The 144,179-nt window shown below is 46.5% G+C and overlaps 3 pseudogenes; 1 reads left to right on the top strand and 2 right to left on the bottom strand.

The window, feature by feature from the left end:
* Positions 1–75,426: 75,426 nt before the first annotated feature.
* Positions 75,427–75,978, bottom strand: LOC119251233 (cofilin-1-like; annotated as a pseudogene).
* Positions 75,979–77,092: 1,114 nt separating this feature from the next.
* Positions 77,093–98,385, bottom strand: LOC119252061 (patr class I histocompatibility antigen, A-2 alpha chain-like; annotated as a pseudogene).
* A 5,996-nt stretch (positions 98,386–104,381) lies between these two features.
* LOC119252062 (class I histocompatibility antigen, Gogo-OKO alpha chain-like) lies at positions 104,382–112,379 on the top strand (annotated as a pseudogene).
* Positions 112,380–144,179: the final 31,800 nt, after the last annotated feature.

The following is a 144,179-nucleotide window of genomic DNA, read 5'->3' as shown; positions in this document are numbered from 1 at the left end:
ACTCACAGAATTAGCTAGAAGAAAGATAATACCAGGGAGAGTAAATGGTTTGTCCACAGATCCAAAACTATAGCCTAACTTGAAAATAAAACAAAAATCTCTTACTTAGAGAGACCAATTTTCCATCAACTACTTAAAAATTTATGGGCACAGAATGACCCATAAATGACGGATCTATTTCAAATGACCCATCTATTTCAAACATAGTGTTTTTCATTAGACTGTTATTTCATTGCAATCTGGTTCAGTATGCAAACTTGTAAGATAAAAAGGTAATGAGGGACTATTTATTAAAAGAGACGGATAGGGGCCTCCCCGGTGGCGCAGCGGTTGAGCGCTGGGTTGCGAAGCTGCCCGCGGCCTCTGCGGCGCCGGTTCGATCCCCGGCTGCTCCCCGGCCACCGGAGCAGGATCCCACATGGTGCGCAGACCTCTCCTGCCACCCGCTGCTCCCCTCAGCAGTGTACTTCAGCCCTTCTGCCTGCTCTGCTCCCCGCTCTGGCTCTGGTGAATTCTCTCACCCTCCCGCGCTTCTGACTGTACCCAGTGCATGTATAAACAAAACAAACAAATATAATAAATAAATAAATAAAAACATGCCTCTATAAAAAAAAAAAAAAAAAAAAAAAGAGACGGATAGAAGGGATCTGAAAAGCATTATCCTTCAGGGCTACCATGTGAAACCCTGCCATTTGTTATTTTCCATTTTGTTATAATAAGAACGAAAGGTTAAATATTTTCATATTAGTTTTTACTTTGACATTTACCAAAAAGACTCTTTTCAATTTCAGAAAAACTGTTCGTATTAACCATGTAGTATCTAGTCCTTACACATGCATACCAATTAATTTAAATCTAAAACTTGCCTGTGACATGATTCATTGATCAGTAAAGACACATTCATTTTATAGTAAATTCTATATGGCCAATACTGCAGTGAGGAATTATTGGGAAAGGGGCCTCGCTGGTGGCTTAGGGAGTAAGTCTCAGCTCTATCACTGCTGTGGCCTGAGTTCAATTCCCCACAAGGGAGCTAAGCCACATAGGGTGCAGCAGCCTTCTCCTGTCATGCCTGCTGCTCCCTTGAGCAGTGTATTTCAGTACATCTGCCTGTTCTGCTCCCCACTCTCTCTGGTGAATCCTTTCAACCACTGCACCTCTGGTCTACACCCCAGTTCTTCTATGCTTAAAAAAAATACATTGGGAAAAGGTGACAGTCTTTGTTTGGAAAGTCTGCAAAGCAGATCAAGGAGAAAAGACTTTAATGAGAAACTATTTGAGAATAGTACAGAGCAATATGATGAAGGGATTAACATGGTAATTCAAACTAAAACATAAACTAACTGAAGTATAAACATTTTGAGAATAAAGCAGTCAGCTAATTCTGTTACATTACATTCATTTATCCACTCTTAATCAACTTGCTTCAGTGTACTTCTGCTACATTGTCTGTTCCACAAATCACTATACAACAGAATACAGCTTAAATATATGAAGGGAAACTCCATTATGGAAGTTTGTAGATGGCTCACAGCTATTCCATGCAAACACAGTTTGGGGAACCTCCCCTCAGGAAACCACAGGAAACAGGTCTTGGGCCCAAAGTCTCTACAAGGGTGTTGCCACTATATGCCCCCCTTGGGGCAGAGGAGTGTGCACGCATGAGCCACAAATCCATGGTCCTCCTTGGAACCCGGGTCCAGGTTAGTTATTCAGGCTTATGAAACAGGACTTGGGCCCTATTCCAAAATGTGCTATGGATCAAACCATGGCAATACAACCCTGCATTTCCATTACATTGTGAGTTCTCCTGCATCAGGAAATAATCTCCTCTTTTCACCACCATAGAGAACACTTGATTTTCCTAGGGCTACAAGAATTAAGGAGTGATGTATTACTATCTCATCTATTTCTTTCTCTACCACTGTTCCCTATTGGAATGGCATTAAAATTAGCCAAATCAGACTGGAAAGGAAAGGAAAACAATGAAATAACTGCAGGGGACATAATTTGAGGAACATTTTCCAGGACATAATTTGAGGAAATTCAAGGATTTTCTATATTATTGATGCAGATGTTGGCTACATAGATCAACTGAGGAGCAAACATTTTCTTACCCATGACCTAGATGTGGTATAAATGGAATTAGAAATTGATTTTCTATATTATTGATGCAGATGTTGGCTACATAGATCAACTGAGGTGCAAACATTTTCTTACCCATGACCTAGATGTGGTATAAATGGAATTAGAAATTTCCTCCATATCTGAGGATTGGAAAGCTGATAGTATACCAAAGACTATGATTCAACTAAGAGGCCCACATAGTAAGACCTCAGTAATGAATCATGGCTTTTAGCAGTTATGTAAGCAAAATACCCAAAAGCAATAATTAATATATATATATATATATATATATATATATGCCTGTGTTACACTAGTTTATAGCACTGTATAAATTTTTGGAGTACAGCTTCACACCTATTAAAATGTGTAATTCCACACCACACACACCAACAGAGTTCTAATGAGCCTCCACTAACAGGCTTCCCCTAACACACCCCCCTCTCCAGGATCATGTCCTCCTGCCAATTTGTGTCTGTGCAAGCATCGACTTCTTTCCTTTCGTTTGTGTGTGTGTGTGTGTGTGTGTGTGTGTGTGTGTGCCCTCACCCCACTGATAGGAGGACTCTGGTGAAGTTTTTCTTAGCGGTGACCCAAGAACCCCCATCTGTGACCCCAACACCACTCCCAAGGAAACAAGGAAAGTCTGAGAAACTGTCATCCAGGCAAACTGGATGGGATTATTGGGCATAAAATGGACATTAGCAAAAACGAATTAAAGTATGGCGTTTAGTTATTATGTCAACATTGCTGCATTAGTGGTAAAAAAAAAAAATCTGTAATCATGTAGGATGTTAACAAAATGGAAATGGTGTGGGATAAACAAGACCTGTACTGCCTTTGCAACTTTTCTCTAAATCGAACAGTATTCTTTAAAAGTTATTTTTTAAAATACTCTCAATATTTAATAGGTTATATAAAGAAAAATTTTTTTTCTTTTCCAGTTTTCCCAGGTATCACCGTCCAGGGAGTGGAGAGAGGGGTTCTGGGAGAAAAGCTGGAAACCTCACACACAGGGCAGGCTCCGGAGTCTCCTCTCCTCTGATCCCTGCTGCTCAGACTCCTCACAGAGCATCTCACCCCCAGGACGCCGCCCTCCAGGACCCCCAACTCTGCCCACCTCAGCCCCCGCCCCATCCTGGCGGCTCCACCAGAATCCGGAGCAGCGCGGCAGCGCCCCCGTGTGGCCACAGGGCTGAGCACAGGAGCCCAGAGCCGCCCTTTCTCCTGCTCAGCCAGGCCCTCCCCAGGCTCCCTGGGCCCCCAGAGGCAGGACAGGGATCTGCACACAAGGGGGCGCCCAAGTCCAGTGTCAGGTCAGAAGTCCTCCAATTTTCTTAGTCCTGTGGACAAAGGACAAAAGCAGGTTTCCAGGTCATAATATCTGATTCCCAGATTATGGGCTGATCCCCAAATATAGAGGTTCCTTCAGTCTCGGATGGATCCTTGGACTCCAGAGTCTCTGTACTTTGTTTCTGCTTCTGCTTCCAGGGAATTAACATTCAATTCTACCCAGGAGCCCAGGTCCTCGCCCAGGAAAAGGACAAGGTTCCAGGATAACGCCAAGACCCGGGGCCAACCACCCATCCACGTCTTACAGTAGGGGGGAGCAGGAGTGATCAGAGCCGGGGAGAGACCCGGGGAGCTGGTGGTGGTGTGTGGTGGATCATTGGTGGAAGGGCCGCACCTAAGAGGAACAATAACTATAGAAAGATGACCCACGCTGTAAGGAAATAAATAAATAAATATACATCTTTTAAAAATTCTCCATCCGTGAATGAGGGGAGGTTGAGGAGAGCCCCCAGGGCATCACTAGGAAGCCGGGGAGGCTCCTGGTAATGGAGCAGAGGATGAAAATGGGGACTAGGGGATGGGGTCCAAAAGGAGTGGTGGGGGCACCAGGAAGGGTGGGGCCAGATAGGGGCAGCATCGGGGACACTGTGAGGGGAAGGTCTGTGTGGGAGACGCGGCTCTGGCTGGGGCTGGGAGAGTCTCTGTCTCCCCTGGTGGGACTGCAGAGGGGCTGGAGCTGTAACTGACCAGGGAATCACTTAAGTTCTGGGCCTTTCCTGTCCGTGCAGGGCTGGTGTGACTCAAACACGCACACTCAGGCTGATGAAGGAGAGAGAGGAGGAGAGGACAGATGGTTAGGAGGACGCCCCCGTTTCCTGAGCCACAACATCCTCCCCAACTCCCCAATGCTGGGGTGGCAGGGAGATTCCTGGAATCAAGAGGAGGTGATTCAGGGAATCAAGAGGAGAAAGGCCTGTGCTGCTCTGGAGGGCCAGCCCAGGGGGCTGATTCTGGGGCTCCAGGGCCCCACTCCCTGCAGGCAGGTCAGAGTCAGCCCTGCTCACAGCTCCAGGCTGCTGACAGCCCCTCTGTGCTGTGACCCTGCAGACACCGCTCTAGGGATAGTATAAAGAAAACAAAACAGCAAAATTAAATGGGAATCTAAAAACGGTAGAACTGATTTTTTAAAATCACATATTTTGAAGGACACTTCAGGGGATGTGGATTCCTTGTCTGACAGCTCATTGCAATCAGGACCTTGACCGTCACGTGAGCTACTCTGGCCTCCACTGTTTCTTGTGAGAAAACAGCCACTGATCACTTTATCGCCTGAATATTTTACTGGTTTGTACCAAATCACTTCCTCCTTTGCACCTAAAACAAAGATCTGGCGTCTCCACAGTCTCTGAGGGGGAGGCGGCAGGAGGGGCCTCACTCAGAGGCTCCAGCTCTGGGTCCCATGAGGCTGCGATGTGGACGAGATGTTGGCGGATCTGAACGGCCGTGATCAGCGTGGAAGGACCTGCCTCAGAGCTCCTGCATGTGGCTCCTGGAGAAAACCCTCAGGTCCTTGTCCTGTGGGCGTCCCCTTAGCTAAGGGTCCACCGTGTGCAGGGAGTCACCCCAGAGAGGGACCAGGAGGGGAGCCCGGGCGGGAAGTCTCAGCCCCTGTGAGCCTGACTCTGTGACGTGGCGCGTCCCTTCTGCTTCATTTTCCTCACGAGGAAAATGTCTCCCCTCCTGTGTATCCCAGAACTGGTGGAAAATTGAAAACCAACACAGTAGACCTTCTGGACACTCATTATTTCCATTCTGTCCACATAAAAAATAAGCTGCCTCCCACCCAAGGCCCCTAAAGTCTCTCCCATCACAGAAGCAGCGTGACGTCAGCATCTCATTGCAGGACCCAGGACCACGCAGAGGATGCGCCTTGAGAGCATCTGTGCAGTGAAGCCGTCTGTGCTCAGCAACTCATGGGCTGAGACAGTTTCCTGCCCCACAAGCCCTCGATGAGGATACTGTGGAGGACAGACACAGGGCAACTTGTAGACCCATTTTTTAATGTTTTAAAAGCAAATTTATTGAGATATAACTTTTGGCCACTGAGTCATTTGTTGAAGGCTCAACTGTCAATTCCTTTTGGTAAGTGCAGAGCAGAGCAATCATCCCATAATCTGCCCAGGCCCCTCAGTCCCTGATTCCCTCACATGCCTGTTGCCTCTATTCTGAATTCTACCTGGGCATTTTGCAGAGAAGGAACCAAATAAGTGGTGACCTGGGATCTTCCCAAGTACACAATAGAGGTAGTACACATGGTAGGTGTAATGCAAATTTGGTTTGTTGGGCCTCCCTGGTGTCCCAGGGATGAAGTCTCAGCGCTGTTACCACCGAGGCCTGAGTCTAGCCCAGGCCAGGGAGCTGACCCTGCTAGGGCTCAGCAGACTTCTCCTATCTCACCAGATGCTCCCCTTAGCAGTGTCTTTCAGTAAATCTACCTGTTCTGCTTCCCACTCTGTCTCTGGTGAATCCTCTTATTCCCATGCTTCAAGCCTACACTCTAGTTCTTCTCTGCAGAAAGAAAAAAAAAATGGGGATGCTCAATTTAAGTTAATCGGTAGGGTTTTGCAAATGAGCAATATCTATCAAATCAGCCATAGGTCATTACATAAGTATAATCAAGAAATCATTATTAATGTCTATATCAGTCCACGTTAGGACATCCATTTATAAGAACATATGTTTTAGGAGGAAGATATTAAGATGAGAGATGTAATGGGATATCCAGGGCTACAATTTCATTAAATAGCCTCACCCAGGATCACCCAATGAGGCAGCGAGGAGGGGCAAGAGTTGCAGGCAGTGCCCTGATAACAATTTGAATGGTGGCAATGTTGACCTCCCTCCGTTACGGCTATAAAATAGACTCCTGGCAGTGGTTTGTGACTTTCTGAATGATTCAGTGCTGAGAAGGAGCAAGATGAGAAGATGAACGTCAAAGGAAGTTAGGAAATGTGGCGTTTTTGTCCATGGGAGTGGACACAGGGTGTAAGACCTTTGTGTCTCATCTTAATTCTCACCTCAGAGAGCATCTACCACAGATAATGTCCCCTTTGTGTGGATAACACTCAGCTTATCTCGTTGGTCACCCCAGGGCTGATTCAACAGTCCCTGAAAGTCATAAAAATTGAGATCAAGAGTGATTTGATCATACCTGAGTCCAGTAGCATGAGTTTCTTCTCATCATGGGTGATTCATCAGTCACTGTCACTCATGAATGCCCAGATTTCCAGTCAAAGAAATCACAGCCAAGCTCTTGCTGTGATAACATCACTTAGTAGACCAGACAGCTACATGGTAACAGGTGCATTTCTTCACCCAGTTTACCCTGTTATGGAGAGTGATTTGTTCTCAAGAATTGACATCCATTCTGGATGTAAGATTCCCTTCCCTGACTGCCAGCATCTCCATTCGAGAGCCAACAGATTGCCTAATTTACCAGCATAGAACCTATATAACATTGCCTCTGATATATAACATGTGCCTCTGGGCACATTTTATGGTGCAATAAGTATGACATTAGCAGCATGTCTGCAGGAATCACTGATTCTACCATACAGCATGTCACCTGGAAGTTGACAGCGTAATTGAAGGATGAGAGACATTAAAACTTTTAACATTTTATCTTGGGCAAAACACTCTGTTATGGTGGAATGCAGATTTCAACATGTGTTATACACATTGAAGTAATGGCCAATATATAATCTGTGTTCCAATATTGAGAAAGCATGGATCCTGGAACTAAGAGGTGAAAGAAGGATCAACCACTCTCACCATTACTCCTAATGATCCACTGGAGGAATTTATACTTCTCACCCCATGCCTTTCACCCTATTAGATTAGAGGCTTCCCAGGGATGTGAGGTGGGAGGTTGGGAGGCATATTTGTACCAGCAAGGTTCTGCTGGATTTGATGTTATATCTACTGCCTAAGCATTTATATTCCTTGATCCAGTGAGCCACAATGAACTCTATTGTGATCGTTTTCAGGATAATTGACCCTGATTCCTATGAGGAGCTAGGGTTGCTGCTGCACAATGGAGTAAGAAAGGAGCACGTGTAGAAACTCTGGAGATCTGGGGCTTCTTGCCAAGTTGAAATACAAGCAGGCCATGCAGAAACCATGTCCTGATGGGGGTGAGGGACTCAGCCTCCAACTCCACAGGGATGAAGAATGTAGGTTTGCTCCAGGGGGAGGGAACTCTGGAATGGTTGTGGGGGAAAGAGACAAAGCACATTGATAATGATGTTGTGACCACATGCATCTGTGGAGGCTTGGCCCATTAACTGAGTCTTTTGTAGAGCTTGTCACTGACCACCACATCAAAGACCCTCTGACTGACTGGGCTCTGCAGAGGGCGTGAGAACATTTGAGTGGTGTAAGGAGTGGACTCTATGGGATATTTCTCAGGCCTCATGTCTTCTATCCCTTCAGTTCACCTTTTTACTGCTATAGTTTATTGTTTCATAGTGAGCAGTTTCATGCAGGTATAACCTTCCACCACCTTAGTCCAGTTGCACCTTATTTGTCACTTTCTGCCTCAGGTCCTTTCTGAAGCCATTCTGTGAGATGACTGCTGAACAGGTCTGGCACCTGCTCACTCATGTACAACCTAGGAGAGGGAATTAATAGCCCCTGTGGCGACCCTCGATCTATGGGAGATAGAAATCAGCGAGTAAATAGGTCCCTCCATCTTTCCTTCCATCGGTGGACAATTCTGAGGTGTATTCCACATCGCTCCTTAGAGGGCCCCAGGGAGATTGAACCCCAGTTGCCCATGGCAGTACCCAGGTCAGTAAAGCACCCAGGTATCAACTTTTCTTCCACTCCCTGCTTTATGTTTCCTGTTCCCAGGGTAATGAACCCAAATAAACTATTTGCATGCAAAACCTCAAGTTTTTTTCTGGCTAAGATACGTGTGTTACTTGGGGAAAATGGAGATGGGGATAAATCTGCTGATATGGGTGTGGAAAGGTATCCCAGGAAAATTATCATTTATGCTAAATGCTGTTTATGTAAAAACACATAGATATGTAAAGAGATGCATGCAAAAATATCACCAAAATATTAATGCTTATTATTATGGTAAGATGACAAGATAATTTTTATTATATTTTTATATTTCAAAAGTTTCATATTTTATAAATGGTTTGAGTTGTTCACAATGAATGTGTGATATTTACATAATATAATTAGAGAACCGCAGTAAAAATGGGAGTACAAATAATGAGACAATAAATAGATCTTTGGGCCAAGGTGGTATTTCTCAGTTTAGACATCTACACATAAAAATCTTTTTTTCCTGAAGCCAGAAAGCAAACCCTTCCCTATAGAAGTAAATAGAAGTTTTACCTTGTCAAAACAAGTGTCAAGGCATGAGCAGAGCCCACTAGTTGCGTAGCAAGGGCTGGACTTCAGTCTGAGCTCCACTGGAACCTCTTGCTATCCTCACACACCATCCTCCAACCTTGCTGAAATCACAGAACTCCAACTCCCACTTGGAGAAAAAGAAAAAAAAAATGTCCTAAACTCTTAGGCATTTGGTATTGCCTCAAAATTCTCACTTATGAGAGATAACAAGAGGAATTAAATTGGCTTATTTGTTCCAAAGGCTGATTTGGGCCCTATGAGGAATGATGCCATCTATTTACAATTCTCTTTCCTCCACTATCCCTCCCTCTGATCCACAGTTTCAAGTCTTTTATTTATAATTGTCCTTAATATAGTTTGGTTCAGTTCCTAACTAGAACGTGCACTGGGAAGGAATTGAGACAGTGTTTTTGAGAGGTGGGGAAAGTATTGAACCCATTTTATGAACTAGGATTTGAATTTTGGAAAATATAGGCAACTTTCTATTTCTTTTTAAAGATTTTTTTATTTATATAAGAACTGGAGTATAGTCAGAGGCTTGGGAGGGTGAAAGAATTCACCAGAGACAGAGCAGGGAGAAGAACAGGCAGACAGACAGAAGACACTGCTGAGGGCAGCAGCGGGAGAGGCAGGAGAGGTCTGCCGTGCCATGTGGGTTTCTCCCTGGGCAGCTGGGAATCAAACCCACACTGCAGAGGCTGCGGACAGCTTCACAGCGCAGTGCTCCACCCACTGCACCACCAGGGAGGCCCGCAACTTTCTATTTCACACCCCTCACAGAGGAAATCTTCAGGGTGAAGATTCTAAGTATGAAGGATTTTGAAATGTGTACTGGAATGAAGAAGGTTGGGGAAATCAGTTCCAAAATCATCAGGTGACAGCAGCTTCAAATATTAGTAAATCCTGACTTGAGAATTGAAGAAAATTTCCCACTGGGAAAAAAAAAAATGGAATGAAAGTTGATACTTGGCACTTGATTCTACAATCCAGAAGAAAGAAAAGGCAAACTTCCTGCAAACATCAGTTTAGAGAATTAAACACACCAGAAGCATCTTTTTTTGAACTTCAAGATGGATGCTTCTACCACCCTGTGGCGATTAAACAAACTTATGAACACTCTTTTAAGTTCAATGTTCTCTATTGAAAACCATAACTTTTTTTTTTTTTAATAGAGGCATGTTTTATTTATTTATTTATTTGTTTGTTTTGTTTATACATGCACTGGGTACAGTCAGAAGCGCGGGAGGGTGAGAGAATTCACCAGAGCCAAAGCGGGGAGCAGAGCAGGCAGAAGGACCGAAGTACACTGCTGAGGGGAGCAGCGGGCGGCAGGAGAGGTCTGCGCGCCTGAAAACCATAACTTATAAGACAAACTATCAGGTCATCCCCAAACACCGGGTTTTCCTTAAACCTCAGGTTCTCACCATCCCCTGCTGCAGGGGCCTTGTTGGCCCAGCCAGATAAGATACTAGCAAGTAGCTAAGAAAAGGCCTCACACCGTGGGGCTGAAGATTTAACATCCCTTTGCTTTTTTGTTCTTGGTCATTAAAAGAGAAAAATTTATCAGAAAGTATATTAGGCAATAAATTACACGTATCAGCATATTGTAAGTGAACAGCATGGAAAATTATCTGTTTAGAAATTAGTTATTAAACAATTTGGCCCACTTGACAATGGGAGACAATTTATTGTACATGCCTGACAAGCAATCCAGCACAACAATTATAGTAGGTCCTTCTTTTGCCTTCTCTTGAAGCTTCTTGGGAAAGTTTTTTAATGAAGCTATTTGAGTTAAGGAGTTTCTAGGTAGAAAAAGTTCTGATAGCTGAGTAGCAGCTGGTCCCCCGCTGAAGGCCATGCGAATAAAAAAAGTCTTTTCTTGCTTAGGCTTTAGCTGATAGGGATGTCCTGGCGGCTATCCACTGTCTTAGGTTATTGTTTAACTGAAGCAATGAGTTTTAGTGTAAGGCTTAGTTTTTTATTAACCTTGAAGGTTGCCTTCTTACTGAGAGCACGTAGTGGCCAAAAGTCTATGGAAAAAAGGATGCACTGATTGTTTCTGCTTTGTTTCTATGCACATGATATTGTCATCTCACGGCTTGCTGAAAAAGTATAAAGAACCTGCTGAGTCTTTTGGCAGAAGATACTTGCACCTCATCCAGTGTCAGTGTCTCCTCACTGCCTCATCCCCTTCCCCTCAGTCCTTTTCGCTGCACCTAGACCGTCTTTTCCTTTCAAGGACTTCAGACCCGACATTTTGCCGAAAGCTGGTCTGCGGCAATCCCCCATTCCACATGGCTCCTTAGAGGGAGCAAAGAACAAAGTTTTGCCTTACCCTAGGCCTTAGCCTTCCTTTACCTTGTCAATAAGATGTTCTCAAGGCATGGTCCTGTTTTGAGAAGGCAGTGGGTGGGGCGTTCTGAGCTCGGGTGCCTGAATGTCTTAGGAGGCCTGTCTTCAGGATAAATCCCAGGTTTGGGATGTGCTAGCCACCCACATCTGTTTCAGCCCGTCCAGAACCAAAAATCAAGCATAGCTTCTTCACATGTCTCTTGCATTAGGTTCCAGGTGCTTTAGGCTAATGCACACACTGTATTTTTGGGAAATTTAATAAGAGCCGGCTGTGTCTCTTGTAATTCGTGTTTCTGTGTCTTACCTCCACATCATGCGTTCATATGGAAATTAATTTAGTGCTCATCATATAGCAGAGTGAATTGTCAAGGTGTGGGTTTCCTTTAAGCATTGTTGAAAGTTCTTCCCCCACCCTCCTGCAGTTGAATACTTAATATTATCCAAACAGGGAGAAACTACCTTGCTGCCAATACACAGAATGATTTTAGAGCTGAAGGTGTAACAAGGCAATCCCCAGGAAAGGGGAGTTTCCAGGTTCCTTTTGCCCCATCATAGAAGTGTGGAGCTGAGCAGGGAATGGGAGCAAGAGAAGGCAGGAGAAGGAAGGAAGGAGATACCAAGACCAGCACCTGGAGGAGACAGTGAGCAGAGAGACATGTGAAGAAGATGTACTTGCTCCTTGGCCTTGGGCTTGTCCCAGAACTTGGAAGACATGGAAGTGTGAGACTTAGCCACTGTTCCTCCATTTTGTGTATAATCACCATTTTAGTATTTCAAGTTTTGCTTACTCAAGACTAAATAGCCTGCATTCCAAAGAAGGTTTCGACCCTCATCCCACACTGGTCTTATCTCGGACGGCCAGCCACAGCGGAGCCAAGCAATTCGGACCACTAATGCGGTCAAACCAGCCATAAAATAGAGCTGCATCTCAGTGTGACCAATCAGCCCAAAAAAAACTGAAACCGTGCACCCACCATTGTTAGGAAATGCACCCGTATAACCAATGAAGGGTTGCCAACATGATTTAATTTTTAAATTTGCTTGTAACTCTATAAAGGATCCCTGTTCCCTTTGTTCAGGGCTCTCGATCTCTGCCGCTGTGTCGGTGTGCGTCGTGAGCCCAGACTCGAGCCTGAAATAAACTCCTCTGTGTTCTTGCATCGGCTGGCTGTGTGTCCTTGGGGGCTGCACTTGTCAACGCTGAGTACAACAGAAGGAGACAATTGAAAGAGACATAGATGTGGGGAAGAGACCTGTGGGGAGTCTGACACTGGCAGCCTTTATATTGATTTGGGTTTTGCTTTTGCTTTTTCTTTTTATTTATTTATTTATTTATATTTTAATTTTTTATTTTATTTTTATGCAAGAACTGGGGTACAGGCCAGGTGTGCAGGAGGGTGAGAGAATTCACCAGAGACAGAGCGGGGAGCAGAACATGCAGACAGACCAAACTTTGCTGAGGGGAGCAGTGGGCAAGGCAAGAGAGGTTTGCTGCACCATGTGGGTATCTCCCTGGCTGGCCGGGAATCAAACCCACACTGCAGAGGCTGCGGACAGCTTCACAGCCCTGCGCTCAGCCCACAGTGCCATGGGAAGGCCCTGATTTTGTTCTTTTCCTTCTAGACTTTCCTGGCCCCTCTTACCCCTATCCTATGGGCCCCCATCAGGAAATGCCTTGGACTCAGGTCCTGTTTTGAGCTAACTCTGTTTGTCTGGGCATTTACCCACAAACGGATGGGTAACTTTCAGTGCTTGATTTGGAAACTGTATTTTTCCTGTTTTTCTTCTCTTTATTGCACACTAATTGTATTAAAGTTGTTTTCCATTGACGCTTTTATGCACTAGAATATGTTTTGTCTTGATGTGATGGGTGGCAGAACCTATTTAGGGCAGACAGGTGTGGGGGTCCTGGGGTACCCCTCATCCTGCCCTGTAACAAAGGGATTTCTTCACTTTTCACATCTGGACCTGACCTGGCCCTCCATGGCAGTGTGTTCCCATCATGCCCTGCTGTGCCCTACCTGGGAACCCTCTAATTTAGCTGACCTCTAGACGCTTCCTAAATGTCATTCTTTTCCAGGCCTTCTCTGTCCCTTAGTATATGTCAGTCCCTTTGCCTGGATCATCTTTTGCTGCCTTCTTCACTAGAGAAACATCTGCTTCACCTTTTAAGGCTCCTAAAATGTCACTCCTCTGAAGGATTGGAGTTGGGATTCCTCAGTAATGAATGTATCATGGGGCTGCTGGTGGGAGACATGCCTGCATGAGGAAACCCCAGGTAGCTGAGAAACTGATTCATTGCTCTCCCTCCCTGGAGAGATTCTTGCAGGGGTCCTGCTCTTGCTTATTCAAGTAGGCCATCTGTGATGACTGCTTTCGCTGTTTTCATTTGGCATTACTGGGCAGATTGTTAATAATTTCTTGTGGGGACCTGCTTTACCTCTCTTGGCTACCACAACTTAGCAGGCCTAGAAAAGCAGTGGGGGTTGGGGGGATGTTGAGAAAGAAAGGGGGGAAGACAGGAGGTGGCTAATGAGTCTTCCTCAGTGAGCACACAGAACAGTGAAGGAATGAAATATAATCAGGAAGTGAATTTGCTTCCAAGGGAAAATTGGTAGAAAAATTATTTTTCCTCTGATTTGGATTTCATTTTTAAATAATGCCTTTCTCTTCAGTGGAGAAAAACAATTTTAAAGTAAAACCACAATGAGATACCACTTCATGCCTATGAGAAAAGCCCACCTTGAAATAAAAAAAGACATCCCCTGCTCATGGATTGGAAGAATTAACATTATTAAAGTGACCATCCTACCAAAAGCAATTTACAGATTCACTGCTATTCCAATAAAAATTTCAATGACATTCTTCAAAGAAATAGAACAATTATTGATGAAAATTCTTATGGAAACACCAAAAACCCAGAATAGCCAAAGCTCTCCTGAAAAAAAAAAAAAAGGGGGGAATGGAGGCATCATACTCTCAGACTTCAAACTATACTACAAAGCCATAATTATCAGAACTGCATGGTATTGGAACGAGAACAGACACACGGACCACTGGAACCAAATAGAAAACCCAGAAATAAACCCACAGATTTATGGTCAACTAATCTTTGACAAAGGAGCAAGGAATATGCACTGGAGCAAAGAAAGTTTGTTCAATAAATGGTGCTGAGAAAACTGGGTCACTATATGCAAAAGAATGAAGCTGACTACTACCTCACACCATGCACAAAAACCTACTCAAAATGGATTAAAGAACTAGACATAAGACCTGAAACCATAAAATACATAGCAGAAAATACAGGCGAAACACTGCATGACATGCACCTCAAAGACATCTTTACGGACACATCACCCAAAGCAGTGATCGTGAAGGCAAGGATAAACAGCTGGGACTACATCAAATTAAAGAGCTTCTGCACAGGAAAAGAGACAATAACAAAAACAAAGAGAAACCCCACTGACTGGGAGAAAAATTTTGCACACAACACTAATGATAAAGGACTGATCACAAAAATCTACAAAGAGCTGATGAGACTCAATAAAAACAAAGAAAATAATCCAGTCAAAAAATGGGCAGAAGAGCTAAAAAGAAACTTCTTCAAAGAGGAAATGCAAATGGCCAACAGGCATATGAAAAAATGTTCAACATCACTTGTAATCAGGGAAATGCAAATCAAAACTACCATGAGATACCACCTTACACCAGTGAGAATGGCACATATGAAAAAAACTAGCAACAACAAATTTTGGCAAGGTTGTGGAGAAAAAGGAACTGTCCTGCATTGCTTGTGGAAGTGCAAACTGGTCCAACCACTATGGAGAGCTGTGTGGAGATTTCTGTACCTACTAAACATAGAGCTTCCATATGATCCAGCAATTCCACTCCTAGGTATTTACCCAAATGAAATAGAAACATTAATTCCAAAGGGAACCTGCATGCCTATGTTTATAGCAGCACTATTTACAGTAGCTAAGCTATGGAAACAATACAAATGCCCAAAAATAAACGACTGGATCAAGAAGATGTGGTACATATACACAATGGAATATTACTCAGCAATCAAAAAAGATAAATACATGCAGTTTGCAGCAATTTGGATGGAGCTAGATGGGATCATGCTTAGTGAAATAAGTCAGAAAGAAAAAGAAAAATACCAAGTGGTCTCACTCATAGCAGGAAGTTAGAAAACCTAAATAAGGGACCAGGAAAAAGACCAATTAATACAAAGTAAAATCAAAATCAACAAGCAACTATAAACCAGAAACACACTGTGGGGGAAGAGGCAGGGAGAGGAAGGACTCGGGTCAAAATAAGGGGGGGGGTGCAATTGCATGGGGAATATAACCAAAATGAAAATCCATACATTGTGCAAAAATGAAAAATGATATAAGAATTATATAAAATAAAATATTAATTAAAAAGAAAAAAAAGATTTTTTTTTTTGGGGTAGCAGGAACATTGCTCTTCAAATAGATTTTACCTGTGGGATGAGGAGATGTTGAGTGTTCTAACCTCAATGTCTCTGACATTTACATCCATGAGCTCCTGCAAAGATTCACTTCTAAGACATAGTGGTTGTTTGAATGATTGTAACCAAAAGGTATTGTGGACCTCAAAAGAAATTTCTAATGGGCTGCAACAATGTTCTATCTGTAACTCTGTACACTTTGTCATTCACTCAGGAAGATGTGAAAGTCAGACTCTGGATAATTAGAATACAAAAGCAATGGATATAGGCTGCAAAGGTGTTCTGAAGTTCAGTTAGTAAAAATGATGTCATAATCACAACAATAGAATAGGACATGTGAGACTAAACTGAGGTTTAAATATAAATGTTAAAGTGGGTTAAACTAAATGCTATTCAAAAAAAAAAATGAAATCTAAAACAATGTGTTCTCTAGTGAACACTGGCAGGGCTGTCCTTCCAGCACATCTTTTCTAGAAATTAACCGTCTACCTAAACCGAATGGTAGCCACATAAGCACTTAACATACAACATGACGTAGGTGATAAGACCAGAAGTGGACACTTGACCCAAGAAAGAGAATCTATTTCTGAGGATTCCAAAATCAGATCTGAGAATGGTAAGACAGTCCCTTTTAGGAAGTCTGGGGTCTAAGAGGTAAAACCTTGGGTTGGCAGGTAGCCATGTCTCCACTATGGGGGCAACACAGGGATCTGATCTGTATAGACAGGAACAGGAGAGGCTTCTTCTAATTTTAATTTCTAATTTTAGTTTTGGGTCAGTTGCTTCTGTGGCTGAGGTGCATCTTTATCTCTTAGTGTCATTCTACTTAGTGTCATTACATTCTGTAATAACCTGACAGAATCTAGTAAATTCCCTTTTAACTGAAGCTAATCAAGTTTCTGTCATTTGCAACACAAAATGTCAGTAATAATATTTAAACTTGAGCTCCAACATAGTGTCTGGAATAAGGGTGAAATAATAATAAAGTATTAAATCTCTAGGTAGTACTAATAAAGTACTAAATCTAAGCTCTGCCTTGATTATACTAGGGTGGACTACAGTGGTCATTTCTAGGTTCAGTTTTCTAAAGATGACCGTCAAGGGGTAGGTCTGAAGGAAGAGGATGTAGCTGTATAGAAATGTATGAAAAGTTGTCATGTGGAAAACAGAGAAGCTGGTCTGTGTTGTCCAATGAACAAAATTGACAGCAAAAGTTGAAGGCTGGAATATAATATACAAGTTCCCTTTCTCAGCATTAGAGTTATCCAACAATGGATGGATTATCTAGTGGAAGATCAAGGCCATCATCAATGGGAAGACTGCATCACAATTTGGATATTTACTTATTTGGTAATTTGAAATAGGTAGCAATTAATAATTAGTTTATAATTTATTGAAAATTTTTGATATGTGAACTGTTGTATTTGACATATGCTTTATATGAATTTACTCATGTAAACTTCATAATGATCATATGAAATAAGGATTGCCATATCCATAAAATTATTTATCAATTATTGTGACAAAGGGTAATATTGTGGCAATTTTTAAAATGCAAAAGATAATTTATGGAATGATGCTACTGTTAGTTTCAATTGTCATAAGTACTTGTAATTTTACCATTACATAGAATATTTTAAGTTAATAGATAGTTCTCAATTTTGACTCCATTCTATAGCAAATTGTAACCTTTCAGATTTTTAATAAGTATAAACTATAGCACTTCCATTTCCATTAAGATTAATTTAGTTTTAATTACTCAATTAACTTCCTGTTGTGCTTTCAGGAAGTGGTGAATAATGTGGTGAATAATGTCCTTTCATTGTTTTACATAGTAGGAAAACTGTCTCTTGTCTTAATATTTCATAGTTGTGTAAATTCAATTATTTCATCTTTCACAGGTAGATAAGACATGGAGTTATACTTATTTACTTTACTATGGATCAACATCCCCAAATCTTTAAATTTATCTGCTCCATAAAGATTCTAAAACAAACTACTAAGTGGTCTGCTTAACATCAGATTGAATGTGGGGGGAACATAACCCAAAGTAGATAACTAGCCCAACTTACCATATTCTTTATAAAATAACAAAATATTATCTATCACACTAAATTCTAACATACATTTTTTAGAGACTACAGAAATAAACCCATACTTATATGGACAATTAATCTATGACAAAGGAGCCAAAAGTATACATTAGAGAAAGGAAACTTTCTTCAACAAATGGTACTAGGAAAACTGGACAGTCATGTGCAGAAAAATGAAACTAGACCACTGTCTCATACCACATACAAAAGTTAACTCAAAATGGAATAGAGATGTGGATGTAAGATCTGAAGCCATAAAAAATACATAGAAGAAAACATAAGCAAAACACTCTACCACATTGACTTCAGGGATGTATTTGGGGAATTGACTCCAACGGCAAGGTAACCAGAAGAAAAATAAACAAATGGGATGACACCCAACTGAAAAGTTTTTGCACAGTGAAATAAACTATCATTAAAACAAAAAGATGCCCCACTGAGTGGAAGAAAATATTTGTATATCATATATCTGACAGGGACTAATATCAAAGATCTACAAAATTCAACAACAAAAATTATCCAATAAAATCAACACTTCTCCAAAGAAAACATATATATGACCAGCAGGAACATGAAAAAATGTTCATCATCACTTTTCATCATATGTAAATCAAAACCACAATGGGTTACCTCCTTACATTGTGAGAACGACCCATATTGATAAGACCAGAACAAGTGTTGGGGAGGATGTTGGTGGGATGCAGACAGGGCTAGCCCTTAGAGAAAACAGTATGGAGTTTGTTGAAAATATTAAAAACAGATCTGATGGTTGATCCAACATTCCTAGGTATCTATCTGAAGTTACTTAGGTATGCACTAGAAGAATTACAAAAAGACTAATTCAAAGGGATATTTGCACTCCTATGTTTGCTACAGCACTATTTGCATTGGTTATAGAAATAACCTCAGTGCCCAAGGATAGATGAGTGGGTAAAGAAGTTGTGGCATATATGTACAGTGAATATTATTCAGTTTAAAAACATGAAAATTTGCCAGAACAACATGCATAGAACTGGAGGGCATTATGCTAAGGAACTAAGAAGAAAGACAAATACTGGATGATTTGATTCATATATGAAATACAGAGAAATAAACAAAAGGAGCAGACAAAACTAATAAAAACAAACTCTAGAAATATGGCTGCAGAATAGAGGCTAGAGAAGGGATGAGAGGGAAGGAGGCTCAGTGGTTTATGGCAGAGGATTCTGGGTATACATTTATGGTAGGCATGGTGTGGAAACATAAAGCTTTTGAGGCATGAACCTATATCCCTAAATTATATACAATGTTGTAAATCAATGTTCCCTCAAAAAGTTATAGAAACATTCAAAATATATTTTAGTTTAGAGAAACTCTGTAATTATCAATTTAATTTGAAACCCTTTTTTTTACCAGACACTATAAAAATTCTGCTACAGTGCAAGATTTTTGCTTAATTTCCCTCATTCTTTTTTCCTAGTTTGTCCTACATTTTTTTTTTCTTTTTAAAATGTCTGCTTAAAAGACTATACATAAATAGACAAAGATCATAGCTAAACCAGATGCAGAGAGACTGACAGTTAATGACAGATGCTGGAGATTCTTTTCAAGTAAAATATTCAGGACCAGGTGGCTGAGTAGGCCTAACAAAAGAACACATGCTTATGAGGGTTACAAAGATGGAGTTAGAAGAACTAGTTCTCATTTGGATAAAATTAAGTCATTTAATGAAAGCATGTAAGAAGGATTTGAAATCAAAGTAACAGTGAAATTAAGTTAAATCATTTATTCACTCCTATACAAAAAGGAAATGTTATTGCAATTTGTAATTTTTTTTTTCAAAATTAATGCTTAGGACAAATGCTAGTATTTATAATATCTGCTAAAGGGAAAAAAATTCCTTAATTATACTTTAGTGTCAGCATAATATTAAATCTATTTCCAACTCCTACAGACTGGTAATAATTAATCAACTTTTCTTCCCATGAGTTAATTAAAGTAGAAATAGAATCTCATAAAATACATCGTACTCCTTGTACTGAAAGATCTCATAGCTGAAATTCAGTTTGGTGCCTTACAGCTGGATGCAGTAAATGAACTGTCCATGTAGTTTGACTTCACCCAGAAGCTAATGACCTCAGAAGCATTTTAAGATGTTTGTGAAACACAAATGAAGTGGGTCATCAGAGATATGCTGCAATATGTGTTTGAGATACATGCTCATACATGTGGATAATATTTGTTCTCAAGCAGATGACTATTGCTGTTGCCAAAGTGGTCGCTATTTAGAAAGTAATCAAATGAAGACAAGATAACTACTTTTGTTAGGCAAGGTAGCACTGTTTTGTCTTAAATTTATTTCATAAAAATTCCTTTTTTTAAGTATACAATAGAAGGTACTGAGAAAATAGTCTCTTAAAAATGTTTTAGAAATATTTATAGACTCAAATTATTTAGACTTGCTCTAGAACTTTGTTAGTGGGTATGGTGAGGCATCTTCATCTCAAGGTGTGGAAAATTGTTCAAAAAATCTAGATGGTATTGTAATCCAATGATAATTCCAAGGATTTTTTACTATAGTTTTGATTTGCATTTTCCAGATGATAAGTGACAATGAATATTCTTTTCCTTTGATATCTTCTTTTGCTATCTCATATTTTTGTATGTTCACTGAATGAGAACAAAAACGAATGTTTTGTTTTCCACTGAGATAACATTGGTTCACAACACTGTATATGATTCAGAGGTATAGGTTTATACCTCTTTAGGTATATTTTACCACACCCACCACTAGGCACCCTCACTCCTCTACATTTTTCCCCTGTGTCTGTTTGCCATCTGTATGTCTTAATTGGAGAAGTGTCTATTTTATTCTCCTGCCCATTTTTTGATTAGGTTATTTGCTTTCTTTTTGCTAAGTTGTATGAGTTCTTTGTAGAGTTTGTGTAGATTTTGGTAATCAATCCTTTGTAGAATGTATGACGTACAAATACTTTCTCCTTCTCAGTAGATATCTTTTATTTTAATGATATTTATTTCATTGTGCAGAAGCTTTTAGTTTGATATAATGCCATTTGTTTATTTTGCTTTTGTTTACCTTGCCTTTTGAGTCAAGTCCCCCAAAACATCCTTGAAGCCAATGTTGTGGAGTGTTTTGTCTATGTTTTTCTTCTATGTACTTTATAACTTAAGGTCTTACATTCATGTCTTTAATAAATTTTGAGTTTATTTTTGTGTATGGTGTGAAACAGTGGTCTAGTTTAATTTCTCTGCATTTGGTTGTCCACTTTTCCCAGTGTCATTTATTGAAGGGACTTTCTTTTTCCCAATGTATAGTGTTGGCTCTTTTGTTGAAGATTACTTGTCTGTATAAGCATGGGTTTATTTCTGGGTATTTAACTGTATTCCAAAGGTCTACTTGCCTGTTTTATTCAGTTACCATACTATTTTTATTACTATACTTTTGTGGTATAGTCTGAAGTCTAGTAGTGTAATTCATCTGTTCTTTTTGGTTTGGATTGCTTTGGCAAGATATCACCCACCTCACACCTGTGAGAATGGCCCATAACAAAAATATCAGAAACAACAATATTGATGAGGAGAGAAAGAAACCCTCAAATACTGTTGGTAGGACTGTACACTGGTTCAGCCTTTATGGAAACAGTATGGAGGTTTCTCAAAAAAGCAAGATATATCTTCCAGATGGTCTGGCAATTCCATTCCTAGGTATCTGTTTCCCAAAATGCAAAAACACTAACTTAAAGAGATAGATGAATTCCTATGCTAATTGTGGCACTGTTTATAATAGCTGAGTTGTGGAAGTAGTCTAAGTTCCCGAGGACTGATGGGTGAATAAAGAATTTATGGTAAATTTACACAATGAAGTACTGTTCACCTACCACTATCCGGAGCGGTCCGGAGCATGCGCCATGTTGTGTATGTGTGGCATGAGTTAAGTTTCGCTTTACCGTTTTGCTTTCGGAGAACCACAGGTTTTTCCTGTAAATCACACGAGACTGGGAGGTATGGGGGGAGGAGCTACGAGGGTATAAGAGGAGAACGCGGGAGAGAGAAGGAGAGAAGAAAAGAGATTTAAGAGAAGAACCACGAGAGAAGAGGCCAGGGAAGTAAGAAAGACAGGGAAAAGAAAGACATGGAAAAGTAAGAGAAGGAAAAGGAAAAATAAAGAAGGATGCGCTAGCGTCAAATTGTCTCAAGCCCCTCATTTCAATCCTCAGCCCTTCTCTTTTCATGCCTAGGAATCCCGCGGGTCGGGACATACCACAAAAAATGCAGTCATGTCATTTGCAACAACATGGAGGGAACTGATGGAACTGGAGGGGATTACACTAAGTGAAGTAAGTTGGAGAAAGACAAACACTGGATGATTATACTCATATACGGAACATCAAAACAAAGGAACAGACACAGTTAAATCAAACCCTAGAAATCCTCCTATAGAATTGAGGTTACCGGAGGGGGTGTTGGGGGAGAAAAAGGGGGGAACTACAATGGACTGGTGGAGGGTTGTGGGTGCTTTGGTGGTTGGTGTGGAATGACAACATGCATCTGAAGGGGTGTGGCGGTAAGTAGGGGGGAAGCTTCAGGCTTTGCCGCCCTCCCACTGCACATGCGCACTCGGCCAAACGGTGTGGCGTGCGTAGCGTGGCGGGCGTGGCATGCACGGCATGCATGGCGTGGCATGCGTGGGATGCGTGGCGGGGCTAGCGTGGCATGTGTGTGGCGTGTGTGGCGTGGCGTGCGTGGCGTGGCGCAGCGCAGCGCAGTGTGGTGCGGTGCCGAGGCCGGAGGAGGGGCTGGAGTGGCCGAGCGGACGGAGCGCGGCGACGACTGAGCGCGGAGAGCGTGACGACACCACCGGGGCTGCTGGAGCCGGTAATGAACCTCCCCGGGGCGGCGGGTTGCCCAGTTCTTGCGTGTGTAAATAAATAAATCTTTAGAAAGAAAACATTTGCCCCAACAGAAGGTGTCCTTGGGGGACATCACACGTTCTCTCAGAGAAAACCCCTGTTCCCGTCTCTGCGTGACGCGCCCGCGCTGGTGCTCGTGACCGTCTTCGCGGTCACCCGGCGGCGGGTCGAGGCTCCTCGTGGTTCTCGCGTCCCCGCCCCGCCCAGCGCGAGTCCCCGGGCCTGGGCCCGAGACAGACGGGGACGCGCGAGGCCGGGACACTCCCCGCGGGGATGCGGGTGACTGGACGGGCGTGTCCACTTCTGGTGCAGAGACTCCCTGGGTCCTGCTCCCTGGTGAGCTTGGCGGGTCCTCGAGGTCACTTTCGAGGGTGAATATGAAGTTAGAGAGAGAGAGAGAGAAGGGGGGGGTAAATTTAAGAACTGCCCCTTCTTGTGTAATTGTGCAGACTTAGGCAAATCATTTTATTTCTCTGAACCTCAGATTCTTCAGTAACACTTTTCTTAAAATACCAGCCCCCAGGAGGAGTGTGAGGAAGAAACGGAATGATGCGTGTGAAGAAGTGAGTGCAGTGTTTGTCAGGAGATGGTTCCACCATTCTCCTTCCTGATCCCACAGGAAAGAAGGGAATCCCGGTGATGATAATGCAGTGCACTTTGTAGTCATGTAGACATGACAAAGGAAATGCCACACTTTCATGGTTCTTAAAAATTAGAGTTTGAAAATAACTTTAAAATTACCTTGCTTTTGTTTTTATCTTTTTTTCAAACTGAGGTCAAGTGACCTTATGGAAAGTATCCACAGTCACCCAACTAGGTAATGGCGAGATAATAATTCAAACATGGGTGATATTTTGTTCCTAAATATGCTTTTTTGGATATCTTATCTTTATTAGGTATGTCTTAAAGTAATAGCACTTTATAATCACAAACCAATGCAAGATTTTCTCATCTAATTCCTACAAAAATATCTAGGTAGGTAGCATTATTTTCCCCATTAAGAAATCAGAATGGAGGTTCAGAGAAGTTAGGTAATATCTACAAGTCTTCAAATTAGGAAGTACCCTCTGAGAACTGCTTTATGTGTATTCCATGAAATTTGACATCGTGTGTTTTATTATGAGTTTGTTCAAAATATTTTCTAGTTTTGCTTGTGATTTGTTTGACCCAAGAAAATGTGGTTTTGTGTATTAAATGTATTAAAAATGTATCTTTAAATTTCTGAATATTTGGAGATTTAATGGATTTGAACTGTCATTGGTCAATTGTGGATATTTATTTAAATGAATTTAAATTAAAATTCATTGGCTAAATCATTCTAGCCAAATTTTAATTGCCTAAAAGTCATATATGGATAATGGGTACCATATTTGGGTGGTACAGATATAGAACCTTTTCATCATTACAGAAAATTCTATTGTAATATTTTGTTAATGATTTCTAATCTAATACTGTTACAGCCTAAGAACATGCTTTGTTTGTATGATTTTGACTTTTGACATTTATTGAGACTTGTTTTATGTCTCAGAATATAGTCTACCTTGGTGAATTTTTCAAGTGCACATGAGAAGATGATACAATTCTTTTCTGTTCTTGGGTGTAGTGTTCTATAACTTTCAACTCAGTTGATTTATATCTCCCATGTCTTTGTTAAATTTTTGTCTTGTTATCAATTGTTGAGATATAGGTGCTAAAATCTACAACAATAATTTGGATCTGTCTATACTTTTTATTAGTTCATAACAGACCTAATAATATGACAGCTTTAAAATTTTTAAGATTTCTTGATCTTAAAGAAATCCTTTTATCATTATGAAATGCCTATCTTGGTAATACTCTTTGAAGTCTACTTTTATTATAAAATACAGTAATGGAAGATGTTTTATGATTAGTATTTCAATGCTATGTATTTTCCATTCTTTCATTTTCGATTTTCTGTTGTCTTTTTTTTTTTTTAAGATTTGTTTATTTATGCACATGAGAACTGGGGTGTAAACCAGAGTTGCAGGGAGTAAGGGGTGAGAGGATTCACCAGAGAGAGTGGGGAGCATAACAGGAAGATCTACTGAAATATAGTGCTGAAGGGGAGAAGTAGGTGAGAGGAGGAGAGGTCTGCTGTGCCATGTGGGTTGCTCCCTCTCTGGCTGAGGGTAGAACTCATGCTGGTTGGGGAGAGCTTGATAGCGCATGTTTTTAACCCCTGCGCCACCAGGGAGACCCCTTTTCTGTTGTGGCTATGTTTAAAGAGTGTTACTTGTCAAAAACATCTACTTTGATGTTGCATTCTTTAGCCAGTCTGAGTCTGCATCTTTTAATTTTTTTTTTAGTTATTATTAGTATATGTGGGTTTTAAACTACAATGCTGACATTTGATTTTTATTGTTGCATTTGCTCTTTCTTTGTTCCTCCCTTTTTATTGTGAATTAAGTATTTTTAGGTATTCACTTTTATTTTTATTTTCTATGTTAGGTATTATCTTTAGTTGTATCATTTTATGTTATTTCCTTAGTGGTTGATTTAAAGATTACATTATACATCTCTAACTTGTCATATGTATATAATAAAAATATTCTGTTACTTAACAATGTAAGGATATTAAAATAGCATATTTTAATTATCACTGTCTCTTCCCCTGTGCTCTGTCATGCCACACATTTTTTTATTTCTAAATATGGTACAACCTAACATTACCTTGTTACTATTTTACTTTATAAGATTAATAGTCTTTAAAATGTATGTATTTGTGTGTGTGTGTTTGTCACTTATATCTACTGATATTTCTTTTCTTTTTCCAGTGTTCTTCATACCTTCCTGAATAACTGGGTCTCTACTTGGTATTTTTCTTTTTGAACTAAACATTTTAGTATTCCTTTAGTAGTCCTTGAACTAATACATTTTAGTATTCCTTATAAAAGTCTATTTAAGACAATTTCTTTCACCTTTTCCTTTGGGAAATATCTTTATTTTTGAAAGATAATTTAACTAGTTCTAGAATTCTAGACTAATATGTTTTTCTGTTTAACACTTTAAAGTTGTCATGGCCATGTCTTCTGGTCTCTATTGATTCCAATGAGGAGATATAATTTCTATTGTTTTTCTCCTTTCTGGAATGTGTTTTGTTTTCTCTTGTGGCTTTTAAGATTTTTCTCTTCATGTTTGATTTTAAGCAGTTAGACAGTGATGCATAATTTTGGTATTTCTTTGTATTTATTCTTCTTTAGGTTTCTGAGTCTATTGAATCTTGGGTCTATGGCTTTCATATGTTCTGGGCCATTAAAGTATTTCTCCTGGAAATCAAGTTATATATTTATTAGCATGTTTATCTTGAACGCAAATATGTTTTAAAATCACGTTGTCTGTTTTCAGTGACGCTAATTCCTTCCTCTGCTGTATACAACATAATAAACTCATTGACAGTATTATTTATCTGTAATATATCTTTCATTTCTAGCATTTGCATTTGACTCTGAAATTGTCCAAACATGTTCACTTATTCTATTTCTTTCATCTTAAATATTTATAAACATTATTTTAAAGTGTCTGCCTTATAATTCCAACAACAATTTTATTCTGTAGGTAATGTTTCATTTACTGTTTTCTCTTTGAGGAAATATTAGTTTTCTTACTTTTTCTGTGTGTTTTATAATTTGATTTTGATTGAGATTAAATTCAGACATCATCAATTATAAAGGAATAGTAGAGTCTGAAGAAAACAGCAATCATCTCTAGAGAAAGGGCAGACTTTTGTTACCTGGCTCACCATTAGTGAGACGATTTGAGACAATCTAGTCAGTAGTGGAGCTAGGCCTGTAAGGTTTTGTGGCTTTAGTTATTCAGTTCACTATAGGCTTCATGTTATGTGATAGAGGAATCACAACTTTCTATATGGGAAGAGAGGAAGTTTCTCCCTACCCCTTTGGGTTCTTTTAGACTGATTGAACAACAAATGAATGTCAGATACATCAGTAGGAAAAAAACAAAATTGAGTTACATACATATGGAGAATTTAAGTGGATGTGAATTCCAGGGTCAGTGGGGGCAAATGAGGGTATACATCCTTAGCTAAGGAATAAGATAGAGGCCAGGGACTTCAAGGAGAGAGGAAGGGAACTCACATTATGAGGACTGGATGACTCATATGACAAAGACCAGATTTTTGAACTAGACGTTTGCCCTGCCTTGTAGGTAGGTTTCTACCATCGAAGGGTTCTTTCTGGTAAAAAGCCTAATTCTGAATAATAGTCTCAATTTTGATTTTTCAAGATAGTTAAGGGAGTAGTAAAAGTTTCCCCTATGAGAACCTGCAGGGTCTTTATTAACCTTAGTTTGAAATAATGCACATGCCACATCTCCATCAAACCTCTTCTAAAACACTTACAGAGGCCTATCCTCCACTTCCCTTTAGCAGAAACTGGGATATGAACACTGGGAGTATTTAATCACTCTTTTCTTTCTTTCTTTTTTTTTAAAAAAAAAAGATTTATTTATTTATGCATACAAGAACTGGGGTACAGGCCAGAGTTGTGGGGGGGTGTGAGGATTCACCAGAGATAGAGCCGGGCACAGAACAGGCAGACTGACTGAAATACATTGCTGAGGGGAACAGCAGGCGAGTCAGGAGAGGTCTGCTGTGCCATGTAGGTTGCTCCCTGGCGGGGGATCAAACTCATGTTGCAGTGGCTGTGGGTAGCTTCATAGGTTACATCTTAACCCCTGCACCACCAGGGAGGCCAATCACTTCTTTCTTACCTTCATTTTTAACAGGATCTGTTTGCTTTTGCTTTATTCCTCTGTGGTAGTAGTCTCCTGAAAAGGGTTCAGATAGACTTTTTCCAAGATATCTAGATTTTTCACCACCTATGTTATCTTGATATGTAGAACTAGGATCAATTGAGATCCTCAATTGAAACTGTTACTACTTCTTCAAGAATGATTACCTAGATTTATTAAATTAAGGATATTTCCAGAAACAACCTTTTTTTTTTTTCTTTTTAAAATCAGAGGAACCTACCGTAAGGCAGGGCAAACATCCAGAGGGAAGATTTTGTCATATGAAGTTGTTCCCTCCTCGTCATGTGAAATGACCCCCAACCACCTTATACTTTAGATCCCTTTACACAGAATATAAACCCCAGACTTGCATCATTTATTTTAGAAGTTATAATGTAAATTCTCCATATATTTGTTATTAAGTTTGATATTTTCTCCTACTTATCTGTTTGATATAAATGTATTTGTCTAGTATCAGAAGAACCCAGGGGGGGTGGGGAAAAATTCCCCACTGTATCCTAACATATCCACGCTCCTGCCCTCTACCAACTGTACATGGTCCCTTCCTAGTACTCAGTGCAAGGTCTGGGGTGTCTCTCCATATCCCTGTTCTGCCCTTAGTCTTCAGGAGGTCTTTTGTAGTTGTGTTTGGGGTGAGCTGTCTACCTCCATTTCCTGGTCCTTCCCCCAGTGGGGAGAAGAACCTAACCCAAGGTAAGGCCCATGTGTATCTCTGGTGTTACTCTGAGTTCTCCCGGAATCACTCTCCGTTCTCCTTAGACTCCCATCTGTACCTGGGGACAGAGAGTAGATGTTTTTCTCAGTTCTGCAGCTCCTCATCCAGAGGTACATGCTGCTCATCAGCAGCACCATGACGTGGGTGTTCGGGACTTCCCCTAGTTCTTCCTCTCTGACTTCAGCAGGATTTCCATGCCTGAGTTCAGGGTCTCTCAGTTATCTCCCTGCCCCTCAAACTGTCCTGTGAAGGTCCATGGAAAAGGGCCAAAGGACAGGTGCAGGCCCCCTGTGTCGAGCTCTTGGGGATTCTCAACCCTTTAAAATTGCATTAAAGGCTCAGTTGCTTTTTCTTTTCAGCTTCCTTTTCCATTGGATTTGCTGCCCAGGATAAAAGAAGCTCTCCTAGGAGGTTGTTGTCACTTTTTGGATCCAGTTCATTAGGCTTTTTTTACAACCTGAATTCTCTTCAGGCTTAAAAAAAACATGATTTTTGTAGATTATCTGGGTTGCTCTTCTTAAGGTGGGAGCAGTGTTCTCTTGTGGATGTGAAAGTCAAGATAGCTTTTTCTATCATGTTTCATGTTGAAATGGTTACAAGTGAACCCTAATTGACTTTTTAATGCATTCTCTTGAAATTCTCATCATCACCGTTAAAAACAGTTTTGCACATAGGTGATAACACTTTGAAACCATTTTTTCACAGCCTATTCAAACACTTGCAAGGGTAAATTTATATTTAAAGACTTCAATAGTTTTCCTTTTCCTTTGTTGACAAATGATATGTTAAATTTTAGCTTACAATAATGCAATCAGAGTTCAAAAACTATATTTTACGTATCAAGTATTTGAAAGTAACAATGAAACTCTAATTACAGAACATGAATACAGTCATCTGAGAAGCTAGCTAGATTGCCAGTAAGAGCACATGGGCCACAAAGCAACATTTATCCAATATATGTGAAAGAGATTTGGAGTTATATTGTGTGGGCCCATACCTGAAAGGTGTCCTGACCACCTTCACCCCGACAACTTGCACCTTGGGCTGTGAGCCCTGCTCTTCGAGCATTTGGAATACAAACTTGTAGGTGCATGGGTCTCCTTGTCCAGTGGCATGCTTTGCAGCTGGCTGCCGATGTAGATGGAACTATTCTGAAAGTCATCCGAGAGAATGTTGGGCCCCCTTTAGACCTCATCATGCTTGGGTCACCCTTCAAGGAGTCCTGGAAAGAACTTGTGTTTCTACCACTTCTGACTTCCTTAACTGTGCAGGGGCCTGAGGGAACCAGTACTTCTCCATCTTGTTAAACCATCAGCACACACCACTTGAGAAGCTCAGAGACAGAGCTTAATGTCCCACTGCTTCCAGGTCACTTAGCTTCCATCTCTACTTTTACTCAATCCTGTGTTCTGAGCTCTATTTCCAGTTATCAAGTTGCCAGATAAAATGCATATAAAAATTTTAGATCAACAATGCATGTGAAATCTTACTATAAGCATGTCTCAAGTAGTGTATTAGACATATACTAAAACCACTATTCATTCTTTATATGACATTCTTTTTCGTTCTAGCATTCAACTAGCCTAGAGTTAATCAAACCTGATAATTTAGACTATTCAAAGATTTTTATTCTTATTTTTATTTTTTTAATCGTAGATTCCTGTATTTTTATTCATTAAATTTGGACACTCTTCTCGCTAGGATAGAGGTAGTAATAAGGTAAACCCCTGACTATTTTAGTCCTTGATTAGTGATGTTGAGTTAGCCAGCACATTCAAACTTTTGTATCCTTCAAACTTTTTGTATCCAGTGGACTTCTCAGTCCACTGACAGGGTTGGGTGAGACTCAAGGAGATAATAAATGTAAATGATGTTGGTGTAAAATAAGTTGCTCTACAGAGGTAAAAGTCAGCATGATGATTACAGAAAATGACAGAATCTAATTAAGTGCTTGGGTCTTTAAACAGTCCTTTTGCACTGCTTTCCTTTTAGGCAGTTTAGCTGTCATTGGGGGAGGCAGAAGAGTGTCCTGGGGGATTTCTAAACCTGAGTCCTCGATTTGAATCATGACTGCCAATTAATGTGGTTGGACACTGTACAAACTATTTGCCATTTCTATACCTCAGCCTCTCTCTTTGTAAAATTGAGGTACTGTTAGCACAGTAAGCACTCAGTATAGCACCCGCAGGTATCCAGTTCTCAACGCCCTAGCAGATCACTACTGTTTCACTAAAAGGTAACTTTGTGTTCCTTCCATCACATCAAAGAGGAGATTGCCTCCTGGACCTTTTATAAGCATTTCCTTAAGATATCACTGGATGTGCTGTGGAAAAAGTTTCTATCATAAGAAGTTTGGAAAATGTTGCATATCACATGCTCTTTTGAAGCTTTACAGCACATATTTGCACATCAGAGCTTCTATATGCTCCATTATAAACAACTTCTACTTATTTACCCAGAATTTCTTAAACTCATTTATACATGAAACACCTTTCTTTATGACCCATCTATTAATATTCCATGTAACTATTTTCACCTGTCATCATTCCTATTAAGTCCTTTTAAGGCAAGAGAGAAAGTCAAGAGGTACTATTGTACAGATAATCCAACACTATATAAAAGGGGGATATCATTTACCATTGCAAAATTAATCAAGAGAGGAAGTACAAATAGTGATAAAAAGCTACTGGTGTCAGGAAATATTTCTCAAATAAGCTCACAAAGCAAGAGTGACATAAATACATTATCTGTAGGTAGCATAGAATATATCCAAAATACTGAAACCGGTCAGGGGAGAGCACAAGACAGGCTGCTGTTTTTCATTGTTTGATTAACTGTAGGCTAGTTGAATACTAGAACAAAAAAGAATGTCAGATAAAAAATGAATAGTGTTTTTAGTATACCTCTAGTACACTACTTGAGACATGAGAATTCATGTCTACTTGAGAATTCCTTACAAAACCTGATTTTAAAAAAAATGTTAATATACTAGCTGGATAAAAATTGCAAATAAAAAAAAAAAAAAACCTTTGAATACGGAAAAGTGTTCAGACTAGGTGAACACTAGATTCAACCAACCCTAGAACCATTGAAAAAGGAATGTCTGGGGACATTCCTTTACCCTCCAAGCCTCCAGAATTCTAATAGCAAACGGAGCAGTGATGAATTGCTGTTAGCCAGCTGGAACTTCATGCACTGCTTTCACTTGCTCCCTTTCTATTTTGTGTTTGACTTAATAGTCTTCTCCCACTTTTCCCTTCTCACATTTCACGCCACCCTGCAATTCTTCATTGAAGTGTAAGATTAAAAAGAAATTAGTAAGCCCAAGGCAACTGGCTGATCATTGAATTCAACTACTGTGCCATCTAGACAATATTATGCTACTTTTCCTCCCAGCAACACCACATATCCTGCTCTTTTATGGCATTTTTTAGCAAAAAGATCCTGAAAATCACTAGTAATCCTAAGATAACAAGAATTTCAAGATTCAATAAGCTTTCAAAATGGGATCCAGATGTATTCTTTAAGCCCTTTTAAATCACAAAGCAAGGCAAGGTGGCCTGACTGACTGATTAAATGATTATTTCTGCCTGGATTTAATTTTTGGCTCTTTTGGGAATTCATCTGTGGTCTAGAGTAAAGCATTAGTCTTTTACTCAGAAATCTGAATTTGGCTTCTCTTAGGTTTACATGTGTAGCACTCATTAGAGATGAATTCTTGTCTATTAAAACTCAGCTCAGAAATCACCTCCTTTCTGAACCCCATTTTCTCCTCTCCTTCCTCAGACACTTTTACACATAATTGCTCTTAAGTTCACATACACACCTTTGTGCCTACACCTCCTAGGTTGAACTACAATCTGTGTCACAGTCTATACCCATTCTACTTACTAAAGGGTTCATTTTTAGACGCACAAAGGGTGTGTATAATCCTCTTCCTTTGCATATGGGCAGGACTTGCGCTTAAGGTGGGTTATTGTCCCATGGATCAGGTTACTTTATATGACAAAGATGAGGGAATAATATGTTCTATAAGATTTTCAGAGCAGGTGGCAGGGACACTGCACAACAGGGGTCTTGATTTTGGTCCACTGAGATTGATTTTGAACTTCTGATCTCCAGAACAATAAAATAACAATAAAATAACAGATTTGTGTTATTTTAAGCCACTGGCTGTGTGGTAATTTATTTCCATAGCAATAGAGATTTCAACCCCTGCCCCATTCTACATGATTTTGGTGACTATTAATCATGTACTTTTCCACTCTTTCTTCTTCTTCAAAGAAAAGACATAACCCAGATTTTCTAGACCAAGATCAGAATGGAAGACAGTTGGATCAAAATCATGCCAGTGCATCCCCCAGGAGATCTTAAATGAATTTCAACACTTGAGACCCCTGTATGTCTATCCTTCCCAATGTTGACTGGTTACCTCTGAGCCAGTTAGAATGCTAGTAAATTCCATTTGGTGTGGGCTTGGGGGTTTAAACCAGTCAAATGCAATTTCTTTTGCCTACAATCAAAATACCCTACCAGCTATCATTTGGTGAGAACTTATTTTCTTCTCCCCCAAATATTCTCTTCAGTTTGACTTTGCATTTGAGGTATTATGCTTTGTCTGTAATTAGGTTTTAACTCTATGATAACTCTTTATATTTCAACTCTTTACAACAACTCTTACAATAATTCTAGAATTATGTATTTTTAGTACCATTTCACTGAAGGGAAACAGACACAAAGTGTTAATGTGTCCAATGTCACATGGCTATTTTGTGGATCTTGTTCTTACAAGTCCACCCACCCAGTGACCAAGTTATATTGTTTTCAGATAGGTGATGTCTGCCAAAGAAAGATGGAAGAGGCATTTCTCACAGAGGGAAGGAAGACCCCAAAGTTAAGGGCAAGGAGGAGGCTATGCATATAACCGTTACAGAGATAAAAGCTAAAGGAGGAGAGTATTTTCAGAGGGGAGGAAAATTGCTGACTAGAGGAACTAATCAATCAACCAGTGTTGGTTGTTCCTTCCAATTATTGTGTTTTGTGCTGTGATGTTTGGACAAAATATCAAGCGAAAGAATTAAGAGAACAAAAGACATGGTTCCTGTTCCCGTGGTCTTAGTAATCTAGCTCTGATGATAAGACCAGTGACCAATGGGCTCTTTGGAGGATTACAAGAGATAATACAAGGAAATCTCTTAGTAAGGTGTTTGGAAGTAATGAGGCTAAGTAAATATTTAGTCTAATTCCAGTTTTTTTTTTTTTTAAGATTTATTTATTTACTTACTTACTTACTTATACAAGCACTGGGTACAGTCAGAAGCGCGGGAGGGTGAGAGAATTCACCAGAGCCAGAGCGGGGAGCAGAGCAGGCAGAAGGACCAAAGTACACTGCTGAGGGGAGCAGCGGGCTGCAGAAGAGGTGTACGTGCCATGCAGGACCCTCCTCCAGTGGCCGGGGAGCAGCCGGGGATCGAACCAGCGCTGCAGAGGCTGCGGGCAGCTTCGCAACCCAGCGCTCAACCGCTGCACCACCGGGGAGGCCCCTAATTCCAGTTTTGATCAGCCCTTCATCAGGGATAAATTCTTTGCTTAGACATGGTAATGCCTCCACCTGAGATTTACCTTCCTCCTCTGGCTTCCAGCACTAGTGCGTTTCCTGTACACCTGTCTGAAGGTAATCTTACTTTCCTCCTCCTTCAGTTTCTTGGAGGGCTTTCACTTTGGGTTCCAACATATCACCAGTAATGCTTGTTGGATAATGTGGCAGGATGGAGTTTTCTCCTCCTACCTCATCCTCATTCCCTGGTCAGAAGTCCATTTTTGATGAGAAGGAACAACTATGGGCATACTAATGCATGAGCTGTATATTTAGCAATATTAGCCTATGAAAGGTTGACTATTCTCAGTGTTTCCTTTTGAGGTTGGATTATTTCAACCTAATGTCCTCCAGATGGAAGGAAGGGTCTAAAACCCTCCCCTCCAGGATCATCTAGGAAAAGTTGTTAGTCTGGGGCAGGAGCCTAAGGGAGGAGATGAGGTCTGGGGAAGGGACAGAGATAGAAAAATCAAAAGAGATACAGGGGAGAACTGACAGTGGATTAGGATGTGAACCAAGAAGTAATGAGAGAGGAGCCAGTACATTTCTTCATTACTTTAATGGATATTTCTAGCCATTCACTACATTTGAGGAAATGTGTTCATGGGACAATTCTCCTGACTTCAAGGATCTCAAATGACAGTGAAAACATGGACAATACACTAGTGAATGGTGGAACAACTAGAAAATGTTGGAGAGTAGTAAGTCATAAAACAGAGAGAAAAGAGGGTGATACACTGGAGAGCACCTGGGGGTGAATGAGACAGGGACTCATCACAGGACACCAACACAACCTGGAGCTGGGACCTTCCATTTAACTAGTATGGCTGTCCTAGACACTGGAATCCAGGTTTAGCTGGGCCTTTATTAAGAATCATATCACTCTCCAATGTGTCCCTTCAGAAAGCGTTCTTGGTGCATTGCCTTAACCTCCCCCTCCTCCAGTGATCCGTTAAGGATCTTATTAAGGTTAAACACCTTGTATGGACCAGTGATTATACTACAGCTCAAGTCATGATCTGTACTTCTAGACCCTTTTTTAAAAAAGATTTATTTATTCATGCATACAAGAACCAGGGCGCAGGCCAGATGTGCGGGAGGGTGAGAGGATTCACCAGAGACAGAGCAGGGGACAGAATAGGTGAACTGATGAAATACACTGCTGAGGGGAGCAGCGGGCGAGACAGGAGACCTTCATCATGTCAGCGTGTATTAGGAAACAGGTCAGACTGAGAACCTGAAGCTGTGTGGGGCTCCCCCTCCTGTGCACAGCCCTGTCCTTCTGGGAGCTCCATGAGAACCTGGAGAGACCTAAGGGTTCTCGCCCCTTGTCCTCTGCCCCGTGGCCACACGGGGGCGCTGCGGCGCTGTCCTAGTCTGGCAGCCAGGGGAGAGGCTGGGTGTGTGTGACTCAGGCTGAGAGGGTGAGCTGGGGCTGAGCATCCCGGGGGAGCGGGTGAGATGCCCTGTGAGCAACCCTGGCACCAGGCTGGGGTGGGGGCAGTGAGGAGAGGAGGCTCTGGAGCTGCCATCTTCTCTCCCCACAGCCTCTCTCTGCAGCCCCTTGATGACAACACCCTGGAGACTGCAAAGCAGATGCTTTTCCCTTCAACTCCCTGTTTCTTTCATGAGGCCTATTTTTTTTTTTTTAATTGAAGCAACACTGATTTACAGTACTGTGTGTGATTTAGGGGAATAATTTCACATCTCTTCGATGTGAAATTACCAAAGCAGATACGTTTCTCTTCCACTCCCTGTCCCTTTTCTGAGGGCTGTTTTTCAAATTGCAGTAACATTGATTTACAATTCATTTAGGGAATAGGCTCACATCTCTTCAGAGGTAGTGACCAAACCACCCCCTCCACCCCAGCACCCAGAGTCCTTTTCCAGATCCACTGTGCCCCCCACACTCTGCTCTCCCCCTCCCTCCTGGACAGAGAGGCAGGGACCTGCTGTCTGGGTCCCTCAGGCCTCGCTCCTGCCACCTCCTGCAATGACAGTAAAGGTTTGTGGTTCTACTTTCTATTTCCTTGGCATATCCTTTCACCCTTTCACTTTTAAACTACATTTGTTTGTATAGAAAGTCTTTCTAACACACACAGAATACAAATCTCCTTGATATTATCCAATCTGAGAATTGCAGGCTTTTTTTGAATTTTATATAATTCTTACATCATTTTTCATTTTTGCATAGTATATGCATTTTTATTTTGGTTATATTCCCCACACAATTCCCACCCCCCTTATTCTGACCCTAATCCCTCTTCTCCTCCCCCGCCCCCCACTGTAGTGTGTCTCTGGTCTAGAGGTGCTTATTGATTTTGATTTTTACTTTATTGCAATTAGTCTTTTTCCTGGTCCCTTATTTTGGTTTTCTAAATTCCTGCTATGAGTGAGACCATCCGGTATTTTTCTTTTTCTTTCTGGCTTATTTCGCTGAGCATGATCCCTTCTAGCTCCATCCATGTTGCTGCAAATGGCATGAGTTTATCCTTTCTGATTGCTGAGTAATATTCCATGGTGTATATGTAACACATCTTCTTGATCCAGTCATCTGTTTTTGGGCATTTGGATTATTTCCAAAGCTTAGCTATTGTAAACAGTGCTGCTATAAACATAGGAGTGCAGGTGCCCTTTGGAATTAATGTTTCTGTGTCATTTGGGTAAATACCTAGGAGTGGAATTTCTGGATCCTATGGAAGCTCTATCTTTAGTAGGTTGAGGAATCTCCACACAGCTCTCCATAGTGGTTGGACCAATTTGCACTCCCACCAGCAGTGCAGGAGAGTTCCTTTATCTCCACATCCTCGCCAACATTTATTGTTGCTAGTTTTTTAATATGTGCCAGAGAATCGCAGGCTTTTGATTAGGATTTAGCTAATTTTTTTTTTTTTCAGTATAATAACAACTTTACTGAAGACGGGTGGTGGGAGCTCTGTTTGGTGTTGGGTCCAGGGAGCAGAACAAACGGGGGCCGTGGAGAAACCCTGAAGGAACAGCGCGACCCATCACCTCAATCACTAAGAGGCCAGCAGCGAAAGTCCCTGAGCCCAGCCGCTTGGCGCGCCCTCCTGGCGGGGTCTGGACTCCGCCCCACCCAAGCCTCTCAGGCCACAAAGCTGTGCGTCCAGGGCGCCCACAGTGCCTAATTTATTTTTTATTATTATTTTATTTTATCTATTTTTATATCATTTCTCATTTTAATTTTTGCAAAATGTGTGCATTTTCATCTTGGTTATATTCCCCATACAATTCCCGCCCCCCTTGATCCTAATCCCTCCTCCCGCCCCCACCCCCAGTGTGTCTCTGGTTTATAGTTGCTCCCTGATTTTGATTTTTACTTTATTGCAATTAGTCTTTTTCCTGATCCCTTATTTAGGTTTTCTAAATTCTTGCTATGAGTGAGACCATCCAGTATTTGATATGGTAAGATTTGAGTCTATCACTTTGATGTTTATTTTTTCATTGTCTCGCATCTTTTTCATTCCATTTCATCATTTTCTGCCTTTCTTTGATTCAAGCAAATAGTTTTCTGTGAAATTAATTCTTCTTGTGGCTTTAGATATATTTATTTCAGTACTTTTTATTGTTGTAAATACTTAAATCTTTCATTTTTCAATATCTACTTAATTGAACTACATTCCATAATATATAGGACATTTACAGCAATATAGTTCTGTTTAACCATCTTAATGTTATTCATGTAATATATGTATATTAAACCAAAATAAACAGAAGCCAAATAAAACTGTAAAACACAAAATGTAAGCAGTCATATCTGTTCAATAAGTTAAGACAAGCTACAAAAAAAGAGTATTCTGCATGTCTCTGTTGCTAGTTGTTGCTCTAATGTGTGAGTTATCATCTACTGTCACTTCCCGAGGCCTGGAAGAAATCCTTTAACATTCCTTGGGACAGAACTGCTAGCAATGAATTCTGTTTTTAATTAACTCTAGTGTATTTACTTTGTCTTCATTCTCCCCGCTTTTATTTCTTTTTTTTTTATGTTTTTATTTATTTATTTGTTTGTTTGTTTGTTTATACATGCACTGGGTACAGTCAGAAGCGCGGGAGGGTGAGAGAATTCACCAGAGCCAGAGCGGGGAGCAGAGCAGGCAGAAGGACCAAAGTACACTGCTGAGGGGAGCAGCGGGCGGCAGGAGAGGTCTGCGCGCCATGTGGGACCCTTCTCCTGTGGCCGGGAGCAGCCGGGGATCGAACCAGCGCCGCAGAGGCCGCGGGCAGCTTCGCAACCCAGCGCTCAACCGCTGCACCACCGGGGAGGCCCCCGCTTTTATTTCTTAAGATCTTTACATGAAATAAAATTTACCAGTTATAGATGGACAGTTAGGTAAATATAAATAATAGAATAAATAGATAAATAAATATTCTAAATAAATAGAATCCTGGAAGCACAGACATAGAGCACAGACAGCACAGCCCCCTCATCCTAAAATGTCTCCTGCTCCTTTATATTGTTTTTTAAAATTTATTTATTTATATATTTTTACATTGGTCTTCATTTTTGTACAGTGTTTGAATTCCCCTCTCAGGTGTTGTCCCCATGAAAGTGCCTCCACCAGGACACCTGGGAACATCACCACAGACTCTGCTGCTCTTCCCTCCCATTTTGATCCATTTCCCTCCCTCTCCCCAGATGAATGTCTCCAATGTATAGTTTGCTGCTAGTTTTGTCTTTTTTCCCCAATCCCTTGTATGGTTTCCCTATGTTCCTCCTCTAAGTGAAACCATCCACTATTTTTCCTTTTCCTTCTGACTTATTTTTCACTGAGCATAATCCCTTCCAGCTCCATCTATGTTGCTGCATATGGCATCTTTATCTTTTTTGATTGCCGAGTAGTATTCCCTTGTGTATATATGGCACATCTTCTTGATCCAGACATCTGATTTTGGGCATTTAGGTTGTTTCCATATCTTAGCTCTTGTCAATAGCTGCACCTTTATATTTGATCCCTCTCCCTACCCCAGTCAGGCAACGTGTCTCCTTTCTAGCTGTACTCTGTAGTTTCTCACTCTATTAGATTTTATCATCATGAGGGAGTTCTCTATATTTGCCAATGAATTATATTATGAAATCTTTTATGGCTGACTTTGATAGAACCACTCCAATCTCCTTGTGATGTCTATCTTCATAGCTTATCTTTTTCCATCAATTTACCTTCAGTGTGTCTTTATATTGAAACTTCATCTCTTGTAAGCAATATATAGTTCACTTCTACAGTACTGTAAGTTTAAGCTTAATCTTCTTATCACCTGTGTGAGGCAGACAACCAAGACTCTATTAGTCCCATTTTACAGGCAAGAGTGGCAACATTCCCATATTTAGCATGACACAGACCTAGGACCCAAGCCCAGGGCTTCCACACTCATAACTTCTTTATCCAAGACTTCTTTTGTTGTTGTCTAAGATGTATTTATTTATGGGCCTCCCTGGTGGCGCAAGGGGTTAAGACACTACCTATGAAGCTGTCCACAGCCTCTGCAGCACCAGTTCGATCCCCAGCCAGGGAGCTACCCACATGGCACAGCAGACCTCTCCTGACTTGACTGCAGTGTATTTCAATCAGTCTGCCTGTTCTGTACCCCACTCTGTCTCTAGTGCATCCTCTCACCCTCCACACCTCTGGCCTGTACCCCAGTGGTGGTTCCAGCTCAGGGCGCCTCACATTATGCAATCACAATGTCACGCTGAAGAAAAGGCTTGGTGGACATGGAAGGGTCTACATAGAGGCTCATGCACGTGGCTGCTGGAAAAAAAGCTTCAGTTCTTCACCATGTGAGCATCTCCTTATCTGAGTGCCCACCAAGCAGAGCAAATGTCTTTCCCCCAGAGAGGAGCAGGAGAGATCAAGCAGGAGATTGCGACGCATTTGAGCCTCACTGTGAAGTAGCGCAGACATCCTCCTCCATGAGCAGGGAGCCAACAAGTCCAGGGACTCACAGGAGGGGAATTGGTCTTGACCTCTGGAGTATAAAATACCTGTGGACATTTGAAATACCACAGGTATAAAAATACCTGTGGACATTTGAAAAACTTCTACTCTCCATCATCTGGCCACTAAATATTTATATTCTTTTGTCAAAGAAGGAAAATCATGCCGATACCTTGTAGAGAGTAGTCAGGCTTTATTCAAAAAAGCACCATGGAGAAAGCAGGTTTAATTCTAAATACATGAAAGACAAGATTTAACACATCTGGACTCTTTCATTTTTCTGGGGATTTCTTTTTTTCCCCACTGATGCTGGACATTTGCCAGAATCAGGTGAAATCTGCCCGTGCAGTGTGCAAAGCTGGGCCCCTGCTCTGTTGCTTCAGTCTCCACTTGCTGCATTTTCATGCTGGGTCTTGAAGGGTTTGACTTGTCTCTATGTGATTCAGTGGTCAACCAAGGTTTTGGACAATGTCTACCCAGATGTTGGCATTCACTCACTTGTTGGTTACCTTGTGCCTGGTGTACCCAAATGTCGCCACCAAATCTGATGTTTAATTCCTCAAGTCAGTAAGATTTTTGTTGGTTCTCTGAGCTTGTGTGGATTGGGCAAGTCATCAGTCATAGGTGCAGACTGACAGATTGTACTAGGATGAGTCTGTCACTCAAGGGTAGAACACCCTCTGAGTTCTTTCTGGTATTCCGACAGTTTCTCTTGAGTGTCCCACACCTCAGCACAGTTTAGTCATCAGCCATGGATTTGACAGAGTTTGTATTCAGATTTGGGCTCTCACCTCTCCATCTGTTGTTAAAATACATGTTAATTAAACTATATAGACATGCCATATTTTAAGGATATACCTAAAATCCATGTAGAAAAATCCATGATTTCCACATGAAGGTAATTTTATTGTACATTATATTTTATTGTACTGTTTTATTATACAACAAAGTATTGGGGGGCAGATACTGAAAGTTAAGAACATTCTAGATATGTACCATCAATATGGTAGCTACTAGCCACGTATGGCTTTTTAATTTTAAATGATATATAGTAAAATATGCAACATTTCAGCTCATGAGCCACATTTCAAGTATTCAAAAGTTAGAGGCACCATATTGGGTGGAGAGATAGAGAATTTAGGGGATCAAAGGACACAGAAGGGGTTGGGAGAGGCAAAGAGTCTGAGAGGAGTCTCGAGACTTTAAAATATGGCAGGTTTTCAGGAGGGAGGGAAGGGGTGGAGTGCAAGAGAACAGCCTGGGCTTAAGGCAGTTTCGGCCACTTTTTCTGCCTACGACAAAGGTTGTCTAAGTCGGTTAGAATTTTGGGGTCAAAAGAGCCCATTTCCAGCCACCTAGAGCCACTGTCCAGTTCATATTTGGGCCAGGCCGTGGTGCAATAAAAAATGAGACTCTTAGGTCTCATATACGGCTTTAAATGTAGAGAGCCAAGGGCCTTTAGGAGGCACCCCAAGGGGGTGTCTGCCAGAATGTGGGATTCCGTTGATTCCATAGTGAGTGTCCCTCTTAGGATCTCAAACGGAGGGTCGGGGAGGGTGGCCGGCGTCCCAGTGTCCCTGGCCCGATCCTCAGGGAATCGAGCGGGGAGAGTGAAAGGGGAAGGCAGCGTCCGCTGTCCTCTTTACCTCCAAGAAATAGGAGAGGTCATTCCCCTGAGGAGACTTCTCACCTCAGAGGGAACCCCAATGGAAAGCGCAGATCAGGAGCGGGTAGCAATCGCTGAATAAAATGAAGAAACCCGTGATACTGTTATAGGGCAGCACCGATGTTAGGGGAAAGGATGTCCTGAGCTAATCCCATACAGGCTTTGTGGACTCCACCCGCACTCCAGACCAAAGCCATCAGGACACCGGAAAGACAAATCCCATCACCACCAAAGGGAAGGTTGCTGGGAGCTATAACACCAATACAAAACGGGGTGCCTGACTGTGGGTCCTCACCCGCGCGCTTAAAAGGACTTATCAATACTCTACTGCAGGCACATGCGAAAGGTTAATAAAAGGTTTATTTACAAGGAAAGGGAAATGAGGAAATGTACAACTCAGGGAGAAAAGTGGGAGACAAAGTTTTAAATCCGTCCTACCCGATCCGCCGATCTGGAATCCCAAATGGCACTCTGAGAGCTGGCCGCGAGCCAGGATCCCTGAAGCCAGGTGGTGAGCCAGAGAGCGAGCCCCCCAAGGCCCACATGTCTGGTTTTTATACCAACCCTGGCTGCTTAACTCCACCCTCAGTCCCAGCCACCTTCCCTTTGGTGGTGTCGGATTTGTCTTTCCTGGTGTCCTGATGGCTTGGTCTGGAATGGGGTGGAGTCCACAAAGCTGCATGGAATTAGCTCAGGACATCCTTTCCCCTAACAATCCAAGGGACCTTAGAGGCAACAGCTCACCCTGGGAGAGTCACGAGCCAAGCGCTGGTCGTCCACAGGCCGGCCGGGTCTTTTCGTTCTTCGAGATTATTTGGCGAAGTGCCGTAGGAAGAAAAGGTGGGCCATCAGGAGGAAGAGGAGGATGGCCCCTCCAAGGGAGATGAAAAGAAGAAGTTGTTGAGGCGTAAGTGGCCACATGGATTGGAGTTACCAGGAAGCCCAGTAAGGGACTAGAGCAAGTCCCTGCTCCGCTCACGTGACATGAGAGGCAGCGAGGGCCAGTTCTCCCGCAGGGAGGGTGCCCCGGGTCGTGTATCAGCGGCCGTTAAGCCTTAGTGTGCTCGGAGGGGTTGCAGGCTTCCAGTTCCACGGGGAGAGGTAGAAAGAGAGAGAGTGAAGGAGAGGGAGAGTGCAGGGTTTGGGACAGGGCAGGATCCCCACGCGGGATCGAACCCAGTTCCCGGCCAGTGCACCAGATGAAAGGTTCAGAGCGGTAAAGAAAAGGAGAGCCAGGCTAAATTTCTCAAAGGAAGGGAAATTTATTGCACCCCTGATGGGCCTCGGGACCCAAGGTGGGGGTCTGTGAAGCCGCGCACATTGTCAGGGGAAGCAGGGTTTTATAGGGTGAGGAGAGGTCAGGTGTGAGACTGGTTTGTAGGTCTCTGAAAAGATTTGTAGGGCAGGGGAGATTCATTATCTGAATCCTCTAGGCAGGCTTCTGCATTCCTGTTCCCAGGTGGGCTTCCTGGTGGTTTTTGTATTCAGGCCTCCTGCATGGACCTTCAGTAGTGAAACAATAGGTAACTTTTAAAAAAAAAATCATACAATTGTACGATTATCCTTACATTTACAGAAAGTTATTTTCTAAATAATGCTTTGTTAGCATACATTGGTTATTATATTCTAAAATAAAGAAGTAATAATGCCAGGGACCACCCTCAGCAAACTGTCCTGTGAGGGGTTCCTGTAAGGATGAGAGGGCATGGACAAATCTGAGGGATTGGGGGAGAGGGAGTGAGGAGATGCTAACCCTTGATCAGGGTGCAGACATCATCCTGCTGAGGGTCTCAGCAGCCCTTTATTTATACCTTACAAGCAAACCTAGAGCACATAAGCATATGCATTAGAGCAGGAAGATAACAACCATCCACATCTTCCTCTAGAACAGCCAGGGGTTTATTTTGCCCTTCAGCAGAGGTTGTAACATTCTGTATTTTGAAGAAGGACAGTTGCTAAACAAAAGTGTTCTTAGAATAGTCATTTATCTTAAACAATCATTTTATTACTAGCAAAAACTTACATGACTGAGACTAACATTTCTATGTTTACTACAGTGAAGGATTAACTAAGGGCTGGGGAAACAAAGGACAGGAAGTTACCTGGGGGAAGGGAGACAGAGGGATTTTTTTCTAACTCACCTATAAAGTTGAGACTAACATATAACCATATTGTTACAGGGCAGGGAAAGGGGCAGCCCAGACACCACAAACCTGCCTATTCTAAATGGGTCTGCCATCCACTGCATGAACACAAATCATATGAGACTTTAATGGGAAGGGACTTTAATACAATTAGGAAAAAATACAGAAAAGGCAAAGAATATAGTTTCTAAATCAAGCACCCAAAGTTACCCGTCGCCTGTGGGTAAAATCCACCCAAGCAGGATTGGCCCAGAACAACTTGTGGCCCCAAAGCCTGCCACAAGTCTTAAGCATCTTCCAGTGGGTAGCCACAGAAAAGGATCAGAAATAACCAGACAAGTCTGGAGGGAAAGAGCAAAATCAAAATCAAGATAAAAACAGCCATTGCCACCTCCCCACGGGTCTCTCACCCACATCTGTGTCACCCAGTCCACGACCAAAAGGCAAGTGCAGTTTCTTTCACATGTCTCTCGGCTCCATGTGCCTCTCTGGCTCCATCCGGCTTCCTTCCTTCCTCAGTCTCCTCTGCAGCTTCTTCTCTCTCTGCTCAGCTCCACCCTCCACTTGGTGGGGCAGGGAGCCTGGAACCTCCCCTTTCTTGGGGACCACCCTGTTACAATCCCCCCTTTAATTTTTATTCCACCATATGTGGTGGCACAGATCTCAGGGTGTAGTGTTAGGAGACAGTCTTTTTTCAGGGTTACAATGTGTGTAAGAGAAGCAACAATTAGTCAGCAGCATTGTCCATGAATGTCCAGTATGACAGTTTTCCATTACTGGAAAATAGTCCATTATCCAAGCCAAAAGAAAAAAATCTGGAGCATTAGAAGCGTGCAGGTGAATGTTACAGGGCAGCCCGGATACAAAATGGGTTGCCTGACTGTGGGTCCTCACCCATGCACTTAAAAGGACTTATCAATACTCTACTGCAGGCGGGCCTCCCGGGTGCGCAGCACTGCAGGTGGGCCTCCCCAGTGGTGCAGCGGTTGAGCACTGGATTGCAAAGCTGCCCCAGCCTCTGCAGCGCCTGTTCAATCCCCAGCTGCTCCCTGGCCACCTGAGGAGGGTCCCACGTGGTGCGCAGACCTCTCCTGCCGCCCGCTGCTCCCCTCAGCAGTGTACTCCGTCTTTCTGCCTGCTCTGCTCCCCGCTCTGGCTCTGTGAATTCTCTCACCCTCCCACGCTTCTGACTGTACCCAGTGCTTGTATAAACAAATAAAAAAAATTTAAAAATCTAAAAAAAAAAAAAATACTGCAGGCACAAACATGAAAGGTTAATAAAAGGTTTATTTTTAATGGAAGAGCAAATGAGGAAATATACAACTCAGGGAGAAAAGTGGGAGACAAAATTTTAAATGTGTCCTACCCGATTCGCTGATCTGAATTCCAAATGGCACTCTGAGAGCTGGCGCGAGCCAGGAGCCATGAAGCCAGGAGGGAGCAAGAGAGCAAGAGCCCCCAAGGCCCCCAAGGCCCCAAGGTTTTTATACCAAACCTGGCTGCTTAACCCCACCCTCAGGTTCCAGCAACCTTCCTTAGGTGGTGACTGGATTTGTTTTTCCCAATGTCCTGATGGCTTTGGTCTGGAGTGGGGGTGGAGTCCACAAAGCCTGTATGGGATTAGCTCAGGACATCCATTCCCCCTAACATGAGGACCCACAGCTAGGCAACCCGTTTTATATCGGGGCTGCTTTGTAACAATATGATTAAAGCAAAATACAGAAGGCTTTTATACAGAAATTATCATCTAATATATATTGTTTAATAAGATACTGATTCAATATTAAGGCACCAAGGGCATGGAGGGCGTCAATGCCAGACAAGCCGCACTGACTCTTCACTAGCCCCAAGCTCTCAATTAAGGGAGGAATTCTCCTAATCTAACAGAATCTAACCTATTACTCCTCTACTTATTTAATTAGCCTAGTTTTCATATCTAACTTTAAGATCAAGGGAAAATTCCTTTTGCTGATTGTTGTTTTAAGGAACTACAAATATTTCATCAGAGCAGGGCCTGAGATGGTTATAGCTTTTGGTTCTCAGAATGGTTAATACGTGACATCAGCAGTGGTAACATTGACTATTTCCAAGTACATTATTTGTGCTGTCAAGATTATTAGCTTAACCAGTCACAAAATTGTTGTTGGCTTATTCGTGAATGCATACTCCAACAGCTACCATACCCATTGTCACTGAAAGGGAACTGTTAAGGAAAAGCGAATCTTTCCCTGTTAAAGAGCCATAGACATGGAAATGTCAGTAAAAGACAAGCTTGCTTCCTTAACAGGCATATCTAAACAAGGACTGGCAGCCTGCTAGGCTGGTTGTTCTCCTGGGCCAGTCTCAAAGATCTGCATCCTCCCCCTTTTCCTGTGTCAAGAATTTGTATGCTGACTAACCAATGTTATCAATGAATTACGCAGTGCCATTTGCTGTCAGATTGGTTATTCAGTAATTGATCAAACAGCATTTGCAGTTTTACTTTTAAATGCGTATTTTAACAATGGTAGAAACTAGCCATAAACAAATGAGACTCTAGCAGGAGTCAGCTAAAGAGATTCCTGACTATTCAGGAATCTGCCCATGCCTGGACCTTTGTCAGACTGTTAGGGGGAAAGGATGTCCTGAGCTAATTCCATACAGGCTTTGTGGACTCCACCCCCACTCCAGACCAAAGCCATCAGGACATTGGGAAAGACAAATCCTGTCACCACCAAAGGGAAGGTGGCAGGGACCTGAGGGTGGAGTTAATCAGCCAGGGTTGGTATAAAAAACCAAACACGTGGCCTGGGGGGCTCACTATCGCTTGCCTCCTGGCTTTGTTATAGGACAGGGAGAGGGGCAGCCCAAACCCCGCAAACCTGCCTATTCTAAATGGTTCTGCCATCCGCCGCATCAACACAAAACATAGGAGACTTTAATGGGAAGGAACTTTAATAAAACTAGGAAACAATACAGGAAGGCAAAGAGTCTAGTTTCTAAATGAAGCACCCAAAGTTACCCATCCCCTCGTGGTAAAACTCCATCCATATGGGGTCGGCCCAGAGCAAGGCCCCAAAGCCTGCCACAAGTCTAAAGCATCTTCCAGTGGGGACCCACAGCAAAGGGTCAGAAATAACAGACAAGCCCGGAAGGAAAAGAGCAAAAAATCAACATCCAGATAAAAGCTGCCATTGTCACCTCCCCACGGGTCTCACCCACATCTGTGTCACCCAGTCCACGACCAAAAGACAAGCTCAGTTTCTTCACATGTCTCTAGGCTCCATGTGCCTCCTCCAGGTCTCCTGGCTCCATCTGCTTCCTTCCTCAGTCTCTTCTGCAGCTTTTCCTCTTCCTGCTCAGCTCCACCCTCCCTTGGGTGGGGCAGGAACCTCCCCCTTTCCTGGGGACCACCCTGTTGCAGCTTCATGGCTCCTGGCTTGCGGCCAGCTCTCAGAGCGCCATTTGGGATTCCAGATTGGTGGATCGGGTAGGGCGCATTTAAAACTTTGTCTCCCACTTTTCTCCCTGAGCTGTACATGTCCTCATTTCCCCTTCCCTTGTAAATAAACCTTTTATTAACCTTTCGCGTGTGCCTGCAGTAGAGCATGGATAAGTCCTTTTAAGCGCGCGGGTAAGGACCCACAGTCAGGCACCCCGTTTTGTATCGGGCTGCCCTATAACAAGACGACAGGAGTAGCATGGCTCCCAGCATAATAACATCTTTTGAAAGGTTTTATTCTAGTAAAGTAAATATTTAAAGCTATAACCCACATGAAAAAATTATACATGGATCCGGAGTGATTTATGAGACTGTAGAGACATGCTGAAAGAAAAATGTTTGAGAATCACTGACCCAATTCCTGGGCCTGGATTCAGGGAGGCAACAGTGTGACAAAGGTCTTGGTGCAGGAGAGCAGGGGTCTCGGGGTGTGGCTCTCAAGGTCTCAGTCCCCAGAGCGCTGTTCCGGACTGGAAGTTGACTGTTGGGGTTTCCTCATCTCCCCAGTTTCACTTCTCACAACCTGGCGGGTCCTCCTTCCTGGATACTGGTGACTCACCCCAGGGCTCACTCCCCATTGCCTGGAGGTCTCCAGAGCAGCCAATCAGCAGCCCCGCGGCTCCCGTTCCAAAGCCCCCACCCGCCCGCCGGGACTCCGTCTCCCCAGCTGGGTGGAGGCGGGTCCTGGGGGATGGGGGGCGCAGCCCTCCTGCTCCTGCTCGCGGTGGCCGCGGCCCCGAGGGAGACCCGGGCGGGTGAGTGCGGGTCGGGAGGGGACAGGGCGCTCCCAGAGGTGGGAGCGAGGGCGCGGGCGGGCGTGGAAAGGCGCGACCTCGCCGCCGCCCTAGTTGTCCCCCCACCTCGGCCCCGCCCCGTCCTGGCCCCTTTCCGTCCCCCCGAGACCCCAGCCTCCTCTGGCCCCCGAGTCCCGGCCATTTTCGTCCCGCAGCCGCTTTTCACTGTCACTCGTCTTTCACCCACTTTCTGTCTAGTGGGCGCCCCCTGGAAATCGAGCCCCCGAAAGGGAGAAGAATAGGCCGGGTCTCCCCTCCCGCCCCCAGGCTTCCACTCCATAAGGATTTTCCACACCACGATGTCCCGGCCCGGCCCCGGGGAGCCCCGCTTCATCTCCGTGGTCTACGTGGACGACACGCAGTTCCGGCGGTTCGACAGCGACTCTCGGGCCGGAGCTTGGAGCCGCGGGCGCCCTGGGCGGAGCAGGTGGAGCAGGAGAAGCAGGAGGAGTGGGACGAGGACGCGCGGGTCCTAAGGGAGCGCGCACTGTGGTACCGAGCGTGACTGGACGCCCTGCGCGGCCTCTACAACCGAGCGAGACCGGTGAGCTGGCGCGGGTCCGGGCCGGGTCAGCACCCCCATCCCCACGGACGGGGGTCGCTCAGGGTCTCCCCCTCCAGGCTTCTCTGCAATTGCCCGGGAACAGCCCGCGGGACTTTCACCCCATTTCATTCTGTTTAGTTTATTCAGGGCGGGAGGGGCGCGGCGGGGAGACCGCGGGGTGACACTGGCGGGGACAGGGTCTCACACCTTCCAGATGATGTCTGGCTGCGCCGTGGGGCCCGACTGGCGAGTCCTCCGCGCGTACAGACAGTTCGCCTACGATGGCGCCGATTACCTGGCCCTGAACCCGGACCTGCGCTCCTGGACTGCAGCGGACACGGCCACTCAGATCTCCCGGCGCTAGTGGGAGGCCCTGGGTGAGGCAGAGAGATTCAGAAACTATTTGGAGTACTGGTACTTGAGGTGGCTGCGCACATGCCTGGAGTACGGGAAGGAGACTCTGCAGCGCACGGGTAAGAGGGCCTGGAGGCCTCCTGGTCCCCCCTGCCTGGAGTCACTGCGGGAAATGAGTCCTCTCTCTAGTCCGAGAGGGGGGCTCCCCTGGGTTTCATGTTCTGCACGAGAGAGACTCCCAGAGACTCCGGCTTCTCCTGAAGGACAGTGAAGGGTCCCGTCTCTCCTGAGAAAGACAGACAGTCCCTGACCTCACACGTCACCGGGTCCTTTCGACCAGGGGCCTGTTTGAGAACCACGAGTTTCTCTCTCAGTCTTGTTTCTGGTCTGAGAACATTTTCAGTTATGTGATTCCTGCTTTTCTGTGTCATTCACCTTCCACCCAGGTCAGGAATAAAAAGTCTGTGTTCCACTCCCTCTGCTTCATCCTACCCTGGGTTTTCATCCTCATTCTAGTACTATCTAAGGAATAGGAGACTCTCACAGATTCCCCAGATTAGCCTGTTTTTTACATTTTTATGCTTCTAGCTGTTACAGGGCAAACCCTGATAAAAAATGGGGTTTCCTGACTGTGGGTCCTCACCTGTGTGCTTAAAGGTGACGTATGAATGCTAAACTGCAGACACACATAAAAGGTTGATAAAAGGTTTATTTACACGGTAAGAGGAAATGGGAAATGAATAACTCAGGGAGAAAAAGAGGGAGATAAGTTCGTAAATACGTCCTACCCATTCCGCTGACCTGGGATCCCAGTGACCCACAGAGGTGGCAAAAACCTTGCATGCCTCGTGGCCACTCCAGAGACTCCCGGCCACATGACCAGTTAAATACCCAAAGGGAGAGCCTAGTTGCTTAACTCCACCCTCGGGTCCTCCCAACCTTCCCTTTGGTGATCATGGGATTTGTAGTTCCCAGTGTCGTGGGGGTGGAGTCCACAAAGCCTGTATGGAGTTTGCTCAGGGCATCCTTCACCCCTGTCATTCCTGCCCCACCAGTTGTCTTGTCCATTGTGAGGATGGTCTCATGAGGATTCCTCAGTGTCCATGGAGGAAACACAAAGTGAGTTTTCTGATTTACCACCTCAGAACCCCCAAGGACACGTGTGACCCACCACCCCACCTCTGAGTATGCGGTCACCCTGAGGTGCTGGGCCCTGGGCTTCTACCCTGCGGACATCACCCTGACCTGGCAGCGAGATGGGGAGGACCTCACCCAGGAGATGGAGCTGGTGGAGACCAGGCCTGGAGGAGATGGAACCTTCCAGAAGTGGGCAGCTGTGGTGGTGCCTTCTGGAGAGGAGCAGAAATACACGTGCCACGTGCAGCATGAAGGCCTGCCGGAGCCCCAAGTCCTGAGATGGGTAAGGAGGAGGATGTGGGCAGTGATGTTGTTCTCAGGGCCATCAGGAGCCTTCTGGAGCCCTTCAGAGGGTCAGGATAAGGTCTGGAGCTCAGGGTATGATCTTCCCTTCCCTACCAGTGCCCCCTCCTCAGTCCTCCATCCTCACCGTGAGCATCATTGCTGGCCTGGTTCTCCTTGTTGCTGTGCTCACTGGAGCTGCAGTGGCTGCAGCTGTGATGTGGAGGAAAAAGCACTCAGGTAGGGAAGGGAGTGGGGGATCTTGTCCACTGAGGGCTTTCATATCCCAAGGAGAACTTGCCCTGCCTGGTTAATGGGAAGTACCATCCACACACATGTGTGTTGCCCAGAGGGCATTTGGTCCAGTCCCCCCTCACCTCCTTTCTTCATTTTTCTCAGTCCTGACCTGGGTCTTTAGTCCCAGTTCTGAAAACTTCCTGTTGTGCAGGATTAAAAGATTCCTTTAGGTCTTCTGACCTGACTGCTCCCTGGTCTCCCATGATGCTTCTTCCCACAGTAGGACAAGGAGGAAGCTACACTGAGGCCGCAGGTAAGTGTGGATCTGGGGTTTGATCCCTGAGCCCCTGGGACAGTGTAAATGGACTCCATGGGGGAGTCACCCTCATCAGTCCTTCCTGTGGTCTCATCTCTGACCAGGTTCTGTTTTGTTCTCAACCAGGCAGCGACAGTGCCTATGGCTCTGATGTGTCTCTCAGCCCCTAAGGATCTTTTACAATGAACCCGATGAGGCTCCTGTTGTGCGCATCCTGGGCAGCAGGGTGATGGTGTCACTGTTGTTTTTAACTGTGATATTGAGCATTGTTCATATATTTATTTTTCTATGTCTACATAAGTTGCTATGTCTATAAATAATAATAAATAAATATAATAAATAAAAAAATTTATTTATTCATGCATACAAGAAATGGGGTACAGGCCAGATGCACGGGAGGTGATAATATTCACCAGAGACAGAGTGGGGAACAGAAGAAGCAGACTGATGAAATACACTGCTGAGGGGAGCAGCGGGTGAGACAGGAGAGGTCTGCCGCGCCATGTGGGATTCTTGCCTGCTGGCCGGGATCTAACCTACACTGCAGAGGCTGCGGACAGCCTCACAGTGCTGCGCTCAACCACCAGCGCCACCAAGGAGGCCTGGAAGTCAATTTTTTTTTTTGCTATATTTATAACACTGTTTTTTTGTCCTTATTAAAATTGGGTTATATCTTGCTGATTATTGAGTTTTAAGCATTATTTGTAAATTCTTGATACAGTGCTTTATCAGTTTTGTAATATGCAAATGTTTCCCCCCACTCTGTGACTGAACTCCTTTACTGACGGGAAAGCAAGCATTATTATCCAGACAGAAGCATGGATATATTTTTTTAGAAAAGAAAAGATAAATTTCTAATTGGTTTTGAGCAGATACTGGCTGACTGGGATGTTGGGGGATGGAAGGGAATGACTCACTTATGCGTATCCTTGAGTGTTATTTAAATGTTTCTTGCATGAAAGGAACTTTCCTACCTCATGGAGATTAAAAACCACACTACTGGAAGACCATTGGACTAATGAGGAGATCAAAGAAGAAATTAAAAATTTTTTGAATTGAACGACAAGGAGGACACCAATATCCTAAATGTATGGGATGCAGCAAAAGCAGTAATAAGAGGAAAATATATAGCAATAGAAGCTCACATCAAGAAACAAGAAAGAACGCAAAGAAACAACCTAATCTCGAAGCTCAAAGATCTAGAAAAAGAACAACAAGAAAACCCAAAACCAGTAGAAGAAAAAAATAATAAAAACCAAAGCAGAAATAAATGAAATTGAAACTAAAAAAACAATCCAAAAGATCAATGAAACCAAGAGCTGGTTCTTTGAAAAAATCAATAAAATAGACAAACCCCTAGCCAGGCTCACAAAGGAAAAAAGGGAGAAAGCACAAATAAACAGGATCATCAATGAAAGAGGAGAAATCACAACGGACACAGCAGAAATCAAAAGAATAATCAGTAACTACTATGAACAGTTATATGGAAACAAGTTTAACAATCTAGAGGAGATGGACAATTCCTACAACTCTACAATCACCCAAAGCTAGATAAAGAAGAAATAGAACACCTAAACAGACCAATTACAATTAGCGAAATTGAAATGGTAATCAAAAACCTCCCCAAAAACAAAAGCCCAGGACCTGATGGATTTACAAATGAATTCTACCAAACATTCAGAGACGAATTAGTGCCTATCCTTCACAAACTCTTCCAAAAAATTGAGAAGGAAGGGACAATACCAAACACGTTCTATGAAGCCAACATTACACTAATACCAAAACCGAACAAGGACAACACAAAAAAGGAAAACTATAGGCCAATCTCCCTAATGAACACTGATGCAAAAATCCTCAATAAAATTTTAGCTATCAGAATCCAACAATGTATCCATAAGATAATTCACCACGACCAAGTTGGATTCATTCCAGGGGCACAAGGATGGTTTAACATCCGAAAATCAATCAACGTTATCCAACACATCAACAAAAAGAAATATAAAAACCATATGATAATATCAATAGATGCTGAGAAAGCTTTCGACAAAGTGCAACACCCATTCATGATAAAAGCCCTTGAAGTTCTTGGGATACAAGGAACATACCTCAACATCATAAAGGCCATCTATGACAAGCCAACAGCCAGTATCATTCTCAATGGTGAAAAGCTGAAAGCAATTCCATTAAGATCTGGAACAAGACAAGGATGTCCACTCTCACCATTGCTTTTCAATATAATACTGGAAGTCCTAGCCAGGGCAATAAGACAAGAGAAAGACATCCAAGGAATCCAAATAGGAAAAGAAGAAGTCAAGCTATCACTATTTGCAGACGATATGATATTATACATAGAGAACCCCAAAAACTCCACAGAAAAGCTAATTCAACTCATCAATCAGTTCAGTAAAGTGGCAGGATACAAAATCAACACGCAAAAGTCAGTAGCCTTCCTATACACAAACAATAAATCTGAAGAAGAAGAAATCGAAAAGACCATCCCTTGTTATTGAAACAAAACAAATCAATATTTGGGAATAAATCTAACAAAAGAGGTAAAGGACCTATACAAAGAAAACTATAAAACACTGTTAAAAGAAATAGAAGAAGACACAAAGAAATGGAGAGACATCCCCTGCTCATGGATTGGAAGAATAAACATTATTAAAATGGCCATCCTTCCAAAAGCAATATACAGATTCAATGCTATTCCAATCAAAATTTCAATGTCATTCTTCAAAGAAATAGAACAATTATTGATGAAATTCATATGGAATCACAAAAAACCCCGAATAGCCAAAGCTCTCCTGAAAAAAAAAGAAGGGAATGGAGGCATCAGACTCCCAGACTTCAAACTATACTACAAAGCCATAATCATCAAAACTGCATGGTATTGGAACAAGAACAGACATACAGACCAATGGAATCGAATAGAAAATCCAGAAATAAACCCACAGATTTATGGTCAACTAATCTTTGACAAAGGAGCAAAGACTATGCATTGGAGCAAAGAAAGTTTGTTCAATAAATGGTGCTGGGAAAACTGGGTCGCTACATGCAAAAGAATGAAGCTTGACCACCACCTCACACCATACACAAAAATCAACTCAAAATGGATTAAAGAACTAGACATAAGACCTGAAACCATAAAATATATAGAAGGAAATATAGGCGAAACACTACGTGATTTGCACATCAAAGACATCTTTACAGACACATCACCCAAAGCAGTGATAGTGAAGGCAAAGATAAACAGCTGGGACTATATCAAATTAAAGAGCTTTTGCACAGCAAAAGAGACAATAACAAAAACAAAGAGAAACCCCACCAACTGGGAGAACATTTTTGCACCCAACACTAATGATAAAGGACTGATCACAAAAATCTGCAAAGAGCTGATGAGACTCAACAACAACAAAGAAAATAATCCAGTCAAAAATGGGCAGAAGAGCTTAAAAGAAACTTCTCTGAAGAGGAAATGCAAATGGCCAACAGGCATATGAAAAAATGTTCAACATCACTTGTCATCAGGGAAATGCAAATCAAAACTACCATGAGATACCATCTCACACCAGTGAGAATGGCACATATTAAAAAAACTAGCAACAACAAATGTTGGCGAGGGTGTGGAGAAAAAGGAACTCTTCTGCACTGTTGGTGGGAGTGCAAACTGGTCCAACCACTGTGGAAAGCTGTGTGGAGATTTCTGGACCTACTAAACATAGAGCTTCCATATGACCCAGCAATTCCACTCCTAGGTATTTACCCAAAGGACACAGAAACATCAATTCCAAAGAACACCTGCACCCCTATGTTTATAGCAGCACTGTTTACAATAGCTAAGCTTTGGAAACAACCCAAATGCCCAAAAATAGATGACTGGATCAAGAAGATGTGGTACATATATACCATGGAATATTACTCAGCATTCAAAAAAGATAAACACATGCAATTTGCAGCAACATGGATGGCACTGGAAGGGATCATGCTCAGCGAAATAAGCCAAAAAGAAAAAGAAAAATACCGGATGGTCTCACTCATAGCAGGAATCTAGAAAACTTAAATAATGGACCAGGAAAATGAATAACTATAAGAAAGTGAAAATCAAAATCAACAAAAAACTATGAACCAGAGACACTTTTAGGGGGCGGGGGCGGGAGGGGAGGGATTGGGGTCAGAATGGGGGCTGCAATTGTATGGGGAATATAACAATAAAATTTATAAAAAAAAAAAAATAAAAAAAAAAATAAATGCAGTCTAAGTATGTATTAGAGCTTGTAAATGGAAACAGATGTCTGTGTAATTGGATATAGCACTTCACAACACCATTATATAAGTTTTATATTTTAGGGAAGTGTCAATATTGAGAGTGAAAATCAAACTTTGAAGAAAAAGAGTTATGTATGTGGTGTGTATTTTCTTTAAATTCCCCTTTCTGCCAGGTTTTAGACTTTTAAAGGATATGTTGATTTTCACAGGAAAAATAGCAGCAAAAAACTGAGCAAGTGTGTTTTTTTTAAATCACAGTTTACGTTATTACTGTTATCATTATAATAAAGCCTCATCCAAAGTTTAAAAAAAAAAAAATAAATAAAAAAATAAATGTTCTTGCATGAGCGTGAAATATGCTTTCAAAACTAAATTACACTTCATTCCTCAATTTATAAAACTCTTCACCCATCATGTCCAAATCACGTATTAAGATCAGACTGGCATGTGGGCTACAAGTGAGGGACCTGCACATCATAGTTGCACAGTCATGGTTTCTCTCAGGGGTCACCCTGGTGTTGTTCGTTCTGTGGGTGTTGGACAAATGTATAATGACCTGTGCCCATCATGAGAATATCATGCAGAGTATTTTCACTGTCCCTAATGTCTTCTGTGCTCCAAGGAAGCAAAAGCAAAAAAGAAACCAATGGAATCACATGAGACTAAAAAGCTTCTATATAGTGGGGGAAACTCATTAAAATGAAAAGACAATATCAAGTTGCAGAAAATATTTGCACATCATCAATCCAAAAAGGAGTTTGCTGCAGGAGGCCTTGTTGCTCCAGCCAGATAGGATGCTGACAAGCAGCTAAGAGAAAAGGCCTCACACCGTGGGGCTGAAGATCTGGCATCCCTTTGCTTTTTGTTCTTGGTCATAGAGAGAGAAAAATTTATCAGAAAGTATATTAGGCAATAAATTATATGTATCAGCATACTGTAAGTAAATAGCACGAAAAATTGTTTGTTTAGAAATTAGTTGTTGGGCAGTTTGGCCCACTTGACAATGGGAGATGGTTTGTTGAACATGCCTGACAAGCATTACAATACAATAATTATAGTGGGTCCTTCTTTTGCCTTCCCTTGAAGTTTCTTGGGAAAGTTTTTAAATGAAGCTATTTGAGTTAGGAGTTTCTAAATAAAAAAAGTTCTGATAGCTGAGTAGCAGCCAGCTCCTGCTGTGAAGGCCATGAGAATAAAAAAAGGTCTTCTCTTGCTTAGGCTTTGGCTGATAGGGATGTACTGGCGGCTATCTACTGTCTTAGGTTATTGTTTGGTTGAAACAATGAGTTCTAGTGTAAGGCTTAGTTTTTATTAGCCTTGAAGGTTGCCTTCTTGCTGAGAGCACGTAGTGGCCAAAAGCCCATAGAAAAAGAGATGCACTGATTGTTTCTGCTTTGTTTCTATGCGCATGATAATGTCATCTCAATGCTTGCAAAAAATGTATAAATAGAGAACCTGCTGAGCCTCTCGGCAGAAGATACTAACACCTCACCAAGTGTCGGTGTCTCCTCATTCCCTTCCCCTCAGCCCCTAAGTTTCAGTCCTTTCGTTTTCGCCGAGGCCGTCTCATCCTTTCAGGAACCCCTGACACGACATTTTGCCGGAGGCTGGTCCCCGGCAGGACTTACTATCCAAGACCTACAAAGAACTGCAAAACAAGAAAACAACTCAATAAAAACAGGGCAGAGGAGCTAGATGGATACTTTTGTAAAGAAGACATACAGATGCCCAATAGGTACATGGATAAATGTTTGTCATGTGCTGTCAGGAAAATGCCAATTAAAACCACAATGAGTTACCCCCTTACACCTGTGAGAATTACCCACTGAAGGGTGTGGTACATGGTGGGTGGGAATGAAGTCTGGTCCTGTTAGTGGGCAGAATGAGGGTTTTCCAGGGTTTCTCAAACCTGTACACTCTACATAGGATCTGCCATCATCTGAATTAAGACAAAACATACTCTAAAGCCTAAGATCTTCAATAGAAAAGAACTTTAATACAATTAGTGTGCAATAGAGAGAAGAGAAAGAATATACTTAGAATAGTTCCCAAGTGAAGCACCCAAAGCTACCCGTCCCCTCATGGGTAAATGCCCAGAGAAACAGGGTTGGCCCAAAGCAGGCCCACTGGGCCCGAACGCCTGCCACAAGGCTAAGGCACCTACTGGTAGAGACCCATGGGACAGGGGCAGGAGGGCCCAGTCAAGTCTGGAAGGAAAAGAGCAAAATCAAAATCCACATCAAGACAACAGCTGCCATTGTCAGCGTCTCCATGGGACTCTCACCCAAGTCTTTGTCTCTTTCACATGTCTCTTTCTGTGTCCCCAATTCCCTGGCACAAGTCCAAGCCTGAGGAACAAGCCTGGCTGCTGCTTCACATGTCTCTCTGCTCCATGTGCCTCCTCCAGTCTTCTTTCCTCATCTCAATCCACGTCTTCCTCCTGTTCCTTAGCTTCTCATCCCTGCTCAGCCCCACATTTCCTTGGGTGGGGCGGTAACCTGGAACCTCTCTTTTCTATGGATAGCATATTGGTCCTGCCCCTATGGAAAACAAATGAAGTTTCCTCAAAATATTCAAAATAGACCTGTCCCATGGTCAAGCATTCCATTCCTTGGTATTTATCCAAAGAATGTAAAATGCTAATTCCGAGGAATATGCGCCTCCTATGGTCACTGCAGCACTGTCTGCCATAACCAAGCAATGGAGACTACCTGAGTGCCCAACAGCAGGTGAGGGATAAAGAACACAAACCGTATACACAATGGAATACTACTCAGCCATGAAAAAGAAAAATACTGACTTTGCAACAAGGATAGATATGGATGGGATTATGCTAAGTGAAATAAGTTTGAAGGAGAAAGTTAAATACTGGATGATTTCATTCCTATGTGGAATATAAAGAAACAAAGCAGGCACAGGTGAAACTAAACCAAAACAAACTCTAGAAATATGACTGTGGAATTGAAGGTATGGAGTGGGGGTAAGAGCAGGAAACAAGGTAGGAAGAGGGCCCAGTGAACTATGGTGAAGACTGTGGGTGCCCTTATGGTAGGCGTGATGTGGTAACAAACATCTGAAGAGGGGTGACCCTGGGCCTCTGAACACATACGGTGTGTAAAGCAATGTTACCTCAACTGAGTAGTTCAATGAGGGGAAAAAGAAAAGAAAAAAGCAAATTGTCTCCTCCAGCAGTCACTGACCTCAGGACTTTGCCTTCGCCTCCTCACTGTCACGCAGGCTGAGGGGCTGGTTTCCACAAGGTCAGAGGCAGGAGGTGCAGGGACTCCTGGGGCTGCTCAGACCCTGCTGAGTAGAGACACTGCAGAGAGGGCGGCTCTGAGGGGACCAGAGACAGAGGGTCAGAGTAACCCCAGTGCTGAGTGAGGGTCTGGTTCCCAAGGAGAGGGGAGTGTGTGTGTGTGTGTGTGTGTGTGTGTGTGTGTAACAAGAATGACAGGATATAAAACACAAGAGGATGGGAAAACAATTAACATCAAGCCCCAGAATAAATGAATTGAAGTCGCACACAGAGTAAAGAGTGTCAGAACAACACCTCAGTAAATGCAGTTCTGTGGAGAAGCAGTTTCCAAGCAAGACTGAAAAGGCACAGGACATGAAGAAGAGGCTGAGGTTTAGAACTATCTCATGGTTGGCTTGAGGTGTAAGTGTTAGGGGGAAAAGGCAGTCCCAAAGCAAATTACTGAGTTTGACCCCAGCTCTACTTGGAGAGTAAACTCCCATGGGATGATACTCCTCCCGGAGGCCCTGGTATATCCGGTGCTAAAACATCTTCACGAAGGATCCCACTATGGGAGAGATGCCTTATTAGAAACTGTACGCCCATATTTGAAGGACCATATTTGCATAGAATAGCACAACGGATCACCCGAGGTTGTCAACTATGTGCCAGGAATAACCCCAAGACTGACTTCCACCCAAAGCCGTTGGGGTTCAATATCGAGGCAAGTGCCCTTTGAGGACTGACAGGTGGACTTTACACAAATGCCTAGAACAACAGGCAACTTCAAATACCTGTTGGTTTTTGTGGATACGTTCTCGGGATGGGTGGAAGCATTTCCCACAAAGACGGAAAAAGCTTCTGAGGTTGCAAAACAACTGCTAAAGGAGATAATTCCTCGCTTTGGGTTGCCGGATTCTATCCAGAGTGATAATGGGCCAGCATTTGTCTCTGATGTTACTCATGCAGTAAGCAGTGCGTTACAGATCAACTGGAAATTGCATGCTGCATGGAGACCGCAGTCTTCTGGGCAAACAGAAAAGATGAACCACACCTTGAAGAAAACCTTGGCGAAACTGTGCCAAGAAACACAGCTTCGTTGGGACCAGGTACTATCCTTGCCCTCCTCCGCATAAGAGTGGCACCTAGAAGTGGGCTACAATGAAGCCCCTTTGAAATTGTGTTTGGAAGACCCTTCCAGGCCTCAGTTCTGAAAGCCAGTCCGGAAATAGCTCAAGATTGCCGGATCACACAATATGTGAAACACATCCAGGAGGTTCTGACAGTAATTCATAACTTTGCAACCTCGAGAATCTCTATGCCTCCTGATCAACCATTGCATCCCTTCAAACCTGGAGATCAGGTCTTACTGAAGACCTGGCAGAGTGGGGATGCCCAAAACCAGTTGTCAGAAAAATGGACTGGTCCATATGATGTTTTGCTAAGCACACATACTTCTCTGAAACTTGCAGGAATAAAACCCTGGGTACATCATTCCAGAGTTAAGAAAGCGCCAGAAGGAACTGACCCAGAGACGAAGTCCCATTGGTCTTGTGAACCCATTGAAGACTTGAGATATTTGTTTAAGAAACAGAAAGAAACTTGAATGTTACTGACTTCTTTTTCCAGTTATTGTTGCAGGATACCAAGAACTCGTTTTTTTTTTTTCTGAAGAAACCCTGAGAAGAAAAAAACTACCATGCTCTAACCAATCTCTTTCCTTGCAAAGTTTAGGAGATGTGAAATGACATCTAGGATCATGCATATGCTGACAGTATTTTTTTTCTTTCATACAAAGGTTTTTAATCTTGATTTTGTTATTTCCTATCAACTTTTGTTTTTTTTTTTCTTTGAAGTTTTTTTGTTAACCCTGCTTGTTTTTTTATTATTACTTTGGCCTATCAGACAAACTGCAGTTGCACGGGATATCCCACGCGTGATGAATGGTAACTAAAGAGCTCTTTGTGTCTGTATGTTGTCTGTCTGTATGTCCTTGTGTCTAACCGTCTTGACCTCCAGTGATCGACAAATTGGTATACATGGTGCCCGTATAAGTTGAAAAAAAGAGTCTCCAGTTATGAGAAAAACAAAAAGTTATGGTTTGATTGTCAACATTGTGCTACTGAACTAAGCCGGTGCCTTCATAGAGATTGAATATTGTTGTTTCTGTTACTTTTCTGATATTTATGGCAAAGCTTCCCAGAAATCTAAATTCAAGTACAAATTTGGTGCCTGTCATTTGACTGATGCAAGGAAATTTTGTGGAACCTCAGTAGAGCTCCTGAGACACTCCACGAAGTTTCTCCTTTTCCTCCTGGGAAAGCATTACATGAATTTGTTCTATTTGGCTTTTACCTAATGAAGTAAAACTGGAAGGGAAGCATTGTCACTTGGGAAAATGGTAAAAAACTTTGGTATGTCCAATATGTTAACAGTAGTATCGGGTATGTATGTAAATTGTCAGTGGTGATTGTCACCTTGTAATATTGTATAATTCAATTGTTTCACATCTACAGAAATTGTTTCTGGAAATATAGGAGAAAAGGTCTCAACAGATTCCTATTGATGGAACTGTTGAGAGTAAAACTTTCTTACAAAGGACTCAATAGACCTGGAAATACACCTGACATTTACTAAGGTTTCTTTGACATAATACTGGAACTTTTTTTTATGCATTCTGTCCTGAATCCACGAAATTTTTGTTTTGTTTTGTTTTGTTTTGACTAACCAGGATCTGCAGAAAGGTTGTAATTTTTTTCCAGCAAAGCTAACTTGTCACATTTTCTCTCCCCTTGATACCAACACAGCATACAAATAGTGGTAGTAATTTTTGCTACTTATTTCAGAGTCTGTTTTTGCATAACTTCCATAGGGATTTTGTCTGTTTTAACGAAAATTGGACGTGAGTTTGATTGTGTGGCTTTGTGTGGAGTTCTTCCAGAAAGTTGAAAAAGAGCTGAACCAAGAAGAGGAGAACCTGTTTGCCTTGTTTGTAGGGTTCCAGAGACCTCCAAAGAAGGTGAGGAAGCTTGCCTCCATTGGCAGGACTGGACAACCCGGCCAACGAAAATGCCCTGGTACCCTCGAGAAGAGGAAAGCCCAGGTGGAGTCTGATGAGACCAACTTTATACCTGAAGCCTGCATCGACCAGATGCCAACGGTTCGCTCTGATCCTGTATGGAATATTTCAACAAAGCCAGCTAAAATTGCTGTTAGTTATTTCTACTCTGTGATTTTATGCAAAAATAGAAAAATGGTTTAAAAGTAGATCTAGTTTGCAAACTTTTGCTTTGCTGTTAAAAGTTTGGGATCAAGGTTGAGAAAATTTGTGTTTTTACATCAGTTGAACCATTTTAAGATTTTTTTTTTCCTGAAATTTTTACATATCTGCTGACTTGTTTTGGCTAACGCCTCCAGATTTTTTTTGGCTTAAACTGATGAACTATTTTTTCCTGGAGTGGAGGACTTTTGCTTTCCACAATGGACAAATACCTGGAGAGACTGGTTTTCTTTCACACTGGAACCTGACAAAACGTTCATCTGAGACTGCATCCCAACCTCCATATATTTGATCTTCATCACCATGGAAATGGTGGCAAAAAGTGAAAGGGGGGAATTGTTAGGGGGAAAAGGCAGTCCCAAAGCAAATTCCATACAGGCTTTGTGGACTCCACCCCACCCCAGGTCAAAGCCAAAGACACTGGGAACTCCAAATCCCATCACCACCAAAGGGAAGGTGGCTGGGACCTGAGGGTGGGGTTAAGCAGCCAGGTGGATACAAAAGGCAGACACGTGGGCTTTGGGGGCTCTCTCCATTTTGGGGCCCTCGGCCAGCTCGCGGCGTCCGTCTAGCTCTGAGAGTGACTTTGGGGTTTCCAGGTCGTCGGATCGGGTAGGACGCATTAAAGACTTTATTTCCCTATTTTCTCCCTGAGTTGTACATTTTCCTTATTTCTTTTTCTCTTGTAAATAAACCTTTTATTAACCCTTTTGCGTGTGTCTGTAGTAGAGTATTCATAAGTCCCTTAAAGCGCGCGGGTGAGGACCCACAGCCAGGAACCCGTTTAATATCGGGGTTGCTCTATAACATAAGGAGCTGGGCAGGACCCCTGCTCCAGGCCCCTGCTAGGATGTGGTGGTAACTTCACCCCTGACAGCTCCCTCCCCAGTCGCCAATGTTCCTCTTCAGTCCCCGACGTTCATCTTCTTTGGACTCACCATAGAAAACCCACGGGCCTCAAAATGAGGTTGTTCCATGCGCTTCAGCTACTTTCTCTCTAAACCAGAACTGGAGGGAGCCACACGGGGAGGGAGGAATGTGTGTCCCCCACTGGCCTGGCCCAGGGGCAGGATTAGCCCAAGTCACCCCAGTTCCTGAGCTGAGCCTTTGTCCACAGTCCAGGAAGGGAGGGGAGATGGAGCAGGGTCTGTTGCGTCAGGCAACACCACACTGATAAAGAAACGGGCGTCGTGGAGCAGGCTACATGATGCAGGATGCTGCGGAAGAGGAAGATCCGGGCCGTTTTTACTGCTAGAATAATCATACAGCGTCAGTTACGTGGGGCAGGAGGACGAGGAGGAAAGGATGGGTGAAATAAGGAACGTCATCTTGGGCTTCAGGGGGACAGGAGTCTGCTGACCAGATAATTCTTATCTGCTTGATGACACGTGTTGGAATCGAAACCAGACCCCAGACCCTGGACCATGGGCCTAATCTTATCAACAAGGCGGTCCCCTGGTCAGCTTCTGGGCTCCCTTGTCCCACCTCGTGATGCATCGCCTTCCCAGGGTGATCAAGCTTTCTCTCTGGAAAGATTTGAAAGGCACCTTGTAAGGTCTGGCTCCCGTGACTGAGTGACCGGGCAGCTCTGACCTTGTGCAGGAATGCAGAACTGCAGGTCACACAAATGGCGCCTGAACAGGCTGCTCAAGTTTAGAGGACCCACCAGGGTCTCCCTCAGCTCCTAGGGGAAGATGTAATGTTAGAGGGGCGAACTGACGTTTCTTTCTCATTCTGGGGCTCTCCCGTCTCCCCAGCATAACCCTCCACGTGCAGCAGGGAGAGGATGTCAGGTCAAACCCAGGCTGCTTCCCCCACGCCTCTCCCCACTAGTGTTCAGGATGCATCTGCTTGTCCGCATGGCCACACCGGAGGAGAGCACGGAAAGGTAAGTATCATTATGATATTTGCTACTGGGATTGGAGGTAATTTTTTTTTTTTTTAACAATAAAAGATCTTTTATTTGGGTTGTTGCTGTAACAAGGCTGTGCAATTAGAAAAACACCTGGGAGAAGGAGAAAGTGTTGAACTGAGTTTTCATAATACAACCAAAAAAAAAAAAAAGGGAAAAAAGTCAACAGTGAAAATAAGAGAAACATTTGAATGAATTATTCAGTTTAACCCACGACACCCTGTGAGTTGTCAGATACCATGATCCCGGGTAACTCATGACTGTGGGGAGTGAGACTCAGAAGCTCAGCCCAGGCCACACATTGGGTGACCCAGGGTTCTGACCACACAGGCCCCTGCTGTGGCAGCTGCAGTGAGGAAGGTTCTCCGAGCTGAGGGGCTGAGGCCTCAGTGTGGTCACATCCACTGGAAACATCCAGAGTGAGGGTTGGGTCCTCTTAGTGATGGCCACCCACTACCTGCCCAGGCGCCCTTCTACTGACAAGTCAAATTAAAAAACATTCCTCCTGATGTTGCTCTGGTGCTGGAGGCAGGTGAGGTGGGAGAGAAAGTGGAGGTGATGCCAGGCCCTGTGAGCCCTCCCTGTCTGGTGTGGGGAGCAGAGAAGGCAGGTGAGGGTCCATGTTGAGAAAGGCCTGGTGTGCCGTGGGGAGCAGAGACTGGAGAGGGTGAGAGTGTGCGGGGCAGGGAGGAGGCTCCTGCGGCCTGACCAGGGCAGGTGTGGTCACCTCCTCCGTGAGCGTCTCCTCTGCCCTCCCTTGTTCACCTTCCTCACCCACCTTGCAGGACAGTCATGGCCTTGGGGTCACTACTGGACCCCCCTGGAAGAAGTGACCTGCAGCATCTGCCTGGAGACAGGAGGCCCCTGGGAGCACCTCCTGTGGCCACAGCTTCTGCCAGGCCTGCTCTCAGCTGAGTGACTCTCTGACCCGCCGAGGTCACTGTGTGCTCTCCACGCTGCCAGGGGCCACCACAAGAGGGAACAGCAGATTCAGTTTTATTCTGGTCAGTTTGTCCTCTGGGAGCAGACTTGCCCAGGGGTCATTTTCCTGCTTCTACATTTAATCTGGATCCCTGCAGCCTGGTGCAAGTGGTGGGGTATGACCAGCTTTGCTGAGGCCCACTTCAGTAGCAAGCCTTGACAGAAGCCATGGGGAGAGAGGCCCATGGCATTCTAGGCCCAAACTCAGCATGTGGACTGTGGGCCTCCCTGAGCTCTGGCAGCGTTGGCCTGGGCTGTGCTGTGGCAGGTGGGAGACCGGCCTGATGGGTTGTGATAGAGGGGTGCCTGCTCTGGATGCTCAGGTGAGCATGTAGCCCTGCTGAAGCCCACACCCACTGTGATCCCTGATGCTGGGGGGAGAGGGGACCTTACTGCGTGCAGCCTACGGGCCTGTTTGATGCCCTCTGAGTGACAGCAGCCTGCACTCCAGGGTGAGACTATCTGACCTCAGGCATCTGGACACATGGGCAGGTGTTTCATTTGAGAACACAGTGCCAGAATTGTACTGGACCAAACAGATTCAGGCTCTGACAGGTGTCATTCAAGATATTTTTGTTTTGTTTGTTTGTTTTAAAAGAGATTTTTATTTTTACTTACGTATGCACACAAGAATGGGGTTTAGGCCAGAGGTGTTGGGGGTAAGAGGATTCACCAGAGTCAGAGTAGGGAGCAGAACAGGAGGATCTACTGAAATACATTGCTAAGGGGAGCAGCGGGCTAGACAGGAGAGGTCTGCTGTGCCACGTGGATTGGCTCCCTGGCCAGGGATCGAACTCATGTTGTAGCGGCTGGCAATACTTGATTGTGCTGTATCTTTAACCCCTGCACCACCAGGGAGCACCCCACCATTCAAGGTTTTTGAGACCATCCAGGCCTCTAAATGGACCAATCTGATTGGAGCTCCACTGGCACCAACCAAACAGCTGGGATTATAAAGGGGCCAATCAAGCTTGAAAGGTGGCGCCCTGAAGAGGATACAAGCCAGAGCAGCAGCCAGCCTGAGCCACTTGATAGACAGCTACTGGTCAGATTTGTCGGTACTCCTAGAAAGATCTTTGCCAAGCCCACTGCAGAGTGTGAGACCTTTCCAGACACTTTCTGAGACCTGATGGCTACACCTGCCTGCTGCACCTCCCCCTGCAGTGACCTTTAGGGCTAACCGTCCTAGGTCCGGCTGGGCAACCAGCGCGCAGGGGGAGAACAGCAAAACCTACCTGCTGCACCTCCCCCCGCAGTGATCTTTAGGAATGGCTTTCGCCACGGTCCCTAGATCCGGCTGGGCAACCAGCGAGCGGGGAGAACAGCCTGAAAGCAGAGGAAGTGCAGCGGAAGTTCCCTGAAAAGGCAGAAGCTTATCAAAAGATAACGACCACCAAGAACCACTACAAGAATGCTAAAAATCTATCCCTCTTCCTAGAACTACAAACTTTAATCCCTTATTTGTCTTTCTAAACTTCCTTCTTTCTTCTATAATGGTCATTGCTTGTTATGTAGATCACCTCCCTGATGGTGATAGACTGAGCCTTGAGCAAGCTAATTTCTTTGATATTCATTCCTGTGCTTTTGGAAAACATATATACACTGGTCACAAACTTAAAGAAAATTACACTCAGATTTTCACTCTGAAGTGTGTCTGTGTGTCATTTCTTTCGCCGACGCCCTGACCACCCTGCACACCTCTCTCAACCCTGAGGTGGCCTCATCGTCTACTACTGTGCTGGTCCGCGGCACCTGCCTCTGGCCCTGGCTCTAACACCGCCTGCAGAGAACATTGTCAGGCTGTCCCTGGGGTTTCTAAAGGGGCTGTTTGCTGGTGGCTTTTGCCCAGCCTCTCTAAGGCTGTTTGCTGTTGGTACAATGGCATCTTGATTAAGATGTAAACTGGCATCTCTGGCACCATTGCCTGCTGGACCAGTGCTGACCAGCACTGCTGACCTGTATCCGGCCTCCTCTGAGAGCTGTCCACCACTTCTCATTCTTTGGCACTATCTCCTGGTGCTGTTGCATTTGACAGTGTCCAGTCCAGGGTCTGGTGCTGTCCTCCTGGCCTTTGGACAGCTGTTGCTGGCTGCTGCAGCGTCACCTGAGCAGCCCCACCTGGGATCACCTCCTGCTGCCACCGGGAGTTGGATCCTGCTCCACTGCTTACCTGTTGTCACCAGCTCCAGGCTGTCATAGCACAGCTTGTGTGAGTAGCCTTTGTTTTGGACCGGTGGACACTGAGGACACTGTCTGAGGTAGGACGGATGGCCGTTTCTGGGCTTAGACACTCCTTCCTTGTTTGCAGTCTCCCTTTTTAATAAACCCTGTTGCTTTTACACCCTGAGCCTGAGTGTTGTCTTGCAAGTGTGAGCACATGGATGAGGACCCAGAGACAGTGACTGTCCCCAACATTGCCCTGTTTTAACATAACCTGAGAGTGGAACTGGTGACTGTCCCGCTGCAGGGTGTGGTGTCCTGCGCCCACCTGACCGCCCCTTCTCTGTTCTGTCTTGAGAAAGTGACAAGTGAAGCTGCAAAAATTCATGCCTCGTCCTCCCTGGTGGCATAAGGGGTTAAGCACAGCACTGTGAAGCTATCCGAAGCCTCTGAAGCATGAGTTAGATCCCAGGCCAGGGAGCAACCCACATGGTGCAGCAGACCTCGCCTGTCTCACCCACTGTTCCCCTCAGCAGTGTATTTCAGTCAGTCTGCCTGTCCTGCTCCCCACTGCCTCTGGTGAATCCTCTTACCCCCACACCTCTGCCCTGTACCCCAGTTCTTATAAGCATGAATAAATAAATCTTGGGCCTCCTAGTGGCACAAGGGCTTAAGATGCAACCTATGAAGCTGTCCGCAGTCTCTGCAGCACGAGTTCAATCCCTGGCCATGGAGATACCCACATGGCGCAGCAGACCTCTGCTGACTTGTCCACTGCTCCCCTCAGCAGTGTATTTCAGTCACTCTGCCTGTTCTGTTCCCCGCTGTCTCTGGTGAACCCTCTCACTCCCACCTTTGGTCTGTTCCCCAGTTCTTGTATGCATAAACACATACATTTAAAAATAATTAAATAAATCTTAAAAACAAAATCCATGCCTGCCAGAGTATTAGGATTTGAGCTAAAAAGAACTTCAAATTCATTCTTATTTTCTAGATGAGGGTAGATAATGAAAAGAGCACCAGGCCAGTGATGGCAGAACCTAGACACAGAAGGTACCCCTACTCCCTGTCCTTGTTTATGCCCTGACGCCTGAGGAGGACAGAGGCTGAGGGTTCCTGGAGAGGAGCTGGACACTCACCTCCTCCTGCTTGTCCCTCATGGAAAAAGCAGGAACCAAATGGTGAGAAAAGTTCAGGCCACGGGAAGCTGTAAGTCTGTCTCCCATGACCAGTCCTTGCCGGGGAGGGCTGTGCGCTAGGAGATGTGACCATGAGGCCGTGAGCCCTGATGACAACATCATCTAGGAGGGGGACCATGCAGCAGAGGGTTCCTGTTTCTCCCCAAACACTTCAAACCTTCTCACTGAAAGGATGTTGATGTAGAGGGGAAATGAGGAATCAAGTTTAAAGCAAAAGGATACTGTTTTATGAGTCCTGGGTACTGAGGCGATACAATACATCATTATTGAAGCGACATGGAGGATTTCAGGACAGACCCCTGTGGACACGCACAGGTGCAAGAGGAAGTTTTGCAGGTGCAGCCTGTGAGCACACGTGTGAGGACCTATGTAGGGTCAGAGACACGTGAAAGAGACAGAGAAGTTGGTGAGAGACCCAGGGGAGCCTGACAATGGCAGCTGTTATCTTGATGTGGATTTGATTTTGCTCTTGTCCTTCCAGACTTGCCTGGCCCCTCCTGCCCCTGTCCCATGGGTCTCTACCAGTAGGTGCCATAGATTGTGGCAGGCTTTTGGGCCTCAGTGGTTCTGCTTTGAGCCAAGCCTGTTTGGCTGGACATTTACCCATGAGGGGACAGGTAGCTTTGGGTGCTTAATTGGGAATTATTTATCTATGTTCTTTCTCTTCTCTTTCCTATTACACACTAATTCTCTATTGCACACTAATTGTGTTCAAGTTCTTTTCTAACAAAGATGTTATGCATTAGATTTTGTCTTTAGGCAGCTGATGGCAGATCCCATGTAGAGTGTACAGGTTTGAGGGCCCTGGGAACCCCTCATTTAGCCCGCTAACAGGACCAGACTTCATCCTCATGTGCCAGAGTTCCTTTCCCTCCACACCCTTCAACGGGTCATTCTCACAGGTGTGAGGTGGTAACTCATTGTGGTTTTAATTGGCATTTTCCTGACAGCACATGATGATAAACATGTACCTGTTGGCCACATGTGTATCTTCTTTAGAAAAGTACCTATTTAGCTTCTCTGCCCTGTTTTGATTGGGTTGTTTCCGTGTTTTGGAGTTCTTTGTAGATCTTGGATAGTAACTCCTTGTTGGATTGATGATGTGCAAATATTGACTCAATATTGTCTTTTCATTTTAATGATAGTTTGCTTCACTATGTAGAAGCATTTTAGTCTCATGTGATTCCATTGGGTTTTTGGTTTTTTTTGCTTTTGTTTCATTGGAGCACAGAAGACATTATGGGCAGTGAAAATACTCTGATGGACACAGGTCATTGTACATTTGTCCAACAACACCCACAGAACGGACAACACCAGAGTGAACCCAAAGGGAAACCATGAGTTTGGCGACTGTGACGTGCGGGTCCATCACTGGTAACACACGTGCCAGTCTGGTCTTAACACGTGATTTGGTCGTGATGTGTGAGGAGTGTTATAAATTGAGTAATGTAGTGTAATTTACTTTTGAAAGCATATTTCATGCACATACAAGAACATTTAAATAACACTCAAGGACACACATAGGTAAGTCACCCCCCCAACACCCCAGTCAGCTAGGACATCTGCTCAAAGCCAGTTAGTGATTTATCATTTCTCTTCTTAAAAAAAAATATATATATATATATATATATCTCCATATATGTGTGTATACATATATGTGTATACATATATACACATATATGGAGATATATGTATACACATGCTTCTGTCTGGACAACAATGCTTGTTTTCCTGTCAGTACAGGAGTTCAGGACACAGAGTGGGGGAAACATTTGCAAATCATGAATCTGATCAAGGACTGTATCTAGTATTTACAAAATAACGCTTAAAACTCAATGAGCAGAGAGAAATAACACAATTTTAAAAGGGACAAAAACAGTCTTGTAAATGAGTGGTGCCTCATTTGAAAAATGGACAAAAGACTTTAACAGACACGTCACCAAGAAGAGACACAGACAACAAGAAAGAACATGAACAGATGCTCAGCATCACAGGGCACTAGGGAAAGGCAAAGGGAACAACAGTGACACCATCACACCTGGTAGGGGCTGAAAAATGCAAGCCCTGCACAGGTGCTGCCCAGGATGTGGACAACAGGAGCCTCAACACTGCCTGCAGGAATGCTAAAGGGTGCGGTCACTGTCAAAGATCTTTGACAGTTTCTTTGAAAACCCAAAACCTGACATACAGCCCAGCGATCACTGCCCCAGCTAGTTACTCAAATAATTTGAAAACATATTTGGGGGCCTCCCTGGAGGCACAAGGGGTTAAGACGCAACCTATGAAGCTGTGTGCAGTTGGGGAGGTGACACACATGGCACAGCAGACCTCTCTTGACTCGTCCACTTCTCCCCCAGCAGTGTATTTCAGTTAGCTGCCTGTTCTGCCCCCCACTCTGTCTCTGGTGAATCCTCTCAACCCCCGCATCCCTGGCCTGTACCCCAGTTCTTGTATGCATAAATAATCTTTAAAAAATGAAAACTTATATTAAAAAACTCTGCATACATGTAAATGGTTTTTCCTACTTTATTTTTTTATTAAGATTTTTTTTTATATTCCCCATAGAATTGCACCCCCCTCATTTTGACCCCAATCCCTCTTCTCCCCTCTCCCCCATAGTGTGTCTCTGGTTTATAGTTGCTTGTTGATTTTGATTTTTTCTTTATTATAGTTATTCTTTTTCCTAGTCCCTTATTTAGGTTTTCTAGATTCCTGCTATGAGAGAGACCATCCGGTATTTTTCTTTTTCTTTCTGGCTTATTTCACTGAGCATGATCCCTTCCAGCGCCATCCATGTTGCTGCAAATTGCATGTGTTTATCTTTTTCGATTGCTGAGTAATATTCCATTGTGTCTATATAACACATTTTCTTGATCCAGTCATCTATTTTTGGGCATTTGGGTTGTTTCCATAACTTAACTATTGTAAATAGTGCTGCTATAAACATAGGGGTGCAGGTGCCCTTGAAATTAATGTTTCTGTGTCATTTGGGTAAATACCTAGGAGTAGAGTCATGCATGTAAATGTTTATAGCAGCACACCCGTAAGTGTGAGCTGCTCATAGTGACTTCCTTCCAAAGACAACAGCCTCTAAATAAATGGGAAAAAGAGAGGCTTTTCAGGAAGAAATCTGGGGAACTAAGCCTTACCAGGTGTTGAAGGTTAACACCATCAGTGATGGGTCAGGTGGACATAATGAGCACTGCCGTGGTGAGTGGACAATGTCCCTGCACCCCTGGAGTCTGCTTCCCCAAACCCACAGTCCCAGTCAAAACAAAAAACCTAAATTGAGGGACAATAGTCCTGAGCAGTGCTCCTTGATGGAGGCTAAGAGTAGGAAATTTAGGGTGGAGGGGTCACAAGACCTGAAACTGGAGGTGGGGGTAGAAGTGATTAACATAGTCATTAAATCAATTATGGAAATGAAAATCGCTGTGGGCCAACTGCTATAGCAAGTATCAGATGCTACAGGAAGTATAAGGAGGTGCAGACCAGAGGCGGGATACAGGGATGGAGCCACTGCAGAGACTCGCTGCTCCTGACAAATCAGCCCAGTCACACCATAGAAGTAATTAATTTAACAACAGATGACAATTCCACAAAGGAATGAGCCCTCCTAACTGGAACACTACCTCAGTGCCTTTTCTGCCCCAGGAAGACGCAGCTCTGCTCCCAAGGCTCCGCCTGGGCCTGCAGGCTTCTGCTCACACACCCACCCTCTCCAAGGGCAGCTCCTCCTGCCTGCTGGTGTCTGCACAAGTATGTCTTCTTTCCTTTTGTGTGTGTGTGTATGTGCCCTCACGCCACTGAGAGGAGGACTCTGGTGAAGCTTTTCTTACAGGTGACCCAAGAACCCCCATCTGTGACCCCAACACCTCTCCCGAACATCACTCCTCACCAGTGTCAATGTTAAAAAAACAAGGAAAGTCTGAGGAACTGCCATCCAGGCAAACTGGATGGAATTATGGAGCATCAAATGGACATTAGCAAAAACTGAAATGAAAGTATGGCATTTAGTTATTATGTCAACATTGCTGCATTAGTTGTTTAAAAAAAAAGCAAAACTGTACTCGTAGGAGGTTAACAATGGAAATGGTGTGGGATAAACAAGACCTGTACTGCCTTTGCAACTTTTCTGTAAATCGAACAGTATTCTTTAAATGTTATTATTTTTTTTTTAATAGAGGCATGTTTTATTTATTTATTTGTTTGTTTGTTTTGTTTATACATGCACTGGGTACAGTCAGAAGCGCGGAGGGTGAGAGAATTCACCAGAGCCAGAGCGGGAGCAGAGCAGGCAGAAGGACCGAAGTACACTGCTGAGGGCAGCAGCGGGCGGCCGGAGAGTTCTGTGCGCCATGTGGGACCCTCCTCCGGTGGCCGGGAGCAGCCGGGGATCGAACCGGCGCCGCCGAGGCTGCGGGCAGCTTCACAACCCAGCGCTCAACCGCTGCGCCACCGGGAGGCCCTAAATGTTATTTTTTAAAATACTCTTAATATTTAATAGGTTATAGAAGGAAATATTTTCTCTTTTCCAGTTTTCCCAGGTATCACGGTCCGGGACTGGAGAGAGGAGTTCTGAGTAGAAAAGCTGGAAACCTCACACACAGGGCAGGCTCCGGAGTCTCCTCTCCTCTGAGCCCTGCTTCTCTGACTCCTCACAGAGCATCTCACCCCCAGGTCGCCGCCCTCCAGGACCCCCAACTCTGCCCACCTCAGCCCCGCCCCGTCCTGGCGGCGCCACCAGAATCCGGAGCAGCGCGGCAGCGCCCCCGTGTGGCCACAGGGCTGAGCACAGGAGCCCAGAGCCGCCCTTTCTCCTGCTCAGCCAGGCCCTCCCCAGGCTCCCTGGGCTCCCAGCGGCAGGACAGGGATCTGCACACCAGGGGCGCCCAAGTCCAGCGTCAGGTCTGAAGTCCTCAAATTTTCTTGGTCCTATGGCCAAAGGATAAAGCAGGTTTCCAGATCATAATAGCTGATTCCCAGATTATGGGCTGATCTCCAAATAGAGAGTTTCCTTTAGTCTTGGATGGATCCTTGGACTCCAGAGTCTCTGTCATTTGTTTCTGCTTCTGCTTCCAGGGGTGAAATCACCTCCACTGGGAATCAACATTCAATTCTACCCAGGAGCCCAGGTCCTCGCCCAGGAAAAGGACAAGGTTCCAGGAAAACGCCAAGACCCGGGGCCAACCACCATCCACGTCTTGCAGCAGGGGGAGCAGGAGTGATCAGAGCCGGGGAGAGACCCGGGGAGCTGGTGGTGGTATGTGGTGGATCATTGGTGGAAGGGCCGCACGTAAGAGGAACAATAACTATAGAAAGATGACCCACGCTGTAAGGAAATAAATAAATAAATATACATATTTAAAAAATTTTCCATCCCTGAATGAGGGGAGGGTCGAGGAGAGCCCCCAGGGAATGACCAGGAAAATGGGGAGGCTCCTGGAAATGGAGCAGAGGATGAAAATGGGGACTAGGAAAATGGGGCCCAAAAGGAGTGGTGGGGGCACCAGGAAGGGTGGGGCCAGGAAGGGGCAGCATCGGGGACACTGTGAGGGGAAGGTCTGTGTGGGAGACGGCTCTGGCTGGGGCTGGGAGAGTCTCTGTCTCCCTGGTGGGACTGCGGAGGGGCTGGAGCTGTAACTGACCAGGGAATCACTTAAGTTCTGGGCCTTTCCTGTCCGTGCAGGGCTGGTGTGACTCAAACACGCACACTCAGGCTGATGAAGGAGAGAGAGGAGGAGAGGACAGATGGTTAGGAGGAGGCCCCCATTTCCTGAGCCTCAACATCCTCCCCAACTCCCCAATGCTGGGGTGGCAGGGAGATTCCTGCAATGAAGAGGAGGTGATTCAGGGAATCAAGAGGAGAAAGGCCTGTGCTGCTCTGGAGGGCCAGCCCAGGGGGCTGATTCTGGGGCTCCAGGGCCCACTCCCTTCAGGCAGGTCAGAGTCAGCCCGCTGCTCACAGCTCCAGGCTGCTGACAGGCCCTCTGTGCAGTGACCCTGCAGACACCGCTCTGGGGATAGTATAAAGAAAACAAAAGAGTAAAACTAAATGGGAATCTAAAAACGGTAGAACTCATTTTTTAAAATCACATATTTTGAAGGACTCTTCAGAGGACGTGGAATCCTTGTCTGACAGCTCATTGCTATCAGGACCTTGACCGTCACGTGAGCTACTCTGGCCTCCACTGTTTCTTGTGAGAAAACAGCCACTGATCACTTTATCGCCTGAATATTTTACTGGTTTGTACCAAATCACTTCCTCCTTTGCACCTAAAACAAAGATCTGGCGTCTCCACAGTCTCTGAGGGGGAGGCAGCAGGAGGGGCCTCACTCAGAGGCTCCAGCTCTGGGTCCCACGAGGCTGTGATGGGGACGAGATGTTGGCGGATCTGAATGGCCGTGATCAGCGTGGAAGGACCTGCCTCAGAGCTCCTGCATGTGGCTCCTGGAGAAACCCTCAGGTCCTTGTCCTGTGGGCGTCCCCTTAGCTGAGGGTCCACCGTGTGCAGGGAGTCACCCCAGAGAGGGACCAGGAGGGGAGCCTGGGCGGGAAGTCTCAGCCCCTGTGAGCCTGACTCTGCACGTCCCTTCTGCTTCATTCTCCTCACAAGGAAGAGCCAGCGAGTCAGACACACTCACGGGGTGGGGGGGGGGGAGTTGCCTCCCCTCATGTTTATCACAGAATTGGTGGAAAATCAAAAATCAACACAGAAGACCTTCTGGGCACTCATTATTTCCATTCTGCCCACATGAAAAATAAGCTGCCTCCCACCCAAGGCCCCCCAAAGTCTCTCCCATCACAGAAGCAGCTAACATCAGCATCTCATCACGTGACTCAGGACCACGCAGAGGAAGTTCCTTGAGAGCATCTGTGCAGTGAAGCCGTCTGTGCTCAGCTCCTCGTGGGCTGAGGCAGTTCCTGCCCCACAAGCCCTCACTGTGGATACAGTGGAGGACAGACACAGGGCAACTTGTAGACCCATTTCTTAATGTGGTTCTAAAGCCACTGAATTGAGATATAACTTACGACCATCAAGTCACTAGTTGAGGCTCACCTCTCATGTCCTTCCTGTAAGTAATGAGCAGGGCGACCCCCTCTGTCCTTGCTCACCTGGCACCAGCCAGCCCCCACAGGCTGTTCCCTCCATGGGACCCTCACCCCCATCACTCCTCCCCAGGTCTTTGCTCCCATCCCAACATCTACACTGACCCCCTTAATGGACACAGGAACCCACACACCCCTCCCTCCCCTGCTGCCCGACCTGCTCCCTGTCTGACCCTCCTCGAAGCCCCTCTACAGGTGGGGTGATACAGTTACAAATGACTAGTCTCTTAGGCAGGCATTAACAAGTTTGTCTTTCCCTATGTCCCTACAGGTTTGTCTTTGATGGGCATTAGCAAGACTAAGAGTTTGTCTTCCCCCATTTGTTGCAATTTCCCCTTGTTTGAGAGATTTATCTTTATGACTCATCTCCCAGATGAATGTTCCTGCATTTCCTTTTTTTTTTTTCATTTTATTTTTTCCTTCTTTTTTTTTTTAAAGATTTATTTATTAATGCATACCAGAACTGGGGTACAGGCCAGAGGTACGGGGAAGGGGTGGTGAGAGGATTCACCAGAGACAGAGCGGGGAGCAGAACAGGCAGACTGATGAAATACACTGCTGAGGGAGCAGCGCACGAGACAGGAGAGGTCTGCTGTGCCATGTGGGTAACTCCCTGGCCAGGGATCGAACTCGTGCTGCAGTGGCTGCAGATAGCTTCATACTGCGGAGACATAACCCCTTACGCCACCAGGGAGGCCCCAGCAGTTTGTAATTCATACTTGATCCATGTCAGCTTCTCCTTGGAGCTGGCAGAGATGATTTTGCGCTTAAGGGTGCACACTCAGGGCCCAGAAGATAAGCATCAAGGCCTCCTTCTTGCTCTCCTTGGTCTCTTAGGTTGCATCATGGAGGGCACAGTCCTGGTCTGGCAGCATCTTGACAAAGATGGGTAGGGGTTGTTCATGGCCTGGCCCACATCAGCTCCCAGGATTTCTCTGCCCTCCGGGATGATGTTCTTCTTGTCCTCACTCGGGCAGAAGAGCACCACCTTCCGCCTCTTCACTTCCTGTGGCGTTGATGACTTACGCACCTTCATGTCCTTGGACACTTTTCTGACACCTTCAGAGACAGCCACGCCGGAAGCCATGTTTCCCAAGAAAGCAAGGAGAGCCAGAAAAGGCAAGAGCTGCTACAGCTGCTGCCAGAATCCAACTGCATGTGGCCTTTCCAGCCCCTTCTGTTTAGTATCAGATTCTCTATTTTATTTTATTTTTTTAAAGATTTATTTAGATTCTCTATTTTAACAGAGGAGAAGCTGCAGCTCAGGGCAACAGAAGTTAAGACAGGGATGAAGACGACCCAGTCCCGCCTCTGCTGGAGCAGGAAAGTCATCAGGGAGAGACGCAGGTCAGTGTGGGGAGGGTCCTGGTGGGCAGGGCTGGACCAGACTCCCCACCTCCTCACGTTATGCTAGTAGGAGCACAGACAGCACATGCAGGTGCCCTTTGCACAAGAGAAGTTAGGTGGGCTTTTCTTTTTAAAGATTTATTTATTTGTGTATATAAGAACTGGGGTACAGGCCAGAGTTGTGGGGGTGAGAGGATTCACCAGAGACAGAGCGGGGAACAGAACAGGCAGATCAACTGAAATACATTGCTAAGGGGAGCAGCGGGTGAATCAGGAGAGGTCTGCTGTGCCATGTGGGTAACTCCCTGGCAGGGGCTTGAACTCGTGCTGTAGTGGCTGTGGTGAGCTTCATAGGTTGCATCATAAACCCTTTCACCACCAGGGAGGCCTCAGAGTTTTACTTTAAAGGCTGGTTGGGGCAAAACCAGAAAACAGACCCTGGTTAGAGTGCCCAGAAGATGAGACTAAAGGAGCGATTATGGGGTGGGTGAGCTCCCCCATGGACTCCATCTACACTTTTCTTTTTTATAAAGATTTATTCATTTATGCATATAAGAGCTGGGATACAGGCCAGAGATGCAGGGGTGAGAGGATTCACCAGAGACAGAGTAGGGAACAGAACAGTCAGACTGACTGAAATACACTGCTGAGGGGAGCAGCGGGCGAGACAGGAGCTGTCTGTCTTGCCATGTGGGATGCTCCCTGGCCGGTTGGGGACTGAACTCGCTCTGCAGAGGCAGCGGACCGCCCCATAGTGCTGTGCCCAACCCCTGTGCCACGAGGGAGGCCCGCCATCTACACTTTTCTAAGGGCCTTCCTACCCCATATATCCAGACTTAGTATTTCTCTCCTTCTCTACCTGTAGGAAGGAGGCAGGAACTGGCCTGTCCTGGGCTCCAGGACAGGATGGGGAACATGAGGAGAAAGCACGTGTGGGAGCTGGGCCAGCCTCCTCCGTCCTTAGCAGGGACATTTCCTTTTTACCTGCAGCTACTCAAGTGAGGTCCCCATGACCAAAGTCATCAGTTGAAATATTTGTCCTTCATTTTTCATACAAAGGAGTTTCATGAGCTTTACAAAAAAGTGTCAGCAAACCCGGCTCTCAGCTGAGAAAGCGCATGTGTTGGGATCATGCCTCACGGTATCAAGCAGACCTTAGACAAGAAATCTCAGACCTCATATGACGTTTTCTCTATCTGAGTGCTTCTTCCCCAAATCACAGCTTCAATGAGCACAGCTCCAAGGAGTAACAGGACAGCCCCAAGGGGAACCAGGACTTTTGTAATGATGTCCCTGGTGGGGATGGAAGACTGAGGAGGTGGCTCTGGAAGGGAAAAGATGAGACTCTGAATTTTAGGCCTCAGCCCCCATCCTGCTGAAGGGTTCCAGAAGGGCTCCCGATGCCCCTGAGAAGCTCTGTGCCCATGACCCCCTCCTTACCCCATGTCAGGACTCGGGGCTCCAGCAGCCCCTCATGCTGCACACGGCACGTGTATCTCTGCTCCTCTCCAGAAGGCACCACCACAGCCGCCCACTTCTGGAAGGTTCCATCCCCCCAGGCCGGGTCTCCACCAGCTCCGTGTCCTGGGTCATGTCCTCCCCATCTCGCTGCCAGGTCAGGGTGATGTCCGCAGGGTAGAAGCCAGGGCCCAGCACCTCAGGGTGACCTCATGGTCAGAGGTGGGGTGGTGGGTCACGAGTGTCTTTGGGAGTTCTGAAAATTTATACTTTGGGTTATTTTCACAGAACACTGAAGCAGCCTCATGTGACCATCTTGAAAATGGACAGGATAATTGCATTGGGTGGACAGAGTGCAAAATTGGAACACCAGCCTTGCCTTGGAGACTGAGATAATCTCCTAATCCTTGGAAAGTTCTAGAATCAGGGTGCAGCAGTTCAGGGTAGCAGGCTGCAGGTCTCTGAGGGAGAAACTAGAGACTTCTCGTCTTGACCTGGATAGAGGCCCAAGTGACTCAGGAAAGTGGAGTCAGAATCCAAGGCCACTGAGAACCAGATGTGAGCAAGAAATACATGGCTCACCAGAACACCGCCAGGATCAGACAGAATCAGTTATTTCAAGACTGTTCTTCACCTGGAGAGAGTGCATTCCTTAATTGCCCCCAGAGAAGGGCTGGCACTCTAGGGGTCACTTTCGAGGATCTGGACACCCAGGAGGACTCCTCACCTTCTGGGGCCATAGGAGGGTGGTATCTTGAGCCCACTCTCCTTCCCTGTGCTGGACCCAGCCTTGGCCCTAGGGGAGACCCGAGGCAACTCTTACTTGCATGCAGTGTCTGGTTCCCTTTCTTCAGTTGTCCTTGGAGCCACTGCCCACACTCCTGCTCCAGGTGGCGAGTGTGGAATTCAGATGCGATGACCTCCTCCCACTCATCCTCCAAGGTCTGCACCTCCATGCCCGCTGGGGTCCTGGCGCGCAGCTCCTCCATCAGGGTGAGGTAATCAATGCCATCGTAGGCGAATTGATTGAACCGGCTTAGGCTACCATCCAGGCCCACTTCACAGCCATTCCTCACCTGCAAGGTGTGAGACCCTGTCCGCCCCCCACCATGTCAGCCACGCCCACTTAGCACCACCCCCATCCCCAGGCAAGCACAGCTGTTGGGGATTTGTAATAAACTAAAACAGAAACGGGGTAAAAGTTCCAAGGCCTCGAGGGAAAGCTCGAACCCAGAGACTGGAGGGTAACCCCTGCCCATAGGAGGGGATCACACACCTGTTCTGTTCTGGTTGTAGTACATCTGCAGGTTGTTCAGTCGGAGCCTGGACAGGTGTAAGTGGTTCTTGACAATCCGTTTTTTGCTCTCCCAATACTCCAATCCCTCTAGCTCCAACCACGGCACTGTTGCCTCCATTTTCGGACTCGGGTCGTTGTTGTCGAACCGCAGGAACTGCGTGTCGTCCACGTAGGCCACGCAGATGAAGTGGGGCTCCCCCGAGCTGGGCCGGGACATGGCGGTGTGCAAGTATATTAGGGAGTGGGAGCCTGGGGGAGAGGAGGGGCTGAGGCCCCAACTCTCCTGTGGGCACCAGTGTCTGGGTCTGAGGATGAAGGGACTGGGCAGGGGGAGAGAGCAAGGGGACTCGTGAGACTGAAAAGGGGTGGCAGGAAAACGGTGGGGCACAGGAGTGGGTGGAAGGGAGGAGCAGGACACCGAGGTGTTGGGTTTGATGCAGGTTGAGGAGAGGGCGGCGGGGGATCTTTCCCGGGTCCTGGCCGCTACAGGGTGGTCCTCTCACTCCTCCCTGGCTAAAGCCATCCCCCTCCAAATTTTGCACTCACCTGCCCAGGTCTCAGTCAGGACTAGGACCCCGGACAGCAGCAAGAGGAAGGTTGGGGGTGGCATAGTCTGGATCCTCCTGGTCTGGAAAGTCTCTAAAACCCAGTGCAGATTTTACACCCAGAAATCCTTGACGCTGATCAACTTGTTCCGACAGTCGTGTGCTGGAATTAGAACTGGGCGTGTGCAGGATGAAGGACTTGGCACACCCTGTGATAGGGCAAAGTGGAGATGAATATTCCCTTTGCTTGGCTTCCCCACCCAAACACTGTCCTGAGGCCTGAAGCCCTGAGAACCAGGCCTGAGGAGCTGGAACTCTGTTCTGACCCTCCTTCAGGTGGCTCTTGGTTCTGGTGTCTTTATTTCTGCATTGAGTAGCATTTCTCACACCATCTCTCTGCGTACCAGGGTCTGTTGAAATCAGCAATTCTCAAAATTTTGGTCTTTATGATCTGTATACTCTCTTACAGATAAATGAGGATCCAAGATAATTTTGTTGGTTATATCTATCAATATTTGCCATGTTAGAGATCAAAAATTAAAAAAAAAACTTATTAATTTAGAATAATATTAACAACCCTACATGTTAATAGAAATAAAATATTTTTATGAAATTTTTTTCCAAAACAAAAAGTATAGTGACAATATTAGGGGGAAAGGATGTCCTGAGCAAACTCCATACTGGCTTTGTGGACTCCACCCCCCGTCCAGACCAAAGCCATCAAGACACTGGAAAGGACAAATCCCATTGTCACCAAAGGGAGGGTTGCCGGGACCAGACAGCGGAGTTAAGCAGCCAGGTTTGTGGGCTTGTGTTGCTCTCTTGGCCTCCTGGCTCTTAGCTCTTCACCAGCTCTCAGCATACCATTGAGGTTCCAGGTCAGCTGCGCTGGTAGGACTCACAGTCACACAACCCGTTTCATATGGGGGTTGCCCTGTAACAGTTTGGCACCCAACGTGGTTGACTGAGTTACATCTGTGGTTGACCAGCCCAAAGTAACCTTCCTTGCGATGGTAACCATAAGTGCACTAGGTCTGCAGGACATGTGGTGTAATCTTTGTCTCAGGTCTTGAAAAGTCTGCTTTTTCCCCCTTTGTACAGCTCTCTCTGTGGGTGTGTTTTTGACCAAAACATAGCCTCAACCGTGAGATTAAGCAGTTTATCCATAGCTTGAGTTCTTTCAGTTTTTTTTTTTTTTTTTAAAACATTCTTTTTTTTTTTTTTTTTTAGAGGCATGTTTTATTTATTTATTTATTTGTTTGTTTGTTTTGTTTATACATGCACTGGGTACAGTCAGAAGCACGGGAGGGTGAGAGAGTTCACCAGAGCCAGAGCGGGGAGCAGAGCAGGTAGAAGGACCGAAGTACACTGCTGAGGGGAGCAGCGGGCGGCAGGAGAGGTCTGCGCACCATGTGGGACCCTCCTCAGGTGGCCGGGGAGCAGCCGGGGATCAAACGGCGCCGCAGAGGCCGCGGGCAGCCTCGCAACCCAGCGCTCAACCGCTGCGCCACCGGGGAGGCCCTCTTTCAGTTTTTTTTTCCAGCCTTGAGTTTAAGTAGACTTTTCCATTAAATATTATCACCATTTTTATAAATGTAAATAATTTGATAAAGCCTGGTTTATAGCACATGATTTTACTTCTCTACACATATGTGGGTGGTTTACAAGCCATCCCTACTTTACAATCTGTGCTTCTGGGTTTTTTTTTTTTTTTTGTAATGTGTGTAAATGCCATTTGCTACATTCTTGGTTCAATGAAAGGTAGATGTTCTACTTCACATACTGAGAATGTGCAACAACAAATTCAGGCTCTTAACTTAGCTATGCAACAACAAATTCAGGCTCTTGACTTAACTATTAAGAGTATGAGGGGTGAAAACCATACTGTTTTTGAGCCAGCTTGTAAAAAGCATGCAGGATCAAGCTTTTAAAAGTATGCAGGACCAACTACAGGCTGGATAAATTGGATATGGCAGAGCCTCGGCTGATGGCACAGAGAAGGGATAAACTTTCCCCTTCCCATGGGGACTGCAAGAAGGCAGAGTTAGAAGAGGAAGATTATCATTTGTTAAACACTTTAAACACATCAGGACAAAATCCTTTTCAGTGTGAAAATGCCACCCCCTCTGCCCCCCCACAGACTCCCGAGGCTCCATAGCCTTCACTGCCCTCTGGGAAAGAAACTAAAATGGCATCTCCCACTACACTAGATGGGGCATCCACTTTGGCAGAAAGAGTCACCCTGAAGCAGGACAGTTTCCTCTTTGCCAGATGCAGATGGGTGGTTTGAATGAACATGGGCAACCTGCTGGATATTTTTGGTTGCACCTTCCTTTTAGCACCATGGACCTCCTACACTGGAGGAGCTCTGTCCCTTCATATGGGCAGGCTCCTAAGAGGATGGCAAAATTTTTTGCCTCTCTCTTCTTCTCCTACTGCCCTAACTGGGCAGATATACAGTCCATGCTACAAACTTAACTGACTGTGGACGAGCAGAGGAAAGCCAGGAAGGAGGCTGGCCACCTCCACCAACAGGATGGAGAATCCCCAGAGCCAGAGATGGTTGTCCCGGTGGTGGATCCCGGTGGTTGATTGTCAACATTGAACTACAGAACTGAGCCAGTGCTTTCACAGAGATTGAATATTGTTGTTGCTGTTTTTTTATAATATTTATGGAAAGCTTCCCAGAAATCTAAATTGAAGTGAAATTTGGTACCCTGTCATTTGCTTGATTAAAGGAAATTTGTGGAACCTCAGTAGAGCTCCTGAGACACTCCACAAAATTTCTCCCTTTCCTCCTGGGGAAGTCATTAGATGAATTAGTCCTATTTGGTTTACCTAGTAAAGTAAAACTAGAAGGGAAACATTGTCCCTTGGGAAAATGGTAAAACTTTGGCATGTACAGAAATGTTAACACTGGTTTTCTAAAATGTGTATAAAATTTTTCAGTATCTGATTTGTATGTAAATTGTCAATGTTGACAGTTGCCTTGCAATATTGTATACTTCTATGGTTTGATATCTGCAGAAATTGTTTCTGGAGAAAATAATGGGAAGAAGGCTTCAATGGATTCCAATTGATGGAACTTTTAGTGGAAATTTCCTACAAAGGACTGAATGGATTTTTACTAAGTTTTGTTTGACATAATACTAAATTTTGTTTGACATAATACTGTTTTGTTTGACATCATACTGGTAATTTTTTTATTTTTGTTTTGATTCAAAGAAAGTTTTCTCGTTTTGACTGGCCAGGATCTGTGTCAATGTTGCTTTTTTTTTTTTTTAGCAGAGCTAACTTGTGTTTGCATTTTCTCTCCCCTTGATACCAACATGGCATGGAGATAGTGGTAGTAATTTTTACTTCTCATTTCAGTGTCTATTTTGCATAACTTCCATAGGGATTTTGTCTGCTTAAACTAGTACATTGGAAACGAGTTTCATTGTGTGGCTGTGAGTGGAGTTCTTCCAGGGAGTTGAAATAGCACTGAACCAAGAAGAGGAGAACACTCTGCTTTGTCTGTAGGGCTCCAGAGACCTCCAAGGAAGGTGAGGAAGCTGCCTCCATGGGCAGGACTGGACAACCCAGAAAAAGGAAAAGCCCTGGTACCCTAGAGAAGAGGAAAGCCCAGGTGGAGGCTGGTGAGAGCAACTTTGTTCCTGAAGCCTACATGGACCAGACATCAAGAGTTCACTCTGATTCTACATGGAGTATTCCAATAAAGCCAGCTAAAATTGCTGTTTGGTTATTCTGCCTTGTGGTTTTATGCAAAAATAGGTAAAATGGTTTAAAAGTAGATTTAGTTTGCGAATTTTTTGCTATGCTGTTGAAAAAATTGTGATCAAGGTGGAGAGAACTTATTTTTAGATAAGATGGACCAGTTTTAAGATTTTTTTTTCTTCCTATGATTTTGATATATTTGCTGTCTTGTTTTGCTAATGCTTCCAGATATTTTTTTCCCCCCTTTGGCTTGGACTGATGAACTATTTTCCAGAAAAGGAGGTCTTTTGTTTTCCACAACGGACAATACCTAGAGAGACCGACTCGTTTTTCTTTCAAACTGGAACCCTGAAAAGTTTTCATCTGAGACTGTATCCCAGCATCCATACATTTGATCTTCATCACCATGGAAATGGTGGCAAAAAGTGAAAGGGGGGAATTGTTAGGGGGAAAGGATGTCCTGCACAAACTCCATACAGGCTTTGTGGACTACACCCCACTCTAGACCAAACCATCAAGACAGTGGAAATGACAAATCCCTTCATCACCACAGAGAGGGTTGCTGGAACCTGAGGGTGGAGTTAAGCAGCCAGGTTTGGTATAAAACCAGACACGTGGGCCTTGGGTCCCTCACTGGGTTGCTCTCTTGGCCTCATGACTCTTGGCTTTTTGCCAGCTCTCAGCGTGCCTTTGGGATTCCAGGTCAGTGGAACTGGTAGGATGCATTCACAAATTTATCTCTCTGTTTTTCTCCCTGAGATGTTCACTTCCCTTTTTTTTGTAAATAAACCCTTTATTAACCTTTTGTGAGTGCCTGCAGTTGAGGATTAGTAAGTCCCTTTTAAGTGCGTGGTTGAGGACCCACAGTCAGGCAACACATTTCATATTGGGGTTGCCTGTAACAAACCCACTGACTCCAAAAAACCCCATCATATGGCACCCAACATGTGCTGCTTCATGACATGGGTAAGATTTCTCCACTTTCTCTATCTTTGTATTCTCATGAGCTCTGTCTCTCTGAGAGGAGTTGGCGTCCTACATGGACTGAGGGGCTCAGGCCAAGGCTACTCTTTGGCAGGTCCCAAAATGTGAGCGAACAGCCTTCCTAGGCCTGACCAGGTAAATGCCTCATGCCTCTCTTTTTGCCTCACGCCTCTCTCTTTGCCTCACTACCTTGCTAATCTCAGTCAAGCTGCCATTCCCTCTCTACTTTGGGAAAAGAGCTGGATCCTGAGTTCTGTCTTCAAACCAGGTCTCGTACTCACCACAAAAAGTAGTGGGCATGGTTAAGCCATGTAAGAGGCCACTAGGGTTGGCTGCCACTTTCTAGAAGACTCCTAAGAAAGGATAAGTTGGTGTGCACCCCAGGTTAGCTCTTGTCCCACCAACCACAAGACAAAGGGTACAGCAACACTGGAACTCGCGATAAGCACCACATGTCCCACCCTGCAGCTCTCCACCTTTTAGGACTGTAGAAATGAGACCTGGACCTGCTTTTTACAACCTATTATCTACTGCTCTTCCCTAACTCAAAGCACAAACTTCCACTGCTTCCTTTTCATCGTACTTAACTCCAAGTCAACAAACTGTAAGTAGCCAGTAACCCATCCAGCCTTTTTCTTGCTCAGGTGGAGCTCCCCCTCTCAGAGCTCCCCCTTGAATTCTTGTCTTTTAAGTGCCTTCCTGTGTCACCTGTAATTTGATAGTCTCCTTCTGTAAGAACATATAAAGACTATTAAAGTCCCTGCAAGCACCATGAATGAAAGTAGCTGCGTCCACATCCTGAGTGTTAAAGACTGATAAAGCAGAAAGAATGGAGGAGCTTCAATGGCCCCGTGTTACAGGTGCAACAAGTCTGGGCACTGGAGCAGGAATTGCACACAACCCAGAAATCCACCTGGGCCAGGCCCCAGGTGCAAGAAGGAAGGCCACTGGAAAAGGGATTGTCCCCTTCTCTTAAGGGAGGATGGAACAGACCCTCAGCTGCCAGCCCGCTCCTCCTGGATGACTACTGATGCCTCCTGGATGACAAGTGACAGGGCCCAAGGACGTCATCAGTTTCCCAGCTGACCATCTCCATGGCTCAGTCTGGGGTAACCCGAGAAGTCGCAGGTAAGAATATTAATTTTCTGATTGCATCGGGAGCCACTTACTCTGTACTCACCCAGCATTCTGGATCCGCCTTCCCTTCCTTACAAAATAGAATAGGAATGATGCAGTTACAAATGACTGGTCTCTCAGATAAGAATTAAGAAGTTTGTCTTCCCCCATCTCTTGCAAATTCCCCCTTATTTGACAAGTTTGCCTTCTTTATGACCGGTCTCCCAGATAAGCATGAACAAGTTTGTCTTTCCTGTATTTCTTGCAATTACCCCCTTGTTTGACAGGTTTGTCTTCTTGCATTCTAAGGAAAAGGAAGGCTATCCCTAAGAAGATAATAATACGTTAAACATCTATGGAAGTTAAACATCAGGTGTTAACAAAGCAAGCTGGCGCCCACTGAAATCTCCCTATGCCTGCATCAAGAGGACATACCGACCCTGTCCATCTCCCTTTTGTTTTACTCCTCTGTATAAATCCCCCTGACCTCTGCCAAAGAGCAGGACGGTGGTCTTTCAGGCATGAGTCTGCTGCCCTCCTCATTTGTCCACGAATAAAACCACTTTCTTTTTCCTCAAACTTTGTGTCCTTTTATTGGCTGAGGGAAACTGAGGCTGGTGCTCGGTATCAATTTGGCGAGCCAGCCAGGAGACGGATGCCACTTTGGCTCTCCCAACCCCAATTCTGACTTCCAAGGATGGAGCAGTTGGCCGCTGCAGCACACCAAGGCTTTCCCATCCACGCTATTGGAGAGGGGCCTGGGTGACTCAGTTCGCATCCTGACCCTCCTGCTTGGAGGGAGCACCCTCTCTCCAGGAGGATGAGGGAGAGTCCCAGCAGCTGCTGGAGTTTTTCCTCTGGGGAACTTCCCAAGTCCTCCTCGGGAGAGGCACAGCTCTTCTCTGCACCCGGCATTCACCTTTGAGGAGATGGAAATGGATGGAAAACCACAGTCCCCTGGCATTTGGTGTAAGTTCCCCTGGCGTGCATGCCCAGACCCTTGCCTTCACACATTTGGGAGGAATCGGAATCCCCTTGTGGAGGGAGTCCAGTTCCCCTCAGTTTGTGAGGGAGCCTATTATTGAAAGTTCAATGCACGGGGCAGGAATGTGGAAGCCCACCTAGATAAAATCAGACAATAGGGCCTCCCCTGGTGGTGCAGCGGTTGAGCGTTGGGGGCTGCGAAGCTGTCTCAGCCTCTGCAGCGCCGGTTTGATCCCCGGATGCCGGCGAGGGTCCCACATGGCGCGCAGACCTCTCCTGCTGCCCGCTGCTCCCCTCAGCAGTGTACTTTGGTCCTTCTGCCGCTCTGTTCCCCGCTCTGGCTCTGGTGAATCCTCTCACCCTCCCGGGCTTCTGACTGTACCCACTGCTTGTATAAATAAATAAATAAGTCTTTAAAAAAAAAAATCAGACAATAAACCTTTTCCCACCCTGCAAACACAGTTTCCCATCTGACCTCTCCTCATCCTATCAAAGCCTGCCTCCCCCTGGCAATGGGCACAACTGACTGACTCCCACCTTGGGTTCATGTACCTTGCCCCGGGGCACAATAAAGTTTTCTGCCTGTGAGAAACTTGGCCTGGCTCTCCTTTTCTTTACTGCGCTGAGCCTTTCATCTTAGTGCAGAAACCCGGAAGGCTGTGTCCCCTGGCGCCGGGGCCACCTTCCGTTTCTGGGACCTCTCCTCTCCATTGCAGACGTCTCACACCCACCACCGGCCTTGATCCTTGGGGTAAGTCATCTATCTGACCCTCCTTTCTGGGAGGCCCTCACCCCTGGTTACCTGGCTCCTCTCCTAACCCCCTATCCTGGTCGACTGTTCCATAAACCATGAGCCTACATTAGTTGACCCCCATTGCACCTGGTTCTGGACTTGGGGATGCCCGTCTAGACCAGATGTCCCATACAGGTGACAACTGAGTGGTGGAGACGTCCCTCTCGCTTGTCTGCCCCCATTCCAAAGGCCAGGACCAGGTCATGGGATGCTGCGATTCCGGGTCTGTACCCCTATAGGTCAGATCAGGTCGTGGGATGCTGCATTTCTGAGTCTGTACCCCCATTAGTTCGGTAGAGAAGCCAACTTAGCCATGGGGTCCACAAATTCTATGCCGAGCCCAGCCACCCGACTATGATGCCTTCTCTCAAAACTTGATCTGTTGGGACTAAGGCCAGTTATACGCCCTAAGTGCCTTATTTTTTATTACAACACTGCATGGATCATGGCTCTCACTGGCTGGAACATGGCCTTTCGATTTCACGGTCCATGCAGACTTAAACAATTCTGTCATCGCAATGGAAAATGGTCAGAGATCCCTTATGTCCAGGCTTTATTTCTCCTGTGCTCCCATCCCTCCCTCTTGAAAACCACACTTTCCAAGTCTCGAGACTGCTCTCACTCTTTGCCCTCTCTAGACCCCTCTTCGGCATTCTCTGATCCTCTGATTTTCTGTCTTCACCTCCTTCAGCTCCCCAATCCAACCTCCTTTTTTCACCTCCAAGCCACCATACCCACTCTCATGATTGTCCTCTTCTCTGTCCCCTTAGGGAAGTGGCAGGGACAAAGGGAGTAGTTAGAGTCCACATTCCTTTCTCTCTGTCTGATCTCTCCCAAATTGAAAAGCATCTCAGTTTTTTCACTAATGATCCCATTACCTACACCAAAGAATTTTGCTATCTTACCAAGCCTATGACCTTATGCATCATGATTTACATACTATTTTCTTCCACCCTGACCCCTAATAAAAGGGAACATGGAATAAAAGACTATGACCTTATGCGTCATGATTTACATACTATTTTCTTCCACCCTCACCCCTAATAAAAGGGAATGTGTTTTTTTTAAAGGTTTATCTATGCACACAATAGCTGGGGTATAGGCCAGAGGCATGGGGGTGGTGTTGAGAAGATTCACTGGAGACAAATCGGGGAACAGAATAGGCAGATTGACCAAAGTACACTGCTGAAGAGAGCAGCGGGCAAGATAGGTCTGCTGCACCATTTGGGTTGCTCTATGGCTGGCTGGGGACTGAACTCGTGCTGCAGTGGCTGCGGACATCCTCACACGTTGCGTCTTAACACCTTGCACCACCAGGGAGGCCCCTGAAAGGGAACGTGTTTTTTGGTCTGCTCAAGACCATGTAGATCAGGTCCACTTAACTGATTCAGTCACGTCCCAGGCTCTGAAAGAGTTCCCCACCAACAGCTGGGGTGGGACTACCAGACTGACACTGATGCAGGCCACCGGGAGGGCTCACTGAGACCGCTTCATCACCTGCCTCTTAGTCGATCTCCGAGCAGCAGCCCATAAGGCAGTTAATTTTGACAAGCTTCTAGAGACCACCAAATTCTCCTCAAAAAATCTGGCCACTTTCCTGAGCTCCCTCACTGAGGCACTCTGGTGCTATACCAGGCTTGACCCTGACTTGCCTGGAGGCACCATAGTTCTGGCTCCCATTTCATATCCTAGTCACCCCCTGACATTGACAAAGGCTTAGGAAGGCTACGGACGGTCCTCAAACCCTATCCGGGATCTGCTGAATATGGCCTTTAAAGTATTTAATAACTGGGAGGAACAGGACAGGATGGATAGAGAGACCTGTAGTTGCCAGAAGGCTGAGCTTCAAGCTCAGGCCCTAGTAGCTGCCTTGAGGCTGTCATGCCCTGCTCCTCCAATGAACGCAGCGCCCGCTGCTTGACAGAGGTCAACAATGGACCCCATGGGCCCCAATCAACCACCCCAGGAGCCTGCTTCAAGTGTGGCCTGGAGGGCCACTGGTCCAGACAATGCCCCAACACCCACCCTCCATCAGGACCGTACCCCATCTGTGACGTCCAGTGTCACTGGAAAAGTGATTGACCCTTTGCACATGGCCATGGTGGGCCAGTCCTTCCAGCCCCTGCAACCCTGCCACCAGCAATCTTGGATTTGGTGGCTGAGGATTGAAGAGGCCTGGACTCATTGACCCTGATAAACTTTGAGGAGCCCAGGGTAATGAACAATGTAGCAGGTAAGTCCATCTCCTTTTTGGTCAACACAGGGGCTACCTTCTCTGTCCTCCCCTCCTATTCTGATCAAACTTCTCAGGTCTCAGTCACAGGTGTTGATGGCCTTCCTTCTCAGCCCAGGACCACTGGATCCCTTCAATGTCAGCTTAATTACAAACCACTGGTACACTCCACTAGTCATGCCCACATGCCCCACCCCTTTATTAGGATGGGATCTGCTGGCAAATTGGGAGCCGCGATCTCATGGTCTCCTGACCCGGCAAAAGCTTTCATCCTCCCCTTGCTACCTGACTGTGATCCCCAAACCCAGGACACCCCTCTACCACCAGACCTAGTTAACCCGCAAGTATGGGATGTCTCTACCCCAACTGTTGCCACCATCATACCCCAGTCCTCATTCACCTCAAGGATCCCTCTTCTTTTCCCTCTCGCCCCAGTTTCCAATTTTTCTCACCGTCAGGGCCTCAAACCCATCATCCAACGACTCCCAGGAAAGGGACTCCTTACTCCTATCAACCCGCCCTGTAATACTCCCATTCTCCCCGTTAAAAAGCCTGACAGTTCTTATCGCCTAGTTCAAGACCTTTGCCTCATCAATGAGGCAGTGGTGCTTATCCATCCCGGAGTGCCAAACCCCTACACCCTCCTATCTCATATACCATCTTCTACCACACGCTTCTCTGTCCCTGACCTCAAAGATGCCTTTTTACCATCCCTCTGGATCCTCAAGGTTACTTCCTATTTGCTTTTACTTGGGAAGATCCGGACACACACACCTCCCAGCAACTGGCCTGGACAGTCCTGCCTCAGGGGTTCCGGGACAGCCCTCACTTGTTTGGTCAGGCATGAGCTAGTGATCTCTCGTCATGTCATACTCCACCCCGCCCTCTCCTCCAGGATGTCGCTGGCCTCCTCCTCTGAAGTCCTTCTCCGCCACAATCTCAGCAACACACTGCACAACTCCTCACCTTCCTGTGCTCAAAAGGATACCGCGTCTCCCCATCCAAAGCCCAACTTTCAGTTCTCACAGCCGTCTATCTGGGTCTTCAACCAACTCCTTCCTCCAAACAGCTGATGGTGGGCCACAAACAGGCCATCAGGGGCCTTCCCTCCCGTGAATCGGCAGAACAAACCCTTTCCTTCCTAAGTTTAGTCGGATTTTTCCGTCATTGGATCCCTAATTTTGCTTTCCTAGCCAAGCCACTGTACGGGGCAGTAAAAGCTGCCCTGAAGGACGTCTCCAATCCCCCGGGGAGGTCGGCAGGGCCTTCCTTGTACTCACACATATCCTCCTTAGGGCACCTGCCCTTGCCCTTCCTGGCAACCTCGCCTTAGAGCCCTGGTGGCAGCTCTACTCACCTGGGAACCCCTCAAACTTACTCTGGGAAGACCTGTCCAAGCACATTCCCCGCACTGCCTTCAGGCCCTCCTGTCTCCCCGCCCGCTCTCCACTCTCACTCCTGCCCGCTCACAGGACTTCCATGTGCTCTTTATTGAAAACCCTCTGGTGAGTCTCACTCAGTTAAATTCTCTCAACCCAGCCCCTCTTCTGTCTCTGGCCCCCCTTCTGCCGCTCATTTTGTGTCTTGATATCCTGGTTGAAATGCAAACCTCCAGACTGGGTTTGGCCGACTCCCCTTGGTCAGATGCCTACTGGACTCTTGTCTGTAGACGGCAGCTCTTGCGAAGGTGCGCGAGGTCAGCGGAGGGCTGCCTAGGCCATCGTTACCCTTGATCAGGTCATCGAGGCAGGAAAGCCGCCCGGGGGAACCACCTCCCGAAAGGCAGAACTCAGAGCACTTACCGGGGCCCTGACCCTCAGCAACCATAAGAAAGTCACCATCTATACGGATTCAAGATATGCCTTCCTTATGGCTCACGGTCATGCTGCGATTTGGCAGGAAAGGGGGTTCCTCTCCACCAAGGGGTCCCCCATCATGAACGCTAAACTTATCCTTAAGCTTCTAGTGGCCCTGCAGCTTCCAACTGAAGTTGCCATGATCCTCTGTGAAGGACACCACACGGACAATTCTTACGTGACCACAGGGAATAACAAGGCTGATGAAGCAGCACGGGCTCCCACCACAGGCTGCAGACCCTGGTCCTATTCTCTCTTTATCTATCCCCTCCATCGCTCGGACTTAGGAGCCTAATGAACACCTCATGACAAAAGGAGGAACTGAAATAGCCCAGGGCTGGATTATGGCAAATAACAAACTGATCCTACCTGCCAAACAGGCGGACTTGGTCATTCAACAAGTCCACAGTACCCTCCACATCGGGCCGTGCCCACTTACCCAATTCCTGAGTCCGCTCTTCTTCTACCCCTCCTTGAGTGCAAAATTCTGGCAGCTATGTTCCCATTGTCAAACCTGTGTTCACATGTCACCTCATGGGGGAGTTCGCCCACCTTCTTCTTTTGCAGCTCACCAGCTGCGTGGACACTTACCCGGACAGGATTAGCAGGTTGATTTTACTCACCTCCCAACTCACAAAAAGGTTAAATATCTGCTAACAATGGTTGATACGGTGACAGGTCGGGTCTAGCCCTTCCCTGCAGCTAGAGAAACGGCTCAGGTTAGGCTCAGGTGGTAACCGAGGCCCTTCTTAGCCACATTATCCCACGCTTTGGCCTCCCCACCTCTCTCCAATCTGACAATGGTCCAGCTTTTATCTCAAAGATTACTCAGCAGGTCTCCGTGGCTCTGGGTATCACCTGGAAGCTTCACATTCCCCACCACCCACAATCCTCAGGGAAAGTGGAGCGCGCCAATGGGCTAATCAAGGATCGCCTGACTAAACTCTCGTTAGAGCTCCGTAAGTCTTGGGTTCAACTTCTCCCACTGGCTCTCACTAGGACACGAGTCACTCAGAGGGGACCTCGTTTCATCAGCCCCTTTGAATTGATGTACGGCCGCCCCTTTCGCCTTAACCATGACCTACCCATCCAACCCTCTCCACTTTATTGGTTGTCTCCCTTACCTCTCCCTACTCAGGCGACTGCTCCGGGAACAGGCAGCACTTTTGTCCTGGCACAAAATGCTACTGTCCAGGTCTCCCAAGATATCCTTCACTCAGAACAAGTCCTACAAAACCAGCTGACATCACCAGAAAAGACCAAACACCCTTAACCTGGATCCATATAATCCAAAACCCTATAACCTTCCTAATTGACTCTTTCAGGACTAATACCTCCTTTTGTTTCCTCTGCACTTTCCTTCAGAGGCCTCTACTGGCAGCGGTTCCAATTACTCTCAATACCACTACGGCCAAGATAACAGATGCTGCTTGCCAGACTCCCCAACTCTCAGTCCCCCTCGGACTCCAATCACAGCTACTCCTGCTAGCAAAGTGACACCCTTGTTGGTTTTCATTCCTGCACTTCTAACATTTCCGTTACTTCTGTGCTCCAAACAAGGGGAAACTTTTTCTAGTGCAATGGCTCTCTCTCTCAGTGTATTAATTCTTCCACTCCAGGCCCATGTATCCAAGTTCTGGCGGTCCCACAGTTAACTCTGTACGGACAGTCTGAGCTAGGGTGGTTACTCTCACCTCACTGGACTAAGCGGGTGACCTTTCTTCCAATCATGGTTGGAATCAGCCTGGTATCATCCGTTGTAGCTGCAGGTGTGGCAGGTGGGACCCTGGGACACAGTCTTATTTCTGCCCAGGATTTTTATGAATGAGTAGATATCTCCTTAAAAAAAAAAACCTCTGTGTCTTTAGCATCACTACAAAGACAGCTCACTTCACTTGCACAAGCCACTCTCCAAAACCGGTGGGCTCTGAACTTGTTAATGGCGGGTACCTGCCTGTTCCTCAGGGAAGAATGTTGTTACAATATCAGTGAGTCAGGGATTGTAGAACAAAATGTGGAAGCCTTCATGAAACTACGCAAAGACGTGGAAAGGCAAAGCGGGGGCTCTGACTCTCCACTGACATGGTTTCAAAATCCTATAGTGTCATGGCTCCTCCCACTCTTGGGGCCAATATTAATAATAACCTTGGTTTTTTTTTTTTTGCTCCTTGCCTCTTAAAATTCATACAGGCTTGCATTTGGGAAATGTCCCGTACCACCTTTAACCAACGCCTTCTCCACCCATATTCTCACGTCCCTGAAGAAGACCTTCATAATTAGGCTTGAGTTCCCTCCCCCCCCCCCCCCCCCCCGCACCCAGTCTTCTGGAAGTAGCCAAAGAAAGAACTATCACCCCTTTTCCTATCAACAAAAGGCTGGTATGAAAGGTCGATGCAGGGGCCAGGAATGGGGAAGCCCACATACAAACAACAAGATGGCCCTGACACCAGTACCCCTGATTCCATCAAACCGAAACTGAAGCCATAAGCAGGAGAAAACAACTCGGCTCACAAAAAACAACTTTGTTCTGTCTAAACCCGTTTCCCGCCCAGCCAACCCAGTTTTCGCGCCTAACCTCTCCTCACCCTATAAGAACAACCCTCCCCGGCTGAGGGCGGGGCTTCCCTGACCCCCACGCTGGGTCCGTGAACCTCGCCCAGGAACACAGTCAAGTTTCTGCCTGTTAGAAAATGGACCTGCTCTCCTGCTCTTTACCGCCGATCTTTCACGGATTAGTTTACACTTCTGCTGAAAGGAGTAATAATCCTCTGAGGACACTTCCAGTGAGGTATCAATGTACCCAAATTGACTCAAGTTTGTTTTTCACAATGAAAAACAACTTTATCCGGTTTCTTAGGAGTCCTCTTAAGGAGAGATGGATCAGCCGGGCAGCGGGGAAATGCCGTGAGTAAGACCTCCCGTTAAAAAACAAGTTACTAGTGGGGAAAAGCAGCAGGTCCCTGTGAGAACCGGGACACGGAAGATAAACGGGGGACTCTGGCAACTGGCCGAAGAGGAAAGTTGCCATAAAAGAGGGCGAGAAGAGAGGAAATCTCGGAACCCTGCTACCCTCCCCCACCCACAAAAGTCGGCGGACTCCGACCAACAGAAAGGAGGAAAAAAAAAAAACAAACCAACGAGAACAAACTACAGATCAAGCGGGACAGCGAGTGGAAAGGAACTGCTGCAGGCACCGCACCCGGGAGCGCGGACTGTGGAGAACCGCGCGCTAATCGCCACGGAGGTGATCCAACGGCTCCGGGGAGGTGATCCAAGGGCTCCGGGCGCCATTAGAGGAAGACAAGGACTCGGGGGAGACCTGCAGATAGCCCCGGGCCAGCCGGTAAGTTTGTGCGGAGAAGTGCGCGCGCTCGGAAAGCACACGCGGATCGTGGCTGCCCAGGTCCCCGCGCCCGCGACCCAGGTTCGTGGGGAGACGTGCGGGAACCTTCACTGAGGTGAATGTCCCTCACTGAGAAATCAAAAACCAGGCGCCCGGTACGGGAGTGGAGGGCAAAAGGCACCATTTCTGCCAGCGTTTTGGATCTGAGAGCCCTGGAGCTGAGACCTAGAGCGCAGAATGCAGGGCGCGGGATCCATACAGCTGCGGGCACAGCACCGGGTGAACACGGGGCAGACACAGCACCCACCTTGAGCAAGAGCCCCTGGGTTGAGGTGCTTCCCTCCCCTCCTCGGTTTCTCAGAGAACCACTGGGAAAAAGCACAGGCAGGCAAGTATGGGTCTCTGGCGCCACCTAGTGACCAGAACAAAACCACTAACTAGCTGATTCCCTGCTGGAACTGGGTGAATACAGAGGGAGGGAGCTGTCAGGGACAGCACCCAGCAACACAGCATCAACACCCTGGTGCAGTTTTGGCGGAGAAATGAATCAGTAACACTGGAAGAGAGGGAAGAATGGGGAGGAGAGAGAGAGAAAGGGAGCAAGGGAAGATAAGGGGAGCCATTTAAATAATCCTAACGGGGATCTGAGGCTAGAGTGGGGTTCTGTGTCGGATCCTGTGTGGTGCTTTGTGAGGAATGACCAATGTCACATTGGGATCATCCATCCTCTACTGGGTCTCGGCATCTCCTCCACTGCTGAGGGCGGGACACGATGGCCGGAGCTGCTGGGAGAGCAGCCCTTGTGCAGCTGCTGCACGGCCTCTAGATGATGTATGTGCCCAGCTTTTCGGAGACCGTAGTCCCTCATATGACAATGATGACCACCAGACTTTTATTTTTCCAACTGGCAGATGGGCTAGTCCCCTTATGTGGTCTGGTCACCAGTTTATCCTTCTGTTACAGGGCAAGGATAGGGACACCCCAGAACCCCCAAGCCTGCCTGCTCTAAATAGGTTCTGCCATCTGCCGCATCAAGACAAAACATAGAAGACCTTTAATGGAAAGGAACTTTAATACCACTAGTAAACAATACAGAAAAGACAAAGAATTCAGTTTCCAAATCAAGTACCCACGGTTTCCTGTCCCCTCGTGGGTAAAAGTCCACCCAAAAGGGATTGGCCCAGTGCAAGGCCCAGAAGCCTGACACAAGTCTAAGGCCACCCTGTTACAGAACAGGGAGTTGTGCCCCAGGGAATATAGACCTTCTTTCTCTGATTACTCTAAAGCTCCTTTAGTCTCTTTGTTACTGGTTAGTCTCAGTGTGTCAGTCACTGCCTGAATGTCTCTGTGCCCAGAACTGTCTGTGCCATGTGGGTTTCTTTCTGACTGGCAATTGAACTCGTGCTGCAGAGGCTGCGGATTGCTTCATAGTGCAGTGCTTAACCCCTTACACCACCAGGGAGGCCCAGACACGAGATATTCTAGATCTCAGAAACAAACTTCAGCAACAAATGGCTTAACTCTGACAAGAGGCAAAAAAATGCCACCTTCAGCCATCTAAATGATGTAGCCCACTGGCTAAATCCAACAAATTGGTTTTCAGGTCTCAATATCAGAATATGGGTCATGACTGGATTGGCTATATTATGTATTTCGTGTTTTCTTTCAGTGCTAAAGGCCCACTGTCCCTTGTTCCGGGGACCAGACAAGCTGAGGCCAGGCTGACCCTTCTACAACCATTATAGTATCAACCCCTTCCTGGGCCTCCTGCTGACTCCACTCCTGATTCTGACCCGCCATAAAATAACAGGGGAGGAAATGTGGGAGCTTGGATTATTCTTTCCCTTGACTATTTTGTGCCTCTCAGAATATGAACACGGAGAGTTTGAGATAAGGAACCTCTCAGGGCAAAAGTCCTGAGAGTCCTGTCTCAGCATGTGCTAGAAACAGCAATAGATGTTGCGCTTAGAGAAGCAAACCACTGACTCTCCCTCATTTCCCAGCCTTGACTGGGCCAGCTGGTTACGAGTCCCCCCACACTTGTGCATTCCTTGTTTGCCTGCTGTTTCTTTGATATTTTTTATTTTCTGTTTCATTCTAAATAAAAATGAGACTGCTCTTAGAGCTGGGCTGCCCCTTCGTGGTGTGGTCCCTCTAGGTTTCTCAGTGTTCTGCACAAGGACTCTGAGTAATCCTTTTTCATGCCACCGCCACACATCGTATCGAGACATGAATTCTTTTATGAATATTTTCAAGCACGCAGAAAAATGGAAATAACAGCACAGAGCACACCACCAGGATCCCAGCATTAGCATTCGCCACATTTGCTTTATCACTTATCTTTATCCACGGATTCGTCTCTCTGCTCATCCGTCTTATTTTTCTGATGCATTTCAAAGTTAGTTGCACATGTCAGCACCTTTCATTTCTCAACAATAGAGCATTCCAATTAACAACTAGAGCTCAAATTGGGTTAAGAATTTTCTTTGAGATAAAACTTTATTTGGAGAAATGCACAAACCTTAAGTATAATGTTAGAGGAGTTTTGACACTTGTCAAGAACTTTATGGACATTATTCTTTTCTTCTCTTGGAAACAATGAGCATTTGAATAATTTAATGATGTGTTACACTTAACAATATAATTTATCGGTCCCCCCATCTTTTGAGTAACTACCACTGTCCAATCTGAAGCCTCCCCGGCCCCTCCATTCTCAGCATGTTCCTGTGACAACACTCTCCTTGGAACAGAGTCCATGCCTGATTCATCTTCATAGTTATTTATTCTTATTCTATTTATTTGGATAACTTTGATTTTTCAACCATATATACATTTTTTAGGGGTTAGAAAACTCCACAATACATGTCATCACCCCATATAAATTGATATATCAATATATGATATGTTATTCATCTTTGATCTTTCAACAAATAAGTTGATCTAATTCTCCTTTTTCCTTTCATCCATAAGACTATTAGTCAATCATAAGAGCAGTTTAGCTGTTTTCATAATTTCACAGCCAAATATTACCATATATATCTATGGTAAGTATTTTTTATTATCATTTTTATTATTTTATTATCAGTTTTATTATAAATCTTGTATTTACAAGCAATACCTGAAGCATAATTTCATCAGAGCAAGAGATGGTCATTTCTTCTAGAAAAACAAATGTCTGAAGTTAGATGAAAGGCAAGGAAATAGGGCCTCCGTGGTGGCCAGGGGTTAAAGTGTCAGCGCTATCAAGCTATCATCAGCCACTGTGGCATGAATTGGATCCCTGGCCAGGGAGCTGACCCACATGGAGCAGCAGACCTCTTCTGTCTCACCCACTGCTCCCCTCAGCAGTGTATATTAATAGATGCACCTGTTTTGTTCCCCACGCTGTCTCTGGTGAATCTTGCCACCTCCCTTATCCCCACACACACCTCTGTCTTACACCCCACTTCTTGTATACATAAATAAACAAAAATTAATCTTTTTAAAAAGAGAAGGAAATAATAATTTTCATTTTATAATTATCCTGTATGTAGTCACCCAAGTCACATCAATTCCTTTATGAGTGCTACTTTAACAAGTTATTAACATCAAATAAGCCAGAATCCTTATAGCCTTAAATTTCAAATCAATCATCAACTTTTCTTAGTTATTTGAAGACATAAAAATAAAAATAATTTCATATAATAGCATGCAAACTACATACCTTTGTAACGTGATGGAATAGTCAAACTATTTCCTAGGTTTTAGCTGAAATGACCATCAAAAGTGTTCAGATTGTATCCAGCTTGTTTTTGGGTAATTTGCCTCCTTGAGTCTAAGCAGAGGACAATATTAAAATCCAAAAATGATCTTCACTGACACTCTTTAGGCCTCAAATGGAAACAAAAACACCCCCTATACAAAAAACTGGGCGGTGGTTTCCATGTCATTTCCTGTGGTCTGTGGTTTGTTACTGCACATTCTAGAAAAACAAGTGTGTTACTTTGTCTCGAGATTCTTTCTCCCAGGTTTAGGAGATGCTCCCTGCTTTCCTGAGCCTCCCCGTCCAGGACCCCACAGCTCTTCACACTGGACAGAGTGGTCTCTGTCCACATCCGTGACTCGGGTCATGGTTTTGCATCAATAATCTCTGGCTCTTAAATCTGTCCCAAGTCCTGAGATCCACCCACCTTTCCCCAAACACTACTTGGAACATAACCCTGGAAACTCCCTGGTCCCAGCCGGCCTCAGAGTCTGTCCTCAAAGATTTTCTGTCCCCCCTGGACTGGCCCCTGGATCCCCTCCTTGGTTTCCCTGCTTCTCCATTCAGTCACCACAGATATTGTCCTGGAAGCTGGGAAAGTCTCCTCCTCCATGTCCTGGAGTCTCACCAGCCCCTGAGACCTGCCCTCCAGGCAGGTGCCCGACTGCGTGTTCAGACTCCTGGAAAGGAGTAGGGGCAGGAGGAGAGGCTGCTGGGCGTGGGTAAGGGTGACCAATCCGTGGGATCGCTCCCCTCCCACTTGTGAGTGCAGGTCACCTTCCCCCAAAAATTCTGTGACCCAAAAGGGATGCCTTTTGGCTACAGGTCAGAGATGACAAAAAAGGGGGTGCTTTTCCTGTCATTCTCTTCCAGGAGGGTAATGAGGCCTTCACTACCTGCTCATCCCTCGGCTGTGTCCTCAGATCTGAGCTACTGCCTGGCCAGCTCATAAACTAGAGAACAAAGAAATCCTGGCCAAAATTGGGAGTATAGATTTCAGTTCTTTTTTTTTTTTTTTAAGATTTACTTATTTATTTATGCAAGCCCTGGGTACAGTCAGAAGCACAGGAGGGTGAGAGGGTTCACCAGAGCCAGAGCAGGGAGCAGAACAGACAGATTGTCAAAATACACTGCTGAGGGGAGCAGCGGGCATGGCAGGAGAAGTCTGTCGCGCCATGTGGTACCCTCGCTGGCAGCCGGGCATAGAACTGGCACTGCAGAGGCTGCAGGCAGCTCCGCAGCCCAGCGCTCAACCGCTGTACCACCGGGGATGCCCATAAATTTCAATTCTTACGCCACAACTGAGGCAGTAGAGAAAATGCTGGAGACTAAAGTGAGAGACTCACAGCAGCTGATGGGGAAGCTGCCTCTGTTCTCATGAGACCAAGTGAAAAGCAAGGACTTTGGGAAACTAATGTAAATCTTCTGTCTTGGTTTAAAGCCAAAAACAAGTATTTGTTATAAATGCAAACTTAAAGCAAATGTTTTCTTGTTAAAGAAAATTACCAGGACCCCAAAATTACCAGGGCCCTGTGGGCCACTTAAAAACCATTAGGGTGTTCCATACATTCTGAAAAGTTGTGTCCTCATTGTTCAACTCAAAGTATTTTTTAATTTCTTTTTTTATCTCCTCTTTAATCCATCTTCCCGTAGTGTGGGTTTCAATCTCCATGAAATGGGAGGTTCCTTGCTTTCTTTTCATGGTTTATTTCGAGTTTGATCTCTTTATTATCAGAGAAGATAGTTGGAATGATTTTGATCTGAATGTATCTGTCGATCTTTGTCTTGTGACCTAAAATGTGATCGATTCTGGAGAATAATTTGTGCGCACTTGAGAAAAATGTGTACTTGGATTTTTTTTTTGGCGCAGTGTCCTGTGAATGTCTATTAAACCCATGAGTTCCAGATCTTTATTTAGGACTCTAGCGTCCTTGTTCATTTTTGGTTTCATTGGTCTGTCCATTGGTGAGAGTGCAGTGTTGAAGTCTCCTACTCTGTATGCATTTTCTCTAATATTTGTTTTCAGAGTTGATAATAATTGTCTTATATATTTTGGTGCTCCCTCATTTGGTGAGTATACCTGGACCCCTATGTTTATTCCTGCACTATTTACAATAGGTAAGATTTGGAAAGAACCCAAATGCCCAAAAATAGATGACGGGGTGAAGAAGACATAATATATATACACAACAGAATACTAGTCTGCAATCCAAAATGATAAACTCATGCCATTCACAGCAACATGGATGGAGCTAGAAGGGATTACCCTCGGTGAAATAAGTCAGAAGGAAAAAGAAAAATATCACATGGCTTAATTTACAGGGAAAATATTGTGGAACCAAATAAGGGATAGAGAATAAAATAATAACAATAAAAAAAAAACAGTAAACTATAAATCAGAGACATTCTGCAGGGGAGGAGGGGGAAGTGGGGTCAAAACAAGGGTGGGAAGAGCACAAGGAACTATGGTTATGGTGCACGGGTGAATTGGTGGTGGGAATTCTATGGGGACTTGCCGCGGACCAGCGCAGCGGTAGATTAGCAAGGCTGACCCAGGGTTGAGAGACTGAGCAGGGTGGTCAAGGATTCGGTGCAAAAATGACAGACAGACACACTTTAGGAGTGAACATCTGACTATAATGTGCTCAAAATCAACGTACATTCTTATACATTTTTAAAAGCATTACATCATACAATTTTTTATCACAAGAATGATTGACATAACACAATATAATCATAAGATATGCTTAGAATTACAACAAGTTATATTTTAACTAATGATTGGTCACAGGTTACACATGTTCTTGGCTAAAATGTAATTCCTACCTATACTTGTTTAACTTGTTTTTTAATTTATACCTATATTAAACCTATAATTATAAGTACTATTATTGTTTTGAAACTGGCCACCTTTCTTAACTATTTTTTCAGGTTAATATTTTATTTATAATGATTGGGTTTAATTATAGCTTGCAAGCTTGGATTTTTTATTCAAGACCACCTTGAGGTGGTTGCCAAGGAGTGTTTTTTATTTATGACTTATACTGAGAAATGTTTTGACTATTGGAGGAAGTTACTATATTATTTTTCATATATAATTGTTAACTTGTTTGTTAACTGGATCTTAGGTTGCTGAATTTTTGTGCTTATGTATTAAACCGTAACATTTGACTCATTACACCATTGTATTGTGACTAGGAAAATTAAAGCAATACAGGAAAGAAAAAACATTCATAATAACAGAGGTCAACAAAAGGGTATGCAGAAACACAGGAGGAGATTGTTGCTATGGCAGGAACGGCAGGTACATTGTGCTTATGGCAGTCAATCTTCTTAGAATCTGGTACGTCATCAGCGGCAATCTTCTTGGGGAGCAGGTGCAGCGTGTCCCCCTCCGCGTGCTCGGCGCCTTGACCGTGCTGAACATCAAGGACCAGATTGGTATCACTTGAGTTCTTCCGCGGGAGGGGGCCCCGCAGGGACTACACGTAAGAAAGCAAATATTGTACAAAAATGAACAATGATGTAAAATATATATAAATAAATTATTAATTAAAAAAACATTAGGGTGGGGGCCTCCCTGGTGGCAAAAGAGTTAAAGTATCAGAACTATCAAGTTATCACCAGCCACTGCAGCATGAGTTCAATCCCCAGCCAGGGAGCTACTCACATGGCATATCAGACCTCTCCTGTCTCACCTGCTGCTCCCCTCAGCAGTGTACTTCAGTAAATCTGCCTCTTCTTCTCCCCACTCTGCCATGGGTGAATCCTCTCACCCCTACACCTCTGGCCTACACCCCATTTCTTGTGTGCATGAATAAATTAAGAAAAACAACACTAGGGTGACTGTAGGGAGAAAAGTCTCAGGGTAAGCTGTGTGGTATAGAGTAGAAACTCTCCAGTCCCTTTCTGAGGCAGGGAAGTTGTCCTTTCTTGCACCACTTTCTGACTGTTCATCTTAACCACGGGCCCAGTGCTTTGCTACTCCTGACCTCACTCATCATCTTGGAGGCCGTCCTGTATCCTAGACCTAAGTAAAGTCCTCAAGTCAGTAAAAACTGCTTATAGTTAAGTTAATAAAAGTTCTTTATGTCTTCACGAATAAAAACAAATTTAAAATTTAGTAGTTTAATTAAAGTTATGATGCTTTAAAGTTATGATGTTGGAAATTAGTACTTGATTCTGTGTTTTAATGTGATTACTTAAAAAAAAAGTTCATGGTATTCAGAAAAAAAAAAAAAAGAGAGCAATTAACCTGCTCTATGTCAACAAAGATAAATTTGCTTTTTGATGTTAATACCAAACTTCTCTTTATGAAATATATTCCAAAAGACAAATCCACTATCATTACTTAAAGTTTTATTGAGTTTAATTATAAAAGTTTGTTAAATATCTAAAATTATTTTATTTAAAATTACTGAAATTTTATGTTTACTTTTTGCTCTTTATTTTAAGGAAGCTGAAATTTGATATCATGTAACTGAAAGGAAAAAAATAAAACGTGTTTAAGTGTAAGGCATTCAGTCCAAAGAGATGATAGTACAATAATTACTTTAATATTTTACAGTCTAAGGGGGGAAAAAAAAACTAGGGTGTTATAAATCTGAATACAGGTAAAGTAAAATGCGTGTTTTTACTTTTTTTTATTTTTTAAAGATTTATTTATTTATTTATACAAGTGCTGGGTATAGTCAGAAGCGCGGGAGGGTGAGAAAATTCACCAGAGCCAGAGCGGGGAGCAGAACAGGTAGACTGACGAAGTATACTGCTGAGGGGAGCAGCGGGCGCGACAGGAGAGATCTGCACGCCATGTGGGACCCTCACCAGTGGCCGGGGATTGAACCAGCACTGCAGAGGCTGCTGGCAGCTTCGCAGTCCAGCGCTCAACCGCTGCGCCACCAGGGAGGCCCAAAATGCGTGTTTTTAAAAAAGGGTTTAATATCAAATTAAAACTGGTTATCTTTGAAATAAAGTACTATAAAACAGAAAAGCAAAAGAAAAATTTTTTTTGCATAAGATAATATTTAAAGTTAAAGGCATCTTAAAAAATTTTATGTGGTCTTCTAACTCACTATAATAGCATTTAAATAAACTTTAATATTTCTAGTGTGCTTATATGATACCAAACTTAAATTTCTGATTTGCAAGAAGAACTACAGTACTCTTGGACTGTCTTCACTAACTTTCAATAATCCCGTCAGCATTGCTAAGCCTTGTCAGAAAAATAAGATCTGCTCTGAAAAATCTTTGTCACTCTGGGTAATTAATTATTTAAAAAAATCTGTACATTGCTTAATCCTATGCAAGCTTCCATTATAATAAATATTCTAAAATAGTAAAGATTTTACTTTGAAAGTCTTGAAAGGACTCCTAAGACATCTGATAAAGTTTTTCTTGTAAAAAAAAATTGGGTCAGTTTGAGTGTATTAAAACCAGTCAAGAAACATTTTTTGTCATTAAAAATATGATTACACCTTTTCAGCATAAAAATAAATTAATAGGAGTGATTCTAAAATTTGTGAGTTCTTGAAACGTCATCCATTCTGGTGGGCAGTCTCTAGTACAGGCCTTAAAGCAGCACCTATGTGATCACCTGCTTCCTTCAGGGCACACAAAAAACAACTAAAACACACTGAGGAACATTACACAGGAGCCCGATAAAAATCCTGCATTATTTCAGTCTAGACTTGCAGAGACCATAAAATATATATACTAATCTGGACCCAGGGACAGTAAAAAATGAATCTCTTCTAGTAGCTCCTTCACTAGCCAGTCTGCCCTGGATCAAGAGCCTCAAACCCCTTTCTCACAATTTTGGGTATGACCTTCAAGGTTAACAGTGACAGGGAGACCAGCCTGACTAAAAGAGGAGAGGAAGAAAGACCCTGTATATTGGCAGCCATTGGCAGTGCCCCCACCTTAGATACCCGAGACCCTATGTGTGCCCAGGGCGTTGGGACCTCCGCTGCACAAAGGGCCTGAAGCAACTGGGACATTTCAGCCGCAAGTGTCCAAAGAGCCCACACCAGGGCAATGTCTTCTGTGCCATCACACAGGGTGTTGGAAGAGGGACTGTCCACTAAGAGAGGGGCAGCCCGAACTATAGGCCAGACTGGAGGATAAACGGACTATAGGATGCCTCTGCCTATGAAGACCCCAGTGCAGAGGAAAAGACCTCTAAAGGAGCCTAGAGGTGAGTCAGTCTCCCCAACGTACTGTCTCTATGGACAAGCCTCGGCTTGACTCCAATGAGCCCCGTGGAGAAATCAGGTTTAATTCCAGATACATGAAAGATATAAGATTTAGCACATCTGGAATCTATGTTGCTTTCCTGGGGGTTCATTTCCCTCCCCGCCTCCAAGGACCATTGCCTGGACCCTTGGGAAGCCTGCAGTGTGTGCAGTTGCTGTGCTCTCTTCTCCAGCGTCCACATACTGCGTTTTCATCCTGGGCTTGAAGGATTTAACCTGCATCTGTGAGATTTAAAGGTCAGCCAAGGTTTGGGTAGTTTCTACTCCAATTTTGTCGATCCCCCTCTTAGTGGTTGCCTTGCTCCTGGCTTTTACCCCAAATTTCCACGTCTGTCCAGACACAACGTCCCATCCTCAATATTTCAATCCAGTAAGATTTTTGTGTTTGACAGCCTGAGCTTTGCATGGAATGGACAAGTCATCGGTGAAAGGTGGAGACTCACTGATTTCAGCAGGATCAGTCTGTCTCTTTCAAGGGGAAAAATACCTCTAGGTCCTTGTGGCTTTTCTAGCTGTTTTCTTGAGTGCCCCACACCTGGGCACAGTTTGTATTCAGATTTGGTTTCAACCCTGCTGCTCTCTCAGGTTTACATTTCCCCTGGAATGTCCGGCTGCTCTGCTCTGCCCCCGGACCCTGGACTGCAGGGTCTGTGGGGGTGGAGAGCACCCTCGGGTGAGAAGGCTGCGCATTGCAGTTTCCACTCATGTAAAGGAGCTCTTCAAGATGAAATGTCCTCCCATATTTTTGCTGCCTTGGTTTATTTTTCTGGTTACTTTAAATATTTATTTTTATACTTTTGTTCAATTGTAATTACCTTCTGCCAAAGACTTGCTCAAACTATTGCTTTGTACTTTCACTTTTTGCTTTCAATTTTTTAAATTTATTTTCATATATTGTTCATTTTTGTGCAGCTTCTCCCCTCATGTATTCCCCGTAGCTCCCCCACTACCACAGCACCTGGGAGCACTCACCATAGCTATGTGCTCTTTCTCCCCCTGTTTTGAACCCCCTCCCTCCCCTCTTCTGCTGTATGACTCTGATGTATAGTCAGCTTGCAACTTTTGTCTTGTTCTTGACATTTTGTCCAGTTTCTCTGTATGTCTCATATAAGTGAAGCCATCCTATGTTTATTTTTGTCCTTTCCACTTATTTTGCCTAGCACAATCCCTTCCAGTGTCATCCTTCTTGCCTCAAATGACATGAGTATATCAATTTTGATAGCTGAGCAGTATTCCATTGTGCATATATACCACACCTTTTTGATCATTCATCTGCTTGGGCCATTTGGATTGTTTCCATATCTTGGCCATTTTAAATAGTGATGCAATAAACATAGGGGTACAGATTTCCTATCAAATTAGTGTGTCCTAGGCATTAGGGTAAATTCCTAAGAGTGGAATTGCTGGATCATATGGCAGATCCATTTTTAGTGTTTGGAGGAAACTCCTCACAGCCTCCATAGTGGCTGCACCAGTTTACATTCCCACACTTGCTGAACCTCTCCACCCGGCCATCGACAGTCCCACCTGACAGAGGATTTGGGGGAGAAGGCCACAGCCCATGATTTGATTGTGAGAGACTAATGTGCATCCAGGCACCAGGATCTTCCCTACTTGGGTTCTCAAACTGACAGGAGACTAGACTGGGGTCTGGAAAGCACAGAACCCCCTCAGGAAACACTGAGCATGCACAGTCAGCATGACAATGGAGGACGGTCCCGCTGGCTTCATTGTAGTTTGGAGAGAGCAACTACAGACTGTGGATGCCCCTGCATTATCTAAGTCACCAGAAAACAGTCAAGTTTGAAAGAAGCCCTTGAAGTGGTTAGTTCAAATCTGAAACAGTCTCTGCGTTTGTCCTCATCCTCATGAACCACACAGATGTGATGCAGGAAGGATGACACTGTAGGATGTCCCTACACTGATACCAACATGGGGCGAATGTGATAGGAGCCCTGAGCTGGTAGTTAATTAACTCTGAGCAGGTTCTCATGAGAGGCCGTGGGAAAGCTGTGTCCTTGCCGGCATCACAGGGTCAGCTGTGCCCTGGTCCACAGAGGCCAAGGAATGGGACTGTTTTCCCTGTGAAAGATCCTGAAAAGCAAAAATGATGGCCTGTTCTTCCTGCTCTAGTGATGGTCACCTGTCCTTTTTGAATCCAAGGTCACCTCTGTCATTGGGGATTTTCATACAGGATCAGTGTGGTTTCTGGGGTGTGAGAGCCCAGACCTGTCCCCGGTGACCCTCACAGCCCAGATGCCCTCCTCCTGCAGAGGGAGAGTCGGCCCTTTATTCTCAATGATTCTCCAGCCACCCCAGCTGCAGTGTCCTCACATGACAGTGTCACTACAGCAGTGGGTCCCTGGCAGGGAGGGGCCCTCACACCCAGCACTAGGGCTGGTGTCCTGTCTCTGGGGATGAGCACGGGCCCAGGCAGAAAGACTGTCTCAGTGACATGTAACCCATCCTTGGACAGCAGGCGCTCCAGGTGAGCATGTCCTGGGCCAGGACCACTTCCTGCCACAAAGAGACTGAGGGTCAGGGTCACAGATGAAAAGAGGACCATGAAAAGAGGACATCCAATGGAACTGGGGATGTCCTTATTATTAATGACTATTATAAAAACAGCTTGAATTTAGCATCACCTTACAGTATTCAAAGAGCAATTTCACTGTTCACGGTGACTCTGGAAGCAAAGGCGGATGAGTTGCTTCTTCACAGGAGAGAAATGAGTCTCAAAAGAAAGGGGTCTACTAATGGGAGCCGCGCTACTCATGTTGTCTGACAAAAGTCCGGGCATGGGGCAGATTTCTGAAAAATCAGGAATCTCGTTAGCTGACTCCAAGATTCTCCTCATTTGTTTATGGCTAGTTTCTACCATTGCTAAAATACGCATTTAAAAGTAAAACTGCAAATACTGATCAATTACTGAATGACCAATTTGATGGCAAATGGCACTGCATAATACAATTATTACAAAATTAGTCTTTCTCTGCCAAAAGGCAGTCAACATTTGGCCTTACATTAACAAGTGAAAAAACTTCTGGGAACAAAAGACTATAAACATCCCTTGGCCAAGTCTTTAATATGGAGATGTGGTCTTTTGAGGCAAGGGCTAATTGGAGAAGGAAATTCTATTACTTTAAAGATAGCAATTGGTTGGCAGACGTGATCCATGCTTCAAGTGTAAGAAAATTCCTGATGAGCCAGGAGGCTCCATAGCTGACTCCTGCTAAATTCTTCCTGTTTGTTTAGGGCTGATTCCCCTGGAGGTGACAATTGGTATGGTAGCTGTTAGAGTATGCATTCAAGAATTAGTCAACAGCAATTTTATGACTGGTCCAGCTAAAACAATATAGATAATTTCTAAATAAAAGCCTTCTGTTTTTTGCTTTAATCATTTGGCTATATGTTAGTCTAAACTTTGTAGGTTAGTTAGAAAAAATCCCTCTGTCTCCCTTCCCCCAGGTAACTTCCTGCCCTTTGTTTCCCCAGCCCTTGTTAATCCTTCACTATGGCAAACATAGAAATGCTAGTTACAGTAGTAGAGTAAGCTTTTTGCTAGTAATAAAATGATTGTTTGGTTGTTTAAGGTAAATGACTACTCTAAGAACACTTCTGTTGAGCAAATCAAAAAACAATAAATGTCATGATCTCTGCAGTTGGGCAAATAGACACTTGACTGTTTTTGAGAATGATGTGATGATTGTTCTCTCCCTGCCTTAATGCATATGCTTATGAACTCCCGGTTTGCTTGAAATGTATAAATAAAGGACTGCTGAGACCCTCAGCAGGATGATGTCTGCACCCTGATCAAGTGTTTGTGTCTCCTCATTCCCCTTCCCCTTTGAAAGGTTTGGCGCCTTAAAGAAAAGGAGAGCCAGGCTAAATTTCTCAAAGGGAGGGAAAGTTTATTGCGCCCCGGGCGGACCTCACAGACCCAAGGCTGGGGTCAGTGGAGTCGCACAAGTTGTTAGGGGGAAGCAGGGTGAGGAGAGGTCAGGTGGGTAGTTGGGCTCCTATGGCAGGAAAAGTTTGTAGGGCAGGTAGAGGTTCTTTGTCTGAGAGGAGACTCCTAGGGGGGGAGGCTCATTGCCTGAATCCTCCAGGCTGGTATCCACATTCCTGCCCCCCAGGTGGGCTTCCTGGTTGGCTCCTGCATTCTGGCCTCCTACATGGACCTTTCACCTGCAGTAGAGTATTGATAAGTCCTTTTAATCGCCCGGGTAAGGACCCACAGTCAGGCACCCCGTTTTGTATCCGGGCTGCCCTATAACAAGACGACAGGAGTAGCATGGCTCCCAGCATAATAACATCTTTTGAAAGGTTTTATTCTAGTAAAGTAAATATTTAAAGCTATAACCCACATGAAAAAATTATACATGGGATCCGGAGTGATTTATGAGACTGTAGAGACATCCTGAAAGAAAAATGTTTGAGAATCGCTGACCCAATTCCTGGGCCTGGATTCAGGGAGGCAACAGTGCGAGAAATGTCTTGGTGCAGGAGAGGAGGGTCTCGGGGTGTGGCTCTCAAGGTCTCAGTCCCCAGGGCGCTGTCTGGGGCTGGAAGGTGACTGTTGCGGCTTCCTCATCTCCCCAGTTTCACGTCTCACAACCTGGGCGGGTCCTCCTTCCTGGATACTGGTGAGTCACCCCAGGGCTCACTCCCCATTGCCTGGAGGTCTCCAGAGCAGCCAATCAGCAGCCCCGCGGCTCCCGTTCCAAAGCCCTCGCCCGCCCGCCGGGACTCCGTCTCCCCAGCCCGGGTGGAGGCGCGTCCTGGGGGATGGGGGGCGCAGCCCTCCTGCTCCTGCTCGCGGGGGCCGCGGCCCCGAGGGAGACCCGGGCGGGTGAGTGCGGGTCGGGAGGGGACAGGGCGCTCCCAGAGGCGGGAGCGAGGGCGGGGCGGGCGTGGGAAAGGCGCGACCTCGCCGCCGCCCTAGTTGTCCCCCCACCTCGGCCCCGCCCCGTCCTGGCCCCTTTCCGTCCCCCCGAGACCCCAGCCTCCTCTGGCCCCCGAGTCCCGGCCATTTTCGTCCCGCAGCCGCTTTTCACTCTCACTCGTCTTTCACCCACTTTCTGTCTCGTGGGCGCCCCCTGGGACTCGAGCCCCCGAAGGGGAGAAGAATAGGCCGGGTCTCCCCTCCCGCCCCAGGCCCCCACTCCATGAGGCTTTTCCACACCGCGATGTCCCGGCCCGGCCTCGGGGAGCCCCGCTTCATCTCCGTGGGCTACGTGGACGACACGCAGGTCGCGCGGTTCGACAGCGACTCTCCGGGTCAGAGCGCGGAGCCGCGGGCGCCCTGGGCGGAGCAGGTGGAGCAGGAGGAGTGGACGAGGAGACGCGGATCCTAAGGGACAGCGCACTGTGGTACCGCGCGCAGCTGGACTCCCTGCGCGGCCTCTACAACCAGAGCGAGACCGGTGAGCTGGCGCGGGTCCGGGCCGGGTCAGCACCCCCATCCCCACGGACGGGGGTCGCTCAGGGTCTCCCCCTCCAGGCTTCTCTGCAACCTGCCCGGGAACAGCCCGCGGGACTTTCACTCTATTTCATTCTGGACAGTATCTCACACCTTCCAGATGATGTCTGGCTGCGACGTGGGGCCCGACAGGCGCCTCCTCCGCGCGTACAGTCAGTTCGCCTACGACGGCGCCGATTACCTGGCCCTGAACGGGGACCTGCGCTCCTGGACCGCGGTGGACACGGCTGCTCAGATCACCCTGCGCCAGTGGGAGGCCCAGGGTGAGGCAGAGAAATTCAGGAACTATGAGAAGGGCAAGTACTTGAGGTGGCTGCGCACATGCCTGGAGCACGGGAAGGAGACTCTGCAGCGCACGGGTAAGAGGGGCCTGGAGGCCTCCCGTCCTCTCCTGCCTGGAGTCACTGCAGGAAATAGGACTCCCCTGGGTTTCATGTTCTGCACTAGAGAGACTCCCAGAGACTCCGGCTTCTCCTGGAGGACAGTAAAGGGATCCCGTCTCTCCTGAGAAAGACAGACAGTCCCTGACATCACACGTCACCGGGTCCTTTTGACCAGGGGCCTGTTTGAGAACCACGAGTTTCTCTCTCAGTCTTGTTTCTGGTCTGAGAACATTTTCAGTTATGTGATTCCTGCTTTTCTGTGTCATTCACCTTCCACCCAGGTCAGGAATAAAAAGTCTGTGTTCCACTCCTCTGCTTCATCCTACCCTGGGTTTTCATCCTGATCCTAGGACTGTCAAGGTATAGGAGAATCTCACAGATTCCCCCAGATTAGCCTGTTTTTTACATTTTGTGCTTCTTCCTGCCACACCAGTTGTCTTGTCCGTTGTGAGGATGGTCTCATGAAGATTCTTCAGTGTCCATGGAGGAAACACAAAGTAGGTTTTTTGATTTACCACCTCAGATCCCCCAAAGACACGCATGACCCACCACCCCACCTCTGAGCATGAGGTCACCCTGAGGTGCTGGGCCCTGGGCTTCTACCCTGCGGACATCACCCTGACCTGGCAGCGCAATGGGGAGGACCTGACCCAGGAGATGGAGCTGGTGGACACCAGGCCTGGGGGAGACGGAACCTTCCAGAAGTGGGCGGCTCTGGTGGTGCTTTTTGGAGAGGAGCAGAGATACACGTGTCATGTGCAGCATGAGGGGCTGCTGGAGCCCCAAGTCCTGAGATGGGGTGAGGAGGAGGATGTGGGCACTGAGGCTGTTCTCAGGGCCATCAGGAGCCCTTCTGGAGCCCTTCAGAGGGTCAGGATAAGGTCTGGGGCTCAGGGTATGCTCTTCCCTTCCCTTCCAGTGCCCCCTCCTCAGTCCTTCATCCCTACTTCGGGCATCATTGCTGGCCTGGTTCTCCTTGGAGTTGTGCTCACTGGAGCTGCGGTGGCTGCAGCTGTGATGTGGAGGAAGAAGAACTCAGGTATGGAAGGGAGTGGGGATCTTGTCCACTGAGGGCTTTCACGTCCCAGGGAGAACTTGCCCTGCCTGGTTAATGGGAAGTACCATCCACACACACGTGTGTTGCCCAGAGGGCATTTGGTCCAGTCCCCGCTCACCTCCTTTCTTCATTTTTCCCAGTCCTGACCTGGGACTTTACTCACAGTTCTGGAAACTTCCCTGTTGTGCAGGATTAAAAGATTCCTTTAGGTCTTCTGACCTGACTGCTCCCTGGTCTCACATGATGTTTCTTCCCACAGGAGGACAAGGAGGAAGCTACACTCAGGCTGCAGGTAAGTGTGGATCAGGGGTTTGATCCCTGAGCCCCTGGGGACAGTGTAAATGGACTCTATGGGGGAGTCACCCTCATCAGTCCCTCCTGTGGTCTCATCTCTGACCAGGTTCTGTTTTGTTCTCAACCAGGCAGCGACAGTGCCCAGGGCTCTGATGTGTCTCTCAGCCCCTAAGGATCTTTTACAATGAACCTGATGAGGCTCCTGTTGTGCACACCTTGGACAGCAGGGTGATGGTGTCACTGCTGTTCTTAACTGTGATATTGAGCATTAGTTCATATTTTTACTTTTCTATGACTACAGCTGCTGTTTGTATGGAAGTTTTGTACATTTTTATAGAGGAAGTGCTATTTATTTATTACACTATTTTGTCCTTATTAAAATTGGGTTATTTCTTTCTGATCATTGAGTTTTAGGCATTATTTGTAGATACAGTCCTTTATCAGATTTGTGATTTGCAAATGTTTCCTCCCATACTGTGACCTGAACTCCTTTACTAATGGGAAAGCAAACACTATTGCCCAGACAGGAGCATGGAGATATATATATGTGTGTGTGTGTGTGTGTGTGTGTGAGTGTGTGTGTGTTTGTGTGTGTATTTTTTTTAGAAGAGAAAAGATAAATTGCTAACTGGTTTTGAGCAGATAATGGCCGACTGGGGTGTTGGGGGTGGAGGGGAATGACTTATGCGTATCCTTGAGTGTTATTAAATGTCCTTGTATGAGCATGAAATATGCTTTCTAAAGTAAATTACACTTCATTCCTCAACTTATAAAACTCTTCACACATCATGACCAAATCATGTGTTAAGACCAGACTGACACGTGGGTTACAAGTGATGAACCCGCACGTTGTAGTTGCAGAGTCATTGTTTTCCTTTGGGTTCACTCTGGTGTTGTCCGTTCTCGGGTGTTGGACAAACGTATAACGACCTGTGTCCATCATGAGAATATCATGCAGAGTATTTTCACCGCCCTAATGTCTTCTATGCTCCAAGAAACTAATGGAATCACATCAGACTAAAAAGCTTCTAATTAGTGAAGGAAACTATCGTTAAAATGAAAAGACAATATCAAATCGGAGAAACTATTTGCACATCATCAATCCAACAAGGAGTTAACATCCAAAATCTACAAATAACTCCAAAACAAGAAAACAACTCAAACTAGGGGCAGAGGAGATAAATAGGTATTTTTCTAAAGAAGACACACATGAGGCCAATAGGTGTGCGGATAAATGTTTGTCATCATGTGCTGTCAGGAAAATGCCAATTAAAACCACAATGAGTTACCACCTCACACTGTGAGAATGGCCCATTGAAGGATGTGGAGGAAAAGGAACTCTGGCACATGGTGGGTGGGAATGGAGACTGGTCCTGTTAGTGGGCAGAATGAGGGGTTCCCTGGACCCTCAAAACTGCACCCTCTACATGGGATCTGCCATCAGCTGCATAAAGACAAAACATACTCTGAAGTGTAAGACCTTCAATAGAAAAGAACTTTAATACAACTAGTATAAAATAGAGAATCAGTGTGCAATAGAGAGAGAGAAGAGAAAGAATACAATTAGAATAGTTCACAAATGAAGCACCAAAAGCTACCCGTCCCCTCATGGGTAAATGCCCAGCCAAACAGGCTTGGCCCAAAGCAGGCCCACTGAGGCCCGAAGACCTGCCACAAGGCTAAGGCTACTGGTACCAAGGCTACTGGTAGAGACCCATGGGAAAGGACAGGAGGGGCCATGCAAGTCTGAAAGGAAAAGAGCAAAATCAAAATCCACATCAAGATAACAGCTGCCATTCTGAGCCTCCCCATGGGCCTCTCACCCGCGTCTTTGTCTATTTCACGTGTCTCTTTCCATGTCCTCAACTCCCTGGCACAAGTCCAAGCCTGAGGAGCAAGCCTGGCTTCTTCTTCACATGTCTCTCTGCTTCATGCTCCTCCTCCAGTCTTCTTTCCTCATCTTACTCCACATCTTCCTCCTCTTAGCTTCTCATCCCTGCTCAGCTCCACCTTTCCTTGGGCAGGGCGGTAACCTGGAACCTTTCTTTTCTATGGATAGCACATTGGTCCTGCCCCTATGGAAAAAAGAAAATGAAGGTTCCTCAAAATGGACCTGTCCCATGGTCAAGCATCCCATTCCTTGGTATTTATCCAAAGTAGGTAAAAACACTAATTCTGAGGGACCTCCCCATGCCCGCGGCCTCTGCAGTGCTGGTTCGTTTCCCAGCTGCCAGCGAGAGTCCCACATGGTGCGACAGACCTCTCCTGTCTCGCCTGCTGCTCCCCTCAGCAGTGTATTTCGTCAGTCTGCCTGTTCTGCTCCCCGCTCTGGCTCTGGTGAATTCTGTCACCCTCTGTGCTTCTTACTGTACCTAGTGCTTGTATAAATAAATAAATAAATCTTTAAAAAAAAAAAACCACATTAATACAGAGGAATATGCGCCTCCTATGGTCACTGCAGCACTGTCTACCATAACCAAGCTATGGACACAACGTAAGTGCTGAACAACAGATGAGGGGATAAAGAACACAAGTTATATACACAATGGAATACTACTTGGCTGTGAAAAAGATGAAATATTGGATTTGCAACAACATGGATAGATATGGATGGGATTATGCTAAGTGAAATAAGTTTGAAGTGAGAAAGTTAAATACTGGATGATTTCATTCATATTTGGAATATAAGGAAACAAAGCACGGGAAGACTAAACCAAAACATAAACTAAACCAAAGCATACGCTCTATATATGACTGCAGAATTGAAGCTATGGGCTGGGGTAAGAGTAGGAAACAAAGTAGGAAGAGGGCCCAGTGGACTATGGTGAAGAACTATGGGTCCCCTTAGGGTGGGTGTGATGTGGTAACAAACATCTGAAGAGGTGTGACCCTTGTCTCTGGACACTTTCGGTGTGTAAACCAATGCTAATCTCAATTGAGTAATATAGCAGGGGAAAAAGAAAAAAAAAAAAGTAAATTATCTCTTAGATCAGTCACTGACCTCAGGACTTTGCCTTCGCCTCCTCACTATCATGCAGGGTGAGGGGCTGGTTTCCCATAAGATCAGAGGCAGGAGGTTCAGGGACTCCTGGGGCAGCTCAGACACTGCTGAGTAGAGACACTGCAGAGAGGGCAGCGCTGAGGGGAACCAGAGACAGAGGGTCAGAGTAACCCCCAGTGCTGAGTGAGGATCTGGTTCCCAAGGAGAGGGGAGTGCGTGCGTGTGCCCCCTTCCAGTGTGTGTGTGTGTGTGTGTGTGTGTGTAACAGGAGAGACACAACATAAGATGATGGGAAGTCAATTAACATCCAGCCCCAGAATAAATTAATTCAAATCGCACACAGAGTAAAGAGCGTCAGAACAACACCTCAATAAATACAGTTCCATGGAGAAGCAGCCTCTGAGCAGGACTGAAAAAGCATTGGCCCTGAAGAAGAGGAGGAGGTTTAGAAATACCTCATGGTTGGCTTGAGGTGTAAAGAGCTGGGCAGGACCCCTCCCCCTACCCTGGCCCCTGCTAGGATGTGGTGGCTTCTTCACCCCTGACAGCTCCCTCCCCCAAACCCCAACCTTCATCTCCTTTGGAGTCACCAGTATATGTACATATATGTATACGTGTAATCCCAGCTGCTTCTTAATTTCCCACCTGTCTGGGGCATGTAGGTGGTTCCCATAGCTTGGCTACTATAAATAGTGCTGCAGTGGTGACGGGAGTGCAGGTCCCTTCACAGGAGAGTATTTATCCTCTGTGAGGAGATGCTCACTGTAGAATTGCTGGGTCCAAAGGCAGAACCACATTCACCCTTTTAAGAAACCTCAGTACTGTTTCCAGAAGGGCTGGCTCAGTCTTTATCCAAAAACAACGCAGGACTGTCCCCTTTTTTGCACATCCTTGCCAGTACTTGTTGTTTTGGTCCTCTGGATATGGGCCATTCTTGCAGGTGTGAAGGTTTAAGCCAGGGCATCATAAAGGCACAAAATGTGGGCAAAAAGAAATCCTGTAACACTCAGGCCAACACAAGGCTGTCTCACACTGTGAAAGAAAATAATCATGAAGAAATTCAGGTGAATTACTTGCGTGTTAACATTATCAATGGTCCACTGCATTCTCAAGATGTCCTCCTGAAAGCATCCCCATCACCTAGTCCCAGCCTCTCTGCCTCAACCCCCACCCCCACTGCAGTCCTCCAGGGTCTCACCTATAGGGGCTTACATACACTTCAGAGCACTGGGACTGTGGCTGCCTGGGGGAGAACACAACAAAACTTGATCAGAGATGAGACCACGGGAGGAACTGATGAGAGTGACTGCCCCATGGGCTCCATCTACACTGTCCCCAGGGGCTCAGGGATCAAACCCCTGATCCACACTTACCTGCAGCCTGAGTGTAGCTTCCTCCTTGTCCTCCTGTGGGAAGAAGCATCATGTGAGATCAGGAAGGAGTCAGGTCAGAAGCCTAAAAGAATCTTCTAATCCTGCACCACAGGGAAGTTTCCAGAACTGTGAGTAAAGTCCCAGGTCAGGACTGGGAAAAATGAAGAAAGGAGATGAAGGGGGACTGGACTAAATACCCTCTGGGCAACACCCGTGTGTGGATGGTACTTCCCATTAACCAGGCAGGGCAAGTTCTCCCTGGGACGTGAAAGCCCTCTGTGGACAAAATCCCCCACTCCCTTCCCTACCTGAGCACTTCTTCTACCCCCTCACACATGAAGCCACCTTGTGTGCAGTGAGCACACCGACAAAGAAAACCGAGCGGGAAATGAGGACCATGGCAAGGATGGAGAACTGAGGAGGTGGCACTGGAAGGGAATGGAAGGTCAGACCCTGAACCTGAGGCCTCAGTCTGACCTTCTGAAGGTCTCCAGAAGGGCTTCTGATGCCCCTGAGTCAGCCGTGTGCCCACATCTCCCTCTTTACCCCATCTCAGAACTCAGGGTGCTATCAGCCCCTCATGCTGCACATGGCACGTGTATCTCTGCTCCTCTCCAGAAGGCACCACCATGGCTGCCCACTTCTGGAAGTTTCCATCCTCTCCCCCAACCCCATGAGCTCTGTTTCCTGGGCCAGGTCCTCCCCATCTCACTTCCAGGTCAGGATGATGTCTGCACAGTAGAAGCACCTCAGGGTGACCTCATGCTCAGAGATGGCGTGATGAGTCACATATAGCGGTTGGGGGCCTGAGTAGGAAGAATGGGAAATTTCGTGCTTTGTGTTTCCTGCATGGACACTGAAGCAGCCTCATGTGACCATCCTCTAGTGGACAGAACAGTATGCTTGGAGGGAGGAAGCACAAACCCCAGAAACCAGCCTGGTCTGGGAGTCCGGGATAGCAGGTGAGAGCCCAGGGTGGGATGCAGGTCTCTGAGCATTTTGTTGCTGACTTGGGTGGAGGGTGATGACACAGACAGGCAGGAGTGAGATCTCCAAAAATGCTCTCTGACCAAAAAACAAGATCTCGAGAGAGAAACTCATTGCTCCTAAGATGGCGCCGGCCAAAAGTGAAGGGAGATTTCAGGGGTGGTCTCCCCTCTTTCTCAGGAGAAACTGGATTCCTTAACTGTCCTTCAGAAAAAGTAGAACCCCCTGGACCAGTCTCCATCCCAGAGCTGGAAAACGTGGCCGACAGCTCCCTCTCTGGCCAGGAGGGGGCGCTTCCTCACCATGATTCCATTTCCCTGCGGGGTGCGCGCCTCAGGGAGAGCAAAGGCCGCAGCCCTCTCACCTCTGAGCTGCGGCGCCTCCTTCCCCATCCCCAGGAGTCTGGGGCCCCTCCACGCACCCGCCCCCCGGGCTGCTCCCGTCCTGCTCTGCCCGACCTTCCCCCTCCCCCTCGCGCCGGGGAGCTGAGCCGCGGGCCCGCCGGGTCCAGGCGCGCAGGTCCCCGCCCAGGGCGCGTCCCCGGCGCCGTCGTGGGGAGCTGGTCGTGCCCGCGGGGGAGGCGCCGTCGGGCCCCGCGGCGCAGCCCAGAGTCCTCTGGATCGTGGGAGACCCTGAGCCCCGGCCCTGAGGTCAGTCCCCTGATCACCCCACCCGCACCCCTACCTCCAGCGCAGAATAAATGTAAACTTTAAATCTCGCGGTGAAAGTCCCGCGGGCTCTTCCCTGGTCAAGGGGCCTGGCAGGGGCCACGGCCTCGGGGGTCACGGGGCCCCGAGACTCGGGCGGGGGTGGGGCGGGAGCGGTGACCCGCCCCGGCCCGCGCTGCTCCCCGGCCCGGCTCTGGCTGCGGCGGCCGCGCGCGGGCCTCCAGGAGCGCTTGGAGCCTCCGCGCCGAGAGTCTGCGGAGCCGCGTCTCCTCGCCCGACCCTCCCGCCCCGCCCGCCCGCCCAGGGGCCCGCGGCTCCGCGCTCTGGCCCGGGAGTCGCCGTCGAACCCCCGAACTGCGTGTAGTCCACGCAGCCCCTGCGAGGTACCGCGGCTCCCCGAGGCCGGGCGGGACATCACCATTTCTAACACCCTCAGAGAGGGGGAGCCTGGGGGCGGGGAGGGGTGAAGCCGGGCGGACCCTCCTCCCTGGCAGGTCTGAGTCCCGGGAGATGGGGCAGGGGAGAAAGTGTCCAGGAGGGAGGGAGCTCCAGAGACTGAACATGGGCAGCGGGTCCAGAAGGGGCAAGACTCAGGGGACAAAAGAGGAGGCAGGTGGGGGACAGAAAGGGACCAGGACTGAGGGGCGCCACGGGGGTGACAGCAGGGCCTAAGGCAGCAGCTTCCTCTGCAGAAGCCTTTTCCCTCCACCCTGCTCTCACCAGCCCAGGTGTCTGTCTGGGCCAGAGCCCTGGAGAGAAGCAGCAGGAGGAGGGTTGGGGGCCCCAGCACTGCTGCGGGGCTGGGGAGCTTCTGACTCCAGGCTGGTGGGTGGAGACTTACCTGGGCAGGCAGTGATGCTGACTGGTTCTCTGGGAACCTCCAGGCACTGGGGACTGAGAACTGGGGAGGAGTCACAAGTGTCCAGGGCCCAGCACAGGTGGTGGAGACAGAAGGGAGGCTAAGGAGACAGTGGGGTATCCCCAACAGTAACCTTCCTGCCCTAGACACAGCCCTGGGGCCTGGAACTATGAGAACCAGACTAGGGTCCTGGGGCTTTGTTCTGGCCCCTCCTCTCCTCACCCAAAGCTTCCTCACCCTGTCTCTGTGACCCAAGCACTGGGTCTGCGATTCTGAGTCATCTTCGTTCCCGGGTCCGTGTCCAGTCTTACAAATTAGGGAGGACGCCAAGTATAATCTTGTTTAGGAGGTATCGCTCCCCATATTTATCACACTGGGAATAAAGCTGAGTTTGATCATGTAGCTGTTTCATTTAGAATAATCGTAATAATCCAATGCCTGTTAATAGACAGTGTTCTTAAGAAAATAACTTATTTCTGAAAATAATCAGGGCAATGGGAAAAGTGAATCTTTCATGTTTGCAGTTCTCTTTCTTGTCTGTCTCATTGTTTTTCTTGTCTGTCTCATTAGAAGACAGTAGGATTTTCATGTTTCCTTCTGCATTTAGTTGTGGTTCTGGTTGAAGTCTATGAAAAAATGTCTACAGCCTCACACAAATATGTTGAAGTAGTGTTTTCACATTATTGTGAATATTCCACTTTGATACTAAATCAAATCTATACAGGTATTATTTTCTCCAAGGTAATTTGCAAAGTCCTCTCTTGCGTAAAACTAACTGCAGTTAGTTTTAATGTGTGATTTTTTCAAAGTAATATATTGTTCCACAAGTGTTGGAGGCGGCCACCCTGCAGAAGGGCCTTGACCCGAGTCTCTAAGGCATGTGAAAACACATGCGTCTCGGAGGAAAACCTTTGAGTGACAGGACTTGGTGTTGAGAGACTGGAAAGTGACCTGCGTGGAGTCGGGCTTCTACATCTCCACAGTCTGAGAATAACAAAATGGAGAGATCCTGCGTAGTGAGCAGAAGGGCCTTGACCTGAGTCCCTAAGGCATGTGAAAACACATGCATCTCGGAGGAAAACCTCTGGGTGACAGGACTTGGTGTTGAGAGCCTGGAAGTGAACTGCGTACATCTCCACATTTTGACAACAACAAAATATTGAGCGAAATTCCCAGGCTCTGGCTCGGAGGCGATAAGATTATGTGTGTGAGAACTAACCGCCTGGTACCCTACTGTCTGAGGTAAATAGAAAATAGTAAGAAAATAGACTAATCATTCATACATGTTATCGTTATGTGGTATGCTTTGATGTTACACCTGCTACAATTAAAATAGTATATAATAAGCACTAAGACAATAAGATTTACTGCATGCTGGACATGACAGTCCCCCATGTCTGATTTCCCTCCCCGTCGTGTCCCAGGTTCGGACTCACTAGAAGTCAACACACAAGTTATAAAGCTCTTCAATGTTCATTACATCAGGATGAAATTATTTTTAAAATTCATTTTGTTTTTCACCACAAATCCAAAAAGTAAAAGTAGTACTGGAAGTTGTCAAGTTAGTGATAGGACACAATTTTCCATGATTCTGTTTTTTTCTGAGCACTTACTTACATTTTGTCAAGGAGAAGACCATCAGTTATCAATTGTCAGTTGATTTTCTCAAAGGAGCACACACTCATTTTGAGGACAATGTCTGCTCATTAACCAAATCAAATAGCCACAGATTTTATCATTCATTCCTTCATGTGAAGATGGTATTGACTACAAAAAAAGAAAAACAGTCTAATTCATCTCATGCAAATATTTTCCTTGGCACATGGTAATTGGGGACACAGCAGGAGTGTTGTGTGTGCACTTGCGTGTCATCGCATCAGGTGCTGTAAAATGTGGATTTGAGGATGACAGAATAATGAAGATAATTTTTAATGCTTCAACCAAGACACTTTGAAATGAAACTGGCTTGGAGTTGTGTTTCTGAGGTAAGTAGTTGTGAAGAATAACTGCATTAGTAATATAAGCTCCATTTTTAGTAAGTTTTACCTCAGCAGATGTCAAAATAGTGAAAAGACAAAGGTGTCTAAGTGACGTTTTGAAAATAGTTTTGACCTCGTGAATCCTGTGACAGGCTCTGGGTGAATTCAAGGATTCCACAACCACACTTTGAGAAATGCTTTTCTCAGTGAACCAGGGAGCATCTCCCAAGTGTTCTCTGCCTTTGCCTCCCCTTCACTTCCCAGCATCCCTCTCCCTGGCTGGCTCCTGCCTCCCCAAGCTGCCTCCCTGCAGACACAATGGGGAGCAGAGAGAGGACCCAGGAGACGTGGAGCTTGCTCTGTCATGAGAGATGGACACTGAGTAAAGGTGACAAAGACACATGAGCTAAGGGCTGGGAGGAAGGAGTGTGTTTATTATGAAAGTAGAGCAGTAGGAGTGCTTCTGTTATTTTAAATAATATCAAAAGATGTAAAAAATATATTAAAAACAGGGTCTCCCTGGTGGCATAAGGTTTAACTCTGAGTGCTATCACTGCTTAGATCTGAGTTTGATCCCTGGCCAGGGAGCAACCCACAGGGGGCAGCAGACCTCTCCTGTCTCACCCACCCATCCCCTCAGCAGTGGATTTCAGTGGATCCGCCTATTCTGCTCCCTACTCTGTGTCTGGTGAATCCTCTCCCCCTCTGCACCTCTGGCCTATGCCCCAGTTCTTGTATGCATAAATAAATAAAAATGAATCTTAAAAACAAACAAACAAAAAATTACATGCAGCATCAAGTACAAGATCCATCTCAGACCCAGCAAAGAGCAGAGGCTGGGGACCCAGTGGTGGTGTAGGGGAAACAAGACACAATGGGGGATTCAGTCAGCTGGAGTCAGGCTTTGTCGTCAAATGTGTTTGATGTCAAATTAGAGAGGGTCAGTCCACCATCCAGCACTGCCAGGCCAGGAAGTCTGGGCTGGTCTGCAGCCCCAGCCAGTAGTCAGGCACCACCTGGGAGACTCAAGGAATAGCTTAATCTAGCCCTTTGTTTAATTTTTCTACATCTATATCTAAGTGACATATTTGTCTTTCTCCTTTGAGTTTATTTCCATTAGCTCCATCCATGTTGCCTCAGATGGTATGAGTTTATGTTTCTTGATGAGTCGTATTCTATTATCTATGTACAACCCCTTCCACAGCTCGGCTACTGTAAATAGTGCTGCAGTGATCAGGGGGGTGCAGGTTTCCTTTGAAGTAGTGTAACATCCTCTGTGGGTGTGCTCGCACCTGCCACCCTAAAGGGAGCCGGAGTCTCTGAGAGCACCTGCTTACTCTGCACAGGGGGTTCTAGGAGGTTAGAAGTTCTGCAAACAGAACTTCTTCCTCAAATGAACTCCTGTTCCCTGAGGCCATGCTGACTTGTGGCATGATCCCCACTACCTAGAAAATCTTGTTTCAGCAGTAACTTATTCATTTGTATAAGGATAAACACAATTGCATGCTATTTCCTTATCCCTTTGTTCATATCTTTAATAAGAGCTTGGGCTGGGAGAGTTAGAGGCAGAGCTGCTCTAGACGCCTCTCCCCTGCCTCAGCCTGCAACTAATTCATTTAGACGCTGAGTCTTTCTTCATAGTTGAGAACTTCTCATGGGCTGTCTGAGGCAGGATAGATACCTTGGAATGGGACTGCTGGGTCCTATGGCAGATCCACAGTTAATTTTCTAAGAAACCTGGTTACTGTTTCCCATCAGGGCAGAACCAGTCTACATTCCTCAAAATAATGCAGGACCGTTCCCTTTTCTCCATGTCCTGCCAGCTCTTGTTATGTCTGGTCTTTTGATATGGGCCCTACTCACAGGTGTGAAGTGGTTTCTGATTGTGTTTTGAATCAGGGGATCTTGAATGGATCAAGAAGATGGGGTACACTTCACTCCAGTGAGAATGCCCACGTTAAAAAACCAGAAACAACAAATGCTGGAGAGGATGTGGAGGTAAAGGAAGCCTCTTGCACTGTTGGTGACAATGTGAACTGGTCCAGCCACTACGCAAGTCTGTGTGGAGTTTCCTCAGAATACTGAAAATGGACCTACAATGATCCAGGGCTTCCAGGGCTTCCACTCCCAGGGGGCTTCCTGGTGGGCTTTTGCATTCCAGCCTCCTGCATGGACCTTTCAGGTTCCATTCTAAACTCACTCAATCCGAATTTGCAGGCTTAGGGAGGGGGGAGGAAGGACCGTGGCTCCATGGCTCTGAGCTCTTACCTTTTTACACTACTTTCCGGCAGATTCTGCTACCCAGCCACATGGAGAACCTCTGTACTAAACAGATGATTCATAAGCACCCATCAAATTTGACAGGTCTGGTGGGAATCAGAGTTACTAGGGTGAAAAGGCATCTGGTAGGAAGCCACCTAAGGGCTAGAATGAGGAAGCCCACTTAGGGCCCAAGAATGAGGACCTGCTGATACCATCAGAAAACAACTGTTCCTCGTTACCTGCAAGCCCAGCTTCCCTCTCCCCATCCCATAAAAACCTGCCTCCCCTGACAATAGGCGCGGCTTCACCGACCCTCACCTTGGGTCTGTGAAGTTTGCCCGGGAGTGCAATAAAGCCCCCTTTTAAACTTATTCTGTCGTCCTCGTCTTCCCTTGCCAAAACTTTCAAAATTAGAACATCCCACTGGAAATTAAACTTTGAAGAGGGAGACAATGTCCTACTGTGTCAGCAGCACCTGGGATTTTGCCTGATACATTATATATGCTCCATAAACGCTTGCTGAGGTACGAATGGAACAGCCTAGCATTCTCTAGCTTTGCTCCTATTAAAAATGGTGATATTAAGTGCTCACTAGGCACTCCTTTGGCTGCTCACTGTGCTGTTTTGTATGCATGATGTTGAGCTTGCACATTAACCCCGTAGGACACTGAAGAAGTTGGAAATGCAAAGAGGTTGGCACAAGGTCACCTAGATAATCATTACACCTGGGCTCAACCCAACGCTGGTGCCAAAGCCTGTACTTGTTGATAGAGATGTGATACTCTGATTTACAAACCCTTTAGCACACTGCTAGCCAGAGCCAACTTATCCAGAGAGAGCAGCAGTAATGATAACTATGACTATATTGCGACCTGGGAGCTCTGATTTGCTGTGTGCGTGGGGCTGAATCCTCATAGTGTAGGTGGACATTATCCCTGTTTTATCAGGTAGGAAACTAAGGCTCAGAACAGACCAGGTAACTTATGTGGGATCACACCCGCCATTTGTCCCATTTCTTTCCTTTCAGACATAGTTGCAGATATAGGGGAGACTGTTGGGTCAGGAATGGACTACAGTGCAGGTTTTCTGATCCCATGCAGACCGGGTAAAGGAGGAGTCAGAGTCCTCAGTGGTTTTGCAGGTTTTTATTGGGGCTCAGCAGGTACGTGGCAGGCAGGGGTGCTGGGGGGCTGGGAGGCTGGTAGTCCTCCCAGCCCCCAGCAAATCTTCACTCTATCTGGGCTCTCTGGCCTTCTCTGCTTCTGCTTCGGGCTTTTTCTCTTTTGGCTTCTGCTGCTGCTGCTGGCATCCAGTGACACCACCCCTAAAAAATCCCAGTCTTAGCCCAGGTGAATCACATCTACCCATGCCCACACCCCACTCCAGGTGCCCGCCATCAGGCATGCACTCAGGACCTCAAAGATCCATCATCTATCCTGATGGCGGGAGGGCAGAAAAGCCCGATATTTTCCTTACCCTACAGAGACCTATGGACTCCATGCCCTGAAGCTCCTCAGACACCCGATGAGGAGGGATCCAGAGGATGCCCAGTTCCTGCAGTAGGTGCCAGCCCTGCCTGGGGCTTGGGGGCATTCTCTGGGGATTCTGCTCTCTGGAGTCATATTGTATCAGACTGTTTCCTCTGGGGAGCTCATCCTGATACTTTGGTCATGGCGCTGCACAGGCTGGGCACTGCCCGACTCCACTGCTGCCATTCATATAGACAGCATGACAATCCCTGGGTAGTGCCATGCAGTGGCCTCCACAGAGCTCTGTACCTTCACTGAGCTCCTATAACATGTACTAGCTGTACCCCCACCCCCATGGCAGTGCCTCTGACTACCCTGCCCACATGCCCTGCAAGCAGGAGCCATGTCCTCGGCTCATGCTCTTCTGCTCAGTTCCTGCCGCCAGCCTGCCAATAACAGGCGTCCCATTAGGGCTTGGGTTCCCTTGCTGCTCCTTCACCTCTCACAGCCCTGCTCTAGCTGGACCTTTTGTCTGCTTCTTCTGCCCCCTCCCAATACCTGAGTGCCGCCTTCTGTCTACAGGGAACGTCCCCGGATCTCACTGTCCACCCTCGACCTAGGCAAGCTCCAGAGTCAGCCTCAGGGATCTCTGGGCCACAAGTATCTCTGTTTCCTGCACGAGAATGTGAGTTTCCAGCTTCTGCACATCTGGCGGTCACCAGGAAGGGCAGAGCGAAGTCTGGACTGCCACCGGGGACAGGAGTGCTTGTCAGCCTCTGTGCCAAGGCTTTGTCATTTTCTCTGGGGCAGGCAGATGGGCTGTGAGCGTCGCTTCTGTCAAATATATTGGCCAGCATTTATTCACCTCTTACTGCATGCCAGATGCCCCAGCAATGCTATCAAGTCTGTTCTGGAGGAGAAGGCAGACTCCGCGCAATTAAGTAACTTGCTGCTTTCACTCAGCCAGTGTTCATGGAGGCAAACCCAGATCATGTTCTTAACTGCCGGTGCACTGTGTCCCCCTGTTTCAGATGACGGCAGGACTAGAGTTCAGAGCGGCCTGCCGCTCTTCCCTGCTTAATGGCCCTGGGTGAATCATAACACCCTCTGCACCCAGATCCCTTATCTGAGGGCAGGGGACCTAAGGGTTATCTTCCGCAGCGTTTCTGGGGTTTGGCAATGATGGACGTCAGGCCACTGGCTTGGGAATGCAGCGGACTTTGTTTCAAATGCTGACTCGGTTATCTGATCAGCAGTGGCTCTGGGACGAGCTGCTCCCTCTCTCTGAGCCGCATTTTCTTATCTGTATCAGAGGCTCCTGGCAGGATCCCACCAGAAGATCATGAGGATCCCCCCAAAGGTCAACGAAAACATAGGCAAGGATTGTCCTGGGGTGCCAGCACCGGGAGGGACTCAGTTAACACTGCCAACCCTCTGATCCACTTGGGCTTTGTGCAGCAGGTGGGGCGCTCTGATGAAAGCTGGCCTGGGGCCTGGTGAGGCTACAGACCCGAGCCCAGCCCCCGACCTTGAGGACACCCCATTCCTCTACCTCTAGCAGACTATGGCTGTACTTTGGGGACAGGAAGACCAGGATGTACCCACTCAGGTGCAACTGGGGACTCAGAGAGGCAGTGGGTGGGACTGGCCTTAGCCTCCCTGCATTCAGGGGTCACTCACCAGACCCTGCTGGGGAAGCCAGGCCAGGCCTGCAACCTGCAGGACAACCTGGTTAGCACAAGCTCACACCACCTGTTTGCGGGGAGCCAGGCCCTAGCCAGGCCCTAGCCAGGCCCCAGCAGGGCATGCTGGCAGTGGTGTGTTCACACCAGCCCCACTGCAGGAGACAGTATAGGCCAGGATGCTTCAGGAGCTGCCCAGTGTGGGCATTTCACACCCCCACTGCTGGAGAAGCCAAGACAGGGGGAGGATCCTGCAGGCTTGATTGTATTTTTTTTTTATTCTTTTTTTATTTTTTAACTTCACTTTTCACTTGTAAACACTATTTGCTTCCTCCCACCCCATCAGGTACAGTCCCCTAGAGTTTCCTTCTGCAAGGCACCTGTGCACCATCACCTCAGTCCCCTGTGCTCCTCCCTCCCTTCCCTCTGGTCCTTCTTCTACCTCCTCCCCTGCAGGGTGTCTCTGATTAAGGCCTCTGACTTAGGATCCCGCACACTTCTTTGAGGACTCTGAGGCAAGAAGAGTGCTGCTGGAGGAACCAGACAATGACCAGGATGCTGCACCCCATGAGGATGGCGCTGAGCTCACCCCACCCTCGCTGGGAGAGCAAGGCCGTGCCCCAGAGAATGCAGCCTGTGCAGGCGACCCTGAGCTCACACCAGACCTGCTGGAGTATCAGCCCTGGCCAGCTTCCTGCTGGTTAAAGTGAGGGAGCTAAAGGAACAGCAGTTCTGCCTACGGAAGCAGGCCCTGCAGGGATTCATAGCACAAGCCGAGGGTGCTCACCTGACACCACCCCTCCAGGGACCCAGCCCCTCACCATGTACTGCCTGTCCTCATCAGGGACAACTGACCATTCAGCGCTGCTCCACCCCAACTTCTCCTCCTCCACCTCCCTAGCCACATGTCTTTCTTTAACTTCTACAAGGCCTCTACCCACAGACACCTGGCCCTTCTCTTGTAGTTCCAAATCTTGGTCTCCTAATTCATTTCAAGTTATTTTCATGTATTTCCTCCAAGATTTCTTGTTCACTGTACAAATGCTAATAAACTTGTTCTCTCTTCACCCAAGTTGTCTACTCCTTTGATGTCCATTCCCTTCACAGGGCTGGCCTCCTCCTCCCTGTGGCCTTGCAGACGACCAACTCCTCAGTGGGAGCCATTTAGCCAAACCACTACTGCCCAGCCCTCTCAGGCCATGATGCCCTCACCTGCCTGCCACCTCTGTTCCCATTTCTGCCTGGGGATCCCAAGGAAGGAACCTAATAAATGGTGACTCTGGGATCATCCCAACCACACATTAGATAGCATACATGGTATCTGTCTATTTGGGTTGGTTGGACTTCCGTGGTGGCCTAGGGGTAAAGTCTCAGCACTTCCATGGCTGAGTCCTGAGTCGAGCCCAGGCCAGGGAGCAAACCCATCTATGGTGCAGCAGACCCCGCATGTCTTGCCCACGGTTCCCCCCAGTGGTGTAATTCAGTCAATCTGCCTGTTGTGAATCACACTCTGTCTCTGCTGAATCCTGAAATCCCTCCACACCTCTGGCCTACACCCCAGTTCTTCTACACCCAAAGAAAAACAATTATTTGCCATCTCTTGAATTGTAGGTATACAGTAGAGTAGGGTAAATGACTAATAGCTAATCAAATCAGATTTATATCATGACATCAGTGTAATCAGGACAGTATTACTATTGTATCCAACAGTCCATGTTACGAACATGTGTCTATAGAAGAATGTAGTTTAGGAAGAGGGTGTCATCCAGATTGGAGCTGTAATGGGATATCCCAACTTTATAATTTCATTGAATAGATTGTTGTCTATTATGGAATTATAATGATTAGGACACAAATGATCATTGTTGAATTATAGATGTCTTGATGCCAGGTTGTAGGTCATTAGGTAAAGCTTGTGACGTGTAGATGGCAGCACATAGTGCCGGATTTTGTCTGCAGATCCGGAAATATCCAGTGGTTAATATTTGAAGATAACTCGCCTCTTGGGCCATGTTTCTGCTGAACCCTGTTGTCAAGCCCTGCAAACAGTGGCTCCGCATGGCCAGAGATGGATCAGCAGCCCTCAGGGCTGGTGCCTGGATAGTGGCCAGAACAGCCAGAGCACAGAGCTGTCCCGTGCCTCCCAGCAGGCCCTCTGTTCAGGTTCTGTGCTTCGTGATAGCTCAGCCCACGTGTTTAGATGGAGGTTCCATCAATAAAACCTTGCATTAGACTCCAGGGCCAAATTCAGGGCCTCCTCCCAGTGCCCAGTTTGTTTACACCCAACATGGATTGTGGCCATCAAGGTCATTTTCATCAACATTCAGGCAACCTGGAGTCAGGAAGGGCCTCTGTCCCCATGGGGCGCAGCCATCCCGTCACTCACTCTCACTGCCCTCACTGGAGAGCACAGGGCACACCCAGTCCTCCCCTCCCAGCAACCCTGCCCCACAGCCCCTCAGCTGTATGAACTCTGCCCGACCAGCAGAAGAACCCTGGCGTCTCCAACTTGTTCTCACAGGGTGCCGCAGGGCCTGGGGACTGTCTGATCACCTAAGGGGAGCTGAGCTAGAGTCAGCAGCACTCAGGGAACCCAGAGAGAAACAGAGGGGGACACAGAACACTGGGGCAGAAACGGGCATGAAGAGAAGGACTGGGACAAACAGAGAGAAGGAGCTGAGGATGGACCAAAAAGGCAGAGAGAAAATCAGAGTCAGAGGAACACAGAGACAGAAGAAAGGGAGAGTCAGCTAGCGTGGACAGGACAGCAAGGAGCTAATCACTGTAGGAGTGGACACCCCATGCCTCGGGCCTCATCATCCAACCGTAACCCAGCCCTCAGTAAATAACACTGCCGGACAGGGTCAGCAGACATCTGCGAGCAAGGAGGGCGCCCTGGGAACACTGTGGCCGGCACTCGCAGGATGTGTGTGGCTCTGGCCCTTTGATTCGGGCCCACAAGACCCCTGTAGGGCACGGCCAGAGAGGAGCAGGGCTGAGTTTGGGTGGATTCCACCTCTCAGGCACACCGGGTGGGAGATGACTCTGCCCCCAGCAGGGCTGGCCGAGCCTGGGTGAGGCGTGTGCAGGTGCCCTCCCCAAGGGGGAACCCTCCAAGTGCTGTGAGCCTGACACCAACCACCCTCCAAGGGCAGCAGAGGGGAGTGGCCCACTCCCCAGGACTGCCCCAGGGAGAGGCTCCATACTCTGGAGCTCCTCCAGGCCCATGGAAGACAGAAGCTTGGAGCTGCTGATCCTGCCAGGCCTGCTCCCTGGCAGGGAGGATGAGCCAGGTCAGCAGCCAGAGGCCAGAGTACCCAGCAGGGGCCCTGGCTAAGACTCGCCATCCAAGGGCTCGGGGAGGCTGTGCTGCTGTCGGTGTTGTGGACTGGGCCTGGCATGGAGGGTGAACAGGAAGGGTCCTGGTAGCCATAGGTATGGGGGGAGGGCATCTGTCTAAGCAGGAAGTCCAGAGAAGGGGACCCAGGAAGTGACATCACCTCCATGAGATGACAAGGCACAGAACTCAGAACGCTGGCCCCCAGGCAGCTGGGTTCTGAACACAAACTCTACCCGGCTCACGTGACTGGTATTCCTGGTCCAGGCACCATGCTTTCTTGCTGTATGCCCAGGTCCCCCCACAGTGACCCAAAAAGAGGTCCCTGAAATGCATGTCACCCCCTACTGAAAGGCATGAGGAGCCTGTGACGACGTCTCAGGCCAGCAGGTGGCACTGACCCTAAGGAAATCAGGGGGGCCCTGGGGACAGGTCAGGCCACACCAGGGCTCTGATGACCCCACCCCTCCCTTTCCCCCATGAGTGCGGGTGTGCGAGCTGTGAGAGTGAGTGTGTGAGTGCTCAAGGAAGGAGGGTCTGGCCCACCCAGGAGGTGCATGATGTCTACACCAGGACCAGCCTGGATGGTGGTGGGACCTTGAGAGTCATCCCGCTCCCTCTTGCCCCAGCTCGGTGCTCCCAGCAGGTGTGTCTGCTTGCTCCCAGAAGGTGCTCTGTGTCCAGGAAACTGAGGAGGCCCAGGGAGTGCATTTCAGCAGCTGGCCTCCCGTAGCCCCTCCCTTTGCCCTCTCATAGCCCTCCCATCCCTGTGGGATCCCACCCAGAGCAGAGCCCAGTTTGAAGTGCACCCGCAACATTGAGCTTGTCGCACATGTCCATAGGAACTGGCTAGAGTACATAAAGCCCATGGAGGAGCTGCCTGAGGGTGAGTGCCTAGGCTGGTGCCCTGGCTTGACCGGGAGGGGTAGGGTCAGGTGCCATGGGAGGAGACCACACGGGCTGGATTTGGACCCTAAGCAGTATGACCTGGGACTTGTAGTTGCCAAATGCAGGGAACGAGACCCCCAAGGGCCCACTATCCTGGGCTGGTCTCCTCTCAGGCTCTAGTATGTGCAATATGTCTGTTGCAAAGTCTGGTGTGCGGCTGATTGTCCTCTTGCATCTCTAGCACCTTCTCCAGGAGTTAGCAGGGCTCCCCTGTAGCCCAGGGGACAGGCCAAGAACCCAGCCAATTTGCTGATTGGAAGCCAACAGTCACCAGGGAACCTGAAGGGACACTAGAATTTGCTCCTGCATGTGGGTTCCAGAGCGACAGGAGAGCCCAGCAGGCCTGCTGGGTCAGACAGAAAATGCCCATGGTGATCCTGTGGGCTCTGGGGTCACCAAATACATCAAGCCCATGGAGGAGCTGCCTGAGGGTGAGTGACCCAGGCTGGTGCCCTGTCTGGACTGGGAGTGGTAGGGTCAGGTGCTATGGGTAGAGACCACACGGGCTGGATTTGGACCATAAGCAGTATGAGCTGGGACTTGTAATTGCCAAATGTAGGGAACTAGATACCCCAAGGACTCAATATCCTGGCCTGGTCGCCTCTCAGGGTCTAGCATGTGGTCTGCTGCAAAGTCTGGTATGTGTATTTTTATCATTATTTAAATGGTGACCAAATTTCATATAAAACTAAGGTTTTATTAAGTTTAAGAATGAGAATTTGTTAAATAATTAATATCACTTTCTCTAAAAAGCATTGAGCGTGCAGGTTTACATTTTGCTTCTAATTATAAGAAAACTAAAATTTAATGACATCTCACCTAAAAAAATTAAGACAATTAAAATATGTGTTTCTGTATGAGTTATCCAGGATAATAGGGTGGTCCCCAGGCAAAGGGGAAGTTCCAGGTTCCCTGCCCTACCCGAAGGAGGGTGGAGCTAAGCAGGGAGAGAAGAAGTTGCAGAGGAGACTGAGGAAGGAAGCAGGATGGAGCCAGAAGGAGACCTGGAGGAGGCACATGGAGCCAAGAAACACATGAAGAAACTATCCTTGCCTTTTGGTCGTGGACTGGGTGACACAGATGTGGGTGAGAGACCCATGGGGAGGTGACAATGGCGGTTTTTGTCTTGATTTTCGTTTTACTCTTTTCCTCCCAAACTTGTCTGGTTGTTTCTGATCCTTTTCTGTGGGTCCCCTTGGAAGGTGATTTAGACTTGGGACAGGCTTTGGGCCTTGCTCTGGGCCTATCCTGTTTGGGTGGAATTTTACCCACGAGGGGACAGGTAACTTTGGGTGCTTGATTTAGAAACTATATTCTTTACCTTCCCTGTACTGTTTACTAACTGTATTAACGTTCCTTTTCATTAAAATCTCATGTTTTATGTTGATGCGGCGGATGGCAGAACCCATTTAGAGCAGGCAGGTTTGTGGTGTCTGGGCTGCCCTTCTCCCTGACCTCCAATAGATTCTTTGTCTTTTCTGTATTGTTTACTAATTGTGTTAAAGTTCCTTTCCATTAAAATCTTACATGTTTTGTGTTGATGCGGCAGATGGCAGAACCTATTTAGAGCAAGCAGCTTTGGGGGTTCTGGGGTGATCTTCTCCGGCCCTGTAACAGACTGACTGCTGACACCTCCTGGAAGACAAGTGACAGGGCCCAAGGATGTCGTCAGCTCCCCAGTGACGAGGTCTTTGTGGTTGAGCCTGGGGTAATCCTGGATGTCACTGGCAAGATATGAATTTCCTGATTGCTACGAGAGCCGCATACTCTGTACTCACCCAGCATTCTGGACCCACCTTCCCCTCCTCAAAATATAATAGGAATGGCCTTGATGGCGGACAGAATAGAAAGGCTGGAATGGAGGTGCCCTAAGACCATAGCTGACTCACAAGGAGGTGGGGATAGAGGGTAATAGCATGACCATTAACCCAGCTGTAGAGGTCGTGACCCTTAGGCACCAGGGCCTTCTCACAAGGCATGAGACCCAAGCAGGATCAGATGCTCTAGGGAGTGGAGCACAGACCAGAGGGAAAAGATACAGAGATTGGGCCCATCCTGGAATCTCCACTCCCCATCCTGGTATCTCCGGTCCCTCTTGGATTCTGCGTGGTTATCCAAAATCAGCAACCAACTGAGGGCTCACAAGGAGTGACCCCCCCAAACAGAAGAGGACTGTGTCTGTAAAGTCTCTGCACTGGCTCGGGGCAGCACTCCCTCTGCCCACCTGGGACTGTGCAGGTGCCTCTTCTTACCAACTCCCTCCCTCCTCAGGGCAGCAGCTTCCTGCCCGCCTGTGACCTGTCAAGGTTGCCTGCCAGCAACCATGCAGGCCTTGCTTAGCAAAACCTGCCCCTTTCCCTAATAAACCTGGTCTTTAAATGTAACTACCGTCTCTGTCTCATGGAGAAACTTGCCCTGAAAACTCGCCGTGTGCCACTGACAGGGGAGCTCTGCAGACACCTTTCCCAGAGTGAACCCCAGGACCCCGCTGTAACGCAACCAACCCATTCCGGGTGGGTTTATGAACGGTTCTAGCAGCCACATGCTCCTCGCCCTTGTTTGTAGTCGCCGCTCTCCTCCACACACTCCACTGCCCTCCTCCACCCTCGACACCGCACCCCCACCCTACTCCAGGTGCCGCCATCAGGCCTGCGTTCAGGCCCGCAGGGATCCGTCATCTCTCCTAATGGCGGGAGGGCAGAAAAGCCTGATACTTTTTTTTTTTTTTTTAATTTTCTAGAGGCATGTCTTATTTATTTATTTATTTATTGTTTGTTTGTTTGTTTGTTTGTTTGGTTTATACATGCACTGGGTACAGTCAGAAGCGCGGGAGGGTGAGAGAATTCACCAGAGCCAGAGCGGGGAGCAGAGCAGGCAGAAGGACTGAAGTACACTGCTGAGGGGAGCAGCGGGCGGCAGGAGAGGTCTGCGCGCCATGTGGGACCCTCCTCCGGTGGCCGGGGAGCAGCCGGGGATCGAACTGGCGCCGCAGAGGCTGCGGGCAGCTTCGCAACCCAGCGCTCAACCGCTGTGCCACCAGGGAGGCCCAAAGCCTGATACTTCTTACCTTACCCTACAATCCACCCCCTCAGGGTTTTCTGCCAGACCATCTACATATAGACAATTTTGTTTCTTAGCAAACATAAACAACGCAGCCATGGCGCACAAAAGTAAATAGTACACATCACACTATAACAACAAAATACAACAGAACACAAGTTAGTCCAGGCGAGGTACCAACCTAGTGGCAAAAGACATTTATTGGCACCAGCAGATGATCCACCAAATCTGCTGTCGAAGGCACTGCAGCATGCAAGGCGGGAACTAGCTTATTGAACTCATGATAATCTACTGTCACGCGCCAAGAGCCATCGGCTTCTTCACCTGCCACACCGCCGAATTGTAGGGGCTGTGGGCAGTACGCACAATGCCCGCTTTCTCCAGTTCTGATATTGTGCCCGTAATTTCCTTGTTCCCTCTGGACAACCGATATTGCTTGGTATGAGTCACTCGCCTAGGGACTGGCAGTTGTATGGTTGGATGCTTAGCATGTCCTCTGACCACTACCTTTACCACACGCACTCTAAGGCGAAACACTCCGGCTGTGGTCTCTAGCCATAAGCCACATAGTACATCCACCCCCAGGATGTACTCCGGGATGGGCGATACATATACTTTATACTCTTTCCGGGGTAATCGCCCAATACCCAGAGATAGTCTCACTGTTGTCACCTTGACACTCTGGCCTCCATAGCCATCAATACAACAAGTAGACCCATGATATCTTCCTGGATTTCCATAGAGCAGAGTACATTCTGCTCCTGTGTCTACCAGAGCTAAAACGCTTTGCACGTTAGTTGGGGACCAGTGGATGGCAAGCTCCACATGTGGCCTCCAGTCCCCGCCCGTCCCTGTGGACGGGTTCCTTGGCCCTCACCCTACTGAAGGTGATCAGGCCATTACCCGAGGATGAGGTTGGCAGCAAATGGTCTTCCAGGCGCAGGGCGCACTCCTGAGGCCTGGAGCTTCCAGGCTGCACTTGACCAGCAGTCCTTCTCATGGGCGTGACCCTCTGGTCTTCTTGCAGCTGCTGCCATAATTCCAACAAATATGCATTGGGCTGTGCGTGTATTTTAGTGCTATCTGCACCTGCTCTCACTAAATCTGTCCACATTTGGTTACGGGTGACTTTAATAGGTTCTTTGATGCCAAGAGGTTTCCTTTCCCTCCTTGGCATTCCTTTTGACTTTTCAACAAGTACCCGTTTTCCCTTCTGAGTTTGAGAGTGCCGGCTCTCTACTTCGCCCAAGCTGGCTATCATTCTTGTGACGTCGTGTATCTGACGTCCCACATAGGGTGCCAGAACTGCCAGGAGGGATCCAAATGAGGATGAGGGGGCATTCTTTAATACCAAGTCTCTCATCCCTGCTGTGAAACATTCGTCGTCAGGACCACAGGTATTCACATAAAACATGGCCTGCCACATGCCCAATTCCCGAAGGACCTGTACCAGCTCGGCGTACGTCTGCCATCCGCTTACTGTGTCCGGCACGTGTCCCGCATCAGCCCATACTGTCCGTATGGCAGCCATTATCCATTCCAGGAGGGTGTGGTTGCCCTGGCAACACCATCGGCTGTTCTGCAGCCTCTGTTGCAAGGATGGGTGTAAAGTCAGTCAAGTATGTCCATCTCTTGTGCTGTGCAAATAATCCCATCCACCCCCAGTCCCCTAAACATAGCAGCCAGGCTGCCAAGGGTTTCCCCTGGTTTCTGGTGGAAATGTTTGCCCAGGTCCACCAGTTCTGCCTGGGTGTATGGTCGATAGGTAGTAAATTCTGTCATTTGTGGTGGTCCAGCAGCCTGACCCCTTGGGGCCATAGGTCACTGCTGCTTCATTTTCAGAGTCACCACCAGGCGGACCCAGAGCATGGGACCAGCCTCCTCCTCCTCTCCATAGGAATCTGGCATCTCCAGCATTGCAGGTTGGTTTGCCATTAACGGCTGAGATTGGGGCAAAGGACCAGCCTCCCTCTCCTTCCTTTCTTTCTGAGTCTGGCATCTCCGGAATGGTGGGTTGGTTTCTCAGAACTTCTTCCTCCAGAATCCTCAAATGTTGTTGCAGTTTCTGCATCTCTTTCCGCATCTCATCTCATACTTGCTGGATTCTAGATTGCTCTTTCTGCCTGGACTCAAGCAGAGCTGTGAGAAACACCCATCCCATGGCTCCTGCCGCCTCGCGGGCACTGCATGCATTCAGGGTTTCTTCTATTTCATACAGGGCCTGTTCCAACTGCCCCGCCGATCCATCTACCTCTGGCCATTCCTGGGGAGGTGCCCACTTGGCGAGGAGGTTGGCCACGGAGTACCATCTGCTCTTAGCCAGCCACCCGGCAATCCCTCCAGAGGTTCCAAAGGGTTTCGTCTGCGTAGAGCCGTCCTGCTTTGAACTGTCCTTCTGTCTACGCCAGTTGTAACGCAACCAACGCATCCCGGGTAGGTTTATGAAAAGTTCTAGCAGCCATATGCTCTTCGCCATTGTTTGTAGTCACCGTCCTCCTCTGTACGGGGTGGAACTGGGTGATCTCTCGCAGCTTGTCAAAACTAACCGCCTTGGAGACGGGCTGCTGCTTGGAGCCCAGCTAAGAGGCAGGGGATGAAGCGTCTCAGCGAGCCCTGCCCCCGCGACCCGCGTCAGTGTCAGTCTGGGATTCCCAGCCAGGCTCCTGGCGGGGACCTGCTTCAGGGCCTGGGGCATGGTTGTGTCAGTGAAGTGGCCTGATCTGTGTGGCCTCGAGCAGACTGAAAAACACGTTCTCTGTGATTAGAGGTCAGGGTGGAAGAGAGGATAACGTGTAGTCATGACACCGAAGGTTATAGGTGTAACCTTAGGTGTAACCTTGGGTAAGATAACGAAATTCTTTGGTGTAGGTAGTGGGGTCGTTAGTGAAAGAGCCGAGACGCTTTTCCATCTGGGAGAGATCAGACAGAGGGAAAGGATCGTGGACTCCACCTGCTCCTTCAGTCCCCGCAACCTCCCTAAGGGGACAAAGAGGACGATTGTGAGAGCAGGTGTGGTAGCTGGGAGGTGGAAGCGGGGGCTGGACTGGGGAGCTGAAGGAGGTGAAGACTGAACATCTAGAGGATCAGAGAACGCAGAAGAGGGGTCCGGAGAGGGCGAGGAGTGAGAAGAGTCTCTTGGCCCCTGCATCGACCTTTCATACCAGCCTTTTGTTGATAGGAAAAGGGGCGACGGTTCTTTCTTTGGCTACTTCCTGCTGGACGGGGGCGAAGACCGGGGTGGGGGCTCAGGCCTGGTTATGAGAAGGTCTTTGCAGGGACGCGAGGATATGGGTGGAGGAGTTGGTTAAAGGTGCTACGGGGCGGGTCTTGGATCCAGCGTTGGATGAAATACAGTAAGCGTTGGATGAAATGGGGCAAAAAAGAAAAAATAAGATCAGGATCAGAGGCCCTGTGAGTGCTAATACCTTGCCTGAGGCTGTGCTGGTCTGGAATCTCCAGGTATAGACACAAGAACAGGAAGTGGCTTGAAGTCATGGGATTAGAAACAGAGGAGGAGAGTCAGAGGGCCTCTGCTCTGTAGGCTGAGTGGAACCTGAACCAGGGGCGCAGTGATGCGTGCCCGAGTTGGGCCCATGTGCTTGCATACATACTGCTTGTCCACAGGGACCAGTTTGACCCTGCAAAGCTGATGCCAGGACGTGTTGCCCAAGACCTTGACAGCTGTTGGTGTAGTCAGGATGATCGTGTGTGGACCCGTCCACTTTGGCGGAAGTGGTTTTGGAGAGATGGCTTTCAGAAGAACCTGGTCTCCAGGGCACAGCAGGTTGACAGGTGCATCAGGGGACGAGGCACAGGTTGTGGCAGACAACGGTCTGTGTGTTCTTGGAGCAGCTGTCTGAGCAGAGAAGTATGAAAAATATCCAGCCAACAGTTTAAGTTGGACGGGGAGCTCATGGTTAGTAAGAGGAGGTCTGCCATACATACATACAAGGGGGCTCAGGAACAAGAGGCCACAGGGAGTGGCTCAGAGGTGCATTAAAGCCAGTGGGAGCAGCTCCACCCAGGATTTGTGCAGCTCAGTGGTTAGGTGGTCTCTGGTCAGACCATTTACCCGTTCTCCCTTACCAGAGGATTGCGGTCGGGAGGGAATGTGTAGTTCCCGGGTGAGGCCCAGGGAGGAGACCTGTGGAGTAATCTTTGAGATAAAGGCAGGTCCATTGTCCGACTGGTGATGGTGTCCACCATAGTAAGAAGAGGGTGTTATCTGCGTTAGGGAGTGGAACACCCGTGAGGCCTAGCAGGATGGAGAGTCGAGGATTGGGAGAGGGAAATGAGAGGGTCTTTGACACTAGGGCTTTGCTCTAGGGGTTCTGGGCCAACCTGGGCCAGTCCAGTGACCAGTTGCTTATGTCTCTATACAAATGAATCCCACAGTAGGAAGATGACAGCCCTGCCTGCGTGCACTTGCGGCAGCTTCTCGTCTCGCTAGACAGGCCTTAAAACCCACACTGGGCCAACCTGTAAATGTTAGTTCTCCACATCGTTCCAAGACCTGCTCTCAGCCTGGTGAATGAGCCTGAGAAGGTCCTGGAGCCGATGTGGAGAACTAAATAAATAAATAATTCTTTAAAAAATAAATAAAACCACAGTGAGTTCCCACCTCACATCTGTGAGAATGACCCATTGAAAGGTGTGGAGGAAAAGGAATTCTGGCACATGGTGGGAATGATGTCTTGTCCTGTCAGTGGGCAGAATGAGGGGTTCCCTGGACCCTCAAAACTGCACACTCTACATGGGATCTGCCATCAGCTGCATAAAGACAAAACATACACTAAAGCGTAAGACCTTCAATAGAAAAGAACTTTAATACAATTACTATAAAACAGAGAATCAGTGTGCAATAGAGAGAAGAAGAGAAAGAATATAGTTAGAATAGTTCCCAAGTGAAGCACCCACAGTTACCCACCCCTCAAGGGTAAATGCCCAGCCAAACAGGCTGGGCCCAAAGCAGGCCCACTGGGGCCCGAACGCCTGCCACAAGGCTAAGGCACCTACTGGTAGAGACCCATGGGAAAGGGGCAGGAGGGGCCAGGCAAGTCTGGAAGGAAAAGAACAAAATCAAAATCCACAACAAGATAACAGCGGTCATTGTCAGCATCCCCATGAGTCTCTCACCCATGTTTTTAATCTCTTTCACATGACTCTTTCCATGTCCCCAACTCCGTGGCACAAGTCCAAGTGAGAAGCAAGGCGTGGTTTCTTCTTCACATGTCTCTCTGCTCCATGCACCTCCTCCAGCCTCCTTTCCCCATCTTGCTCCACGTCTTCCTCCTCTTCCTTAGCTTTTCATCCCTGCTTAGCTCCTCCTTTCCTTAGGCAGGGCAGTAACTTGGTACCTCTGTTTTCTATGGATAGCACATTGGTCCTGCCCCTATGGAAAAAAAAAAAATGAAGGTTCCTCAAAATAGACCTGTCACATGGTCAAGCATCCCATTCCATGGTATTTATCCAAAGAAGGTAAAAACACTAATTCCGAGGAATGTGCGCCTCCTACGGTCACTGCAGCGCTGTCTACCATAACCAAGCGATGGAGACAAACTAAGTGCCCAACGGCAGATGAGGGGATAAAGAACACAAGCTATACACACTATGGAATACTACTCAGCTGTGAAAAAGATGAAATAATTGAATTTGCAACAACATGGATAGATGTGGATGGGATTATACTAAGTGAAATAAATTTGAAGGAAAAAGTTACATACAGATGATTTCATTCATATTTGGAATATAAAGAAACAAAGTTGGGACAGATGAAACTCAACCAAAACATATTCTATATATATATGACTGCAGAATTGAAGCTATGGCTGGGGGTAAGAGTAGGAAACAAAGTAGGGAGAGGGCCCAACGGACTATAGTGAAGACTATGGGTGCCCTTAGGGTGGGTGTGATTTGGTAACAAACATCTGAAGAGATGTGACCCTTGCCTCTGAACACATGCAGTGTGTAAACCAATGCTAACTTCAATTGAATAATACAATGAGGGGGAAAAGAAAAGAAAAAGGTAAATTGTCTCCTCCATTGGTCACTGACCTCAGGACTTGGCCTTCGCCTCCTCACTGTCATGCAGGGTGAGGGGCTGGTTTCCCACAAGGTCAGAGGCAGGAGGTGCAGGGACTCCTGGGGCTGCTCAGACACCGCTGAGTAGAGACACTGCAGAGAGGGCGGCTCTGAGGGGACCAGAGACAGAGAGTCAGAGTAACCCCAGTGCTGAGTGAGGGGCTGGTTCCCAAGGAGAGGGGAATGTGCGTGTGTGTGTGTGTGTGTGTGTGTGTGTGTGTAACAAGAATGACAGGGTACACAATATAAAATGATGGGAAGTCAGTTAACATCAAGCCCCAGAATAAAGTAATTCAAATCTCACACAGTGTAAAGAGTGTCAGAACAACACCCCAATAAATACAATTCCATGGAGAAGAAGCTTCTGAGTGGGACTGAAAAAGCACTGGACCTGCAGAAGAGGAGGAGGTTTAGAAATACCTCATGGTTGGCTTGAGGTGTAAGAAACTGGGCGGGACCCCTCCTCCTGCACTGGCCCCTGCTAGGATGTGGTGGCATCTTCACCCCTGACAGCTCCCTCATTACCCGAGTGTTAACATTATCAATGGTCCACTGCATTCCCAAGATGTCCTCCTGAAAGCATCCCCATTACATAGTCCCAGCCTCTCTGCCTCAATCCCCACCCCCACTGCAATTCTCCATGGTCTCACCTATAGGGGCGGAGATACACTTCAGAGCACAGGGACTGTGGCTGCCCAGGGGAGAACACAACAAAACTTGGTGAGAGGAGACCACAGGAGAAACTGATGAGAGTGACTCCCCCATGGGCTCCATCTACACCATTCCCAGGGCTCAGGGATCAAAGCCTTGACCACACTTACTTGCAGCCTGAGTGTAGCTTCCTCCTTGTCCTCCTGTGGGAAGAAGCATCAGGTGAGACCAGGGAGTAGTCAGGTCAGAAGCCTAACTAAAGGAATCTTCTAATCCTGCACCACAGGGAAGTTTCCAGAACTGTGAGTAAAGTCCCAGGTCAGGACTGGGAAAAATGAGGAAAGGAGATGAAGGGGGACTGGACCAAATGCCCTCTGGGCAACACCCGTGTGTGTGGATGATAATTCCCATTAACCAGGCAGGCCAAATTCTCTCTGGCACATGAAAGCCCCCAGTGGACAAGATCCCCCACTCCCTTCCCTACCTGAGCACTTCTTCTACCCCCTCACATATGAACCACCTTGTGTGCAATGAGCACACCAACAAAGAAAACAGAGCCGGAATTGAGGACCACAGCAAGGATGGAGAACTGAGGAGGTGGCACTGGAAGGGAAGGGAAGGTCAGACCCTGAGCCTGAGGCCTCGGTCTGACTCTCTGAAGGTCTCCAGAAGGGCTTCTGATGGCCCCGAGTCAGCCTTTGTGCCCACATTTCCCTTCATACCCCATCTCAGGACTAGGGGTGCTATCAGGCCTTCATGCTGCACATGACATGTGTATCTCTGCTCCTCTCCAGAAGGCACCTCCACAGCCGCCCACTTCTGGTAGTTTCCATTCCCCCCTACTCCCAGCCTGGTGTTCAAAGCTCCATTTCTTGGGGCCATGTCCTCCCCAACTCGCTGCCAGGTCAGGGTGATGTCCACAGGGTAGAAGCCCAAGGCCCAGCACCTCAGGGTGACCTCATGCTCAGAGATGGGGTGATGGGTCACGTATGGCGATTGGGGGCCTGAGTAGGAAGAAATGGAAATTGAATGCTTTTTGTTCCCTCCATGGACACTGAAGCAGCCTCATGTGACCATCCTGCAGTGGACAGAACAGTATGCTTGGAGGGAGGGGCACAAACCCAGAAACCAGCCTGCTCTGGGAGTCTGGGATAGCAGGTGGGAGCCCAGGGAGGGATGCAGGTCTCTATAAGCATTTTGTTGCTGACTTGGGTGGAGGGCGATGACACAGACAGGCAGGAGTGAGATCTCCAAAAATGCTCTCTGACCAAAAAACAAGATCTCGAGAGAGAAACTCATTGTTCCTACAATGGCTGCTGGTCAAAAAGATCCAGCGAAGGGTGACTTCAGGGATGGTCTCCCCTCTTTCTCAGGAGAATTTCTATTCTTAAACTGTCCTTCAGAAAAAGTAGAACCCCCTGGACCAGTCTCCATCCCAGAGCTGGAAAACGTGGCCGACAGCTCCCTCTCTGGCCAGAAGGGGGCGCTTCCTCACCATGATTCCATTTCCCTGCGGGGTGCGCGCCTCAGGGAGATCAAAGCCCCGCAGCCCTCTCACCTCTGAGCTGCGGCGCCTCCTTCCCCATCCCCAGGAGTCTGGGGGCCCCTCCACGCACCCGCCCCCCAGGCTGCTCCCGTCCTGCTCTGCCCGACCTTCCCCCTCCCCCTCGCGCCGGGGAGCTGAGCCGCGGGCCCGCCGGGTCCAGGCGCGCAGGTCCCCGCCCAGGGCGCGTCCCCGGCGCCGTCGTGGGGAGCTGGTCGTGCCCGCGGGGGAGGCGCCGTCGGGCCCCGCGGCGCAGCCCAGAGTCCTCTGGATCGTGGGAGACCCTGAGCCCGCCCTTCAGTCACCCCGTGGTCTCCTGCCCGCACCCGATCTATCTCTCGCCCTGAATAATCCCAAACTTAAATGAAACCTAAAGGGTGAAAGTCCCGCGGGCTCTTCCCTGGTCAAGGGGCCTGGCAGGGGCCAAGGCCTCAGGGGTCACGGGGCCCTGAGACTAGGGGTGGGGGGTGGGGGCGGGAGCGGTGACCACACCCCCCCACACCCCCCCCCCCCCCCCGGCCAGCACTACTCCCTGGCCTGGCTCTGGCTTGGACACTTTGAGCCTCTGGCTAGTGTCTGCTGAGCCTGTCTCCTCGCCAGACCCTCCTGTGGTTCTGGTTGAAGTCTATGAAATAAATGTCTACAGCCTCACACAAATATGTTGGAGTAGTGTTTTCACATTACTGTGAATATTCCATTTTGATACTAAATTAAATCTATACAGGTGGTATTTTCTCCAAGGTTATTTGCAAAGTCCTCTCTTGCATAAAACTAACTGCAGTTAGTTTTAATGTGTGATTTTTTTAAAGTAATATATTGTTCCACAAGTTATAAAGCTCTTCAATGTTCATTACACCAGAATCAAATTATTTTAAAAAATTCGTTTTATTTTTCACCACAAATCCAAAAAGTAAAAGTAGTACTGGAAGTTGTCAAGTTAGTGGTAGGACACAATTTTCCATGATTCTAGTTTTTTTCTGAGCACTTATATTTGGTCAAGGTGAAGTTACTGTCAGTTAGCAATTGTCAGTTGATTTTCTCAAAGGAGCACACACTCATTTTCAGGACAATGTCTGCTAATTAACCAGATCAAATAGCCACAGATTTTGTCATTCATTCCTTCATGTGAAGATGGTATTGCCTACAAAAAAGAAAAATAGTCCAATTCATCTCATGTAAATATTTTTCTTGGCACATTATAGCTGGGAACGCAGCAGGAGTGTTGTGTGTGCACTTGCGTGTCCTCGCATCAGGTGCTGTAAAATGTGGATTTGAGGATGACAGAATAATGAAGATAATTTTTAATGCTTCAACCAAGACACTTTGAAAGACACTGCCTTTGAGTTGTGTTTCTGAGGTAAGTAGTTGTGAAGAATAACTGCAGTTAGTAATATAAGCTCCATTTTTAGTAAGTTTTACCTCAGCAGATGTCAAAATAGTGAAAAAGCCAATGGTGTCTTAGTGACGTTTAGAAAATAGTTTTGACCTCGTGGCTCCTGTGACAGGCTCTGGGTGACTTCAAGGATTCCACAACCACACTTTGAGAAATGCTTTTCTCAGTGAACCAGGGAGCATCTCCCAAGTGTTCTCTGCCTTTGCCTCCTCTTCACTGCCCAGCATCCCTCTCCCTGGCTGGCTCCTGCCTCCCCAATCTGCCTCCCCTGCAGATGCAATGGGGAGCAGAGAGAGGACCCAGGAGACGTGGAGCTTGCTTTGTCATGAGAGATGGACAAGGAGTAAAGGTGACAAAGACACGTGTAAACCCGACCTGAGCCAAAGGCTGGGAGGAAGGAGCGTGTTTATTATGAAAGTAGAGCAGTAGGAGCACTTCTATTATTGTAAATAATATCAAAAGATGTAAAAAATATATTAAAAACAGGGCCTCACTGGTGACATAAGGTTTAAGTCTGAGTGCTATCACTGCTTAGAACTGAGTTTGATCCCTGGCCAGGGAGCAACCCACATGGGGCAGCAGACCTCTCCTGTCTCACCCACCACTCCCCTCAGCAGTGGATTTCAGTGGAATTGGCCTATTCTGCTCCCTACTCTGTGTCTGGTGAATCCTCTCACCCTCTGCACCTCTGGCCTATACCCCAGTTCTTCTATGCATAAATAAATAAAAATGAATCTTAAAAAAAAAAATTACATGCAGCATCAAGTACAAGATCCAGCAAACAGCAGAGGCTGGAGACCCAGTGGTGGTGCAGGTGCAACAAGACACAATGTGGGATTCAGTCAGCTGGAGTCAGGCTTTGTCATCAAATGAGTTTGATGTCAAATTAGAGAGGGTCAGCCCACCATCCAGCTGTCAGGCCAGAAAGTCTGGGCTGGTCTGCAGCCCCAGCCAGTAGTCAGGCACCACCTGGGAGACTCAAGGGATAGCTTAAACTAGCCCTTTGTTTAATTTTTCTATATCTATATCTAAGTGACATATTTGTCTTTCTCCTTTGGGCTTATTTCCATTAGCTCCATCCACGTTGCCCCAGATGGCATGAGTTTATGTTTCTTGATGAGTAGTATCCTATTATCTATGTACCATCCCTTCCACAGCTCGGCTACTGTAAAT

This window comes from Talpa occidentalis, unplaced genomic scaffold (genome assembly GCF_014898055.3).
Source record: "Talpa occidentalis isolate TD23 unplaced genomic scaffold, MPIMG_talOcc4v2.1 talOcc4.2, whole genome shotgun sequence".
In the NCBI taxonomy this organism is placed as follows: Eukaryota; Metazoa; Chordata; class Mammalia; order Eulipotyphla; family Talpidae; genus Talpa; species Talpa occidentalis.
The sequence above is the reverse complement of the archived record's forward strand: the minus strand, read 5'-3'. Positions and strand labels throughout refer to the sequence as shown.